Here is a 138,952-nt window from a genome sequence, read left to right as displayed (position 1 = left end):
CTGCCAACTTGAGTGGATTCTAGCCGCAATTTATCATCGATCTATTGGCTAACTCGGATTTCAGCGCGACCTTGACCATGAGTCTTCACTAATCGCAAAAACTAGCAAGTCGCGCTAACGAAACGAAAACAGTGGTATCAAAGTAAATATAAATAAGGCAAACTGGTTTGTGGACTGGTCGCCAGCGTGATCCCCTCACCCTTTAAATGGGTTTGTGTAATGCACTTGGCTTGGATGATTATCCCACTTAAATTATACATGGAATCTTTAGTACACCTATCCCCAACGCAAACGCCCTTTATGTTCGCCGATGCTGATTAAATCGCGTGTGTCCAAGCGTTTAAAATCGCACGCGTTTTGCCGAGTTTATAGTGCAATTTATGCAACATTTCACAACTCGGTACTTTAACTGCAATCCATCTCATAAATGCATTCACTGATTTCTTTTTTATTCAATTCATGCGCCTAATTCTTTTTGTCTGCGTTCATTGTGTAATATTTATGACAATTTGATTTGATTTACCTTTTTCTGTGCTCTTTAACTGCATTCCAGCCCATTAATGATTCATTTAATCTTAATCGGCAATCTTTTCCAGAATTAATCGACTTTTCTATGGTATTAAGCCGCAATGGGCTTGGAGTTTTAACCTTTGACTATGCTGCATGATGTGCCAATTTATTTATAAAATTTCATATAAGTATGTATATTGTTCTGATCAAATAAAGCGTGCAGTGTGAAACTGGAATTACTTTTTACTTCCGCTTGGGAATAAGAACGACTTGCTGTTACAAAATACAAGTTATTTTCACTATAACCGCATTGCCGTTTTAATAGCTTAAAATAATAAGAAACCGCGTTAGTCGCTCTTACAAAAACGCGATCGCCGGCACTGAAGCGTTGAAAAACGCACGCGTTTTCCTGTTTATACTTTTGAATATTGATTCGATTCGATTCGATTCGATTTGTGAGTCAACTCCAACTTTAACTTCCAGCATGAGTCGGCAAGAACCGGCGCAGACTTGGCTATAATTAAATTCCCAATCAGATGTAGATTCTGCCGCATACCCGTATTTTATTTATAAAACCTATTCGGCGGGCCATAGGAAATGCTGATCACTTTTTATTTATTTATTTATACGGCTCGGCTACTTGTCGCTTTTTGATTTTTACTTTTAGCCCGATCAGCAGACAGCAAGCAGCCAGCAAGGTCGCTGCTTACATGTACAAAAACTTGCAATGCAATTAAGTCTTGATAAATAACCAGTCTGATAATAACGCTCAGGGCCCTGGTGGCGGAATGCTAAAGATGTTATGCTAATGCCATCGATAATCGCGAGACGCTCAGGAAACGGAAGACGACTCCAGAATGCCAACTCAGCTATCCTGCTCGATAATACGCCTTACACCTGATTTGCAATGGTTTCAATGATATTTTAATGATTCCTCTAATGGGTTCTAAGATAACTGATTGTCTAGTCGTGATCCGTCGAAATGCTTTAAACGCCCAGTCAATTAAACTGACCACAAATAAATAATGCATTTCTGCTTGGCCTTGTGTTAGTAAAATTGCTTCAAGCCCTTAACGCTTTAGCTTGCAATAATAATAATAATGCAGTGATATACTCCTCAGCCTGGATAATAATTTTATAAGCCTTAAGCTAGTATTAAGTGTAATAAAATACCCCTTTTTATCCACGAGATATCGAAGTGCATCTGAGATGCTTACACACCTGCAGTTGATTCTTCGCCCGCCCGTGGTTCACATGGCTAATTGTTAAAAAATCTCTCACGGCGAGGTTTTGCAACTTTTAAACTTTAGAAGCGATGGTCGGAAAAAAAAACCATGACGGATACCCACCAGGGAAAATGTCCGTATAACACTCACACGTGATAATTACTTGGCTATGCACATTAAAGATCTCATGCGTTCGTAAGGCGCCCCGCCTTAAGTTTAAATGGCTGAGTTTTTAATAGACCTCAGATTTGGGTGTTTTTCAATACGAGAAGGTGAGCAATATTAGTTGCTAAACTATTGAAATGCATTCCAACTGTTTCGGCGCAACCACAACGAGCCATTTATATGTGGTTCACAACTTATATAAATGTTTCCAATTGAAATGTTTTTAATTTTGTACACTTCCAAGCAATTTATTATAATTTAAGGGTATTTACACTTCCTTTTTGTTTGCTTTTGCCTAGCGTTTTCACTTTCATCGCTTGTTGCTGTTGTTGCTCTCGCCACCTCCTTTTGCGCGGCCCATTTGGCTTTAACTACATAAATCTGCAACTTTTGCGGTTGTGTTAAATACAGTTTTTCGAATGGACTTTTTGTCCAGCGCTTTTGTTTTGCTCCGCTCTTTTTGTTTTGTCCAGCCCTTTTTGAGACGAGACGCACTCGAAGAAACAGGGCCGAAAAACGTGCCGAGAAACCTCAAAAAGCAGAAGCGTCACATACCGAACAGAAACTGAAAACCCACACTGAGAGAAACGTCTTTGCCCTTTATACCTGCTCACCCATAAAGTCGTTGGTTCATACCTACAAAAAACTTGGTTAATTATACATTTGTACAGATTTTGCCATTGCACTGTACTTTTCAATTGGCTTACAATTAAGTCAATAATAAACTACAAAGTATTCGAAACATTAGGCGATAAAAAGCATGCAACTATATTTTTTCTGTTTTAAGGTTTGAACAAAGGCCCACCACTGTTTTCGCTGTTTTCAGTGTACCGAAATCGAAATCGAAAGCGACCGCGATTGAAAACAGCTGTTGCTGCTTTGATTTAGCAAGTGCCGGAATTAATACATGCAACTACATATTTAGGAAGCTGCTAAAAACAGCTGAAGAAACTACAAATTGGTGACTTACTAACCCCGCCAACGAGTTGTTGCTGCTGCTGATGTTGCTGCTTCTGGTTCTTCTTCGCTGGTATTTCTTTGTTTTTTGTTTTTATTTCTTTTAAGGTTTTTCGGTCACTGCAATTGTTTACTGCACACGGCGTTTTTATATTTTCTTTGCGAGTTTTACTCTTCACTTCGAGTGCTGCTTTTCGGCTCTTCCCTCTCGCTCGCACAGTTCGCACAGTTAAAAAAAAAAAGAATGTTGCGGTAGCTTATTTCAGTTTTCGTTACTACTTCGCCTTTGGCTACAGGGTATGTGAGTGAGTGCCGCCTGAAACGTCCACCAACAAAGCTGGCCGCAATTGAACTGAGCTTGACTAAACGCGCTTACGGAAAATTATTTAATTCCGCTCCCAGTTTGCCGCCGCTGCCGCTGCCGCTGCCGCTGCCGACGTCGAAGAAAACAAAACGATCGCCGACGTCGATCGCCAACTTCCAACTTCGTTGTTGTTGCGTGTGGGCGGCAACATGTTGCTCCCGGCCAGCGCACCAGCAACATGTTGCCCCGCTCCAAGCCAAAGAATCTTCTGAAACAAATTATGGAAATGGGAACTTGCATCAGCACAACTTGATGTATGGCGTATATTATTTGGCTTGGAGGTAAACTGAAGTAAAAACATAATTGAATAGCTGATCCCGTGACGTTTGGGCTCAATTAATAATTACCAAGATTAAGCTAAATCTAAATGGGAAACATTCTTAATGGGCGGCTTGTGTACGTAGAAATGCGCTGATTATTGTACCTATAGTTACCATTTAGCTCGACTTGTACTCCGCATATGTCATATGTCATACCTATTGATCTATTTACATAGAAAATGCATGAATTTGTAGGCATTACGAATTAACACACTGTTGGAATTGCAATGAAATTTTCATTAAACGCTTTGCGGAAGTCTTTCAACTTATAAGAGCATCACTATGGCTTTTGAGCCCCCTTAGAAAAGATCCCTATACGCCCATGCTTCTAACTGTTCTTTTGTTCCCAGTTGAGCGTGTGCGTGGACTTAATTAGGCCGGCTTTTCGGAAAGTACTAATTGCAGCCCTGGGCCATCGCAAAACTGTACTTAAATCAAATGAAATGTCAAAACTATATGCGAAACCCTTCCGAAACACTGAATCCCGCGAACTAGAGCCACTTTTGAGAGCCAGTCGGCCGTGTAAAGAGGGCTATAACGCTCGCACTTTGTACCTGGCCCGGACTGCGCTAATGGATCGGAACCCTAGATTGATATAAGCACGAGAATGAGTTGACAAATCTAACGATTCCCGGATGGAGTTATAGATTCTGTTAAGGCCAAAATATATTTTAAGACTCACGTTTGGCCTATAAGCCTAACCTTCAATTCTCCTAACTTATTCTTAATACATTTTTTTTTTGTACTTAATGTGTATTTGATTAAAATGTTTGGGTTTATTCAATTTAATTTGAGAATGAGCTTGTACAAATGGCGATGGCAGTATAATTTACTATACCATAATCAATATAGGGGTATTTCAAATTGGTAAAGGTTCTAAAACTTATTGGTGAGTAAGTCTTGTTGGTATAATGAACTGGTAACGGCTGTATAATTTACTAATCATATCCAATATTGGGGAATTTCAAATTAAAAAAAAAAAAAGCAGCTTAATCACAGAAACCACAGAAAGAAAGTTCCTGGTGGAGATTGTATATAATTGCCAAGTGCCTTCAAATCCAAATTCAAGAGCCCACTCGCTTGAACCACGTCCATGTCTCCGCCCGCCACTGGAATTATGCCAACCAGAACCATTCTCATTCTGAGTTGGTTCTCCATGTCCATGTCCACGGGCCCAGAGCACATTGAAATGTGTCCAAATGTCCAAAAGATTCGCTTGGCTGCATATCAGTTGCGCGTAATGCCCAAAGTCATTATGGCAAAAATCGCAAAAAGACTAAACGTTAAAAATGCTGAAATTAAAACTATATATATGAATTATGAAATTGTTTATCGGAATAAAGCGAAGCGAGGAACAAAAACGGCCAACTAGAGATGGCAATCTGGAAACTAAAGTGGCAAAATGTTAAGCTAGAGTAATTCTATTTCGTAAACAAGCCCGAGACAAAAGAACGCTCAACTATGTACCATCCATAATAGTTCTCTAGATACTATTATTAGATTAGAAACGATTTTATAAAATATTGCACGTGGGCATTGTTCATATTTTGTATAATTTAAAAATCATTTCGGGTTCAATGGTTGAGTTAATGCTTAATCATTCCAAGACCCAAAATCTCAATAATTTGGAAGTTCGAATCATATATTTTGATTTTTCAAACATAACTAGATATCTTCTGCAACTTTCTTCAAAACGCTACGGTCCACTTAACAGGCAAGGATAAGTACATGTAGCTCATATACTCAATATAATATACTTAAGTTTTGCCATGTTCTTGGAAGAACCTCAAAAATGTATTAATTATATATATTTTTTTTAAAACGGTTTATTAATTGAAATAGGTGCAATTTAAAACACACTGTACTCTCCTCGGAATAATTCCGGGTTCAGTGGTGGGGTTCATTCACTGCCGATTTCCATTAAGCCCAAGCCATTATTATAGACTGCTCCGGAATAAGTACACATACGTGGATGCGAAGTGGCTTGAGTCAGCTACTGGCTTCCACGTGCTACCGCAGCACCCGACGTCCACTCCCACTTGAGGCACGCAATTGGAGAAGGGTTAATGGGGGGAATAGGGTTTCAAGTGTCGCTGGCTGACTCCAATCGGTGCCTGGCTGCTTTCCAATCGAGAATCGTGATCTATCCGTAGGCTGTTTAAACATTCTACTTGCAATTCAGTAGCAGGATTCTTGCTTTTTTATAATTTATTCAAGAAAACAAATTTCATTTCTAAAATTGTATATGTATCAGGTGTTTTAGCTCTATAAAATAAACACAAGTACAAAATGTTTGAGCCAGACTATATATGACAATTGAAAAGTATGATAACTAAATTCGTTTGCATATCACAATTAATTTCATGAAAGCAGATTCGTCTGCGATGTCTACCTATGATAAAAACTTCGTTCGCTGCATTGTTGAATTCAGACCAACAAGGATGTTTGGAACATATAATCTATCAGTATAAATTCAAGACAATATTAAGTACTCCTTACTCAGCTAAAGTGGTCTTACTTCTACCTGTAACATACTTCTCGCTCTGCGAGTAAGGTGTATAAATACATTTCACAGATATGTGCATATGGAACACCAATTGAATGATTTATAATATATAGTATTTAGTATTTAGCATTTAGCAAATCGTATAAGTTCCGCTCAATTAGTCGACGGGATGAGCTTAGTGAGCGGCGCCCTTTGGCCTCAGCAAGGTCACGACTGAGCCCAATCAAACGCCGCCGTTTTAGCTGGGCTCGAGAGTCAAGCGACAAAAATAAAAATAAAAATAAAGCTAAGCAGTGACCAGAGGCGCTAACAAGTTTCAGGTGGCTCCAAAAGGTGGATTCTGTCGCTGGATCGGCGTAATCACATTTCGCAGTTGCCAATGGATGGGGCAGGCATGTACTTATAAATCTTTATATGCCTGTTACTATTTGCCGACAAACTGGGCAAGCAACGAGGAGGGGGAGATGAATGCCACTTAAGTGCCATTATAAGACTGCGATTTGCAATATAGACAAGTCATGATTACAGTTATCTTGACAACCGGTTTTGGCTTTTTCTATTTTTTGTATAGATATAACAAAGGCAAGGCGAATGCAACTACTGCTGGAGCATATTGATATACTCAGTCAGGACCTTCTCCTCTTGGATCAGGGGCAAGTCAAGGTACTCCATATCGCTCAGACTGAGATCCGAGTTAAAGCGATCGTAGGCCTTGTAAGTTTCTATCTCGGAGCGAGCATGATTCAGAACAGCTTCCAAGAAGTGCGCTGGCAGAGCAGTTGGAGCCTGACCAGAGGCGTCCGATGTAGAGGGACCATCAAGATTCTGCCCTCCAGTTGCGGCCATACGTTCAACGTGCTCCACAATCGCCTTCAGTTCCTCCTCACTCTCTATGGCGCACATCAGGCTCTCGATGGCCTCTTCCATTTCATTGGATGCGTTCTCTAGGGCCACGCGCGAGTCGTTCTCGCAGAATCCCAGCTGGAGAAGCTGAGCCAGTTTGGTTGGGTCAATGGTGACCGGAGTATTGGGAAAAGCAGCGATTTCCTTTGCTTCTGACTGCAGCAGTTCCACCTAAGAAGATAATATTCACTTTATTATTAGCTTACAAACACATTTTGTTAACCAATAACAATTAGCCGACTTTTGAATATGTTCTAGACCACACTTACCGCAAAGGGTATATCATTGTTAGAGCGCTGTAGGGCGAGAACAGCCAGATCCTTTTCGTATCCCATATCATGGAGGCTGCAGACACTGCGGGGATTCACCCAGGTCCAATCCTTGGAATTGTTGCGCCTCAAGTGGCGCTCCATAGCTTGCTCGGACGCTTTGTACTTGTTGCGTGCGCTCTTGAGCTGCTGACGACGCTCATGAATAAACTGTATAGCGTGCTCGATGTCGTTGCCCTCGTTGCAGGAGCGCAGAGCCATGCGAGCCTCGGAGGGCTCGTAGCCCATGTCGGTCAGGAGAGCCAATTGGTTGGCGTTGATCTTTAGTGCACGTAGCAGGGAGTGGGCCGACTCCAAGCGCTCGAATGCCTCGTCGCGACGATTCTGGTGGAAGAGCACCACGCCCTGGAGCAGCTGAAGGCGCAAAATCAAAGCCCGTTCCGGGCAGTTCCTGCCTCTCAAGGAGAACAGCCTCTCCAAATTGTCACCGTAGCTAATGCGGAATCTGTGGCTGCAGTGGACCAAGCGTCGCTCAGCATCGGGGATTTGGGTCACATTCTTCAGGCAGAGATAGCACCACACTATGTCCAGATTCAGCAAAGCAAAGTTGTCCGCAGACTCTACAAACTTGGAGTCACAGTCGGAAAAGTACTCGTCGGCCTCCAAAAGCAGAAGCAGAGCCTCCTCAAAATTTTCGCGGTGCATGGCCGCACGGGCCTTCTCACAGAATCCCAAACCCATGAGCAGCGCCTTATGCTCGGAAGGCGGCAAAAACACTTGGCTGCCATCCTGATCCTCCATCTAAGCAAGACAAGAAAGTACAAAAATGAAAGGTTATAATTAAAAAAGAAGTGGTGGTTCCTCGCTGGACTTCTCTCATAAGACATACAACTTCATAACTTCATAAACAAACAATTCACTTGATTGATCCCGATTCATTCACCTCTATTAGGCTATTCTTCGAGGACACGATAGCCTGCACATCAGCCTTGATGCGATTGATCCTTTCGTACAGGGCTTCGCCAGTATTATCTCCATCGCCCACGATAACATTCAACTGCTGATTGTTCTCCAGCTGTTGGTCGGCCAATGTGGCATGGGCAGACACAATTTTTCCGGCAGCGATGCACTTGACGTGCTCAGCATTCGGCAACTCGAGTTTCTTGGCTATGTCTGCCTGGAGTTCGGAGCCCAGGATGTCCAGGTTGCACTTAATGTCCACCATAGTGGCACCGGTGTGCTTGTCAATGCGGCGTACCTTGAACGTGGCTATTCTCCTGAGCGCATTCTCCTGATGCTCGGTCCAAATGAAGGTGCAGCGACTCATATCGATTCCCACAATGCTGCAGTACTTCTGGGACAGGATCTTTAAGGAAATGGATACCCGTAGGACGAATTATTCGATGTTTTAAAGTATTACTTTTGTAGTCGAACAAAGTAAAGCCACTGACTTCCGAAGTTCAACTGAGATTTGATTGAGTGCTATACTTTTGACAGCTAATGCCCTAAATCCCTATTTATAGAGAAATGAATGATACATCAAGAAAGCAATTGCATTTTCACATGTAATGTGCAACTAACAATTCGAAGTCTTTTGCAGTGTGCAATGTTCAGCACACGATATATTCAATAAGGGAATTTTATTCTCTTTACGATGATGGGAAAATTTGTTCAACAAAAATTTTCAACAACAAAAATACGAGTTATTTAAGAAGAAAATGACCACTATTAATTCTCAAAAGAAGAACAAGGCATTGGAATCACTATATAGTTATAATCTGCCAATTATAACACTGCAGAATGCAAAAAAAATTAAAATTAATGCAGATCAGTCAAAGCTTAGCAACGATGGCACATGGCAAGCGTATTTGCACCGAAATCAGGGTATTGATAGATTATTATAAATATAGAAAGACAATTGCTGAAATAGCAAACAATTGAGTTTGTCTAAATCGTCGGCACAATTGTTCAAGAAAACTGGGGACATTTAAAATAATATTGCAAATAGAGGCAAATTATAAAGGCTGATCGTCGCCAATCATTTTGGCTTCAGAGTGGTCGCAGAAACTTGGCAAAAATTGGACGCGACTGCAGTTAAGAAATATTGGATATGGTTTCTATAAAGTATGTTCTGTTATTATTTATGTACTATAGCATACCCAATAATTTATCTGACTCGTAGGCGTACGCCTCGTCAAAAAAAGTGTTTGGCAATGGGACACAATCAAATTGATGAAGCTAAATTTGATGATAGTGATATAGATAGATGATTTGATAGGACAGAAACATACCATAAGGACTGCCTTAAAAGGACAATAAGGTTTCCTGCAAGCACTATGATATGGGGATGTATGTCTGCCAAAGGATTAGGAAACTGAATTTTATAGAAGGGACAGTTGATGCTGAGAAATATATTAATATTGTTGAAGAAAGTTTGCTGCCATCACTACCAGAACTGGCAGATTGTGGCGAATTCACTTTTCAGCAGGACGGAGCATCATCGCACGCAGCCAAAACAACCAAAAATTGGCTGCAATATAAGCAAATGGAGGTTTTAGACTGGTCATCACTTAGTCCGGATCTAATTATTTGGTGGCTAATGAAAAGAGCGCTTCGCTATGAGCCACAAAGAAAAATTTCTGACCTCAAAATTAGTTGCAAGAGATGTGGCACTCGATTTCTCGAGAACATTGCCAAAATGTGTTAAAATCAATGCCAAAACGTGGTAAATGCGTAATACAGGCCCGAGGCAAAGACTCTAGAATAATAATAATAACTAGAATAATAATAATAATAATAATTCTAGTGTCTTTGCCCGAGGCGACGCTCACAATTGTAATATTAATTAATTTGTTATATTACGCAGCGCTCGAATTAATAGTGGTCACTTTTTCTTATCTTTAAGTCTACCTTTTGAATAAATTACTCATATTTTTGAGACGGACGGACAGGCGGACGGACGGACATGGTAGACTCGGCCATTGATCCGGATCATGAATATATATACGCCTTCTACCGGTTACACCCTTTTCAAGGAATCTAGCATAAAAAAGCGTACCTAAAATGCGGCACAAGACATTTTAAAAGAAGCTTCAGCTTACCGAAACCAGCCTCCTTGCTTGTTAAAATGCGCTTAATTATATGGTTGAAAAGATGGAGAACAAATTGGATCTTTAGAAGCTTGATCCTTGGGAATCCTGCTAAAAATGTATCCTCAAATGTTTTATCTTCGCAATGAAAAGTTGTAACACTATGACACTTGTTCTAATTTTTTAGTGCAAATCATTCTAAAATAGAGGCACATTTTCTTCGATTTTTATCGGACAACTTTGTGTGACACATGCATTCCGAATATAATATTCGGGATGCCAAGCATATTGTTATCGGAATCCAGTCCAGGTGGTGGACATACGTACCTCCAGGGCGCCAGTAGTAGGGCTCCTGCCACAGCTTCCCGCCATCGGACAGGAGGAGAGCCCGGTCCTGGATGATTATGTTGTCGGGTTGCGACATTTCCGACTTTGACTTTGACGATGACCATGACGATGAAGATGACGGTGACGGCGCCAAAAGTGTGGCGAAAGGCGTTGGTGAGCACACGTCACAAGGAAAACGGGCAAGTTCCTAATATTTACTATTTAAAGTGATGCGATGTTGTGGTTCTTCTTCTTACACCGCGAACATGTGTTTTTCGGCGCGCAAGCAGAAAGAAAGATGCGCAGCCGGCGATTATTGCGAAGTGGTGTGGTGTGTAGTTGGATTATGTTTTGGGCGAGTGCCAAATAAGAGTTGGTTACGAGAATTGGGTTATTTCATGTGAATTGAAACGACCTGCGTCTGGTGAAATACTCGGAATTACGACTTTATTGTCGCTAACAAGAACTGAACTGGCCACTCGATAGCTATCGGCTCTCGCAGCACTTAGACAACTGTCACCTTGAAGGGCCCTCTCAAAAGCTAAGAGCTCTGCCGAAGCCTACTCATCAATTAAAATAGCACAGTATTTCTTTTTAAAGCGCATTTAGCAAGAGCAGATGTGTTTAGTGATTTAGTTTGTTTTGTTTATCTACTTTGCAGTGCAAGAATCTCATAAAGCAGTAAAGCAGTTCTCCCGCCAGTGCGGCATAGCGCAATCAGCTGTCTGCACAACCATAACCTATCGATAGTCAACTGCCAGCTTTTTAGCGGCGTTGTTTTGAATTTAAATTCAAAATATTTAGGTGGAAATACAACATTCCGCCTCCACACGAATTCATTGCAAACTGGCTAAGCATTAAATTGAATCAAGTTAAATATTAAAAAGCACAAGCTGCCGCCGCTACAGCGAACAAATACCTGCAGCCAATAAGCTCTTTCATTGAATACGATTTCCCAGGACTCACTTGTCATATATTGCGTCTTTTTTGGAGCACACTACGCCTTTCGTCCCGCAGACATACAGAGAATACAGCTGACGCCGCGGAGAAGCAACCCCCGTCGATCGACCTGACCTCCTCCACCCTTATTTCGCTCGTTCTCCAGGCGGCAGCACCTGTCCCATTTCGCCGGCGGTGGTGGTTTCCCACCTGGAAAACGCTCAGTTGCTGAAACGCGGCGCATGTACACGTTGGTCAGGAGGTCTGTACGAACATACGCACGCCAACTGCGAGTCGCGATTCCACCCGATCCTCCAGTCCCTGCCGGCATGAAGATCCGCCAGCTGCCGGCGAGCACGACAACGCTCTCGTTCCGGGCGAAACAGCGCGATGTGGGCGGCATTGGAATGCCCTGCGAGCGGGAGCGGAAGCACGAGGCCGCCAAGCGGGAGCGGGAGGAGCAGCTGAAGCGGGAGCGGGCCACGGCGGCTGCGGCAGCGGCGGCACAGCGGGTGCGCCAGCATAATCGCAGGATCAGCGCCGAGCGCGATCCCGGCAAGCGGAGGATGCCGCAGTCCAAGGAGCGACTCCAGGCAGCCGGCCTGGGCAGACCCGTGTTGGGCTGCACACCGAATGTGCCTGGAGGTGGGCCTCTAGTAGTTGAAACTAGTAAGCTATCGTTGATAATCACATTCTCTTTGCAGTCTCGAGGGGATCAGCATTGGCGCTGGGAGTCGGACCACCCGGACCCGCCACCCGCACAGGAAGAGCATCCAAAATGCTCGTACCTTCGCCTCAGAATCGGATTGAGGAGCAGGATGACTCCGATGCCAGGGCCGAGCGGCTGAAGGAACAGCTCGAGGAACTGGCCGCCATGTCTGAGCAGGAGTTCGAGGTGAAGTTCCGCCAGTGGCTGGACCAGGAGGGGATTGCCCGGGAGATGCACTCGCACCTGCGGGTGGAGCTCATCCACTGCTTCAATAACACGGCACTCGGTGGGTTACATCACATCTTTCAGCAAGTTTCCTTAATTTTCATTTGCGAACTCCACCTAACCATGCATCCATTTTTCCACCAGGCCAGCTCTTGAGCAAGGCTGCTGGCGTGCAGATGGCCCACTCCCACGCCCTGCTCCTTTCGCCACTGGCAATGGTGCTGCACACGCTGGTGGCGGAGTTCCTGCACTCCCAGAACTGCCACTTCACACTGTCGGTCTTCTGCAGCGAGACCCCGCATCGCAGCCAGCTGCCCGACTTCAGGAGTCGGCCGGAGTTTCGATTCCAGCCGGAGGAGCTGCGTACTGTCGTGGCCGCCATCCTGGGAGAGGAGGGTGCGTTAGCGGATCCGGAATTTGGACAGTTGGCGGAGGCCCACTACGAGGAGGATCTGGCTGGGCAGACGCAGTGCTTGCTGATGGCTGTAATGCGAACGCTGGTGGAGATCAGGAGGACTGTGCCCGCGCAGGAGGTGGAACATCCGGTCCCTGTGCCTCTGCACGACACTGCCTGTCAAACGGAGCCCTCCGCCTGCGTGGAAGCTCGTCCCGAGGTGGACACCACTTGTCTGTATCAGGCGGAGGAGCACGAGCTGATTCTGGGCGCCGATGGCCGGAGTGTCTTTGTGGGCGGTCGTGTCTCGCAATCTCTGCATTCCGTGGAGCGGCAGCTGAGTCAGTTGATGAAGAATCTCCGCCACTTGGCCAAGTCCTGTGCCCCGCCCGTCGAGGTGATATCCTCGTCTAAATTCGAGGATCTGCTGAAGAAGGAGCTGCGCGAAAGGGAGCGACTCCTGAAAGCTGGCCAAGCCTTCAATCCCGCCGACGCGGTCATCAAAATAGCCACCGGGGACAAGGGAGAGAAGCCGGTGGTCACCAGTGGCCGGAATAAGAACAATGTGGTTTACTCCGACGTGGGACCCATTCAAGTGCCAGCCCTGGATGTGGCCATTCCTCAGCTGCCCCGTCTGCACAGCGAACAACTGGCCAGTCTGGCCATGATCCGCCAGGCCCTCGAAAAGGTCCAGAAAAAGACGCGTCAGCCGCAGGGCCGCATGTACGTGTCCATGGAGCGAATGGAGACCCTGATGGGGGATGTGTGCGGCTGTGTGCAGCTGCTCGGCAACGTGCTCAATCTCTCCATGGAGCAAGAGCACTCTGTGGGCATGCACAAGGGCTTCAAGTTGGGCTACCGCGAGGGCTTTGCCCACGGTCACTTCATGGGCGTGCAGGAGGGTCAGAAGCTGGAGCAGAAGAAGCGGCGAATGGAAAGGCCGCCGCCCGAGAAGCGGGAAACCTCCGTCCAAACGGAGAGCATGACACCCACCGCAAGCAGGGCAACCCAAACATCGAGGAAGCTGGCTCACAGGGAATCTGTCATCACCCAAACGGAGCAGAAGCAATGGAAGGATGCGGGGAATCAGGCTACGCTCGACCGGAAACCCTCACAGAAGTCCTACGAGCAGTGGATCCACGAGATGCTGCACAGCTCCAGCGGTCAGGTGTTCCTCGAACGGGTGGAGCTCTCCCTCAACAAGGCACTGGAGCTGCAAAAGGAGCGGCTCAACGAACTCTACCAGGTGAAGTTGCGACACCAGGCGGAGATGGTGCGTCTAAGCACGCGGCAAAATTCCTGGCGGGTAAGTCTCTCGGGGATTTCCAATTCCAATTAGCTAAAACCATATATTCTATATTCCAGGTACTTTGCAAGCGTGTGGAGCGGGACTCGCAATCGTCGTCGGAGGCACGCGACCTGGTGCAGAAGATCTTCCGACTGCTGGAGCACTACGAGTCTCACCACCACCAGCTGGCGGAGAAGATCCAGCAGACGGAGTTGGCAGCGGACCAGGCGGCTCGCATTATGCCCATGTGGGCGGACGAAGGTGGCGGGGGCTCCGCACCTGGCAACTGGAACGCGGTGATACTCAACACGCCCATTTCCAATGGGGTCTGCACTCCGAGTCCGGCTCAGCCTGCCACGGATGTAGGTAAGCCCCATGTGGAGCAGCACACATATCCCGGCCTGGCATTGTTGGCACTGGCTCCGCCAGGTGGAGTTCCAGTTGCAGGCGCCTTCGTGCCCGTTACTCCCCGACTTTCTGCTCACCTCCTAGCAGATGCTGAGCCCCCTGCTCCTCTGGTCCCAGTTGTGCGGCTCTGCAGTGATCCTGCGAAGAAGGCGAAACGACCTGTTCCTCCGAGTAGCGTTCCAGCAGCAACCGACAGTGTTCATCCTACAGCCAGCGAGACCAATGCTTCCGCATTCCGAAGTGGCGCCGTATCTGGAGATCTGCGTCCAGCTGACAGTAGAATCCAGTGAGTTTTTAATCTCCAAATCCCTGTGCTTGGTCATATCTATGGTCTGCTTTCAGAGATCCTGCTACTCCAAGACAGCCGTTTTCTGCTCCTTTATCTGTGCCTGCTCCTCAAGATCCTTCACCACCTGAGCCCAGTGTGCTGCCCTCCACTGCAGCACAGCAACCTGCGTCATCTGATGAAGCGGTTCCTCCACCAGGACCTTCCCAGTCTTCTATTCCTCGGAAGCCGTCTATGCACTCGGTGGCCACCAACACCACAACTCCACTGCCTCCAAAAGTGGCTCCTCTCAAGCCGTTAAATAGAAAATTCCCAGAAGGACCGAGCTTCGAGGAGGCTCTGCTAAGTGCCAAGTGAGTTATATTAGTAATAGTTATCCCTTGAATTATATGTACATAAAATCACTTATATGACTTCCGCCAGGAGCCGCATGCTGCAGCTGGAACAGGAGAGCGATCTGCTGGAACAGAGTTTCCTCAGCTACATGGAGAAGACCAACTCGAAGACAGCCGCCCATAGGTCCACGGAGGATGCCTCCAAGACCCGGAGGATCCGCTCCAGGTGCCTGCGGGAACGAGAGCAGATGCATCGCACTATGGACGGTTTCCGGGATTGGCATCGACGTGTTCGCAAGGAGGACGCAGCCAGTGTGGATCAACTGGAGCAGCTGCAGAGCCAGCGAGTTCTACCCGGCGCCATCTTGGACTCCAAGGCGTCCTCGCCGCTGTGGCTATCGGAACTGGACGAGGGACACGAACAGGACAGCTATCCCTTTACGAATGCCATCACCGAAGCCAGGAACAAAGTGCTGGACAAGATAATGCCAGTCGGCAGGGCGGAGGAGCAGAAGGAGAAGCGTGCCGTTCAGAAGAATTGGCTAGCCAATCTAGCCGATCTGCCATTGCAGACTCCTGAAGCTGAGAATCCGATCAAGCCGCCGAAGCTGGATCGCCTACAAGTCAGTATGGCGCCCGATGGCGGTGAGATGAACTTGCTCCTCCAACGGGCCAAAGACGCCCTCGGCCTGAGAGCACCAAATCCGCTGCTGGACAGCAGCAGCAGCAGCAGTTCCAGCATGGAGCTGCCCTCCTTGACGGCCGGCAGAGCGCCCAGTACCAAGTTCCAACAGTCCATGGCCAGGATGCAGTTGCTCTTTGGCGGCGCAGAGGCAATGCGACCAGCCGCGGCTTCAGTCGCGCTCGAAATATCAGGAAGACCTGTAAGCGCACCCACCGCAGCATCGGGATCGGGATTGGGATTGGGTGAGCACTTGGTGCTGCCGAAACGCCCCCACACGGCGCCCACTCTGCACACAATCAGCGAAACGGAACCAGGCGCTCATCCTTTGGATTCCTACACATCCAGCTCCTCGCAAAGCACTTTGCCCGGAAGATCGCCGGGCGAAGCTTTCCAGGATTTGGTCACGAGCGCCGTGGCAGATGGAGGCCGGCGGCGAACGCGGGAGTCTGGTGCGGAGGTTTCCTACAGCCAGGCGTTCTGGAAACGCATAAACCTGTAAAGCAATCCGGCAGAGAACCTCCAAGACTCCAAGATTTATGTTTGTGGTTGTGCATCCCATGTTCAACATTAAATTGTATCATTAGAACCAATGTCAATAGTTTAAGCCTTTTTTTTATCATAACGACAGCAATCAACATTAAATTATATCGTTAAAATGGTTCTCCATAGAGAATATCTTCACAATTATAAGATATTAATAAAACTCGTGGTGTTTTTGGCCAAAATTGTGCGCATTTATTCATTTTTGAAGACCTATTTCGAATTTTACTACTCTTTTCACTTGTGTATATTTTTGATAGAATTTTTGATGCCTAATTGTGCGCTCAGTGTATCAATTTTTAAGACCTGCTGGGACCATCTATATATTGTATATCTTTAAATAGTTTATTTTTGCAATAGACATATATTCATACTTTTGTCACCTTACGTCCGAAAAAAAAATGCTAGCTCTTCGTTTCTTTGGCATTATTGATACCGAGTTTGTGGGTACGAGTATCTTAGACGGCGGTGCCATTGATGAGGTCGTAGGGATCCCTCACCTGGCCCATGCCAAACAGACTGGCATGGGATCGTCGTCGCTCCCGCTCGATCTCGTCCAGGTCGAAGGCATCGCTCACGAAACTGGACCTACGCTGTGGATCGTCGAATGCGTAGCCGCGCTGGAATTTCGGTGGTCCGGAGACGGGGGCCGAGGGCCCAGGTGCTCCACTTACTGACGTGGCAGCTGGGTAAATGGGCTGCGGATGCTGCTGATAGCCAATCGAGTAGTTCGACGGCGACGAGGGAATCGCCGTGGGCCACTGCACCTGACTCTTGGGCGCCACCACCTGGGGCAGCGTCAAGGTGGAGGACACGAAGCGGCTCTGCGGCTGATTCAGCATCAGCTGGGAGAACCTCTGCTGGCTGGAGCCCAGTGGGTAGCCTTGGGAGGCCAGCGAGTCGGAGGACTGCCGCAGGAAGCAGCGCGGCAAGGTGCGACTCTGGCCGAGATCAGCTGGCTGTGGCAGGGACATCCGCATGCCCGGATAGCCACTCGTTCCCGGGAAACTGAGATCCGTGTGCAGGGACAGGTTCGAGTTGAGTCTGCGCAGCGGCTGTCCCATGGAGTCCACGCACATGGACGTGCGACGCGGCACCACCAATTGGGCATGGTCTGGAATACAAATAATGTTTTACCAATCATAGGTTTTCCTATTATTCTAAGAAACAGAAGTTTTGAATGTAATTGACAACTTATTAGATTGAAATCCGTTGGATCTCCTGGAACCTCACCTCCCACTACATAGAGATGATCCTCCTCCATGCGGTTGAACTGCCTGAAACCGTGATCATCGCCATCCGCATCGTCGTCGTCGTCGCGATGCGGAACGTCCGGTGCTTCCTCCCGCTTAGCCTGATCCTCCTGCTCCTCCTGCTCCTCCGCCTCATCCCCGCCACTGATGTAGTAGATGTTCTTTGGCTTGCTGCGCATTCCAGCTCGTCGACAGAACTCCTCGAAGAGCTCGTCCTTGGTCTTCCGGAGGCCCCGCTTCAGGCCACACAGGCGCGACTGATCCTCGAACTGCGAGTGGGAGGATGGGGGATGGTTTGAGATCTTCGTGTTCGTATTGGTGGCCATGTTCCGCTGCTGCTTTCGTTTCATTTGGGCGGAGGGCGGCGCTGGAGCAGGATATATTTCCGTGGCGGTAGAGACGGATCGGGTGAGCGGAAATTCCTGCGGCAAGTCGGCGAAGAGGGCAGGTGCGGGTAGTGGGTCGGCAGCGGAGGGGGCAGGTGGAGCTGGCTGTGGGGCAGGAACGTGGGCGGAGGACACTGACGTATCCGTGCAAAGCTCATTCAGCGACTTAGCGAAGCTGCGCGAGTGCAGATTGCACTTGGACACAGCTGGCTTTTCAAAGTAAAACCTAAAAAAGATTCAATACTTCATTAATAGCTTTAAACAAAATACATATATTTGTTATATTTTGAAACTGAATTGGAGAGACCTCGTTGCAGCGTAAATTGAATGCTTTGGCATGCAGAAAGAAGGGGTCATTTCTAAAGACGGACGGATATACGGACATACGGACGGACATACGGACGGACATACGGACTTACGGACATACGGACGGACATACGGACAGATCGGCTAGATCGGCTGAACACGGCTCCTTTTACCTTTAACGTGCAACTTGCGATTTAGAGGTATAATCAATATGGCCTAAGTAATACATATGAAGAATTCATAGTCGAACTATATTTAAATATTTGGATCTGTGCACTTTAGCTGCGTAACAGGTATCTGGTAGTCGAAGCATTCGGCTATCGAGTTCTGTTATTTGACCCATTTGTCATTATGACCCAACAGCAACCGTCTAAGATAATATTTGGTAAAACACCAATACGGACGGACATACGGACGGACATACGGACAGACATACGGACATACGGAAAGACGAACAAACATCGCTAGATCGGCTGAACACGGCTCCTTTTACCTTTAACGTGCAACTTGCGATTTAGAGGTATAATCAATATGGCCTAAGTAATACATATGAAGAATTCATAGTCGAACTATATTTAAATATTTGGATCTGTGCACTTTAGCTGCGTAACAGGTATCTGGTAGTCGAAGCATTCGGCTATCGAGTAACAGCAACCGTCTAAGATAAAATTTGGAAAGACACCAATTGCTCACCGCCTCTCCAGGTCATTGTGCAGATAGAGATTCAAATTCGATCCGGCATTCGGATGCTTGCGACATGCTCCTGGAAGGGTTTGGGTCTGTCCGGGATGGCCAATCTGGCCGGGCATTGCAGTGTGTCCTCGTCCCGCATCGTGGACCTGGTGGAGTCGCGAGTTTCCACTCCTCAGGATGCCATGCGATGGCTGCGCCGCCGGCTGCGGTTGGTGCGGCGCATGGTGAACCAGGCCCTGGTGACCCTGACCCGCACTATTAAGTCCTTCCTGGCTGGCTGTGGTGGTGCCGGGCTGCTTGTACCGCTTGTAGGAATCGCTCAACGGATGCTGGCCCTCCTTGAACTTGGCGTGGATGTTCGCCACGCTGAAACAGGGCAGGCGCTGCAGGGAAATGTACATACATATGAAAACTAGAGCACGTGAAGCACACAGGGAGCGCAGGAGAAGATGCTGCTAGTCCCGGAGGACTCATCCGGCGTCGCTTGCATTTAAGCTGAAAGGTTTCTGCAGTCAAGCGCGAGAATTACGGATCACAAGGTGGGCTATCCCAGAGGGGCCGAAAATATGATTGTCTCGGATGCAACTTTAAAATGAAGCCCTTTAGAAATTGCTACACTATGGTTTTTAGTAACAAAAGCAAAAATCCAAAATGAAATTCAATATACATAATATAAGAGTGCATCTTTAGCAACCTGCTGGTCAGTGCATCTTGAAGCTCGGCTCGATTACTCACGCTGTAGTAGCTGACCTCCTGCAAATTGATGAAGAGGAATATGTTCAAGACCCCGACGAATTCCGTGACAATGAATCCAAAGACGAAGAGGAAGAAGCTCTGGCCATAGGAGACCTTGATGAGGGCAGGTTGAAGGGTGGACCGGGGTCGCAGCTTCGAGCCGATTTCCGCCTTCAGTATTGATATATAGGCAATCAATCCAATCAGCATCACTAGGCCTGCAGGAGATAAATACGTCATTTTGGATGCATTTTTCGCTTTAGACCCTTCGTTTCTAGCCAACTCACCGCTAACAATGAAGAGAATTCCCGCACTGAAGTAATACAGATTGTTTTGGTGCGAGCACGTGGGGATAAGGAAAACTATGAAGCTGATCACCAGAAATACACCAGCGGCCAGGAAAATGGGACACGACTTGGTGACCGTATCTGTAAAAATAAAGTTGATGGGCTTAAAGTGTACCTGGAATAACCGCGTGTAATCTTTACAAATTTACAAATTTACTTTTAAAATTGCATTCAGTGTACTTTCTCTATTTTCGACAGTGTTTTTGTACAGTTTTAAATATCTGCCCCATGTTTTTCGTTCTTCTATCACAAGAAACTCGAGCCTGGCCCATATTTCTGACTCTTAAACGTTGCTTTCCTTTTTGTTTTCCCTTTGACCTGTCAGCGAGTGAGAAAATATCCTGCGGCTACGCAAAAACACGAAGGAACGGAGACAGGACCTGTGAAAAAAGCCGCACTCACAGCGACGCACAATTTTAGCCGACTGTTTAATAGTTTTATTTTCGAAATTGTCACCCGAGGCCAGTTTAAAATTAGTTTGGACCGCTGGAACAAAACAAAATTAATGGCAATATTTCAAATCGATGGCCAATTGTGTGAGAATTAATGGAATTTCAACCGGCTGTGGATATTGGTATTTTCGGCAGCTTAATGTGTTATTGGGCTAGTTCATATCGCCTGCCATGTAATGTGGGTGAAAATCTTATAATGGATGTTGAAAATGTTCAGCCATTGTCATGGCCTGACTCCAATTACACACTACTTCCTGTTCCTGGTAAGACCACAAATCACTGGGACAAAAGTTTGCCGATGGAGGCCAAAGGCCTTTAATTAAAATTCATCCATCTAAAGTTGTATAAAGTTGTATTAAGTGCATGTGCGTTGGTGTGGGCCAACTAACAATAATATTTCAATTCAATTTGGCGCCGTCATTCCAGGAGGCAGTGAGTGGGGGAAATGAGGAAGGCATTCACCATTCACCATTCACCTAGTTAAATGCCAAATGCCAGTTAAGCCCATTAGGTTTTAGTTGGGTATTTAAACGCGTCAGTAAAGATGGATTCATCAAGTCAACAGCCAATTATTGCAATCGCACACGTACATATGTATGAACTACCGGCATAAATAAGCTGAGAAATCAAAAACCAGAGCCTTGTTATTGCCATTCTCCCAATTATCGGGATTCACTAATCAAAAGCTAAATCCAACGTAACATGACACGGTGTGCAACAATTTGATATCCCAAGAACAAACCCTTAGATGCTCCTGTGTAGTAATTGTGTTGGCTCTTAAAGGAAGCCATTTCTTAAATTCAACAAGAGAGCACGCTGCACTCGAGTGCCGCGACGATTGGATACCCCTTAGTCAGCTTATCAAGCAGCCAATGTTAGACCCAACTCCTTAAACAGACAAACGGATGAACGGACGGACGGACGGACGGACGAACGGACAGACGGACGGACAGACGGACATATGTAGCTAGATCGACTTGGTTAGTGATCTTGATCAAGAATGTGTCCTTTATAAGGTCTGAAACGCATTCTTCTTCATTCTTATGTTACATACTTTTTGTCGAATCTAGATAAGCCCTTTACTCTACAACAACTCTACAACACTATATAGTTCTTAGATGGCTGGTGATAAAACCTGTATTCTACAAGTCACGGGTATACAAACACTATATGATTCTTAGATGGCTGGTGATAAAACCTGTATTCTACAAGTCACGGGTATACAAACACTATATGATTCTTAGATGGCTGGTGATAAAACCTGTATTCTACAAACACTATATGATTCTTAGATGGCGCTACTTTGGTACTTACAGGGTATTGCCGCAGTCGAGTCGTGCGGATCCGGCTGATAGCCTTCATTGGAAAAGTAGTCAATCTTAACGCAGTTGTACGAGTCAGCATCCAGGCCTAAAAGCAAACAACAATGTACATACATCATATTACTATAAAATCTTCCAGAGGTGTGCTTTCAATGGGCTTTTTCAACACATTCATCGGCAAAAAAATCTGCTTGCAAGGAGATGTATTCTTGTTAACTGTAAAGTTCAACTTGCCAGTGTTGTTATCTTAGCCATTTTTCTAGGCATTCTTCTGAGCCATTCTTCTTAGTCTGGAAAAGTACTTAACTTTTGTTGGGATCTCTGGCTTTGTTAGCTTATATGCTTACAATATTTTTAAGCAAATTAAAAAATAATTGTATCGTCACTAAAAGCAAAGATTATAAATACAACTTCAACTACAAAGTAAAGTTCAATTGTTGTATATGAAAAGGAATATAATTATATGCGATAACGATAAAATGATGGTGATTATATCGAAAGCGCATTAGTATTGACCACGCTATAATATTTGCCTAAATAAAGAGAAATTGCATTAAAGTTTGTGGTATATTTTGTATGCCGATTTCTGTTCTTTGTCAAAGAATTGGTGTCCTATTTACATTACCCTTTCAACCTTTTCTGCCCTTTCTTTTAGCCAGTAGGTGACAACCATTGGACGGCGCCTTTCATTTCGTATACCAAATCGGATTTGTATTAGCTATTTGTAACACCTAGCACTCGTTGGTAAACAATTCCAAACCCAAATGAATACAACAGATACAGTAGCCACAAAAAGAACAAAAAACACCACATTGCCGAGCATTGGCCAAGTCAGGATGCTGGTGGCCAATAAGCTGCCCAAAACAAAGAACCAGGAGGAGTCCCTCCAGGATAAGAAGCCCACAGTGATGGCCAAGCCGAATGCGAAGGGCAAGGTCAAGGAGAAGGCAAAGGGCAAGGTCAAGGGCAAGGGCAAGGGCATGGCCAAGGCCAAGGCCACGGGCAAGGCCAAGGGCAACGGCAAGGACAAGGACAAGGACAAGTACATAATAAGGGACTCCGACGCGAGCACCCCGTTGGCACTGGAGCGGGGCAGCGGGGACGGACCGCATCAGGTGGCCCAGCCGAGCCTGGTGGCGCTCCACTTCATGAACATCTCGCTGCGACACTCGGATGTCCAGCTGCTCCAGTCCGCTCACGAGGGCGTCAACGAGCGGCTGATGGCTTTCTACTACGCCTACCTCCAGCACCGCCGGTACCGCTCCGAGCCGGATCTGTACTTCCTGAATCCGGCCCTGGCGGCCCGAGTGCGCCACATGGACCTGCGCCAGTTGTGGGCCATGGTGCGCGACCGCCGCCTCACCGAGAAGCAGTTCGTCCTGGTGCCGCTTTGCAACCATCCAAGGTCGGTCACTAATCCCAGGTTTATCTTATAGTTCCAAGTTCTTGACATACGGACATACGGACATGCGGACATACGGACATACGGACATGCGGACATGCGGACATGCGGACATGCGGACATGCGGACATGCGGACATGTGGACATACGGACATGCGGACGGACAGATAGAGTGATCTGGGTTGGTCAGATCAACTCTGCTAGTGACCCTAGGATTCCTCCTGCCTGTTACATACTTTAAAGGGAATGCAGAGAAGGGCATCCACTCCTAACTCGTATAAAAAATTCCCCCGATAAAACCTGAATCGGAATATTAGTTTCGACTATATCTTAGCCTGCACGCACTGCAGCGTTTATATAATACAAAATATCGAATGGCATTAACAACAACGTTAATTGACTCCCTAGATCCAACGGACACTGGTCCCTACTGTTGATTTCGCGGCCGGACAGCAAGTTCTACCACTACGACTCGTTGGACAACTGCCATTCGCCGCTGGCCGTCTCGGTGTCGGAAACTCTACGAGCGCCCCTCGCGGCCTGGAAGTTCGCCCTGGTCACGGGTCGCTGCCTCCAGCAGCAGCGCCAGCCTGCTGGCAAGGAAGGCTCCAGCCGCGACCCCGCTTCCGGAATCCACCTCATGTGCATGACGGATCACGTGGCGGACTATGTGACCAGATGCGGATACGCCACCAGTTCGCTGCTCATCGCCGTGGACCAAATCGCTGCGATGCGCACCCACCTGCTCGAGCTGATCCTGTCGCTCGGCGGGAACCTCCCCTCGAAGAGGGGCCACTAAAACAGGATGCCCCCGTTCGTTTGCTTTCCGTTTGTTGACGCATAAAAATGAGAAAAAAATTCAAAAAGAAAATAAACCCCTGCAAACAAACATTCTGCAGTTGCAGTGCTTTTTTGTTATTCCAAACAGTGCAGCTAAATTAGTTTGGTTCTTGTCACCTAAGTCACCTGTAAATTGTTCAAATAGCGCAAACTAAAAGGTGCTAAAGTCATTGTATTGCACTGCTGCACTTGTGTCAAAAATGTAATTTTTTTCCAATTGGATGCTTTCAATTCGAAATAACAAGTATTATTTGGTAACTGCGTGAGGAAATATACAGTATAAATTGATTTGTGTTGTGAACATTAAATTGAGCTTGCAGGCCAATTAAATAAATGGTCTTGGTGTTGTCATTAATTAAGCATATTTTCAAAGGTAGTGATTATTTTCCAGTTGTATATCATTGCAGCCAAACAATCCAAAAAAGGCTCTGATCAGATTAATCTTCACGGAAAAATACAATAATAAAAAGGACAGCTGCCAGTGTGGGCCTTAATTAAGTGACTGACTGATTGATTGGTGGACCACCCGGCTGACTGCAGTTTAATTTGGCCAAATACAAAGCCCCCAGGCTGCCGCTGCCCGCAGTTATGGAAGCCGTATAAGCCCAAAGGTCATTGTTCCTCGCTTGGGGCGGCACAAGCAGCAGCACCTGGTCAGCACAAAAAAAGAAAACCCGAGCCAAGGAAAACTCAGCCCCATGCATGTCATATTCGTCTTCATTTGCGGGTGGTGCAGGAGCTGTCGAGCAATGTGGTGCTGCAGAGCAACTCACCGGGCAGAGTGGTGCACAAAATCCAGAGACTGGACTTGGTGTACTTGGTGATGTAGGCGCCGTCGTCCAGGGCCTTGAAGTTGGCCGTCCCATTGTAGTTGGCATTGGGCAGCTTCTCCTCCGTGAAGAGCCACTGGGGTCCGGCCAGAGCGGCGATGACAATGGCCACCGAAATGCTGCAAGAAAACGAGCGGAGTGGCAATCAAACACTGGCCGAAACGGGGTTCAATAAATATACTCAGATAAATGAGGAACTGGGAAAATGTTCATTATGTTCAAAGGGTAAGTTTGTACGATTAGAACTGAAACAATCAGTTTCCTTTTCACATTTATTGCCACAGTTTTCTGCAGTGCATTTGAGGAGTAGAAAAAGTTGCATTCTGTAAATCAAAATCGATGTGGGCGGTGGTTGGGTGGACAGAGGGCACTTCAAGGGAAATGCCTATCCCAGGATCTCTGGGCTCTCCAAAAATTGTGTGATGCTGCTGATTAAAAAATACTTCAACCTGTTTTGTGGTCGGGGCTGCCAAAAACGAGGCCAAAAATCCACAAAAAAAAAAAACTACTAATGTGTACGATGCTTCCCAGTCACACACACACACACTCGCACACACACACACTCGCACACACACACACTCGCACACACACACGCAATGATATGCAAATAAATGTCGTCACCCAAAAACGAGGAGCGCAAATAAAATTGTTGGCGCTGAAAAATGTGCAAAAAAGAAGCAGTGAAAATGCGAAAAAAGGTCAAAGGGTGGTGGGAATTTTTTTAGAGGGATCCTCAGCCCGACGCCCAGGTATTCGTGAATACATTCATGAGTGCACTCGAGAGTCAATATTGGCGCAGTTTGGCACCGAGAGTAGTCACAAGTGCTGAGATGGGTTTTATGTGTTATTATAGTACTCAATATTGTTTTCGAAAATTGCCAATTGATTTGTGCAACAAAGAGAGTTGCGCACTATTACCTAATAATAAGTAAAGCTCGTAATATTTGAACATATCATATATTTGAGGCTGTACATATGTGATATTACCGCTGTCAATTATGCTTATTTGCCTAGCAATGCTTTCAATTCGATTTCAAATTTCCACTGACTTTGAGTGTAAATGATGCTATTCAAGTCAGATGCTATTGGGTATCAAACGTTAATGTCTAATTCCAATAGAGTCTAATTAGAATGCCGCTTTGCCGTTAGCGCTGGTATTGCAGGAAAGTGAGTATCGGGTAAATATTCGAGATTGTAGCCTGTTCTTATTACGTTTGGGCTTACGGCAAATAGCACGCAAAGGATATCATCATCATGTTTACCATGCATATTCAATACACAGATAGATTCTAGCCCTAATAGTTTAGGCTAGAAAAAACATCGCTAAAAGCCTTGAACAAAGTTGCGTAACTAGAATCTATCGATCACAGTTGGCCGATTTCTCTCCTTTGGCATCTGTCAAAACAAGTGACTGTTGTTTTGTAAATTCCTTATTCAATTTGTAATTGCGTGCAACTCCCCTTCTCTGTCGGGTCTTCATTGTAATTTCGAACAGAAGAAATTGTTAATCAATCAAAATGATGCAAAGCATGCTTTCGAATCGATACAATAGTAAGCGGAGCACTTTTTATGAACGTTACGAAGGTAAGTTTCCCATAAACTTAGTATCTACTTCAACCGAAATAGTAGTGTCCTGTGAGATTCCGCTCAGCAAAGCATCTCTCAAAAGTTTTTGATACAAGTAGTTGATAGTTCCAGTCTTATCATAGTTATATATTATTCTCAATTTCCTCGCTATACCCTGCATTTGTCTGCAGCTGCTAGGAAGCGTCATCCGAGTCTGCCCGAGTACGAGCGTCCGGTGGAGCCAACCACGTCGAAGCTTTCGAACTTCTCCGTTCACCGCCGCCACCGGTACCGTCAACTGATCCATCAGTCGCGCGAGCAGCTGGAGAACGACTCCTGGCTGTCCAGTAATCGACTGCCCATTGTGGTGCGCCACAACATCGAGCTGCGGAACAACAAACTTTTGATGTCCAGGTACAACGCGGAAACGGCTACCCATGAGTTTAGCCACAATGGCAAGCCGCGACGTGGTCGTCCTCCAACCGCCGCCACTGCGGCTAAACTAGCATCTGAATTCGCGATTCAAGTCGGTGGCATTTCCCAAAACCTGACCGACGAAGATGAAAGCCAGTCCGAGTCGGACGTGGAGTCGAGTGCTGAGATGGCGGACAAGATGGCGGACAAGATAGTGGACAAGGTAGCGGACAAGATGCCGGACAAGATAGCGGACAAGATGGCGGACAAGGTGGCGGACAAGAAGACGGGCAAGGTGGAGGACAAGAAGGCGGAGGACTCCGAGGTCCCGGACCCCATTAACATCACAGTCGAGAGGGTCGATCAAAATCAAGGGGGGCCGCAGCCAAGTTCGATGAGCAATGCCAATCAGGCTTTTACCCCAAACTGGGACTTTTCTTCAACTTTGAGCGCCTTTCCCATCTCTCTTCAGAGCTTTGGCTTTAACTGGGCCGAACACTTCAATGCAATATCAAGCCAATACTACAATCATATCGTGAACTCCGTCCCGTTTCCGGGCCAGGTACAGCCGTTCAATCCAACACCATTTGGCAGGCGTATATTCGGTGTTAACCCATCGATGGTGGGTGGTCACCCACCATTTCGCGTCTATTCGTGCCCCATGGAGAACTGCAAGGAAAACTTTGATTCGCGGTGAGTTTTTCAACTTTCGTATTACTTATATACCTATAAGCATTTGAAAACTGTCGCTCATTCTTCAATCCTTTCAGCCGCGCCATGTACAAGCATCAGCGCGAGACTGGCCACCACACCTGGTCACACAATTGCGGCAAGTGTGGCCAGGTCTTCCGCACAGAAGGCTTCAAGCGCATGCACTCCTCTAATGCCTGTGAGCGCAATCTGAGCAAGTTCAAAATCGCTAAGCCGAATGAACCTAAGCCAAGAACAAAGCCAGAATAAATCTGTCCCACCTATCGCTCTTACTCTGCCGCTCTGTCGTACACAGAAAAAAAAATTTAATTTTACATCGTTTTTTTTTTATTTAAAAAAAATTATATTAGAATTATTCTGTAAATATTAGAACGAGAGAAAAATCTGATAGGAACCTAATCATAAATAAAGAACATAACGGCAAAATCATGGATTTTTGTGCGGTGCACTTTCGTGCGAAATAGTTTGCGAACAAATTAAGCCCACTTTGCAGTGATTTGTGTCGCTAACACAATTATTTGTCAAGCAACAAGGATGAAGGAGCCGCACGGAGGTCTGAATGTCCTGGTTGCTCCTGCGACAAGGACGAGCTGCCATTTGCCAGTCGCGAAGCACGTGAACCCAGTTTCCTCAGTTCCTTTAAAGATGAATGGAACGGGCGGAAATTGTGTGTGCGTCTTCTGCAGGAATTCAAGCTGCTGGCATTCAGCAGGCCAGGTTCGCCATCAGTTTAAAGGATTCGACTATTTAGTTCCTTCCCCAAAGAAAAAAGAAATTTCGAGCATTTCCTTTGCGAAAAATCTGAGACTTTGGTACCTTGAAGCTTAGACTGCTACACAAAGCACGAGCACATACATAAATATGTACAGAAGTAGTAGCAGGATAATATATTGACTGGAAAGGCTTTAAACATGCAGTAATAAATACGAGAGTGCTATTCTGGTGATTAGCTGATAAGTATTAATACAGAGACAGGATATGTTTTGGAACTTAATTTCCAATTTCAGATAATAGATTAAGGATTAAGGATTTCGAGTGACTGGAACACATTGCTGTAAATATCTGATGTATATAGTTTGAGATCACTAACCTGGCTGCAACAGGTGTGATGAGCCACAAGTAACCACCGTTGACGGTGGTCATATTGCTGATGCCTCCCTGCGGATCGGGAGCACCAAGTCGATGTTGCTGCTGCCGCTGGACATGTTGCTGCTGCGGCTGCGTCTGCTGCACCTCTATAGCTGGCTGGTGGCGACTCAGAGATGGCACCAGTCGCTGCAACTGCTGTTGCTGCCGCTGCTGCTGCTGCTGCTGCTGTTGCTGCTGCTGCCGTCGGTTGTTGCTGATGTGGCTGCTCCTGCTGTTGCTGCTGTGAATGCCGATGTTGTTCAACTGCAGATCACTGAAGCTGCCTGCCTGGGAGCTGAATCCCGTGGCCGGAATGCTGCCAGAGATCGTGTTGATCAGGCCAGTTGGCTGACGCTGCTGCTGCTGCTGCTGCTGCTGCTGCTGTTGTGGCGCGAGTCGCTGACCCCGCGGCAATGTTGCATAGGGCGAGTGTTGCTGGTGCTGCTGCTGAGGGTGCAGCAACTGTTGCTGCTGATGCTGCGGCTGCTGCGACGGGTGGCTGTGCTCGATGGATGCACTGGTGGTCAGCTGGTGGATGGCCAGCGGCTGCCTGTCGGTGGTATTGCAGCTAGCATTCGCGGGTCGAACGTTGTTGTAGGGATTCTCGCTGTTGATGCTGTGCGTGGAGGCCACGCGAAACACATTGGGCACCGACGGATAATCCCTCATTTTATATTCCACTAGCTTCACTCAGCCAGAATGGAAACCAAAAAAAAAAAGAAAAAAAACACTAACGAAACTAAAATAAATCCAGCACTTTGAAAGCGCGCCAAATTGAGTTGAATTTTCGAATTGCTGGCAGGCACGTCCGTTGCGCTGGAGCACTTTCACTCGACTAAGGGAAACTGTGGTCCTGGCCACAGGACTCGACTCGGCCATGTAAAACGAACCAAAACGAGTAACTTCGGCTGCTCCGGATGCTGATTTTGCTGCTGCTGCTGCCGCTGCTGCTGCTGCTGCTGCTGCTCACTGGCGATTATAAAACAAAGGAGCCATATTTTATCTCCGCTTTTGATGGGCTCCATCCAACGGCAATCCACGCCTGATGCCATCACCAATCCTGAGATATATGCTTATCCTTGATAGACCTAAATATAGCGGCTATGACCAATGGAAAATTAACTTCTACGTTTGCACAGCTAGAAAATGCCAGCTATCAGGAGTTTTAGCTGTGGCCTGTGGAGCTCCTATCAATTATTCTGAATGCGAACATTACACACATTATAAGGCCCACATGCATGCACTGAAATAAAGACTCGATTTCCTATGATTAGGATTATAGGTTGAAACAAGAAATAACAATTAGGTTCTATACAGCCGTGTGTAGGTGTTGTGTTTCGTTACTACTTACAAATTCTGAATAGAAACTCATTAGGTTCAAAAGTTCCCGAGTTCTCGATGTTCATATTAGACTAATGGTTATTTATTTATTATAAAGTTGTACACAAGAGTCACAAACTTAGGCAACAGAAAGATAAGCCGGAATATTTCAATATTTATTTAAGTAAATAGTTACATGTGACTTACAATTATTTACAATATATTTACAGAGATGATCAATTACGTGTTTACCGATATGAGTTAAGTATACAATGAAGATGTGTTTACAGGAGATGAATTAGGATGGCTTTTTAAGACATTTAAAGTTAAATTCAATGTTGTTTTTAAGTGATCTGTAGGGCTTGAATTCAATGTGCCCGAAGGGCGATGCAGATTTTTAGGATGCGAGGAATGGAAACGTATGAGCATTGCAGAATCGGCATTGGTTGTTGGTTTGCTGGGAGAATCGATGCTCATGGGTCAATCTGCGTCAATTTTTGTGAGATCTCTTCAAGGTATATCATAGGACTAGTGATATATAAGCTTTATAAGCCATAGAACTATTATTTTACCTGTTTTTACCTTAATCTAGTATATTTTGTCACGGGTGTGCAAGCTTCTGATTTATGGATTCTAAAACAAATCCTCAGTTATTGTTAAGGGCAAAATAAAAAATCCCCCAAATGAAGTCTGCTCAAATGAAGCCCAATTCATTGCAGCTCATTTCTCGCTGTGTAGTCCAACAACAAGCAAGCAGTAGTAATAACAACAACCAGCAGACGTTTGCAACTTCCGTTGTAAGCTAAAAGTGACTTCCGGTCGCTGGGGATCCCCACTATCTGTCTGTGTGCGTGCCTGTCTGTATTTGTGTGTGTTTCTGTGTGCGGATATGGGATATAGCTATTCGAGTTGTTGCTGCACTCGCCTGCAAATCTAAGCATTTATTGCAGCCCGGCTCCTTTGGCTGCAACTCTCGTTTATTTAATTGAATTCCCACATGCGATTGAGGTAAGTTCGTGCCATGATTGCGCCACATTAAAAGGGTAGGGCCAACAATGGCCCCCCACTGCCACCCACCGCCCCCCAAAAATATCCCGCCCACAGCCACACTCGCTCTTGGTCTAAAGCACCTTGTTAAGTGCAGCTTGTGAAAGTGTGGAATTGCTGAGTACAGGCCCAGGAGTGGAGCAGAACAAAAGCCGAAGATTAAACTGCAAAATCCACACTGGAAAAAAGGCTAATCTCTTTCAGTTGTGCCTAGCAACCATCGTTGAGTACTTGCACTAGTAATATTACTCTAAATTCGCTGCAATGGAAACCGCATATCCCATCCTATCATATGTATGTTTTCCAAATACGAGTTTCAGGGCTTCACTGAGCGAAACCAAATCCTTTGCGGCTCTATCTTCGGTATTCCAACGTTTCAGCATCTGCAATATGATATGGAAAGGGTATTACATCAAAAGCGGATTGGACTGCAGTGAAAAGTATGGGGCATATGGGGCAAGTAAGTCGGCAAGCGGAAAACAAAAGCAGCTGATTATTGGCAGAGTGATTAAACTAATCAAAAAGCGCAAAGCCAAGAACAAAGGCATGTAAGCCAACTGGCAGGTGGCGTCTGATGTGATGGAAAACCTGTAATTAAATATAATAGCTTTGGCCGTACGTAAATAGCCTCAAGTATTTGCACACCATTCTGTGTGGCAAGCAAACAAATTAATTAAAATCTTAATTAAATCTCATTCGCGCTGCAAACAAGGATGTGCTATTTTAGTGCCAACAAGTTGCCTTTAATTTGCCATAGAACTAAGCCCTCGACCCTCTCTATTTCAGCGTTTAAATACATAGAGCAGAGTTTACAACTTTCGCAAAAGTTTTCATCTAAATGCGCTGCAATGCTGGCAACACTTTTCTCGTGTTCTTTTTTTTCCCCTATTTTTTATTTTTTTTTTAGAACAAGAGAGGACCAACAAAATGTTCGCATTTTTGTTTGTGTTGTGCCTTTTGGCAGTTTGCTTTGGCTTTTCTCTCATTTATTTATTTTTTTGTATTAATTTGTTGTTATTTTGTTGCTGTTGCAACTGTCAAATGTTTGCCAATGCACACAGACACACCCGCGTCCACGTTGCTAGTGCTGCCCGGCGATATGCAAATGTGCGCGTGTGTGTGTGTGGATTTCAGGGAGTGGCAGTGTGTGCGTGGGTGGCTAATTTAATTCATTTGTATGCGTACATATTGCTGTTGACTTCCTTAATTTTTCCTGCATTTTTATACAATTTTCCCATGTCAAGAGCAAACGAAAACTGCTCGAGAAGCACTGAGATTTCCTTAAATAAACTGGGCTGCAAAAATAATGTGAGTAACTTAGAGACAATTCAAATTAGTACACACTTCCGTTGCACTTCAAAAACAGCTTATGATGCCTGAAATAGATTACAAAATATGTAGCTCTTAAAATATATTACAAATCCTTTTCAAAAAAAATGCTTGTGCTGTTGGTAAATATTAAGAAAATCTAAAATATGATATGCAGTTGGAAAAAATCGAGTGATCTATCTTCCTAGCGATTCAAATGATGCAGATGCACAATTGCTTCATTTAATATTTAATTTCTATTGATAAAGAGTATCTGTAGCTCTAACAAAAGTGTGCAAGTATTTTTAATGTCGCAGCTGATGTGGCTGGTGTTGCTGTTGTGGCAGCCTCGTGTTGCCAGTTGCCAGTTGCAAGCAAGGCGGCTCGTTTACTTGCCACCCCCCTGCGGTCGCCTTTGGTCATCCGACCAGAGAGACTGGCTTGCGAAAGTAGTCCTCCAAATCCTATTTGGCCAACAGCAGGAGCATCTGGACAAGGCCAAGGCGAAACTTTGGCCACCACAGCATTTACTTTCGCAACAAGAGGCAGAGGCTGAGGCTCAAAGTTGTCCACTCCGACGCCGTGTCAGCTTGAATTTGGCGCGGTCCTAGTGCTGTGCCTGCTCCAGCACCGTTTCCGAAATATTGATTAAATGCACAGGACCCACAGAGGCGGATATCCAGCACAGTGACACACATCGACCGCAGGGACAGATTTGCTGCTCTTGTGCTGACTGATTAGCGCCTTTGCCGAGTTGCTGTTGTCGCTGCTGGCTGGTGGCTGCTGCTGGTGGCTGCTGCTGGTGGCTGCTGGCTGGTGATGTTGCTGTGAAAATTGATGAGCAATTAAGGTTATTGACCAGTCGCTCGGCGAAGGGTTGCTGGCTTCCAGGGACTTCCAGGGGCTTCCAGGGAAAGGGGGGCGACGCTTCGCTGCCTCGCCGACTGACCCAATCACACACACACATACGAGTGCATGTAGGATGTGGCTGTACACTGAGAACAATGCACTGATAGGAGCCCAGGCAACTGGAGTGGAAGTAATGAAGGCGTAAGTATTTGAGAAATTTCTCTTTTAAGCCCAAGTCAGTTAGCTTAAGTTTAAGTGCTCTTTTGCTGTTACCAGTAATTGGAAAAATCCCACATCCCACAACGAGTTTCGCTCAGTGGAGACACAGTCGCAAAGCCATCGAAGCGACAACAATGCCGGCAGCCAGCCGAGGAGCAGCCATAACCAGCTCATCCTGCGCCGGATGGGAAGCGTCAAACGGAAGCAATTGACTGGGTGACAGGTCCTCCAACCCGTGCCCCCGTGGCACCCGCACCGCGCCCCCTGTCCCTGAAAGGACTAGCAACACCCTGATTAACATTAACTGATTTAAGGTGAACGACTAACCTAAATCGGCGGCAACTCCGTTGGCAACAGAGCCGCAACTTTAGGCGCAAGTGGAGCGGAAGGAGGATGTGGCCAACAAACGAAATGAGCAAAGGACCTGCAATTAATTTTGCACATGCACTTGCCACGCCCACAGCCATCCGCACCAACCATCACCAGTGCTTCATCCGCATCCGCACTTCAAGCCTGGTCCGTAAATTAAGTCAACAAAATTGAGCATTTAATTGTCGGCGCACAATCCAATAAAATGGTAGCTGCGGCCGCCCTTTATTTGATTTGCCTTTGGGCGAAAATATGAAAAAATCAAACTTGTTTGCAAATGATAACAGTATTTCCCATTAAATAAGGCCACGACACGTGTGTACAGTACAGCGTGATTGTGAGCCTGAAATGCATTTCCATGTTTATTTGACACGCTGAAAAGCGTTAATATGCCGATGGCGGACATTCAGTTTCGTGCAGGGAAGTCGTACTGTACCTGCGTACTGTACGTACTGTACACGTGACCAGGCGACGAGTTAAAAATAAAGCAAGGACCTGCTAAAAGGGATTAAGTCCACCTGTTTGCGGTCCAAAGACACACACACACACACGCACACGCACACACTCGCATCCAGGACTTTTCAGGACGCTTTGAAGTACGCTTAGTTACTGAATGAATACCTGCAGCACTGGCCGGCGATTGACCAAGCCGGAACTAGTTACGTGGCCACTTCCTCGTGGTCCCCATGTCCCCCATCCCGGATCCCCAGGTGGCTGATCCTGTGCCAAAGGAACGGGGCAAAGACACGAAAATATGCGCAATAATGAACTCCATATGAAAACAAGCACACGGGAGCCATTAGGTTGCATACCTCCGCAAACATCGAGCGGCTTGAAAGCGCAATTTTCGAGCTTGTGAAGTGTGAAACTGAACTAATTATGCCCATTTTATTTTCAGACGCGTCGAAAGTAGCACTTGAAATACCCGTCGTACTTCAGGGTGTTATTTGCATAGGTGTTGTTTAATGGCACCTGAATGTACATAATATATATTCATTTTGAGCTGACCAAAATGTGATTCAGTTAATCGGGTTCTTCTAGAAGCCCTGCAAACAGCGCACTTTATGTTGGTACAGATATAGTTCAAATGTTGCCTCCATTCGAATACCTATTACTTGCAGATTGATGGATGCTGCCAGATGCACTATTGCTAAATTCAAAGAATAATATGGCCAACAAGGTTGTTTTGGCGTAGAAGGCAAATGTAGAGCACCGGCGGTTAATAAAGATATCAACGGAGGCTTAAAAGTAGGCAGCGTATCTGTCAGATACCTGACTTTTTTTATTTTTATTATTACAAAGCGACGAAACCGTACATGCAGTACTAGTACCATAACATTGCAATTAAACATATAAATAATATAACCAAACTTCTCACTTATCGTGGGAGTACTAACAACAGAGTCTCAAACATCGAGGGGGTCTTTAAAGCTGTCCAATTGTTTTGGCAAAGCCCCTTCTTTTAAGCCTTCTTAGAGGCCTGGCAGGGAGTAGGCGTCTTGCTAGCATGCTGTGGTGTCTTTTAAGCCTATCACTGTATCTGCTTGTGTGCCTTGAGATCTGCTCTTCCACTGTATACCTGACTAAAGAGAGGATTTGGCCGTGGCAAGGCTACTTGGGGGTAAGAGACTTTAGCATAAACTTATGACAAAGTCAGAGTAGGTCTTTTTCTTTGGGAGCCTTGAAGTTAGCGGATGCAGTTCTACGAACAAAGTGGCAGTTTTCATATAAACAACCTCAAACTGAAATCGCGAGTGCCGCCTCAAGTAGAAAAGGGGAAAATACTAAGACTTATTTCTGTGCACAGCCCAAGAAATAGAAAGCGGTGTGATAGTTTTTGTCCCGCATCTGTAAGGCATTTGTAAACGAGCAAAATATTGTCGTCTACGCATAAATCGAGGAAAAACCGAACGTCGAAAAGATCGGCGCTCCGAAGCTGCCTGGTTCTGCAGTAACTTTTCTTTGACGAGAGAAGGGTACCCCAGTTCGGTGAACAGCACTGAGAAGCCAGAAGGGCCTATTTTTTGTTAGAATACGTCGTCGCCGCGTCTGGGTAGTTAGTTCTTTTTTATTAAAAAAAAAAGAAAGAAAGCAAAGTAAGAAAAGCGCTGCAAGAAAAAGTGGCAAAGTGAGGTAAGTAAGGGTTCCTTGGCTATTTTCGTGTATTTTTTATCACGGCCTAAGTACAGCCAAAAGAGGATCGAGAAGGGGCATACCAAAAAAATCAATAATCGCCTTAAGAAGAGGGAAGTGGTAAAAGCAAATATGATTTACTGTCTTTGGCCATGAGCTAAACTGCTAACTCAGTTGACATTCGACAGCCAAAATCCGAATCCGAGTCCAAAACCAAAACAAACGAAAGATACAGAGTGCTTATCTGCATTCTGCTCAGAGTGACGCTCAAGGAGGTTCGGCAGCTCTTAAGAGCCTTAAAGTTTGTTTTTTTTGCCTGACATCTGGAGGAAGCAACCTCCGGACGGGGTCGTCCTTGTAGCGACTAGAGCAGATGAGGAATCCCTGGCAAACATCTCTCCCTTTATAGTAACAAAAACAATCGACTTCACAATCCAAGGTGAGGTTAAAAGCACAAAAGATGGGAATCTGCTCATTCAAACCTTATCAGCTTGCCTTCAAACACCCCCAACGTCAATATTCCAATTAAAATAACAGAACACCGACGTCTTAATTGCGTTAAAAGGGTTATTTACTCAAACGATCTTAGAGGAATCGACGAAAAGGACAAATAGCCCCAACTGCATAAACTGCAGCGAAAAACATCCTTTTTTTTTTTTATGTGCATATAATATTTGCTTAACCGGACGAGGAAAATAGGAAAACATGTACATGGTACAAGGACTTTTTTCGACTATTTAACAATTTAACATTTAACTATTATTTACAAGTACTTACAAGTACTATTTACAAGGTTATAAGTAAGTTAAGTAGTTATATAACACGGGTGGATACATCGGTCGGGTGTATTCTATTGCTGCTGTGGTGATTGATGTCGTCACCAACCAGAGTGATCCGGAGATCACTCACTTAGGATAGCGGAGTCGGTGACGTGCCTGTACAACCCTCAGTCTGTCAAGCTGATGTTTGGAGGCGGTTCCCCAAACTTGGATGACGAGGTTCAGGTAGGGCTTATAATGGCTGATATGGCTTCTCCAGGTGAGCCTGTGATCTAGGTGGACACCCAAGTAGCAGTGGGAGTTGGCGACATAAAATTTAAGTAGGTTAAAATTAATTTTACATGAAGGGCCACAAACCCAAATACGGTTTTTAAACAGTTTCAATTTGTATGTTTGGTTTCAAAACCTGGTGTGATCAGTTAGGATAAGCTTTATGAACCTGTTCAGACTTCCTATTGTGATGTTCAGAACATCACCATATATATATATCACCATATATTATATTGAGAGCAAGGTAGATTTCGAAATTATCCAAAGAGCACACAGAGAAATTATTAATACCACCTACAGTAAAGTAATTCGTAGTCTCTTCCCATTAAATAATGTTGGTTCATACGCCGAATTCAAGGAAATTCTACTTTAATCATATGAAAAACTTTTACATCCAGGTATACAGAAATTGACAAAATTATTTAAAATGACAAGCTACCTTACAGAGTCATGGAACTAATATATATTTCAAAATTGTAAAACGGTTTTCATAATTTTAACTGACTCAAATGTTCATTTTGACATCAATAGAAAGAGTATTATAATTTGGCTTGAATAACAAAGAATTTTGTTAACCCACTTAGAACCCATTAAAAGTATAGAGTATTTGTTAAAGTCTGTTATTAACTGTTTTGTTTTTCTGGTGGCTAAACAAATATTTGTTTCCATAATCTCCTTTTGGTAATAATCTTCTACAAATAAAAAACAAATTGAGTAAATTGCGATTGATCATCACTTTAGGTGTAATAATTAGTTTGTATTATGTAGCTATCTTTATTTTTAGACTTTAAGTGTTGTGATAATTAATTAAAGCGAACTTCAGAATAATTTGGCCATAGAAAGCAAATAAATAATTTTTGTTACCCATTATTTGTATTTTAATGATATTTTAAAAACGGCATCGTGAGTAAAAAAACTTAAAGATAGAACAAAACATAAATAAGTAATATATATATTATGATGCTTATAAGTAAAGATGCATTATCTCATTAATTCGAGCTCACTTAGTTACTTTAAGTAACCCTAACACTGGTATACACATTTCCCACTTTTCCCAAAACCCTAATATGAGGATAATTTTGCTAGTTCATCGTTAAACAATGGGTTGGTCATTTGTTTTTTTCACATTTTTGTACATTTGGTGCACAGTAAAAAATTAAGAAATGCACGGCATAGAATGAGTAACGGCTGTTTCCCGTCCCCAGTAATACAGGGTGGTTATCCCATTGCTCCCTTAAGTATGCAACAGTTTTCCACGCGCCCTGCAATTGACTGCTTGGCGCACTGCTTGACTGCGCGATATACGTATTACGTAAGTTTTAGATAAAAAATCCATGGAAAAAACTTTCCCCCGGGACACAAGTCCGCATTCCAGAGGTTGGCAAAGCTGGGCAAAGTTCGGAAGGGTCAAAAGGTGGGTCACACAATTTGAATACATCTATATATAAAGGGATGAGCCCCGAAAGTCACTGAAAATAACGTTTTCTCCAAAACATAGTTTTTGAGAGTACGCTATGCCAATTAATCTCCGATAAAAACAACAGGAGCTTACATATAGAACAAAATATTCTAGGTGTTTGCAAGACGCTTTCTAGTAAGAATACTTAATATTTGGATTTAATTTTTCTAGAGTGTGCAATTTAAACAAGCCGTTGGCATCACAGACAGAAGAGAAACCGCATTAAATATTAAAAATGTCGTTTGGCCAACTTTGCAAGAGTTTTGGCCTGGCCCGCGGCAAGCGAATAGGAAAGCTGGACATTGTCCTCGCTGGTGGTCAGAAGTTGGATCCGGATCTGTGGCCACTTGCATGCATAATTGCACTCGCCGCATCTCCCCCATCTGTTTGCATCCAAGTCTGAAACTAAATATTCCTGAATGCTCAACCGCACACTGTCCGTTTGTTGTCGAGATAACGAGGACGAGGAGCTTTATTTGGCTAATATAATTTCGATTTGGAGGCTTTATGGCGAGCCTAACTGATGCCCCCGCATGTACGTACATATTACCTTAAGACAATAGTGTTGTGACTATAAGATACCCGTTACTTACCGAATGGATGTGTGAGGGAGGGAGGTGATGACACGCAAGCTCCACCTAGCGGCTTTTGGTATTGAATAGGAAACACTCAAATAGATGGTCTGATTCGATTAATTTTCTGTTGTAACTTTATGGGTATGGAAAAAACATCCCATCGTTCCATCAGTTTTTATAAATAACTGAAGAAAACAATATTTTTGATATTCGTCTGTTTCAATGCGAGTTATTTTTAATTCCAACTATCGAGCATCCTTAACTTGCATTAGTATTATTGAGCAGAGAATATTTCATTGTTCGGACTTACCTTATTTTCAGAAATGCACAATTTTGGGTTCCCAGTATTGTGTTAAGGCAATAATGGTGCTAGTTAGTGCTTGTTTTTATATCATTTCCATTTTACTTTATTTTTAATTATGCTCAAAGGTACGAAATACATTGAACTATTTGTTTTGGTTTGGTTTAGTTCGGTTTGGTTGTAGTTTTGTGTATGATCTATGTCGATCTGGGGATCTGTTGTTTCTAATAAATAACTTACATGAGACAAACGTTGGGATCGATACAATACAATGCGCTTTAATTAAGGGGGAAATACTGTGTGTGAAACCAAAGTCCTGCTCTATTTCCAATGTAAATGGTTTAAATATGTCGAGAATAGAAGATTGAAACCTCCATGAGCGGGGGTTAAGTGATTATTTTCGTTTTTGCTTCTCGGACAGGTCTAGTGTATAGTATTTTGGATATAATTATGGTTTTTGCAGGCGTTCGTCGTTCAGTTGTATGTATTCCTTATACTGGTTGGTTGCGTTATTATTATACCTAGCTAATGTTCATGGTTTAACAAAATTAACCTTTGGGCTTTCATTATATTTAACTTTTTTGATTGATGCACATGCATGAATTCAGGCACATAGATACAAAAGCAACAGGACTATCAAAGGTAAATGGGTAAACTAACTGAACACTTCTTTCGACTAACCAGCATTTCGGTTACGAATCCTTTCACAGGAATTTCATGGTTGAGGTGACAATTTAGGCGGGAACTGTATGTAAGAGTTGTAGTGATTGCTGTAGGTTTTAGGGGGTTTAATCAACGATGGAATGTTCTCTAACTTTGCATCTAGCGGGGAGTAGCCACAAATATATTATTCGTTTACTACCCATACATATATATTCATGTACATATCGTCTATTTGTAATCTGCATATTGCACACTTAACGCTTTGGGCTTTCTCCGAATTTCGTTCGGTAATAATCTCTTAATCGTAGGGTAATAAAAAAATACATCTTTCTCCATTTAATAATTAAACATTTCATTCAGTTTTTGTCCTTCTAATGCTCGTTTTTGTTTTTCATTCGTCTAATCTGTAGTTTTAGCGTAATACAATTTGCAACTAGACTAGATTTAATTAATGTATAATTTTTGTATACATATATTTCCGTTCTCATTCTTAGGGGTATTCTTCTCGAGAGACTTAAAAAAATTCCAAATCAGAAAAGGTTTTTTCTTTTGGCTACTGATTTAAATAAAAATAAAACTAGTGTAATTTTTGTATGCCGAATAAAATACTTGACAACAATTTTGGCTTTAATATTACCGTATAAACGCTATTTTTCCATTGTCACAAATCCAATTTAAGGACAGCATAATCTTACTTAATGCCCGAGCTTATAATAGAAGAATACCCATTCCCAAATTGTTATCTCCTTCATATAGTATATATATGTATAAATAATTCTGTATAACGACTCATGGCATTCAGGTTCCTCAGATCCTTTCTGTCGGATTTCCTCAGCATTCGTTCCTCAGTATTGCCTAAAATATACATCTAATAATACTCAAAAACACAAGTCTAAACATTTTATGTGGATCCCTCTCAAACGGCCGTTTCATGGTCCGTTTCATCGATCCTTCCAAGGCGCCAAGAGTTCGGATCCCCAGCTAAAATGTGTAGATGAAAAAAGAAGGAAGAAAAAGAAGAGCATATTTACATTCATTTTTCAAGTAACCGGACGATAAAAGGATGAAGAGGTGGAGACCAAAATTTCCCATGTTTAAGGAACACTTTACAAATACGTTTTACGTTTGTCCAAGGCAATGGAAATAACAATTTAAAAACTTTTGCATGCACAATTTAAAAGCAGGCACACGAACGGTCACACTACATAAATTGTAACACCAACTGAGAGACAGAGAGAGATAGTTGTATACACAGAGAAAGAGATGAAGACACACACAGGCTAGCATACATACACAGTGGGCTGCTGTTGCTGTTTCTAGAATTTAGGGTCTACTTTTTGGACCCTTGCAGAGGGAATGGGGTTATTGCATTCTGTATGTAGTTAAAAGTGCAATCGGACCATTATTAATTAATCTCTCAGTTTCAAAATTGTCTATGGTGCTTTTATCTTTTAACAAGTAAGTCCATACAAAAATCTTTACACTGATGTCTGAAGGGAAGCAGTGAAATAATAACTTTAATCTTTAATCTAAATCAACGGGTGATTTACAATCCAGGGTTAACGCTATGATAGAAGCCTGCTTACTATTTTCGGAACGTTCAGGCAATATTCGGACTACAATCAACCAATAGCATCGGTCTGCAAGGGCATTTGTGGTTCCGGTGACCGAAACTTAAGATCCATTTCCCTATAGCACGTTCGACTTACCGCAATCGTAATACTTCGATATCCTAGGCAGGGCTGTTTCGTGGTGGTTGTTGGTTTTGATTGGTGGTGTAGTTGTTGTTGTTGTAGTTTTGTTGTAGTTGATTAACGTTTATGATGGAGTTTTGGTTTGGAACGTTTACGTTAGACATACAACGAAATTATAGTCACCGAAAAAATAGAAAATCAAATACATAAATTTCATCACAAATCAAACATAGATATGTATGTATAAACTGGTTGTTGTCGATCGTGGAAAATCAGTAGAAAAACGTGGTTAGCATAAAAGGGTGAGAGAATCGATCACATGAATAAATGTTACACAGAAACAACTTTGATTGTGATACATCCATCACGTGATTAAATTTGAAACAAGTGAATACACACTAATTCTAAAACAGATGTAACGCCTGCCATCTAATTGGAATCGAATGCCATTTTTAGACGCTCTAATCAAATCGCTGGTATTTTTAGATTGCCCGTTTACTTTCGCGAGTCAATCACGGGTGATAATAAACTAACTTGATACACAATATAATTTGAAAAACCTAAACTACACGAACGCCCTACAAAAACCCATATTAGAGAGTTTCCCCTGACAAAATTATAGCATAAACAATCCTCTTGAAGCGAAACATTTAACCTGTAGTAAGAAAAAAGCTACGGTATCCATACTGAGTTACATATTCCCATGAGCTGCGAATCAATACGCCTTCAGTTTAAAACAGGTATTGCAAATGGGCGGAAGTGAGCGGGCGTGGGGCGTGGCCGGGCGGAGGGGCGTGGCATGTGCGTACTGTCGCCGGCTGCACTTTGTGTGTGAGTTTATGGGCATGCATGCTGCAATTTAGTTTTCCGTATTTAATGATTGTTTGCATAGCCGATCGCATCGATTAATGCACGCCCTGCACAAATTCATACCCCATACAAAACGGAATCGATCGCAATCAGCACGCGGCGATCGCGACAACAGCCAAATTGTTTAATTAAATAACAAATATTGTTTTGTTTTCCTCGTGGGGCGGCAGGCCAAATAATGCGAATTAAAATAAAAAACATATAAATGCCATTAATGATGTCAAATGGCTGAGCGCGTGCCTATGCCCTTTAAAACGAAACTCGCCTGCGGATCGACTATTGGATTCATCTGCAATAATCTGCAACTTCATCGTGATTATGTGTTTTTTTATTAGCTTTCGGTTTTTGGCTTGTTTACATTCACATTGATTCCATTACGTTTATTACACTTTCTTGGGGGAGTATTGGATTTGGGGATTCTCGGATTTACGGGTACTCGGGATTATGTACAGCAAATATATATAGCGTATGTACAACAACTTAGGCTATGTATTGCTTAACATTATCAAATATTATTCGTTATTAATTCTAATTAGTTTTCACGCTTTCTTCTAGCTCAATTTGTATGCAAATCAACCAACGAATCAACGAAAAATACGTATGCATATAAAATACAAAAAATAATAATGTGTTAATGGAAGATTTAGAGACTTGATGGTTGTGCCAGCACAGTAAATTTCCAGTAAATGCCAAGCGATAAGAATAAATTGATTTCAAATAAAGCGTGGAAAACTCCTGGCCCAGCGGAAAGTTCATTTATCACCTATCCCCCCTGTCACTAGACACTAGACTGATCGATCTTGAGATCTGGAATCGGTAATTGAAGCTGAAGAGTTGTAATCAAACCAGTTTCCATACCAGTCATTATGCTAGCAATCGTATCAAGCTGTTAAATACTCATTATAAGTTCTTAGAACATGGTCTGCGTCTACAAAAGTTTTCTTTATTGCACGAGTGTAAAGTCTTTTTTAGAAGATCGACTAAGTGGTACTTAAAAACTTCTTCGACTCATGTTCAATTACTACTATAAAATATTTGTATATTGCATTCTATATCAAATAATACTAAATCCAATTCAAACTCAAAACCACAATTAATTAATTTCAAATTTAAACCTTGGTTGGCTTTCTGATCGTGTTCAATTGAAAAACCCACTCAAACTGAAACTAATTCATGTGCAATCAAGTGTCTTGTCTGACTACAACTCAACATACAACCATGATCATTCAAAATAAATTACAATTTTTACAACTGGTTTGACTGCAGTTAACGATAGTTTTTGCGAAGGATTCAGGGAGCATATTTCAACAGTGTTGCCATGTAAGTAAGTTTCCTACTTCTTTTTTTTGCGTTTTCTATTTGAAATAATTGCTTTTTTTTACCGTGGGATACAAGTATATTAGCACGGTTTTAATTAAATAGTTTTAGTGAAAAAATATCTTTCTTTTTTTTAATGAGGGTCTACATGTTAAGATTTTGTCTACACTGCTAAGTAGGGTTGTCACGTAAAATTATAAAGAATTTTAGGCAGTGTTAGCAGTTTCCTAGATTTTAGTGAGTTACTAAACAAACTACACAAACATGTTAGTTTTGTTATTTCCCTGTTTAATAGGTAATTGTTAGGTAATTGAAGAACACTGCTGAATAGGGTTATAAGGCGAAAAGAAGAATCATTTTTGTTCATATCCGTAAACTTTTTTAGTTGTTTATGTAAGTTCTTATAGCCTTCTAACTGGCAACACGGTGTTTCGGAATATTTCCGCTGGGACGAAAAGTTTATGTTTCCCAATACGATTAGTTTACACAAGAACTCAAGTCTCTGGCTAATTGTTTGCAGTAGTGGGGTAATACAAAGTTGGCTATTAGAACGATTAGATGTGTTAGATGTTTGTTTAGCTAGTGCTAGTTGCTATGCTAGATATGAGATGACTATATATGGGACTCAGGATGCGGATTTTGATGGATAGTTTCCAGATTTCTTCGACAGCGCTTTTCGCTTTTCTGATGATCGTGAAGTTGCTGTTGTTGTTGCTGCGCGTGATTGATGACTGACTGATGACTGATGGTGGTTTGCGTGTGTGGGTGGTGTAGTTTTTCTGGTTGTTCTTGTGCAGGTCAAAGGTGAGAAGGGACGGATGGGTGCTCTGTTTTCGGTTCGTGGCAAGTTGAGCAGCAGCGGGCGATTGCATAAATTCAGATTGCACTTTGCTCGATGTTGTTGGCGCTGATTGTTGCATCTTGTACGCGTTGTTGTTCAAGTTGTTGTTGCAGTAGTTGTTGTTGTTGTTTGTACGTGCGACCGAGTAAAGGAACATGCTCGTCTAAAATTAGAGTTTCGGCGTAGAAAAGGTAAAAGAAAACGAAACAAAAAATCAAAAATGCACCAAAAATACGCAGAAAATATAATACAAACAAAAATGGAAAATCATAAGTTAAACTATGTTACGGGCTTCATTTAAGTGAGGTTAGGTTGTTTCGCCATGCAGAAAGCGTGCAAACAGAGATAGAGAGAGATAGTGACAGGGGGGAGGGAGACACACAAACTCGAAGTGGAGAAATCAAGAGCCCCAAACATCAAGAATGGTAATAAAAGCGTGGGGAAGAGCTAACCACAGCAGCGGTCACTAAAATAATACCGAGGGTAGATTTTAAAAATCCTAACAACACTATTTCAATATCATACTGTTTTTTAGATTTAACATTTACAGAACACGGATATGAAATGTTTTTATCTTTAATTTGGTGATTATGACTTTAAAGAATACTAATGTAGATGGTTATGTGCATTTATAGTCATTTAAATAGATTAAAAGATCATTGGTTCTAAGTATGTTAATGTTAGAGCGCTAGTATTACAATTTTTACAAAATCCAATTTCCTAGGTTTTAAAGCTTTGTTAAATATTTTTGCAATCAGCTAAAATACTATTATTAATTTACGCCTGCTAGGGGATTTGGAAAATGATTGCAAATCATGTTGGTTTGGTTTGCTAATTTCTGGCATTGTTACTATTTTGTTAACCGCCGCTGTACATGATTAGGTTAAGAAGTTTGGATGGCTGACAGAGCCGACCGGGTCAAGGGTCATGGGGGCTTCACTCACCCTGTAGCTGCCGGTTGATCAGGGCCGTCAGTCCGTGTCCCACATCCACACTCTTCTTGAGTATCAACATGGGCTTGTCCTCCGCATCCTCAGCATATCCACCAGAGGGCAGGAAGCCATTGCTGGCTATCGACTCGCTCACCTAGAATCGAAAGGGCATACCGATTACAAAGTCTTGTTTATAAATAACAGCTTGTATACGGATAATAGTTTCCTTAATCGCAGCCTATTGATTGGCCTATTGATTGATACTCTGCGTAATTAAAGTTCTGGGACTAACCTGGGTGACCTGCATCAGCTTCTTGACCACATCCCGGCCGAGAATGTGATCGAAGACGGTCTGCAAGAAGGGCTCGGCCATAATTGACAGTTTGAGCTTGTCGCGATGCCAGATCAGCACCCGCGACTCCTCCATGGCCATGATGGAGACCTGTCGTCGTGGGACAAAAGTACGCAGATTGGTTAGTGAGTAGATTGAGTTGGTGACGAAGCGCACCTACCTGAAAGTAGTCATCGGTCGAGACGCCAAACCATTCCGGCGAGTCTAGGAACTGATGGGGAAACACAATGTGCAGGGCGCGCTGATGCTGCGACACCACCAATCTGTGGATAAAAGAGCATCGGTATTAGGCATCCAAAACGCGGAAGTCCATCCTTTGAGCACTCACTTGCCGCTCAGCACCAACGACAGGCTGTCGACCTTGGTGACCTTCTCCTGGGCGTAGACCTCCTGGTACTTGAGGGCACGTATCACCTTCATGCAGTTGAGCACCTTCTTGAACTGATGGCGCGTCACGTGCAGCGGCTGGAAAAGTGCCGTGTACACCTGCAAGTGGAGTCGATAAAGTTGATGGTTATTGCGACAGCTACAGATCAATTAAATGTATTTATTAGCATATTATATATGAGGTATGTATTTACTGGTGTTCAATATTTGTGTGCTCGTCGGACTTAGTGTAAATAGCGTTGCTATTTAGCGTATTTCCCTACTGGCATCTAATTATTACGAATCGGCTTGGTGACGAGCCATTCGCTGATAATCACACAATGCATCCATTAAAAAAACGTTCATTAAACATAATTTACGCGATTAAATAAATATTTACCGACAACTGAATAATAGTCGTTAGCCGGAAAGGGTAGCCTACACCCGATAAGAACAATATTAATTACTTAGAAAACATGTTTATATTTGTATTTTATTCAAGCTAACATAAACTCAAAGTTTCTCTTGGAACTTTCCACTTATTCCTAATAAGGCATCAAGGGGTTCTAGCCAATGGCCAATTTACATGCCCGTGTGCCAAATAAAGTAAAGTGGCTGGGCAAACAAATGCAGCCCTAGTAACGGAAACTTCCGATTTTCTTGGCCAACTCACATGGAGATCGATAAGACAACAATCCCTGTTGCCAAGTAGATGTTGTTACACTCAGCACTGAAAATCAAACAAACAAACAACTGAAATGGGTAAATATTATCGCCGATCGAGAGTGTTAACTGCTTTGCATAGCGTCAAGTACAACAAGAACACGCCCCCTTTTCCCACCTGGCTCGCTGGTCTTATTTTAATGAGGCTACACTGGGCGAAACGATTACTTCTAAGCACTCCAGAGGAACCTATCCCCTTTGTAACACAGAAACGTTGCGTATCACTTAAAAGAAACAATGAACCACAAGAACCCAAAGGCAAAAAGACAAGAAAAATGTACATTCAACAACTTTTTTCTTTCCGTGTGCTTGTGTAGCGTGGGCGTGGATGAGCTTTGGGCCAGCTAGATACCAAGTTCCCCACCGCCTCGAAGATCGAAGAGCCAAGACAGCGATCACATGGCCAAAATGTAAGACTCGTGGTAGCAACAGCCACACACGACAACGTTAACTTGTTGCCATGCTAAAATTTCGAGTGCTTTGCTGACGCAGCCGTTAGACGGGCCAGCTTGAGACGACTATAGCCCCCCATCCCGTCCTGCTCCACAGGTGGGCTCCCATGGATCGGGGCAGTAGCAGCACTCACAACTGCAACAGCGGAGGTGGTCGCATTGCAGCTCGCAACATGAAAGGCCAGCAGTTTTCAATTTTCCGCTACCCTATCTGAAGGGTATATAGGCTTATGCATCGCAGAGAAAACGTATTCGAATAAGTATTTTAAGGACAAAGCTTAAACATATTTCAGACATTTGTTTGGTTTCAATTGTTTTAGCAATACAACTGAATTAAATATAAGGTATTTTCTTAATAATAAAACTGAATAACATATAAGGTATTCCTTTAACAATTAAACTGAATAAAATATAAGGTATTCAATACTTGTTCATATATTTGTTCATAATTTCAATGGTAACACGATTTGATTATGAACAAAAAGTATTTCGCTTCAGTTTTGGCCAGGTTAAGGTAAGGCAAGGCATTTTGGTCAGAGTCCAACCAAGTCGACTTCACACAAAGGACTTTCAAATCGGCCCGAGTGCGAATGCGGTTTTATTTCGATGGGATTGTGTCGCTCAATTTTTTCATACCGAGGCGACGCGCGGCAATAACATTAAACATTAACGAGCATGGCTAAATAAATAAATAACATAATCAAGAGGTTTGCCCGGGCGTCGGACAAATTGTGATCCGGGGCAGGTTTTGCTGGCGGATCCAGCGGATCCAGCGAACCGTTTCGATTTGCAACAGTCGCCGGTCGCCAGTCGGTGGTCGGACATTGCCGCGGATTCCCGAGTCACGTAGGCCAGTCTCCACAGAGCCACTGAGCCACTGAATCACCGAGCCACTGAACCACTGAGCACCACCACCAAGCACCAAGCAACAAGCGCAGCTCAGAGAGGCACAAAAAAGCATTCAAAATGAAAACCAAATCCGCAGAGGCGCTGAGAACGAAGAGTATGGATACACTAAGCAAAAATGTGCCCATTAACTAAAATGTTAATCAAATCAACTAAATGGATCAACTGTCCAGCCGGCAAGCAATCAAACATATGACACTTTATTTCAGTTTACGATCAACCAACCACCTGCATCTTAAGTAGGTTGATCGATTTTTTCGAATTAAAAACATTCGAAGCAATTAGGGGCAAAGATTGAAATAACTTCATATCCTAGTCCATTTATTCTATGAGCGTGCGTCTTATTGCACCAAATTGCGCTCTGTGCACAGATGCGGCAGATAAGCGGCCTCTAGACGATGATGAACTGCCGGCTGGACAGCTACATATACATGATGGACTGCCGTCGAATGGGAATATGGGAACCAGGGAACTCGGCACGGGGATGGGGTCGTTATTCCTTTGCTGTGGGAAACAAAACACCAGTCCGTTGTACCGCTCGCAATTTGCAAATTTAAATCAATGAAAGCGAAAGAATTCCACTAAAAGTACACATAAGTACATAGTATTACAACCAAAACAGAGCAATTTGCGAACGATCGTCGGCCAGAGATAGTGCTCTACTCTACTTTGGCCAATCTCTGAGTGCGATCGGATCAGGTTCGCCTCTAGGCAGATGGCCAACAGAGGTTTCCTGGGCCTGAAGCCCTAAATGAATTCATCCGGTTGCAAGTCTGTTAACTTGATCACTTGACGAACTTTATCGATAGGATCAGAGCAACGTTTCCGTTTAGTGAAATGGGGAATGTTAAGTCAAGCATACGTGCTATATATTGTAATAAATCAATGTGCTATCTAAAGACTGTTCCTAATTAGCAACTTAGTTTTAAATGCAATTACTTATAAATGCATTAGTCAAGTAATATGGGCAATAAAAACTTTGATTATACGCAATCACAGCACTAAATCATAAATTTAACAACCAACTATGTATTTACATCTGAATAGAAACATATTATTCGAACTGTGGAGGCTGCATAAGCAGCTACCCGTTAAATACAGACTGTTAATCATTTAATTTCACTAAACAACTGGAAGAATTCTTCTGGAATTCTACCAACCGATTGTCTTAATCTGCCCACCCAGCCAAAGATCACTCCGAAGAGCATTCTCCGATCGCAACCTCTTAATTGCGAAGAATGCTCATGGGGCATGCCGCAGATGACGATCGATCCATTATAGGGGCACTCTTATGCGGTTTAATTATCGCTGATCGGTTTAATTATTTCCCCCCACCCAATCGATCGTTGATTGTATGGCTCTGTTTTATGTCTTCCTCCGCTTCTTATTCGCTCCTAACTGACCTGCCCAAATGCGCAAATAGATCATAGAGAGAGAGCGAGAGAGCGATGAAGATCGGTGCGAAAAGCATTCAAGAGCCATTGAACCTGATGATAAGCGCCCCCAGAGAGGCTCTCTTCGGCCATCGCCTTTAAGAGAGCCGCAGAAGTAACGGGCGCTCGGCAACAGTGGGCCATAAAAAACAAATAAACGCAAACAACAAATGTGGATCGCTGCAAGCGACGGCGTTGTGTGAACACAATGGAACTGGTAAACAGAATCGAAAACGGGAATCAATTGCCGTCAACTAGCAACTGCAGCTGATAACATTGACTAAAAACTGCAACGGAGTTTTCTCTCCCACTCTCTGGAAGTTTTCCGCCACTTTCTGGTCGCTTATCAAGCCAGAAAACCGTTAAAATCGCCGTGCAAGTGGTGAAATACCAAAATTGGGTGTTTTCACCTGCGGCTGAAATGTTGATAACCTGTTTAATTATATTTTTCAAACGTTTGTTTACTCATAACTGCAGTTATTTCATCTTCCAATGGCGAAATATCGAAACTACGCATTTTACCTTAAATATTTACAACATTTCAGGGTTAATCCCTACTAGGTTTGTAATAAGTCCTCGCTTTGGTTATACAAAGTTTTAGCAGTAAAACATTCAAGAAAGCGTACATCTTTAAAAACAAATAGGTGTGCGAAACTTTCAGTATAGTATATACATACAATTATTATTCCACAGAATATTGTAATCCTTATGAGAGTAGTGGAAAATGTTTTAGAATCTATTTTTTATAACCAAAACGCACATAACATTACCAAAGATCATCATAAAAAACCAAAGTACAAATATTTCTTTGCTTCCTGGGGCCGCCCCAAAATGGATTTCATTTTTTTTAACCCTTTCCAGCGCTAATTGAGTTGTCAGCGATCTGCGCCTCATTTTCCAGGTGATTTAGGTGACTCATGTGACTGCAGAAAGGAGGCGGTGGGCGTTGGGCGGTGGGCGTTGGGCGGTGGGCGTGCCTGCGCCCAGTAGACATAGCCAATATATCTGGAGCTGCTTAGGCCGCTCACGTGGGTCGCTGTTTTTGTTTTTTCCCCAAGGGATTACGCCGCACTTCGGAAAATGATTGAGTGAAGGCGCGTGGGTGGGTGTGGAAAAGGGGGCGGTTCTGGGGGCCGGAAGGGGTGGTGTTGTTGGGTTGGCTGTGTTGGCCTCTTTTCTTGGATCAATGCCACATTGGGCACCTGATGCTGACGCAGATGTTTTTCAACAGATCTCCACGTCTCTCTCTCTCTCTCTCTCTCTCTTCGGCATATATGTTCGGTGTGCGTCAGGTGCAAAAAAAAAAAAAGAAAAAAACATCACCGAGTGTCTCCTGGCCATCTATTGGATCCCCTGAACAACGAACCATACTTGGACCACGTACTCCACAGACAAAAACACCAACAAATTAACAAAACTATGAAAAACAATCGAATGACAAGAAGATAACCACAAATATTCAACGAAAAATATATTAGGCAAGGCGGAATAGAGATTGACACGGTCTCGAAGCTTCAAGACCATCGAAAAATTTATGTGTTGCCAAATACAAGATGTTTTTATAAGACTTCAGCATCTTTTCCTCATCACTACTAATATACTCTACATTGCCATCTACCATGAAAACCATTGATGTTTAATAAATGTACTGTTCATATAATAAATATCAATTGAATTCGTAAGTTTTTATTGTTTACAGCTTGCCGGGCCACGTGGTCTAAAATAATTTATAATGTAGTTAATGTCAAAATTCTATGAATAGTTCTCTTAATCGTTATATCATTAACTAGTCCATATAACAAAAATAACTAACCAATTTGATGATTGATTTAGTGGTAGCGTTGTAGAATGTATATTATGGGAGTTATTCAATAGAACAACTGTAAGGAATTTAAATTATAGACTTTTAAGAAACATCTTATTATAACAAAATTCTCATTTCATTACTAAAGCACAGACGGCCTAATTTATGGATAACCCTTCACTTTAATGATTATGAAAACGCAAAGAATACCATTGAAGGAGTATTTGGACTCATTGGCCGATCATCTGTTGTAACATTCTTGATTAGCAACCTTTGATCTTGGAAATTGGTTGCCAACTTGTTATGGCTTTCTTGATTTGTTCGACTGACTGATTGATCGATTGACTGCCATTTGCAGATTTTCGACTTCACGATTCGATTCATTCATTAATAATATTATTATTTAGAAAAATTTTTTTTTGGTGCCGCCAACTCGCGGAACGTGCGGCACATGACAAGGGGATCTCCTCGAATCGATAAGATGTACATGGAGAGTACTTTCTATATTCGATTCCTGGCATGGCCGATCGCGTCGATCGCCGATCGATGGCTGCCCACAAACTGCTCATTATCTAATTGCGGTTCATATCCCAGTCCCACTCCCAACCATTTCGATCCGCTTCGACTTGTCTGGCCGGACGTACATAGATCCCTCCTCCGATCGTTTTTGGCCGATCGCCTCCTTATGGTGCATACAAATACTGCCATTAATTCCGCATTTGGTCACCCAATTTGGCCGGACATCGTACACTGGCCGTGATTTCTTGCCTGCTCATCGCGGCTCAGAAGAATCCGGGCTCTGCGGATAATGCCAGGGTCCGGTGCGCTGATTGGCCATGATTAGTCTTTACGCGGCCAGCTTAATCAGATGACCTTTAATCAAGTAAACAGTTCGTTTATTCTATTTTTTGCCAGCACGTTCGCGTGGGCTTTCATTTTTTTGCGCATTATTTGGGTGAAAGATTTGCCAGACCGCAAGAAATGGTCAGGTTCTGTGGGGACTTTAATCTGATCTGGCCAGGGGTGGATCCTGTGTGGAGCCAAGCCCCACTGAATCACTGGGTGATTCACCCACCCAGACTTTCCTTATCATTACTGTTTCGTGTCGGTCTAATGTTACTTAGGTTCAACGTTATTTCTGCAGTCCGATGCGGCTACATATGGATTTTGATTGCATGAATGGTTACTTGGAACTTGCTCCAATACCGTTTACTCATCGCTTTGTAAATTCTATTAGTTAAATGTTTAGTGGTGAAACCCCTCCAGAGATTTCCAAATAGAACTGAACGTGTTATTTCTAATGATTCTCCAATTTCTTGCAGATGTCTTTCGTCAGCGAAACGTTTAGTAGCCATAAAATCCGTGCATGGAAAAAGTTTTCCCCCCGAATCGCTAACATCTTGGGGAGTTTCTCCGGAATCGAAATAAAGGAACGAGCCACACGACGTCAGTGATCGAAAGATATTCGCCGAATTTAAGCCGACGACTCACTGGTGATAAACCAGAAGCGGTGGATCCAAAGTACACTTGTATATAGATATGTATGTGTGCATCAAGCGGGGATTACTCGACTGCTGGTGACGTCGCAGGAATTCAAGGCATGTGCATTTCTCGGTGGATTCCACACTTTTTCGGCGCAACATTGTTGGAAAGTTTCTAGCAAAAAAATGTAAATGCTGAAGGTTGGGCCACAAACTATTCACATGTGGCATCCATTTGTCAGGTGCTTATAAGGAGGCTTATAATGCCAAACGATCGCAGCGTGACAGCCGCCATTAATTGAGACTTGCAGGTGATAAGGTGGCGACTCTCTTAAAAACCTCGCTGGATTTAAGAGACCCCCAGCAGATGCCCAGCCTCCCATCGCCCGCTCTTCTGGGATAATCCAGTTTAAGAGCATCGCACAGTGGGCTTGCAATCCGGTTTGCGTAGGTTAAGACCAATGTTAAAAAAAAAACACAAATTGCAAACTTATTTAAAGGAAAAAGTAAATATATTAATTGTTTATTGTTAGAAGCCAATGTCTTCCATTCATAGACCAATTTACTAATCTTATCTTTTCGGTTCCATTTTAAATCATACCTCTCAAGATTGATTGTCTGAATATATGGCTTAACAGTCGCAAAACAAATTTGTATACGAGCTTTCACACATTTCTACATATTATATTATATCATGGTAACTATATAGTTATAGATTGCATTGATGAACTAAATAGAGCTTATTGGGTGTCATAAGAGTGCTTGCCTAAATATGTATATGGTTTAATCTCCAATAGAGGACATAAGAATAAAGCTATCTATCAAATTGTTTGCTTGCAAATCGGTTATACAGACACATTCACTTGGCGGATAAGAAAACACGCGATCATGGTGATCTGGACTACTGGACAACCCACTGGTCAACACTCCATTGGGCCCACTGTTGCATCAGCTTCGCCGATGTTCGATCCGAGTGCAAAATGTGGATCCCGAAGAGAGCGCACTGTTCGCCGCCCGCGTTCGAAGAGAGCGGAAGCAGAGCGGGCAGCGCCGTCGGCGCAAGAACTGGCACTGTCGGCGGTATAAATAAAAGCTAATGGCAGCGGCGACTTCCCATTCAAAATCGCACAACTCAACGCGCCGCGTGTCGCACTTGGTCCCCCCGGAATCCAAAAAAATAACCACCCCAGAAATTAACCCAACCCCACGTTAAAATCACAAATTAAAACCCACAACCCAACCCGAAAGCGCGGTGTAGAATAATCCCAATACCCAATATCCAGCGTATAATTTCCAATAACCAAACGGAAAGTTAAGTAACCCCAATACATTTTTTTGCTGTGCGAAGCGAGACAAAGAAGAGTGCCAAAAAGAATACAGAGCATCTAAAGAGGATTACCAACTGAAAGAGCAGCCGCATAAACCAATGCAAAGATGTGCCACAATTCAGGGATCGTGGAGAAAAACAACGAGCAGCAGATCGAACGCTATATGGCCTGTGGGATGCCATCGAAGGCGGTGAAGAGCGTCAAGTACACGCTGAAGAAGCGCGAGAAGAAGGAGCAGCAGAGGAGGGATCTGCAGAGGGATCTGCAGAAGGATCTGCACAGGGAACACCAGTTGCTCGAGGAACTCGAGCTGAGCAGCAGCAGCGCCAGCGACTCCTCCTCCACCTCGGTCTCCGGCAGCGATAGCGAGGATAGCGGCGTTACCGAAACCGTGCTGAAATCGTCGCCAGCGACGGAGACGACAGCCAGTCCAAAGGTTATCACACCGACACCCACACCCAAAAGCGACCTACTGCGATTCTGCCCGCATTTCCGCAAGCTGCAGCAGGAGCAGCTGGAGCAGCAGATGCTCAAGGAGATAGAGTTGCAGGAGGAGGAGCCCCTGACCACCAGCACGGCCGCCGCCCTGAAGGCTCAACAGCAGCGCAAGCTTAGCTCCATGGAGCCGTCAATGGACGACGCCCTGGCCATCGGCACCCAGATGACGAGGCAGGTGTCCGAGCGAATCACCTGCCTGGTGGCCCAGCTGCAGGCCAGTCGCCTTTACACGTGAGTCTCATTATTCCTGTAAAGCACATACATATGTAAATTATTTTTCAACTGAACTCCTAAGTTGTCTCATTTCAATATTTACTTGCTGCAAATTTAAGAGATAGAGTTCCGTTGAAACTTTATAATATATTCGCTTACTACCGCACTTCAATCACTTCAAAATATTTAATACATTTGGTTAGCGCTGCTATTTAAAATAATTTAGATGCTTGTTTTTCGACTGTTCAGGCTATGACTCTTTGTGCAGTTTCTAATATTCCATTAGTTCTGTTAACAACTCAGTTGTGAAACCAATTACCAATTAGTTTGTCTCCGTCGACGCCAAATATTTTGTATTTTTAATCACAAACTACAGATATTTCTAAAAATAGCCTGTGTACTAACGGGAATTATTATTAAGTTTTTTAAGAAGTAAATATTTACGAGAACATTGAATTCCCCGATGTTTAATGAGTCTGTATATAGAATACGTGTATATGAATTATTTTGTAGCGGTCATCGGTCGACATTCTGCACGCCCCCTGTTACTAAATACCAATAAATTCATCAGCTGACTGAAGGAAACCCTCCATGCTGGCACTATCAGTTCTTATCAGTTCATTGTCACGGCTGTGGATCATGCTGATCACGCCCCTATATTGATATTTATAAATGCAAATATAGTCGCAGAATTTTTCCACCGTCTGCTGTTGTCTAGGGCGCACAACAGTTATGCAAACAGCAGACCCAAGAAACGTCTGTGGTTGGTCTATTGTAAAACTAAAAGTGGGTTCTTAACGTAAGGATGAACGACAATATTTAACTAAACAGAACACAAATGTGAAAGCTATCAAATTCTCGAGTGGCTGGCCAGTTAGCGAAATACAAAGCGAAACGAAGCCTATCAAAAAAGATTGTTAGCGTCCCATTGATAATGTCTGGCAGCAGACGCGAAACTCGTGACCTACGCGATATCGATATCGTCACAGTGGAACCCCACGAAAAGGAGCAATTGAAATTCCACGGACAAACTGCAGAGAATCCCCAAAACCCCTAACCTTAGTTAACGTAAGCTCCAATTTCTGTGGGTGATTCACGGGGATTTGGGCCTCTAAGCCGCATTACTAACGACCAGTGTGTGAATCTAAAAATACGATCTGGTGATATTCGCCTTGACCGTAATGCTAATGTTAAGCGATAAGTTAACCCTCGGGGGCGAGGGGGTGTGTCTCGATACGGTCGTTGTCTTGCGGTCAGTGGGGCGTATGACGACAATTGGCAAGTCAATAGAGTTCCCTAAGACCCCCTGAGACTACCCCCCTAAGACTACCCGCTCTCGTAGGCTCGCTCTCTCGCCCGGTCCGCAACCACCTGCTGGAGTGCAAAGTTCGATCGGGACCTACGTCATCTGGCAGAGCTTTCGCAGGCGTACAGTCCGGGTCACAACCGTAGAACACATTAGGGACTCATAAATGCAGTCAAAGCAAGACCGTTATCAGTCGTTTCAGTTATTAGTGGCAATTTTTGTCACATTAATTGGGGCAATTAAAACCATTATTTATATTGTGCCATTTTGGGGACCTATCGTGTTGACTACAACTGTATTGCCTTGCTGTCTTTTCTCCTCGCCTGTCCATAAATCAGCTGCGTTCGCCGCGTTTTATCGTTTTATCAGCTGGTCGCCAGCTGATTCAACTGAATTCGCCCCAAGTGCAAATGCAAAACTGCATTATCCACGCTCTTCTGTTATGAATACCATCTAGAGATTGCCAATTTCTGGCTTTTAGTTCTGGTCTCCACGAGTGCAACACAGAGGAAAATAGTGTGGGGGGGAGGGGGAGGAGGAGGCGAAAATATACAATATTCGGTTGCATGCGTTTGCGCACGTACGCCACTTTAGCTCTATTCGCCGCGCGACAAACCAAAAACGAACGGCGAAAAAAGTTTGCAAAAAAGACATAAAAACGTAACAGACGGATATGCAAAATGCCAGACTAGAGAGGAGCGGGGAGACGAAGACGCAACAAATGCGTAGACACGAAGAGAACGAGATAGCCATGAAGTGAGGGAAAGGGAGACGGCGAATTCGCACGATCGCAATCGGTGCAAAAGTTCGCCGCAAATCAAATCTAATCAGACATAAGGCCACGTGGGTACCCCATAACCCATTTTCTCACGGAGTTTGGACCATCGCCTATTGCGAAGCTATTGCATTTAAAAGCTCGCAACAAGAGTTGAACAGAACGCGTCACAATAGCACTTCAATTAGAAAAGCAGAGATTGCATGACCTTGCGACAGAAACACAGATAGAACCCTAGTGTTAGGACATAATCGATGGAAATCGATAATGTACGATAAATTCGATACATTTTGAGCACATGCTAGCAAGTTAGTTCCTTCCTTAAATTAATGCTAAATTTCAATTTTAAATTCTTACTATTTGACGTTCGCCTGCTATTTATTGATCGAAGACATCGCTCTATTATTGCAGAATTCTGACGCGTACGACACAACCAGCACACTTGATAGCCGTTTGCATATTGGCCTTTGTGCTGATGACTGTGGGACGCGATCTCATCGACCCAACGACTACAGTAGGAACAGAAGCAGCAGCAGAAAACGCAGCAGCGTCTGCCACAGCAGCATCGACGAGAACAGCAACGGGCGGAGTTCTGGCGGCCTTGGTCTTTCTGGGCGCCTTTGCCACCCACTTTGGGTCGCAGATCTGGATGACATTTGTCTCAGGTAAGTGTCCTTAGATCGCAGGACTATCCTGATCTGCAGCGCTCACCCATGAGCATTCCCAACATTCATTGTTTCTTAAATGAAGCTTATAATGCATTCCATTCAGGAAATTCATAGACTCATCTCAGCGAACAGTACCATGAAGATGGTTTTAAGCATTACTTTTAGATCATCAAAGGTTCAGCATAAATTGATCGATTACTGAACACTGGTCACTATTCCATTGCCATGATCAACTTCAATAATACATTTCTTTAAGCCAATCCTCACTCGCTTCATTTGTGCCAGTCCGCCAAAAATCGTAATTACATTTTGTACAGTCGCTGGAACTTTAAGCCGATTATGAGCAAATCTAATTTATTGCATATCCTTGCAGGACTCTCGCTGTATTTCTCTCTGCCCCGCCACGTATTCGGGCAGTGCCAGCAGATCCTGTTCCCGCGATACTTCGCCCTGAACGCCATGCTCAGTCTGACGATGCTGGTGGTGTATGCCAAGTATTTCCTCAGTGGATGGACTACATCGGCGGGCATCCAGATAGGATCGCTGGCCCTGGCGGCGGGAATCGAGGTGGTGGTGCGTCTGTACCTGGTGCCACCGATGCTGCAGCTGATGCACGAGAAGTACAGGATCGAGGATGCGATCGGCAGTGGCCAGGAGGTGGGCAGCCTCGTTCAGGGCGACCTCGTCGACTGTCCGCACTATCAGCGCATCCACAAGGGTTTCCGGCGCATCCACATGACCATCGCCATTGGCAACATGACGGTCATGCTGACCACCTGCCTGCAGCTGTATTTTCTGGCATCGAAAATACGCCTTAGCTAAGGCAAGCCCGGAGTGAAGAATTTATAGATTTAGGATCCCACCACATAATACATACACACATCATTACTACTCTACTACTGTACTACATGTTCGATAAATGTCTCAAATCCTATATTGCTTATTGAACACTTGAGTTTTCGAGCTGGTCCTCCATCCAGCCCCAAATGTCCTTCCTCCCTCCCACACACCCACACACCCATACACCCACGCACGAAAATATTTAATTTCTCCCAAAGGACGCCTTGTTTGCTGCGACCTTTCAATCTGATTTCCTGTGATAAACTCAACCCGCCTCCCAAATCAAAAAACCCACCCACAAACCACAGCACATTTAGCCTATAGTTGATAGCCAATAATTTACAAGGAGTTATTAAATATTAATAGCCTATTGATAATTAAATATATTGTTTTTTTTTTCTCATGCATTAATTTTCTTCTGTTATTTATTAATCCACCGAAAACTATGTTTTTCTCTGTTTTAAGTGCGGATGTTAAGTGAATGTAATTTATATTAAAACAAAAGAAAAACAACAACAAAAGAAACAAAAACCAAACCAAAAAAGCACAAAAAGAAACAAAACTAAAAAAAAATAAATCAATAAAAATATCCAATCAATGTGTACAATTTAAAAGATTCTTTTCTTGCGGTGCATTAATTCCATAAAAAATGTATTTAATCGAGTGGGTTGCCTACTTCTCGGCTTTAGAGAAATGCATTGTAAACTTGATTGTAAACTTGGATTAAAACTATTTAATTCTTTAAAGACGTTTACAGCATGCCCCTATATCTTCATTTGCAATTGCAATTTAGAACGAAAATTCATTCATTAAGATACTTCCGTACATTAAAACCCGTACTTTTATGTTTATGATAGTGTTGAGGATTTATGTATATATCACTTACCGCCTCGATTTCCTGCTCGAATCTCACAGGCCTCAGTCGGCACAGCACCACGACGAGATAGATGAAGTTGACAAAAAGTCCCATGCCCGACCACAGGATGACGTCCGGTGCACAGGCCGCCAAGTAGCCATGCATGCCCATCATCAGGCAGCCAATGAGCAGCATGGCCCTCATCCACAGGGAACCGTAGGGACCGTGGGGAGCCAAAAAGGCTAGGAAGAGGAAGGCCCAGCCGAGCTGAAAGTACAGGTGATGTGGCCCCAGACACTGTTCGGTGGACCAGTCGCCGGGATTGATTGATCGCAGGGTTCCATTGTTGTCCCAGGTGATCGTTCCGCTGCTGGCGGCGCTCGTTCCCGCCGTGCTCTGAGCTATCAAAGTGCCGGCGGATGCCTCTGCACCAGACCCAGAACTTCCTGGTGCTCCTGCACCTGCTGCTGCTCCCGTAGCAGCTGCTCTGCCCATGCCGATGCCCATGACACTACTGGCGCTGCTGCCGGCACTGTTAATCAGGGCGCCCATTCCAACGCCCGCTGCACTGCCCGCCGTGCTGGGTATTCCGGTGATCCAGGCGATCCTCCTCCTCAAGCTGCCTTCGTTTCAGTCTGTCACTCTCCTCAGCCTGATCGTTGAGCTATTCCTTGCAACACCTCTTCAATTTCAGGTTGCCCACTTGGTTGACGTATCCGCTAACTTTACCACTTGGTTGTTGTCTCCGCTCAGCCAATGCCAACAATCTGTCATCCGGTGTTTGCGCTACACCTTTCTATATTTCGCCTTTGTATCCTTCACCTATATTTATTGTGATTTACGCTTGGTTTTCCTTAGCTTTTGTGGTGTTTTTGTTGTTGCTGCGCCCTTTTGAAAATGTTTGTGCTTTGCGGTTCGTCTCTCGGATATACAGTTACTTGCGGGTTTTGTCCTAGCTAATTTAAAATCGAATTACATTTCATTTTACTGCTTAAGGCGATTACTTCATGGCCTTAAACTCTTGTTTCCTCCTTTTTTTAATATGAAGCTTTTTTTTAATATTGCTGCTGCGTAACCTTTGATGTGGCAGTTGCTGCTGCTGCTGCCGCCTGTCACATTTTGCATCGCTTAGGCAGCTGCTGAAAGAAATTCAAAAAACGTTTTAATAAGTACCGTATCCACCAAAAAAAAAATATTTAATGGGTCCAAAATAATTGCGAGGGTAATTAACTTCGCCAATTCATTAATTATTATTATTTATTCATAATCCTTTAATTAATTGTTCATGAATATTGCAACACACTATCGCCCAGCTGAGAACTTTTTCAGGTGCGAGTGAATGCCCGAGTTCTCGAAAATTAGCCAGTTCTTGAATTAATTGAGTAGACTGGGGCAAGGATACCTAAAATCTAACTACTGATTAAGAATTTGCACATTTTTGGCGATCGCAGATGAATTTGAACGTAAAACTTGTTCACCTAACACTCCTACAAATTGGAATGTAATGCAATTCAAACGAAATTGCGACAATTTGTTATCCATTCTCTCAATGGCAAATCAGTAACTTGTCATTCGCTGCTGCGATTAATATTTATAAAAATACTGTCGGTTAGTGTAATTTAATATAACTGATTAGGAACAATGCAAGCAATGCGGTGAAGTAGCTATCGGCGTAAAAGTAATTGTTCATAAACATTTAATATGATTATGAAACTCGGCTGACTAATCGTAATACATATATGGACATATAGCTCCCCAGATATACAGTTTCTATTACTTAAGCGACTTCTTCTCGTATCTTCAGATTAAGACGCACCCAAAATGCCACAAAAATTCTCGGAAATTCAAAATACTGTATATCATACGAAAATCTACAAAAAATCACGGTAATCGGGTATAAATCATACCAAAATCCACCGAAATTCACGGAACCAAAGACTATCCGCTATGTTTTTTGTTTTTTTTTTTCGGCCGACAGAGATCCGCACAACCTGTTTCCGACTCGACCAGGCCAACAAAACTTGGCCAAAAACACTCCAGAGAGTATATACACATATAGAACAAAGCAAACAACGGGTGCGAGTTTTGTTTGCTGACCCCAAAAGAGAACGGCAACCAAACACAAAATATAAAAACACTGGGAAAGTGGCCAAAAGTGGGCGAGGGCATGGTCTATACGGCCTGTGGTCTATACGGCCTGTGGTCCCCGTATAGTTTATGGTATTGGGGTTGGTCTGGTGAGTGCGACTGGAAAACGAAACATTTCCGGCCTGGACATGAATAATAAAACAAAGCCAACGAGCAGGAAAGATAGCGTGAAAAGAAAAGGGAGAAATGGTGGATAAAAGAGCGACAAAGAAGGGCACCAAAATAATCAATTTGATGTCGCAAAGTTCGTGGTCGCCCATGCACTGGGCGAAAGCATTAAAGATTACATTTTCACGTTTTTCCAAATTGCTAAATTCATAGTGTGACCATTAAACCTACCGGGAATGATGTGACCATGCATTAGGAATGTCTTGACCCGATATTGTGATACCTGTTCTCGTTATTGAAATGCTAATTTACCAAAAATGTTCTAACTTAAAGGATTTTCGCTCAGTGTGATTATTGACAGTGGCCAAGCAACCGATGAGAGACAGTCCGATGTCCATGATGATGATCATAATGCGCTAGTGAGTGGACTGTGTTGACGATTACTCAACACTTTGCATATTGGCTGCACTGCCACAATGTCTTTGGCGTGCGCTTAATAATGATAATGATGATAGTGGCAAGTGACACACATCAGTCACAAAAACAAACAAGGCCAACACTTCCTCGTCATTATCATCTACTCTTCGGGGGTGTGCAACACAACAAAGCAATGAAAATCAGCTGAGTGTTACCGAAATGCAAATACCCTGAAAACGAAATGAACATTTACCACCAAAAATAGGGAACAAAGTGGTGGTACTTGGCCTCGGTCAAAGTAACCTTTAAAAAATGAAACCTATCCTAGATCTCGTATACCTACAACGTACAAAATAAACAGTTCAAAAACTGAAAATGTTCTTATAGCAAACATAATTATATTAGGGCCCCAAAGTTTTCCGTTTTTAAAGCGGTGGTTATATGTATGTATTGCTCATATTTTCTGACGTCATTGATATTTGCACGCCTTAAAATCTTAATTAAAAAAAAAAATAATTGAGTTATTTGAACAGATTTTGGTGATTAGCTAGATCTAGACATAAATACAGCCTTAGAAATTTAAAAATGTTTTTGAAATATAGGTAGATCTTGGCAAGGAAAATAAGAAAATGAAAACATTTTTAAAATATTGGTCGTGCATAAGCGTCAATTGAATCTGCAACCTCAGAGTTCACGTTTATCCGGACAGGCGGACGACCGGACAAACGGACAAGCTGGATTGACTAGGCCTGATCCAGAATGCATATAATTATGCAGATATCTTAGTCTTCGAGTTACGGATATACAATTATTCAGGAAATTTAAAATCATACGCTTAATTGCACATGGATAAGAACCAGCAAAAATATCGACTTTTATTTCGTGTCAACACAAAAAACTTTGGAAAAAGGGTATATATATGGTGACTGCAGCCACGGATTTTGGTTTGGTTTATTGGTTTTAGGGTTCAAAATACTTTCTCCCGAGCGCGTCCACATTCAGAAACTATAAATACTCTCTATAAAGGGTATAGCCACACCAACGCACGCACACACACTGTGGGGCAACAACAAAAATGTGGGCAGAGAAGATGAAGTCATCGTTTTTCTGCCTTGAAAAAATAAACACAATACGAAAAACAAAAACAAAAAACATAACAACAAATGCAAATACAACTAAGCGCGACTTCGCTTAAATTAAAGTCCATAACCAAAAGTAAAATGGGTACAACGCGAACGAAGCAAGATCCAAAAACTAGAAAAAATGCAAACAAATATTGCGGTGCGAGGGGAAATATGTAGTACAAGTAAAGAAAACATGAAACTACATTTAAAAATAAAAAATAGCTGTCAATGCAACTATAATATGGAATGAAACTATAATATTAAATTTGGAACTGCTATTAAGAGCACAAAACCAATTTTTAAAATATAAGTAATTAGGGACACTAAAACATTTAGCCAATATAATGACAATGTCTTAGCCAATGTTTAACGTATTTTTTTTAATTCAAATGTAACAGAACGAAAGAAGAGAAAACTAAAAAGAAAAGACTTTTCATGCGAAAATCCCATAGGTTGCGGCTGATAATTGCGAGAAGAAAGGAAAAGTCGCCGGGTGAAAATAGGTGAAATAGGGTGGGTTGAATGACATGTCAGTGGCCAGTGACAATATTGGAAAAGTGTGGGTTTAATGGCCGATATGGAGTCCCACTCGACTTCCCCAACCCTTTATTTTCCCCCCATTTTTTCCATCGTAATTTCGTGTCGAAGTCATCGATTGCCTTTGTCCATCAATTGATGTTTGCTCAGTGGCAATCATCGTGAAATCGTCGTGGGGGGCACCTAATGAGAAATGGCATTTAGCTATTACATATAAGCGATTTTTTGTTTCAATTTCCCTGCAAATGATCATGGCGAAAGTCGCGACTAGGTGTATATCACCAAAAAGACAAAACACTATCATATTAAGAAGTATATATTTAATTCAAACAATTAAAGTTTACTAGGAGCACAATTTATTAGACTCCTATTAGACTTCTCTACAAATAAGTATTCGTTCAGATGTTTCAAATTCAGAGGGGTCTAAAAACGAATTATATTGTTAACTGCCATAATTGCACAGCGATTTCTTGATATTTGTGTTTCACAAATTAAAGGGCATTCAGATATCGATAGGGAGTTAAGTAACTTATTGGCGACCCGCACAATTCCATATCTCGTCCGATTCTAATTGGTGTTTGGCCCGCAGACAAATTGTGGTCGTAATCCAATTGGAAGCGGCACTTACATATATGGCAACAATTGGAAATGGAACCGTCGATAGAGGTTTAAATCAAACGAAAAACAATAGGAGCGACAGAAAGAGAGAGGGCGAAAAGGGAAGATCAGACATTAAAGTCATAAGGCTTAATTACGTGGAATTAATTGTGTAAAACACAACGCTTGCAGCATTTCTTAAGGGTCCTCGACTGTTTTCCCTTTGTTATTTGTAATTTTTAACTACTTCGGTGGGGCAAGTGGAGACTGGTGAGCCGAAAGTGAAACGGTTTTCCCTCGCCAATTTCCGTTTCCCACGTGTAAACAAAATTAATAATAACAATAACCAGACAACAGGCAACATTGTCTCGCCCTATATGCCATATTAAATTTTACATCGTTTTTATGGCCCAAAACGGACCAGCCACAGCAAAAAATTTTCAAAATTATTTTGGGGCGAAAGCAGAAATGATAAACAAAAATAAAAACACTTAATCACTCATTGGCCATGTAAATGGGTTAGGAAATGCACATGGAAAATTAATGAATTACCCTACTAATGGTCTACAAACATATCCGGCTGTGTCATAACTCTTAGTGATAGGAAATTTTCAAATCAGTCAAATTGAAAATCAGTTATCAACTGTTGAAGCACAACTTTCATCCAAAGACAACCACTGATAAGGGAACATTTCCATAGTTCAGTCTTTTGGCACATGAGGTCACTTATCTTATCTGTATGCTGCTTTATCAAACTAGATGTTAGATACGATATCAAATTAAAATGGGGTTTTAACTTTACGGTTTGTTTTGACTTAGGGAAGCTTTTGCAAAGTAAAGCACTTTGTTGTTTAAATAGGAATTCATATTTTGTAACCCATAAGATCTTCAGGTTGGAAGTTAAGAAAGCGAATCCTCCTAATTGGATCTTACAGTCACTTCATCGATTTTTTCCCAAAAAACAATGTGATTTTACACGAATCAAACTAACTCCTTCTGGGCCAAATTTTCGATTTTTTTTTGGGAGCTTGGATAATAATAAATAGTAGCTGCCTCGATATTCCCTCTCTTTCTCTCGCCTAGGCACACAACTTCCATAAATATACGCACACACACACATACAAGTTGCATGCCAGAAATGCCATGCAAATGCAAACACCCACACACACACACACTGAGAGAGTGGGTGGGGTGTGAGTGAGTGGGTGGGCAAGGGAGGAGAGAACGAAAAGCAGATGCAGAAGTTGGAGTTTGTTGCTTTTGTTTTCCTTCTCATCCTTCCCCTCCCCCTCATCGGACTTCACTCGATTCCCTTCTTCTTCTTCTTCTTGGATGCGTGCTGGCAACTGCAATCGCTGCCTCTGCCGGCGTCGCTGCCACCACCCGCACGCACACAATGACGTCCCATATACATATACATATATGTATGTACATAACACATGCATTTTTAAAAGCGTGTTGATGTTCGATTTTTCACCATTCTTGCTGCACTTTACACACAAACAAACACTCGCCGTCTTTATTATTTAATTACTTTTGGCGCGGCTTCAATTTAAAAAAGACTAGTAACAACAACGATGCGAGTAAATACACACACACACAATACATATGTATATATTTATGTATATATTGCACATAACAAAGCTGCCACAAAAAAAAAATCAACGATTTGAACTAGCAAATCTCACACACGCAAATGAGCTTGCCCGTGTATTAGTGAGAACAATTTGTTAAATATTTGACACGTGAGTTTTTCATTGTTTTAGGTACAACTTTTTCTTCTATTTACCAGCAGAAGTCAACTTGTATTTACTCCGATTCGCTTCTTTTTCGGGGATTTGGTTCTCGTTTACATATATTGAATATACATATATCTCGGATGTCTGATAAATATCAGTAGTTTTTCACTGGAAAGCGTGATTTTCCTGCCCGGCGATTCATCCGATGTTTTCTAGTCATATTTTGTTCGAGATTTTTTTAAAACGCAACGAAAACACGAAGCAGCGGTGCTTTTATATGGGAAATATATGGCAATTTAAACGGCTGTCGCCCTCTCTCTCTCTCTCAGTCGCTCTCCCGCAATGAAAACGAATTTCGCGGTGCACAGTGGTCGCAATTGCACACAAGCGGATGAAAACCGGTACAACTTTCAAAAATTGTTTACTTTCTTCGACTCTCAAGTTTGGCACTAGTTTTTAAGCTAATGGATTTGGGAGCAACAAGTCGCATTTCCTTGAATTATCTGAGAATGGTTAAGTTTTCCTTTTGTTTTGTGCTTACGTTTGCTTTAGTCTTCTATTAAAACCATACACAATGTATTTGTCTTAGTTTCAATCTATGGTTTAGGCGTATCTAATTTCTTATGACAAATTTTGGTCACATTCTAAAAGAAATAAACGTATCCCACTGTGCGGTGGTTGAAATGGGGTTTTCGCTCTCTTCTCTCTACATCGTGTTCGCTCTCACGGAGATCACGGAGAGCCAAAAACAGCTGGTATAAAAGCGCAGGAACAGCCGGTTATGAATTGCCGATTTGAATACCAGCCGTGCTCTTAGTGAGTCACTAATAGTAACTACATCATAAATCGAGAGTTAACTGCCGAAGAAACCGCAATGAGCCGCCAAAAGTAGTGGTTAAAAGGGACACAATAAAAACGCGCCCAGCTGCCAGGGTTGTCACCCCTGATACCGATAGCAAGACGATACCACGCGATAATCGATAACACTCTCCGCTCTTTGCCACGAATTGCAAGTTTGCGATTCCGTCGCATTTAAGTTTCAGCCATAGTATTGTGCAAAAACATTAGTAATAGTGGGTTAGTGGCGCGAAACAAGTAATCCTGGACATCCGGAATACGGTAAACATCGCGCACCGGTGACTTAGCGACTCTTGCACCGAATAAAGCAGCACCGAAAAAAAGCCGGCAGGCAGAAGAGCTAGGAAAATGACGCTGGACGTGGGCGGCGTCGCCAGGGGACTGCTCACCTGGGACAAGCAGGAGCACCTGGTCAAGCTGGCCATTCTCATCCTGGCAGCGGTTTTATGTGAGTAAATACATAGCGCTTATTCGGCATTAGCCGAGTGGGCGTTGTGAAAAAGTCAAACATTCGCATCTGGTTCGAGTTTCTGCGCTATCGATAGCTGGATGTGCCGCTAGTGATGGTACTTTCTGGTGCGCCCTAAAAGTTTACATTTTCCAATTCGGCATTATTATAATATTTATTGTCTGGTTTCTGAATTCCGGAACATTCATATAAAATGCCTAGCTATAAACATCTTGCGATTGCCATGTAGAATATCGACTTTCCAGCCCTTCGAGATATCGATAGGGAGCATGCCCATCGATGTGCCATCACTAGCCGCCTATCTTCCTCTTGCCACCGCCGACTGAACTTCCTTTTCCTCTTGCATTTCTGAACAGCATTCGCCACACGCTTGTTCTCCGTATTGCGGTTCGAGAGCGTGATCCATGAGTTCGATCCGTACTTCAACTACCGCACCACGCGGTTCCTGGCGGAGCAGGGCTTCTACAAGTTCCACAATTGGTTCGATGACCGCGCCTGGTATCCCCTGGGCCGCATCATCGGCGGCACCATCTATCCCGGGCTGATGCTCACCTCGGCGGCCCTGTACCGCCTGATGTGGCTGCTCAACGTGACCATCGACATACGGAACGTGTGCGTCTTCCTGGCGCCCTTCTTCTCCTCGCTGACCACGCTGGTGACCTACGCCCTCACGAAGGAGATACACGTAAGCCATCCATTCCTCCGAGATTCCAGTCTATTCTATAGGATCGTGATGTGCCAGATTGCTTAACGTAGACACGCTACCATTATATTGTAGCTCAACAAAAACAATATAATTAATCGAGTTGGAGTAGCCGGACAGAATGTTAACTAAGATCTTGTGTTCCGCTTCGAGGTTAAATTCCACACGTGGTTCTTATGATTGCTTGCCTCTTTTTTAGAGCACTGGAGCTGGACTGGTTGCCGCCGCTTTGATCTCCATCGTGCCGGGTTACATATCTCGATCTGTGGCGGGATCGTACGACAATGAAGGCATCGCCATTTTCTGCATGCTCTTCACCTACTATTTGTGGATCAAGGCGGTGAAGACGGGCACGATCTTTTGGTCGGCAATGTCGGCCTTGGCCTACTTCTATATGGTCTCCTCGTGGGGTGGCTATGTCTTTCTGATCAACCTAATCCCGCTGCACGTGTTGGCGCTGATGATCACCGGACGTTTTTCGCACAGGATCTACATAGCATACAGCACGCTTTACTGCGTGGGCACCATTCTGTCGATGCAGATATCATTTGTGGGATTCCAACCCATCCAGAGCTCGGAGCACATGCTGGTGAGTGTAACTACTTTGTGTAATGCAATGCAGTCTAGTGATGAGTGATCTGTTGTGATGAATACATATTAAATTCTTGATAGGAAGAGTATGAAACATAATGAGTACCAAAAACCTAGCTGATTTGGTCACTAAAAGAACACAATTGCTATTACTGGCTATATCTAAAAGAAAGGAGTGTTAATCCTTTTTTCCTTGCAGGCATTGGGAACCTTTGGCCTGTGCCAGATTCACGCCTTCGTCGACTACCTGCGCTCGCGCATTCCCAAGGATCACTTCGACCTGCTCTTCAAGACGTTGGTTTCCAGTGTTTTAACTGTAGTGTTCGTTGTGGGCACCCTGCTCACGCTTACTGGGAAAGTCTCTCCCTGGACCGGCAGATTTTACTCGCTACTGGATCCGTCCTATGCCAAGAATCACATTCCAATCATCGCCTCGGTATCGGAGCACCAGCCTACATCCTGGTCGTCCTTCTATTTCGATTTGCAGGTTGGTAATGTGCTAGTTTCGTAGAAAACCTAGCTTAAACGAAATATTAACATCATGTATCATGTATCTTTTGTGTTTAATGAATCCTTACCCCAACAAAATATCCAATTATTAAGATGTTTCTGCCGAGGATGAGAACTTAACCACGATGCGAATGAGATGCGCCTTAATGCATTGAGTGATTACCTTGCACTTTGATCGCTGAGGCAGTTAAATAAAAACGACCCCCCTTTTCACTTAACCATCCAAAATGTAGTTAACTCAGTGGCTTTCTTTGCAATTTCTCTTGCAGATCCTGGTGTTCCTCTTCCCCGCTGGCCTTTACTTCTGTTTTTCCAAGCTGACGGACTCAAACATCTTCATAATTTTGTATGGCGTCACCAGTATTTATTTCGCCGGTGTAATGGTGCGTCTGATGCTCGTCCTGGCGCCCGTGATGTGTGTGCTTTCCGGAATCGCCATTTCGCATCTGCTGGCCAAGTATATAAAGAGCGTTGATGCTGGCAGCTCGGCGAAGCAGGGAGTGGAAAGCAAGCGGCAGCACAAGAAGCTGGAGCAGCAGACGGGAGGCGTAAAGAGCGAGGTGGCCATTGGATTCGTGGGCGTCATCACACTGATGCTGATTGTGTACACGCTGCACTGCACCTGGGTCACCTCAGAGGCGTACTCCTCGCCCAGCATTGTGTTGAGTGCCAGGTCGCACGATGGCGGCCGTATCATCTTCGATGACTTCCGCGAGGCCTACTACTGGCTGCAAATGAACACTCCGGAGGTGAATATGCAGTTTCGATTGCCCATTGGTCGAGTGCTCTGCCTAGTTAGCTATACAAAATCAACAAATTGGCGTAATGCCAACCTTTTACGGTTGAATTTTAATCAGGCTAAGCTGGCAACACGAGATTTTCGCATCTTTATGATGACTACATTGTAAATTCTTGATAGGAAGAGTATGAAACATAATGAGTACTAAAACAACCAAGCTGACAAAGACAATATCCCTTTCATTTTGAAAACATTCGCTAAGTGCCCGTATTGACCGTTTCGTAATGTATTTTTCAGGACGCTCGCATAATGTCCTGGTGGGACTATGGCTACCAGATAACGGCCATGGCCAATCGGACGATATTGGTGGATAACAACACTTGGAACAACACACATATATCGCGCGTTGGCCAAGCAATGGCCTCGTCGGAGGAGAAGGCCTACGAGATAATGAGGGAACTGGATGTGGATTACGTTCTCGTGATTTTCGGAGGGCTCACTGGCTACTCATCGGACGATATCAACAAGTTCCTGTGGATGGTGCGCATTGGCGGCAGCACGGATCGTGGTGCGCACATCCGCGAAAAGGACTACTATGCGGCCAACGGGGAGTTCCGAGTGGACAAGGAGGGCTCACCTACATTGCTCAACTGTTTGATGTACAAGATGTGCTACTATCGCTTCGGGCAAATGTACACGGAAGGCGGCAAAGCCCAGGGCTACGATCGAGTTCGTGCGGCCGAGATTGGCAACAAGGACTTCGAACTGGATGTCCTGGAGGAGGCGTACACCACCGAGCACTGGCTGGTGCGCATCTACAAGGTCAAGGATCTGCCGAATCGCGGAGTCTAAGAAGGAAGTCGCAGTCATTCCGCTCTATTCTGTGTTCTGTACATTAGTTAACTATCTCTCTGTCTCCATCTATCTCGAATATTTGGCAATCTCTCTCGCTCTAGGAGTACTAACTACTGCGTTCTCCCGCTTTACCCGTCATGCATTTAGTTTTACACACTTGCACTAAACCACAAAAACCAAGTATTTTTTTTTATATTTTTACAAATATCTCAAGTGTACCAGATGCGTGGGTGGCTTCTTGAGCAAGAAAAGAGCATGTAAGCGAATCGAACGAAATATATATATGTGGAAAACTATCATCATTATCTTGAAATTTTATTGGCGCTATAAGGGGGACCACAGTTCACGTAGTGTCGAATTCCACTCATAGTGTCTACGTTGCCTTAAAAATAAATCTGCTACGTGTAATTTTATAAACGAATGGGATTGTTATTCTGGCTTTTTCGTTTTTAAATGTAAAAAATTAACTATCTTATATAGTGAACATGATTTAAGAGGTGGTATTAATCTTGCGCAAATAATTCTTGGTTCAACAAGCTTTGTATACCTGGAATGGTACATATACCCTATTCATGGGAATGACATAATAAAGAAGAGAATTTAATTGGATACTTTAGGATAAAACTTTATTTGAAATAGTCAAAATGCATGCGGGTATAAGTTAAAAATGCGTAACATAGTCTGTAGAGGTGCTTGGATTTCTAGGACACAGATCGGGCGTTGGGAACCCTCCAGTTTAGTGGCTGCCGCCGTTGGTGGTGCCATTGGCCTTGGGCTTTTGCTTGCCGGCGGCAATGAAAGTGGTCACGTCCAGCTTGGTGGCCAGAGCTTTGAGCTCTACCTTGCCGACCGAGTTCTTGCCCATGATGAGCACACTGGGGTCCACTTCGAGGACGCGGGCCAACTTGCCCAGAATCTCGGATTCGTTCAGTCGGATTACTCGCTTGTTGAGCGCCTTGATCGCGGGATCGGACTGCTGGCGGTTCATGCTCACGATCTGGGTGATCAGCGTCTCCTGACCCACAACGCCCAACACGGAACTAAGTGGATTAAAAACAAAAAGGTTAAAAACTATGGGGTAAAAAGAAGGGAATGCGGTGATCATACCCATCATCTTGATCCACAATGGGCAGTTGGTCCACGCGGTGTTTCTTCATCAGGGCAATAGCCTCACCAACCGTTGCATCCGACTTGAGAATGACCGGGGGAACGGGCAGCTCCAACTCGGCGATGGCCAGGCTCCACCACCAGTGACCGTGCTCGTTTACCGGCTCCTTGAAGTTACGCGCCTCCATCCAGTTGTCCGACACAAACTTGGTCATGTAGTTGCGTATGCCATCGGGCAGAATGACCACGCAGCGCTGGCCCTTCTTCAATTTGCGGGCATGCTGGAGGGCAGCGTGCATCGCTCCGCCACTGGAGCCGCCGCACAGCAGACCCTCCTCCGCGTTCAGGCGTCTGCTCGTGGGGAAACAGTCGGAGTCGCCGACTTTCGTCCACACATCCACGACGGTATCATCAAAAACGGTGGGTGGAAAGTCATAGCCAATGCCCTCCACCTCGTAGAATTGCACATCGGTCTTGTTGAGCTCAGCAGGTCGGGCGAGGATCGAGCCATAGGGATCCACGCCGACAATCTGGCAACTGGGGGCCTGCTCCTTGATCTTACGCCCAATACCACTAATGGTTCCCGCCGTTCCCGCGGATACCACTATCATATCGACTTTGTTGTCCAGCTGCCACAGAATCTCGGCGGCAGTGCCATCGTAGTGAGCCAGCGGATTGCCAGCGTTGCGATACTGGTCGAGGACAATCGAGTTGGGCGTTTCCCGCTGCAGCTGCTGCGCCACATAGATCAGTCCCTCTGGCGAATCGTAGGCTGCCTCCGTGGGCGTGCGTATGATCTTGGCACCGAGAGTTCGCAGCGCGGACACCTTCTCATTGGACATCTTCTCCGGCATCACGATAATGCACTTGTATCCCTTAACGGCACAAGCCATTGCCAATCCAATACCCGTGTTTCCAGACGTCGGTTCGATGATGGTGAATCCTGGCTTGAGGAGACCCTGCTCCTCGGCGTCCTGCACCATGCGGTACCCAATGCGATCCTTCACTGATCCTCCTGGGTTAAGGAACTCGCACTTGGCATCTGTAAGGAGGAAAGCGGCCATTCAAATGTGTTCGTCAGGTGGATTTTCAATTTTCATGGATATGATACCCAATGGAAACCAAGTCAGTGGGATCCAAAGACTTACACATCTCGCATTCGATGCCCTCGCTGGCGGGAATGTTGTTCAACTTGACCAGTGGAGTGCATCCGATCACCTCGAGGATGTTGGGCGTAATCTGCTGGCGGTGGGCGATGCCCCGATGGATGTGGGGCGACTTCTCGGCTGTTCCCAGATGCCATTTGCACTTGGACGGCTTGCCGGGATCGATGAAGTCCGCGGGCCTCTCGTATGACTTCGGTTGTGGCATCTCTGAAAGAAGGAAGGAATAACCTGTTTCATCTACATAGAACTATAAGGGATCCTTATATCTTTGGATAAACTTTTGTAGACGCGTACTAAGGAAGTATCCCCCAAGTAATCCCAAAATATCACCAACTAAGATGCGATATATTTAGCTAAAATTCGAATTGTGTTTATACATACATAGTGATAATAATATGACTTGAAAAGGCTAATCTGCTGGTAAATACTTCTGAATTTGAAAAGATTCGCCTGATACTCGATTTCACAAACGCCAGATGGTGCCGGTGGACCTCCGGGTGACCCGTACCCTTATCACCCCAAATTCCGGTGTGCAAATGGGGAAGAAATCTCAAGCAAAATATATTTTTTGTTGTCTCATTGCGACGGGGTTGCGAAATTGCTTGAGATTACTATTCAATCGAAAGCGAAAAGGTCAGGCCTCAAAAGCGATGACGCGACAAAACTTAAAGATATGAAAATCAGATCAAAAAACAGGAAGAGGATCTTGTTTGTTTAAATTTTCAAGCGGAACACTGTGCAGATCCCGAATTCCTTTATACACTTATAAGGCTGGGAAATCGGATGCTCCTTAGAAACTTTAAATATACACATTTTATCGAGGGGTATTATTTAAAAGAAACAAAACTAAGATTCTTAGCTCAAGGATTTCCTTATCGCAATCAGCGAAATTTCAAAATATGCGAGGTTGTGTGAAAAATCCATTCTATTCGGTTCGAATTAGATTTTCAGTGGAACGTGTTCTGCGGATTTTCCGTTCATTGATCTTTTTGTTAACTTAAAGGTTCCCAGTTCAAAGCCCTTTAACTTGGTAAATAAATGGGGGATTATATTCTATAGATAAGGTTTCCAGGTGGCACTGATTGTTTGCGCTGCATACGACACGCCACTCGAAACCTATCACCTAGCTATACAGAAAACTTAAATAAAGGAATATTTATTATAGGCTTTGGCTTCTGTATATGGGGCCACGTTTTGTCGTTACCTCATGAACTCAGGACTAATAATAGGGTAGGTCGGAAACTGTAGTATATGCTTGTATAAGTCTAAATTTCTTCATTTAAATAATTAAATTTTTTTTTATTTCTGTCTATTAAACGATACGTTAGCTACATATATTTATAACTAACTAATTTGTACCACAGTTTTTTAATTAAAATATATAAGGTAAATAATATGCTATTGAGATATTATTAAACTCTATTAAACTACCTTTAAATATGTATATATAAAATATAAAAATACAACATTTTAAAGTTCAGAAGCATTTTTAGAAGACTGATATATTAATAATAAATAAATTTGTAATAATGTTTAAAAATTATTATTGGGCAGTAGTTTCAACATTAATTTATTTCTATTTCTTTCCGTGTTAACTCTCAACTTTTCCGACATCCTTTTTATTGCTCTTTCTTGTTTATCTCCCCCTGCGCAGGCATGCACACACACGCACTTTTCCAAATGTATTGCATGTACATATGTATTTGCTTCACAAGCACGCGGCTTCAAAATAGAACAACAAATACAAAAACGAACGGCGAATAAGAGAGAAGAAAAAATAGCGTACAAAATAGACAAGCACATGTTTCTCTCTACGTATTATTTGTACTTGTATTTCGCCGGCTGGGAATTAGCCTTTGAATTGCGTGCAGCAAGAAAGAGGCAGCACGAGGAACTTCGAAGGAAAAGCATAAGGACGAATGCACTTTGCACAGTTAGCACCTAGCTTCAGTTTTACTTACCAGTGCTGGAGTTTAGTGACTCGGGAGCGACGAACTAGCGAGAACTGTGAAAAGCGACCGCTACGATGCTGCCAACGAAGGCAATTGAACGAAATCCAACTGAAGTCCAACCAATGCAAACAACTTGCGGCTAACGATCGACTGCGGCGCCGGCAGAGACAGAGACAGCGGCAACGGCAGCGCACAGTGGTGCGCATACACAACATAGAACAACAAAACAGTGTGGCAAAAATTCATATGATGTATGAAAATACTTGAAATAAGTAGTACTAATAGTATAATTTTGTATATACATACAATATATTTAGTTTAAAGAAATTTTCCTGCTTTTTAAAGCTTTGAATCCTATTCAGTTGATCAGAGATCATATGTAAAACTGGAAATGCCTGCTGCTTTCCTTCACCGATGCATTCATTTACCCAATTTTCTAAGCCAGCTTGACTAGCTTATTTAGACCTAATATTATCTATTACAGATGTCCACAACGCCTAAGGGTCCGGTACAAAATATATGAAATATTGTTCATAAAACAAACGGAAAATTTCTTATCTTTCAAAAAGTTTATTTTAGTTTTGATAACTAATATACATTGTGGTCCAAAGTGATTATTATTGATGCAGTGTACTTATCCCAATGTAGGGGCGAGAATGAAGCAGATAGTGATAACCGGTTTTCGCTCTCCCTCTTACACAGCATGGCTTGAACCGCGATTTCCTGCACTGAAAATAAACGGAGCATCTGAATACTCAGACTACACTGTAATACCAGGAACATTTTCTAAATAAATTTAAAATTGGTTTGTTTTCATTTTAAACTTAATGCGAAGTTCTAAACTTTTTTACTTTGACCAATAACTTTGATAAATGTTTTAAACTGTTAATAAAGAACTAATTCATCAAAGCTGTAAAGCTGTAAGTTATTTCTAACTTTGCTTTCACAGACACATACATATGTATTACAAAAGCTGCGAGTTCAAAATGTTGCAGTGTCATAACTACACTAAATAATTTTATAGCGTTATACAGCCCTGTATCTTTTTTTTATTTTTAAAGCTCTAAAATAAGTCAAAAACTGATCTATTTATTCACACAATGAGGTACTTAGTATTTAAAAGAAAAATTAATTATACTTACGGTTTGATTTTAAACATATGATGTGGTATAAATATTATGTGTTTGTAAATTGTTGACTCCAATAGGTACATATATTTTGCATATAATACATATGGATTTTGTTCTCTAAAATTAAAATGTAGTTCAAGCAAAAAACCTTTTCTTACTTTTTGCACTATTTCTTACTTTTCTTACTTAAATTGAAAATCTGCTATAATAGAAGGTACCGCAAAGACTAAAATTAATTTACATAAACTATTTAAAATGTACTCATTTGACACGATAAGTGTATCTAGTTAGAAAATGCCCCAGGGAGCAAGAAAATATATTATTGCATGTAATAGAGCATTAAATGATTAACTCGAATGCAACATCCTTTTCGCCACAATAGTAAATATCAGAACTCTTGATTGCTAAAGGACACTAATCTATTGCGACGTTAAGAGGTGTAAAAGTATTTCAAGTAGTGTGCGTAACTTATTTGCCTTAAATTAATTTATCGATATAAGATACTTTTAATTATTTGCCGTACTGAATATCCCAGCGAAGAAAGCACTCTGAAGTTGTGATCCAACAGCACCAAAGCCGAGGCAGGCGTAACTCTATATTTAAGGAATTCTTTATAAAATGGTTTAAAAAACAAGAAGGACTAGACCTATATGCTCAGAAGGCGGCCGAGGCGATGACCTGCAGGGCCATGTAGACGGTGGCGCCCAGGGCCACGAAGAAGGCGAGGGCTCGGGATGGCTGGGGCACCACGACCACGGCATAGACCAGTGTGTGGACGATGCGGGCGATGCCCACGGCGCGGAACAGGTTGATGGCTAGGAAGGCGGTCGGATCGGTCAGGACGTAGAGCAGACCGATGGCGAAGAAGGGCAGGATGTTCTCCAGGTCGTTGCGATGGGCACGGCGCACACGCTCCACGTTCGGGTCGTCAAACTTAACCTTCAGCTTGGGGGACATCAGATCCTCGGGGTTGGCGAAGGTCTGAAAACGAGGATAACGATTAGAACATCGAACAAAAGCAATGCATACTTTTTAATGTTTTGCCATTGGAAGTTCATATCACTTTGTACAACCCCCCAAAGTCCAAGTCTATATATGTACATACATAAACGCGTGATCAATTCAAACTAGACTTATCTATCTTATCTGTATCATATTAATTTCGCATATCTATAATCTGAAATACCAGCACACAGAGTAATGAGGTGTACCATTAAAAACATAGGTAAATTAAAATACATAAATCATAATTTCACAAGTAATAATAATAGCAGATTAAGCAACGCATAAGTTATTGATATTTGTATATATAATATAACAACAATCCTAAATATATTAAATATTATTTCAAATTTGTGGCTATCAGTTGCTAGAATCTAGGTGTTAAACCATTATCAAAAATAAAATATGATAAAGAAAAAAATGTATTACAATAGTAAAAGCTGCTTATGAGAGAGAATTCGTCACCGTATTCTGACATGTGTTCATGTTTACTGTAAGTTTTGCAAATTTTATATATAAAAATGTTGTATTTTTACAAGCTCATTTCACATAAAATTTCACTTGCAATTTCCAATCAGTTTTTAGTGACACATTTTGAGTATTAATAGCTTAAGTTATAGATTATCACCGTTGTTAGCTGAAATCGAATAACTTTCAACCTTACTAAATAGACTAATCTAATTCGTTAGATCCATTTAAACTTTCACTGGCGCGAGACTTTGACCCCACTGTGCGACCCGCTTCCCACCCCGCCCTCTTCCCCCTCACCTTCGTCTTGAACCGCTGAATGCCCGTCAGAAGGCTCATCAGCAGCATTTTGATCACCAAAACTCCGACCCAAAAGGTGAAACTCTTGAAGACGGGATTTGAGAGGCTGAGCAGTTCCACGGGGCTGGCCATTGTATGTGCTTTAACTATAACTTTATTATCTTTCTATTAAACTTTAAATGTCCGGATTCTACAACTTGTGCGTCCGCCGCTGAAATATAAAATGAGCGATACTCGCGTGTGCTTTTTTTTATACCGGCAAGCAAAAGCTCTCATTGCGGCGAAGGCGAATTGGTGAATTTAGCGGCGAAGGCAAGCCAGCTCAATGAAATGAAAGCGAACAGAAAGAGAGAGCGCTTTTTAAATTTGCACATTCAAAAAGGGAACAGAGTGCTTTTTGCAGTAAATTGAGAAAAATTATTATTTGCAAAAATGTGTGAAGAATACAGCAGCGGTCAAAATGGTAGAGCTGCACAAACAAAATACTGTATTTATTCCCTAGATCCGCAAGTACGTTAACAAAAGAAACTGTTTTGCTTAAAGTTCCGATACAAAAATATACGGCTTAAATTATATTTATAAATACTATATTAATTAAATATGTTACGTCTATCCAATGCCATCCAATTTCTAGTGTACATCTACAAAGGCCACCTTCAACTGACCGCGACTGTATGTACGAACATGCATCTTAACCCATTTGTCATGTAGCTACAATGTAGTTGACGCAGGATTGGGTTGATGTCTGTTAAAAGATAACTTACGGCCGTAAAGAAGCGCATCAGACCCGTGTAAATGCCCGCCGCGAAGATCTTGAGCACCAATATCGCCGACCATCCTAGGTAGCATCGGAACACCTGGTTCTCCAGAGATATGAGTGCGGGGTTAATCATTTCGATAGCTACAGGTGCGCTTGCATACTGAAATCGGTTGTAATCAGGTTGGGTTTGAAAACAGAAGCAGTTGATACCCTGTGCATTGGGTGTATTGATTTCGGTGTATTCGCGTTCTTAAAATTCCCAATTTGTTTTCGAACATAATGTTTACGCTCCATCACATAGATCAGCATAAAATATTTCTTGTAATCCAAGTTTTTTCTACATTACGGTGAAAGATTGCTTAGTCTTATATCTCCGAAGTATGTTTGTTTGTTATATCAAACCGTAAGATATATTCCGTAGCTCGCAACTACGTAAAACTAGTTTTGATGTCACTGTAAAGTAATGAGCGATTAACTTTTAATAGAACGACAATGGCATGGGAATTGCCGCTAATTACCGTCAAATTGCTGAGACAAAAAGCTTAGCAGAGCACAATTGGATTTCGTTCTAGTAGCAAAGTCTCGAAAAATGCATTTTCAAATTTGAAACAGAAAATACGGATTAATCAGAACATTTAAGCGATAAGAAGGGCTAAAAATAGTTCCGATGCGCACCTGTATGTGTTGGATCACTTCGAAAGTTGCCTTCCAGCTGATAAGCCTATCGTAAATCCCATTAAGTCGCTTCTGATAATAAATAAAATTATTCTTCAGGCATTGTTCTAAAAACACATATTTCTTGAAATTAGTAGGGCACTTGTAGTTGCTCAAGAAAAACCAATTCAGCCTGTGGCATGCATAATATATATCTTGATCAGCATCCACATCCAAGTCGATCGTACCATGTCCATTTATTTCCGCGTAATCTAGTTTATTAGCTTAAACCTAATGGGCAATGGGCTGCCTCTATCTATTGGAGGTAGTGCACTATCCATGTATAAGGCGAAACAGGCCAGTTTGGAAATGTGATTACTAATTACTTTTATAAAAACCGGACGGCTGATATCATTTAGCTGACTTGGAAGTGGCCGGATTGGGATAGCCTTTTATTTTTTTCACTTTAAATATTTTTTTTTCCCTTATAGTATTTTTGTTACTCTTGGTTTTTAAACTTAAAATATTTACAGTAAGAGAAACTATAGCTTATGAGAAAAAATTAAATATTTTTTTTAGAAAATATGATCTTTTTTTAAATTCTGTCTGACTTATACATCTCAATTGCTTTTCATCTGAATAATGTTGCGATTCCAACTTTACACACTAGTAATACTAATAATCAACTCTCCAGTTTTCATAAAGTTTATAAAAATAATGGCCTTACATTAATCATAAGTTGGAGAACCCCAAATGATATGTGTTCCATTATGCACTTGGTTGCCATCGGAAAATTGGCCCCAATTCCGCGAAATAGCTCCGATCTTGGGCTCCGAAGGTTAGGCAGCAAATTTGGGGTAATGGTAGTACGAATGCGAGCACAATGAGTCTGAGTCCATAGGGCCACTGCCCACTACCTACCCACTGGTCACTGCCCACTGGTCACTGCCCACTGGCCACCCACCGGCACAGAGCATGCATGCAGATAACGTCATTATGCTCCACTCAATCAAGCTGGAAGGGATGGGGGCTCGAGTGCAGCTGTCCACTTCAGAGATGGAACCGAGAGGCCCGGCTGGTGGACGTGGGCGGATGCACAGGGATGGGAACGAGAATGAAAAGCCTATTTCCTAAGTGTAATTAATTAATTTCGCTTACTGGGCCCAACTGCAGCCGCATTTTGCCTGCCATCTGACATCCATTCGAATCAGAATCAGTTTGTCCAGCGCTCTGCCGTCGCGAGCACGCTCCAAAGAGGCCAATCGGAAGAATTCGGAAGTTTCTTGAGTTGCGACACCCACATTTTCAAACTGGACCACATTTTCGAGGACTGTCAGCGGCAGCAATTTCACAAAATGTCTCACGGCGAGCGGAAGGGCCGCCTCAATGTGGTCAAGTTTCTGGAATTGGTAAAGGATTTATTTTTTTTCAAGTGATCCCACGAGACAACTTAAATAAAAACGCCAACAAATAAGGATACATAAACCAAGAACTCTAGAACTCTAGAAATGCAACGCGTATGCTAAAAAACTGCTTGGGAATTACAAGGCATCACGCAAAATTACAAATACAACAGGGTTCACACATGAAAATCCCCCTTACTTTTCCAGGGTTTTGCGATTGCGTGTCTAGTGCTCCACTTCTACAGCTTCAACGATCGCGACATAATGACATCGTTCCTGGCCACTGGCACCTTCACGGGCTATATCATAGTGGTCATCGGGGTCTTTGCAGGTATGCCTTAACAGTCCTCGTTCTTTTGGCGAGTACTAATACAAGCTATAATCATTTCAATTGCTCCGAAAACACACTTATGCGCAGAAAAATCTACTTAAGAAGACTCGAAATTGCAGGTGTTCTGATGCGGGCGCCCATACACAAGCGCATCGATATATTCTTCAGCGTCCTGGGATGCACCTTGTTCGTGGCCAGCGGTGTGTTCATCATAGAGGCCTGGGAGTTCTCCTTCCGGACCCGAACTCGGGATCTCGCCCTCATCAAGGCCTCGCTGTCCATCGTCAATGGGGTGCTGTTCGGATTCGATGCGGTGTTCACATTTCGCGACAAGTGAATCGTTCTGTTTCAGACGAAAACCACTGGCCAAATCCTGTGGAGCTTCTTTTGTATGCATTTAATAGCTTGTAAGGGTATACATTTCTTTCCGATTTAACTGGCCATGCCGCCAATCATACAAACAACCAAACTGTTAACGTTAATCTTTATATTTAAGTGTTTTTTTTTTTGTGTCTCAATAAAAAGTAATTCACCATCATACAAGAAAGCTAGAGTCAATACGCCCGACTGTGTGGTAGTCCCGGTACTCTGGTACTCGTTCAAAAAGCGGGACATCAGACACAATACATTTGCAATACGGGTATCTAAAATAGTGTTCATAATTACAGTACAAATAATTCAATTCGAAATATTAAAATGTCTGGAAAATCAATTTAAACTTAGGTGGTGAGTTGGCCAGCTGTTCCTGCTCATTTTCGGGGAATTCGAAATCCGAGCTGGTAGCTGGGCACATACCAAATTCGATAGCCCTAGCTAAATTAGATCGCGGGATGCAGGTGTTTGCGGAACATAGAACTCTGGGGGCCTCGTAGATCGTTGATCGTAAAACCAGAGTACCGGGCACAATGGGACACAAATGAAGGTGAGCTGGCGGCCCATTTTGTTGACATCGTAATAGTAGTTAGCGTTTAATTTCTTCTTTTTTTTATTGTGTGTTTTTTCTTGTTCTTGTTTTCTATTTGTTGATAGACGTGTGACCGCGCTTGGCTACGTTATTCCTTTTGTTGAGTTCCACCGCTGCGCTTGTTGTTATCGGCTGGCTGGGCATCTTTGGATGTCGATTGAGTGTGTGTATGGTGTTGAGTGGTATGCATGTGCAAGGAGCGGAGAGCTCCTAGGCAGAGTTGTGGATGTTGAGGCGGAAGATGTCGTGGGCCACGAAGAATGTTCCTGCGTTGGCCTTCAGGAAGAAGACCTGTGAGAAGGCGTGTGGTGGATCGTCATCGCACTGCAAGACAATGAAATCGAAAATGCTCGGAAAACAGTTCATTTTAAAGTCAATAACAAGCGTGCGAGAAAAAAACTTCAACGTTTTGGGTTAGAAATGAAAGGATTAACCACAGCTTCAAGCCAGGGGCAGGGGAAAAGGGTGCACAACTGGCAGTCGATTGATCGTGTGCAGGTGCGTGTTCACTGTACAGGGGTCGCTCGATAAATGGAACTCGGCTCTCTGACATTTTTATGTGCGAGCAAAAATATTTTTCTGAAAACTTATGAAGTCTGCGGATTTTCTCATCTATTTGATATCAGTTTCATTGAAAATTGAACAAATGCTCTATTATGATAGAATACAAAATTACACAAGTTCAATGTGAAAATGGTTTAGATCTTCCTAATTTACATATAAATTAAGTATTGCGCATAGCTAAAAATAGAGTTGTAATTTTAAGGCAAATTAGGAAGCTATGAACAATTTGGAATATTTAGAATTTGCTTCTTCGAGTTGTTGAATCGGGAGCTAAAAGGACAATATGCAAGTTAAGGCTAGTTAATTGGTATTGTGCTTTGGAACAGATGAAAAATAGTATTAAAAACAATTGAGAGTTAATCAGTGAGTTTTCAAGCATTTAAAAATATAAAGAAAGCATATTCGTTTTAAGTCCGTTTAGTTGGAAATGTAAAGCAAAATATTAAAAACTTGTATGTAGAGGTTACAAAATTCGTTTGTGTTACAGTAGCATTGCAATATTAGGAAGTTCCAGTTCCCCAGCGACCAACCCAAGTGGTTAGAAAGAACTAATCCAACTCAAAATCAACGAAAACCATGCACGAAACGAAATGCGCAACATTTTGAATCGGTTAATTATCGTTGGGCATTCACGTACTGTGAGGATAATTAGAAGAGATTCGACAACGACGAGACGCCAGGGATAAATATTTTTGTATTTGTGGGCGGAGTGGGCGTGGCTGGGCGGCATAAGGTCGACAAACAGCAGAACTATCTTATCGCTTAGATATTGCTTTCTTTCGTTTTTTAACTGGGTCTTGTCTCGTCTCTGCTGGCTGATCGTTTGGCTGCTGATCTCGATCTCTATCTCGATTAACACATTGTACATGGCCGGGCGCTGGAGTCTGTAGACTGGGCGTGGCGGATCGGTATCGATGGTGCTACACATCGTGCAGCGACAGCCGAAATATATCGTGCTGCACAAAGAAACTGCCGCCCACCGGCTTCAATACGAAGGTCTGAATGTAGGCATGCGGCTGATCCTCGTCGGTCTGCATTGGTTTTAACATTTGGGATTCGTTTTGTAATAACCAGAGTTGAGATATACGATTCAGGTGGCTTATATGGACTAATCGATGCAGCGGCGGTCGGCAAATAGCACTGCCCTTACGACTTTACGGAAGCAGGATGAATGATTTTATATCTACAGTGATGAGCGATTGAATTTTGTTTGTAGCTCTCTAAAAGACACATATTTTTAGCAATACGGTATCATAAAAAACATTGACGCAATTATTCCTTATATCGATTTCATTTTTTTAATTAATGTATATTCCAATGGAAATTATGGTCAAAAATATGCATATGTATCTTAGAATGAAGAATAAAAATGTGGCATGCTAAATCAAGCGTATACAAAGCTGATGATAATACAAATAAAGTGGAAACAGAGCGAAACAAAAATATTTTTCTTACGTAAAAAGTCATAACAAAAAATTTTAGTGGTTCTATATGTTGCAAATATGATTCTCAAGCATTTGTGTGTTGAAAAAACCCAAAAGTAGATTGGCAAATTAAAAAGTAGAGCGATTCATTTGATCGGCAGTGCTAATATTGTAACCGCCGCCGCAGGCATTTTTGTTTATGAGAATGCTGTTTTACCTGCAGTCTTCCAAGGACGTTGATCAAAACCCCGCCATCGAAAGTAGGCTGCGAGTCCACTGTGGTTATCACTCTGTTAATCTTCTGAAAGCTCAGACTCTGCAGGAATACAAGGGGTATGTGAGTATACATATACATATATTTTGAATAGTGCATATAATCAGAACTTACCTGAACTTTTTCCAGAATCTTGGGCGCGCCCTGAATTTGGTGGCCTTCAAAGGTCATGAACGAGTCGGTAGCCTGCAAGTATAAAATATGTGTAAGTACGGAGAAGAAAGATGTAATATTATCAAATACTACAATTTGTAATATTTCAATTTTAAAAGAGTTTTAACAGATGTTGCTATTTTATATACTTTTGATTGGCATTTAAAATGGTTTCTCTGGTCCAAAATCAATTAATTTTTTCCAAGTTATTGGTACAATTTGCTCAGTGCCTTTTTGTATATTTTTTGGGTTCTATCGTGCTGGCCTCAGTTGTATGTTGGCCATATATTTCGTATGTGTGTATTTATTTATGCGAGCATGGGCGTAATGTGTCACCCGAAACTTCGAGAATCGAACGCTGCTTCCCCTCCCTCTATCACCATTTCATCCTATTCTCCCGATATCGCGATATGCCGGCCATATATCTCCAGCTGCCTTTTCGCGCTCTTTTTCGCATTGCAACAGTTTCTTTATTCATTTTTTGCTGCAAGGAGGCGGAATTTTTCAAGGGCGCGCCGCGCGTCACCTGTGCGTGTGAGGGGGATGGCAAGAGATAAATGCGTAGGTGCAAGAGGGGACGGGGATAAAGGAGAGATGAAAGGCGACGAGCAAAAGCGCAAAGCAACAACACTTACGCTGTAGAAATTAACCACGTTCGCCCGATTCGCCGGGTCATCGAATATCCCATAGAACTGCTGCACAAATCCCTTGCCAATGTCCTCGTACTGCGGGTTCAGCGACATTTCACTTGAAGGATAGGCGGTGCGCTCAGAGGTTATTGGGGAATCCGATCCGATCCGATCGCGGCGACACGAAAAATGTGAAACAAAATCAAATGAAATCAACCGAATTTGTTCAGATCAGCACTCGTTGTTAGGGCTGGAATAACATTGATTTCTATGAAACACAATCGATGGTTCCTACTTGCTAAATATCGATAACAGCGCACCAACCAGTGTTGATATACAACGTGCAAGTGTTGTAAATATCGTATTGTCTTTCCGGGTTCATTTATCTTAAATATGGAAACGTTTGTATATGGACAATTTCCTGAAAGGTATTGTTAAATGCAAGGTGTATACCATATAATGACTTCAACAATTTAATACACAAAACATCTTACCTAGATTTATTCTGATAAATATATCCACCACAATTTATTACATTTTAATTTTAATTTAAAAATGCCCCAAAAACTAACCGTTACCATTATTATAATTTATTGCAATTTGTAATAAGTTCTTGTTATTATTATCTTGTTATTTGACATTTTCTGCACATATTCTGAGGAATTTGCTAGATTGGTAACGATGTTGGTAAGAGTGACCATCAAGTGCAGCGCAACAGGTGTCGCCCGCTCTGGTCACACTGGCAGCGAGTGTGCATCGCAGCCGGAAATTTTGGGAGGCGGAAAAAAAGGACTGGTGTTCCACGTAGAGGCATTGCATTTGGCGCAGCACGATTCGTAGCGATGTTCAACACATTTACGGACCTCGCCCGCCTGTGCAGGATTTGCCTGCGTCATCTGCGGGATCGCGACACCCAGTGCCCCGATCCGCGACTCGTCGCGCTTCTGCAGAAGTTCCTGGACATCGACATTCTCCAGCAGCCGCAGGGATTTCCCACGGAGATCTGCAACCTGTGCCACAACGCGTTGGCCTACTTTGAGGAGCTGCGCCAAGTGGCCAGGGAATCCAGCCAGAAGCTTAGCGAATGGCAGCCAATGGACATTGCGGTCGACAGGGTGGATATATATGCACATTTCGGCTTGTTAAGCCTGGATTAATACTTTCTTAGGGCTTTCGTAGGTGAAGGAGGAGCCGCCGGACGAAGGACTCGGGGAAAACCCAGAGGAAAAGCAGCAGGAACTGGAGGAAGAGCAGGAAAAGCGTTCGGATGACCTGCAGGTAGAGCTTGTGGAGAAGCAGGAGAATCAGCAGGAGCTTCTCGACGACCGGGAGGATGAGGAGTATCCAGATGAGTACCAGAACAGCCAGCAACAGCTTAGTCAAACCGCTGGCAGCAAACGCCGCGCTGGCCTGGCCTGCAATCAGTGCGGCAAGCAGGTGTACAAGCTACCGTACTTGGAGGCCCACATCCGCAGCGTCCATGAGGGCTACTCAAAACCGTTCTTGTGTCGCAGCTGTGACAAATGCTTCACTCGCTACGAGCAGCTGCGCTCCCACATGCGCAATGCCCATCCCCAGCTGGAGCAACTGCAGCAGGAGTTGCGCGACCTCATCTGCGAGCTGTGCAACCGGCAGTATAGCACGAAGAATGCCTTGGGCGAGCACCTGAAGCGCCATGCCCAGCGCAAGGAGCACGTGTGCGAGCACTGTGGCGTGGCCAAGGTGACCAGAACGGAGCTACTTACCCACCTGCGCACTCACAATCCCACCTGGGAGCGCTTCAAGTGCGAGCAGTGTCCGCAACTGTTTCGCCACAAGAGCGCCATTAGTCGGCACGTCCGTGTGGTCCACGAGGGTCAGCGGAGGTTCCAGTGCGGTCATTGCGAGAAAAAGTTTGGCACGCATGCCTCGCAGGTGCGCCACGAGCGGTTGCACACGGAATCCACGGGCTCAGGAGAGGCGGCCAAGGAATGGCCCTTCGCCTGTGTTCACTGCCACAAACTGTGCGTTTCGCGACAAAACCTTGAGCTGCACCTACGAAGGCATCGCATGCGAAAGACGCACAGAAAAAGAATGGAGCAGAGTAAGGAGAGTGAGAAGCAGGAGCACGGCCGTGTGCAGGATCAGGATCAGGAGGCTCGGGCAGCCCATCAAGAGCAGCTTCGCAAGAAGAAAAAGCCACGGCGGAGCGATCTCTCCATGGAAAGCCACCCAAACGAGGCAACCGAGCAGGCGAGCAAGCGGCAGAATGGGAGTCAACGAGGTGGAGAGTCCCACAATCCAGAGCATGATCCGCTGGGGGAAAGGCAATGCAAACTAGAGCAGGGGGATGCACTCGATCCGGAATGGCAGCACAAATTAGAGCAGGACGCAGAATCGCAAATCATGGTGCGAATGGAAGAGCAGTTCCACGATTATAAACTAAGCCCTTCGAAAGACTTATGATCAACTATAACCATCCATTTATATCCGATGTGCTGAGTGTTTTATGTTTTGTGGTGTTTATTAGCGAAAATTGTTAAATATCTTACTTTCAAGACGTTTTAGCGTCGCTACTACAATGTATTAAATAGTTTTATGTACCCGTTTACTAAACATTTTAAGTTATTGGGGTTCCGTTTCCTTTATATTTTTAAAATATCCTTGGAAAACAAAATTGTTGATAATTGATTCAATATTTAAATGTAATAATAACTTAACAGTGTATTTAGTCGAGCTTAAAATCGTTTTGGTCACAAAACTTTAATTCCAAACTTTTGTATCGTGATAATTTTTACCCCTTGCGGTTAATCGGCAAAAAGCGCTTTTAAGTAAAAGAGACTTATGATATGTCAAAAAAAAATAAAATAAAAGTTACAGTGAATTTAAATTAATTATTGTTCGAGTTATCTAAACAAATCAACTAAAAAATCCCAAAGCTCCCGTCGCTAGGAATATTTGGCGCTCTGCGTACGGTCACACTGAATCGGAATGTACATAAACAAGTCCAAATTTCGATCGGAAAACACTTGCTTAATAAACGTCAACTGATAAACGCAAAAATGTCGGCCATTTCGGGACGTGCCCTGCACTATGTATTCAAAATTGGAGATCGAGCGAAAAACTCCTTTTTCTTTCGCCAAATCTTGGGAATGTCGGTGAGCGGGGTGGGATGGGGATATCGTCGGAAATCGGCAGACTTCCTTATCGCAAGTTGTTGTGTCTGGCTGTAGTTTTATCTGGACTACGTGTCAACGACGCGCGGCTGCTAATTAAAAAGCCCAGATGCCCGATAATGTCATATAATGACTGTGTTAAAATTTATTTTTTCTCCTATCATTGTTGCTCTCTTCTATCGCCATCTCGCTTGATCGCACGGCAACAGGTGCTGCGGCATGAGGAGTTCAAGGAGGGCTGCGACGCCGCTTGCAACGGGTGAGTGCGAGGGAGACCACTACGTGCATATGTCGGAAAGTTGCGACAGGACTAACCGGTAATCGTTAACCCTTCACAGGCCCTACGACAACCGGTGGAGCAAAACAATGGTGGGTTATGGACCCGAAAGTTCGCATTTCGTCATCGAACTCACGTATAACTATGGAGTGAGCAGCTACGAAATCGGTAAGACTCATACCAGATAAATATGTTCGGCTCATGTAAGGTTCCTGATTGTCCTGAGTGCAGGCGGTACCGTTTTAACCCGTACACGGGTTAAAACCGCCCTATAATACTTAATTTTTTTAGATGTTTGAATCAGACATTAAAGCGATTTTAAAAAGAAATGGAAGCTAAAAAGTTTGAAACTGCAGAGATAATATATTTAAGCTTTAAGAAGTCATTCGTAATACATATCTGTATTATGTACATATATACATAAGTCGCAAAAACTTGCAACATGATACATCTCAAAAATTATTTATTTTATTTTCCATATTATTAAATCGAACACTTGTCAAATTGTATCTCCGACAACTTTGTAATTAAGTGTTTCACTATTAATAGCTATACAATAAGTGACTGGGCATAATTCCGCAAAGATAGTAGGTTATTAATCTTTTGCTTTATGAATACGCAAATAGTTATCTGTGAGTAGGTTGTTAGTAATTTTATTTAAAGCCGCCTTGAACATTTCTGTTCATCGCAAAATTAACTGATAAGGAACATTTGAGAGCTGCATGATCAATACCAAGATATTGGAAAAACCACTACAAGAATTGAAGAACCAGCTATATTGCTTAATCACCTTTAGAGACAAGAATAAATATTTGTCTTTTAATTAATTTGCCAGTTATTTGTAATATTTCACAAATCATGTTATTTAATACCTATTCTTTTCGATTCAGGCAACGATTTCGGGGGCGTGACCATACACTCCAAGGATATCCTTTCTCGGGCCGCCGAGCACTCGTATCCAGTGACACAGGTAGCTGGAAAAGCCGGCAGTCTGCTGATCTCACCCGATGGCTATAAGTTCTATGTGATCGATCAGCCGTCCGCTGGCTCCGATCCTGTCCAATCGGTGGAGCTGAATGTGAGCAATCTTCAGAACTCGCGCAAGTACTGGCACGATTTGCTGCAACTGAAAGTTATCGAGGAGAGCGAAGCAAGCCTGCGTTTGAGTTACGGCGAACAGCAGGCTTCACTGGAGATCACCCAGATCGCAGAGCCAATCAATAGAGCCAAGGCTTATGGACGAATTGCCTTCGCCATACCGGCAGCCCAGCAACCGCCGCTCCACGAGGCGGTTAAGGCAGCTGGCGGCGCCATTCTAACGCCCCTGATTACCTTGGATACACCGGGAAAGGCCACCGTTTCGGTGGTCATTCTCGGCGATCCCGATGGTCATGAGATCTGCTTCGTCGACGAGGAAGGTTTTGGCCAGCTATCTCAGGTGGAGTCCGATGGCGAACAACGACTGGACAGGTACATCGAAAAGGATCCCTTCCAACAGAAGTGATTCTCCCAGCGATCCTGAGCACTGATATTTGTACACAGCACCTTTTGTATTTGGAATTTGTATTGCTCTAAATGGTTAATAGTTGTCTTCAACGGAGATATTACACGTTTAAAATGTTATTATAAAATACTTACGCTCGTTCTTGTTTTGTTTACTCGGCCTTAAGTACTTATATTTCATTACATAAACTGTCGATAAACTTTTGCGTCGTCCATTGCGTACAGGAAAATGTGTTAATACTGCTTTATTTTTATGATACTCGATCAAGTACCCGAGATTTTTTATTCATTTTCATTTCAGTTTTAGGAGAGACAAATTCGTTTCGTTTCCATTTTTTGTAGCATTTATTTTTTAGGGTGTTCCCTGAATTTATTTTTATTTTTTTTACTTGAGCGACGAGGAGAAGTTGGTGCGTAATGAAGGACTTGAGTCAATCGGCACCGGCGGGTCTTTTGGTGGCAGACCTGAAGCCTTGGGAAACCTTCGACTGGCCACCGGAGCAGCAGCGTTGGATCTACCGCAGTTGGGGTCAGTACTTTGCGAGGATGAGGAAGAACAGCTTTGCCCAGACGTATTTCGACAAGTGCATCACGGAGAATGAGGGTGTGGATCACAATGCTCTATATCTGCGCAGCAAGTTCAAGAGATCGGTGGGCCTGACGCAGGGCGCCTTGGAGGATAGTTTGAGGGCCACGGAGGTGAGGCAGGTGTGGGACGCGAATGTGTCCATGGAGCTGGCAGATGCCCTCTACGATTTGAATCGGCTGGAGGAGAACAAGACCCTGCTGCACGACAATGTCCGTCGGCATGCGGGCACCGCACTGAAGGGCTTCGAGAATCGCCTTCTGCTGGTAGATGAGAATCTGAAGGATTGCACGGGCTTCAGCCTGGCGAACTTCTTCATGGAGCACTCCTCGCAGCTGCCGGGCTTCTATGATAACCAGAAGAATGAGCTGCGAAAGGCCGACACGCGGCCGCTCTGGAAAATCCTCAAGGAGCGAAAAGAGTGTGATGTCCAGAGCAGAATCGATCTCAAGGAGGAGATGCTCTCCCCCCTGGAAACCGAGCGTAGGCGTCGCAAGACCAAGATCTTTTATCAAAACTATCTGGGTCGCAATTGGACCGATTTCATCTTTCTGAAAACACTTCGCCGGCATCCCAACTGCCTTCTGGACAATAATTTCGGCTCCTCGCCGGACCGCACCAAGTATCTGGAGTATTCGTTCCGGCGCCTGAAGACCTTCACACGGATGCTCCAGGCAAGGAGACCCATGTATAATGAGTACTTTCAGCGCAATTTCCGCGTAGAAGCTCGCATGCGGGACGCCAACTTGTTCAGGATTCAGTACCAGACCAGGCGCAACATGCTGAGCATCCTGCGGACCATTAAGTTGCTGAGGAGAAGGAATGACATCAAGGTGAGCTACGGTCGGTCGTGAGTTTTAGAACCATAAGCAGCCGGTTCACAATAAGATTTGAATGCATCCACAATCGCCTGTTGTGAAAACATACCACCTAATTACAGCGGCTGCGCAAGTTCGTCGAGGATGTGATGGGCAACTACGTGGTCATCAAGACCAACCGGCTGATGCCCTGGAAGGCGGAGTTCATGAACGAGGTGTACAACAACCTGGCCCTCAGCTTGTGCGAGGGATACCGCCTGCCGGCCACGCGGGTCACGCCCTACGACAAGGGCGCCATGTGCCAGCTGCTCAACATACAGGTGGCCAAGCCCCTGGAGCACACGGAGTTCATCTTCGGGGATCGGTCCACCTACTCCTATGCCGGCCTCGACAAGCAGAGCACCGATCGATTGGCAGACCAGTGAGTGTTTGTGATTTCCAACCCATTTTTGGGCGTACCGTCCAAATCAAAAATCAAAAAGAAAATATTCTTAGGAATTACCAAACACTGTAGCACACAATTGAGTAGAAATCAAAATTAATGTTGTATTTGCTAAAACATGTAGGTGGATAAGCTCTCTTTATGCCCCTTAAATGGCCAAAAAATATCTATTTCTGAGATATTTCTTTAAAAATTGATTTAATGAATAGTATTTAATGAATAATGAAGGATCTGTACATCTTAATATTGTATCTTAACATCACAGGGTGGGGAAATATTCTTAAGAATTACCAAACACTATCGCAAACAATTGAGTAGAAATCAAAATGAATGTTGCATTTGCTAAAACTCTTTTTATGCCCCTTAAATGATGATTTATGCCCCTTATTTCTGAGATATTTCTTTAAAAATTGATTTAATGAATAGTATTTAATAAATAATAATATTTAGTGAAATTGGAGATACTTAAGTATTCTTAAGTTAAGTTTGTTCCCAAAAAGTTGCATGTGTAAATGATGTATTAAAATGTAAATTCTCTAGAGATTTGAAAGTACAGGTGAACGTGTTTAAAAGAATGCTACAAATAATGCTTTTTGGTAGATAGAATTCATAATGAATTGTATTGTATAAAGAATTGTATTAGATTTTTATTGCAGTTACTGCCAGTTAGTCGAACATTGCCCTTTTGGAAAATATATACTCAAATAAGTGAGATTTCGCCCACAGAAACCACGTGGAGTATCTGGAGAAACGGCTGCTCTTCGCCCGCCTGCCGATTGAAAGGAGCTACTTGCTCCACGAGCTGGCCGATCTGCACATGCAGAAGAATCACTTTGTGCAGAGCCTGTCCTACGCCCAGAAGTCCATCGAGGAGGCCAGGGTATGCAATAGTCGGATCTGGGAGTTCCTCAGCACCATGCTGATGGCCAAGTCGCACGCCGTGCTCCACAAGTACGAGCGCCAAACGGAGGTGCTCAATTCCGCCTACAATCTGGCCACCCAGCTCAAGTCGCCCCAACTGTGCACCTTCATCGAACTGTGCCGCATGCTGAACAAGGACTACATCACGCTACGCAAGATGTCCCAACTGGTGACCACCAAACGACTGCGCACGAAAATCTCCAACAGGTCCAGTTTTTTCAGCTCACCCACCTATTCGCCCAACTATTTGGATATCAAAAAGGAAGAGGATGGTTCTTTGCCCGCCTAAGTCGACGGATTGGATGGAAGGCACTGCTTTTAGGTAGTGCTTAAAGGCAGATCCTTCTATTCGAACCGTCGGCTTTGGCAAGGCCAAGTGGCAGCCACCAAGTCTAGTTCCTCCCAGAAATCTTAAAGATACATCCTAAACTAGATGACAGACCTTCTTTGTACATTACATAATGTAACTAAATCATAAAAATGCAATGAAAAAACCAAATCCTACAAATATATCTAAAGTTAAGCGTACTAATCCTAATTGTTTTGTTATTGTAATGACACTATTTGCAGATTTATTTGTTTACCGAAGACACATTGTATTCAATAAAGACCTTCGAAAATGTATGACTAAAAATCGAGCACCTACCCCATTGGCATGTAAAATTATCCGAAATTAAAATGTCACTGGCCCATATTTGAATACAAATGAACGGCATAAATAAAGTAAGCAAAGTGTAGTCGCTGTAAAAACTATTAAATGGGCCAACAAAATCAATGGCAATGACATAAAACTAACATCAAAATAAAATCATTTAAAAAAGCATAACAATTAAAAATCACCATATCGCATTTCGACCAGATTATAACAATAACAAAACAAGTTTTTTTTGCCATCTGCACTTATTTTTAGTCAACCGAAATACAATCTAAACAAAATTCCGAACGGTCCTGGCATAAAAAATTTGTTTTCACACTCTTAAATTATTTATGTTCGATGGGGCGGGGGGAGGTACACGATTGCACTTGACTCCAATTTGGCCAATACCCCACACCCCCCTCCCCGCACGCCTGACCTAGCCCAACTAGAGACTACGATTTGCATATTTTGTTGCTACCATCGTTGTTATTTTTGCCATTTCTCGTCGTTGTTGTCAGCATTGAATTGTCGCATGTTGGCCAGGGTTGGGAACTGCAAGCTGAAAACTGAAAACTGCAAACTGGAACTGGGCCTGAAAGAGAAATTACATTTTATTTTGTCGCATGTCGCGGATGCCCAACAACAACGGCAAAAAGCGCATTGAAATGGGGGATACGAAGTTCACAAATAGTAGATACTCTTGTATTTGCGAACTGAAGATATTGATTTTAGCCCGGCATCTTAGTTGGTGTCGCTTGGATTGGAGTTTCATTCATTGGTGAAATTCATCTGCAATTCAATACAAAGCTGGGAAATAAAAGATACTCTGTTTATTCAATGCCCTTAATACATATTTTTTTCTTTTTATTATTAGTTGGTGTCGCTTGAATTGGAGTTTCATTCATTGGTGAAATTCATCTCCAATTCACTATATACTTGTAATAATATCCGTACATATTAATACTCTTCCTAAGGAAAAGTGGGGATACGAAGTTCGGAAATAAAAGATACTCTGTTTATTCAATGCCCTTAATACATATTCATTTTCTCTTTATTATTAGTTGGTGTCGCTTGAATTGGAGTTTCATTCATTGGTGAAATTCATCTTCAATTCTTTCCATTCTTGTATTAATATCCGTACATCCTAATACCCTTCTCAAGGGAAAGGGGGGATACAAAGTTGGGAAATAAAAGATACTCTGTTTATTCAATGCCCTTAATACATATTCATTTTCTCTTTATTATTAGTTGGTGTCGCTTGAATTGGAGTTTCATTCATTGGTGAAATTCATCTTCAATTCTTTCCATTCTTGTATTAATATCCGTACATCCTAATACCCTTCTCAAGGGAAAGGGGGGATACAAAGTTGGGAAATAAAAGATACTCTGTTTATTCAATGCCCTTAATACATATTCTTTTCTTTTTATTATTAGTTGGTGTCGCTTGAATTTGAGTTTTATTCATTGGTGAAATTCATCTTCAATTCTTTCCATTCTTGAAATAATATCCGTACATCTTATTACCATTCTTAAGGGAAAGGGGGGATACAAAATTGTATATTTATAGTGACAATATTGATAGAATCTTGGAATGTTTAGTTGGTGTCGCCTTTATTGGAGTAATATTGGTAATATTTTACTGAAATTTGTTTATGTTCTTATAATAATATATATTTTATTACTCTTCTCCAGTATATTATTATTTTTGTATAACTATATGTTTTTGCATACTCTTTACCTAGAATAAATATAGGAGGAGGCATAAAATTCACCAGTAAAGATGTCTGAAACAATGCATCGTACTCTTGGTCTCAATATACTTTGTAGCATGCTTTTTGGCACTTTTTAATTTGAAATTGGAGGTAATTTTGTTGTTTTTGCATTAATGCAACAACTTTAATTGAGGCTTTCAACGAAATTAGTTGCGGATTCAAGTGGCATACCTTTTCTAAGAGTATGGAAACATTCAAAATATGCAAAAGAGCAAATGCGTCTATAAATGCAACGACAACAAATATTTTATTGTGTCAATGCTGGCCAAGAGGCAGTGCAAAAAGGGCTGGGGGGAGGGGGTGCGACAACGGGGGGCATTTTCAGGCAGTTCCCAAGTGGCCAAAACAAATGCACCAAGTTCGAGTTTGGCCTGGTGGCACATGGCACACATAGCAGCTCATTATGCCAGTTGCCATTAAAAGTGAAAGAGAAACCTGCCCAAGGACCCCACAGAACCTCTCCGCCCTTCTCCCCACCATTTTTTTTCCCCGCAGACACTGAGAGAAATTGCCAGAGGCGCCCTTACCCCCAACCCATCCCCAAGCGCCGCCTCACCTTGCACTTCAATCAGCTGCCATCGCCAAGACGCGAAGGCAATCAACAAGCTCGAAACTCGAAGCTTGCGGCTCCCTTCGCCTTTGTATTTACTTTTTTCATTTTTTTACCGACAAGGAAACCTTATTGGCCAAATTGGGGTCAGCAGAAGAAGGTCGCGATAACAGCGCAAATAATTGGTAATGGCAGCGCCACCAGAAGCCGGCCAAATTGCATCGAACGTTAAGGCATCTGAGCCAGATTTTCGGGTTTGCCTGCAAGTCATTCGGAATTCCCCACTGACGGAGCCAGTACTTATATTCTTTTTGGCCACCAGTCGCTGGTTTTCGGCCCCCACTGTTTAATGTGTGGAAAATGGCTTTGGAGGTGCATACAATATTGCATTGATTGCCGCGATGACTTCTGTTTGGGAGTTTATATCTTGATACTTGAGTATACTTGAGTATACGAATACCATTCTTCTTTGAATCGAATCCATGACGCTACCAAGTTCTAATTGAACTGTTGCATACTATTAGGCACCTTGTGTATGATTTTAAAACGCGTAACGATTGAGATGTGTCAATTGTTGCTTTATTGGAGTGATATTTGTGCAACCTATATCGGTATCGTCATTATAGTTATTGCTCTAATTTTCCTAGATTCTAATTCGCAAAAAATTTTATTACAAGTACTTTACATCAGTTCTTTTTGTTTATTCATGTTTTTGTTTTAGTTTACTTAAACATTTTAGTTCGTATTTGTTGGTTATTGTGTTTTGTTTATAGTGTTTTGTTTAAATGTATCCCCATATATCCCCATGTATAAGTGAAAAGTGTATATTCGATTCTTTAAAAAGTTTGTAACATGTTGAAGAAGGCTTTCCGATCTTCTTAATCAAGGGTTAGTAGGTCTTGCCTTGTCCGTATATTTGTCCGTCCGTATAATTAATTAGATTTAATTAGATTTAGAGCTTTGATATTATACTAACTTTGATATTCTAGTAACGGCAACGAAGTTTTTTATTTATTTATATTATATATTCCGAGTAAACTTTAGTAGACACCTGAAGGTATAAATCTATAGGTACATGTATAGATGTATTTATGTATTTCAGATTATGTATCTGAAATTGAGAAACTGTTATATAAATATGTAATTTTTTACCTCATGTTTCATGATAATAAGTGACTACTATTATTTTAGTTATTCTAAAAACAACTCCGTTTAAGTGTTTTCCCACTTTTTTTCAGGATTTGTATCGTCGGGTACTTGAATTGCAATATTTTGATGTAATACTTTTTTTGCTCTATATGTTTTGTGTTCAAAATGTCTGCTGTTGCTGTATTTCACAGAATATTTAATTGGTGTAATCGGCTGGCATGCTAATTGGTTAAAACTGCCTTAGGAGTCGCAGTAAGTAAATGGGAATAATTTGTCTAAGAAACTATGCTACCATGTGGATATGTTAAATTAGAGCACGCTGCTCTGAACTCAAACAGGTGCACCAATTTAAGGCTACCGCAAATTTCGTGGCAAGCACTTGATAATAATTTCACCTCACACTTTTCCTGAACTTTTCCTTTCGACTTTTTCAACTTTTCTCCCTCTGCACGCTGCAACTTTTCAGCTGCAGTTGTTGGCGTTGGTGTTGGTGTTGGTGTGATTGTTGTGGTGTTGTTGTTGATGGTGTTACTGCTGCCATTCGCAACTAATTTACGACTGCCCGTCGCGCTGGGAAGACTCTCCAAAGACTGCGGCAATTGTCGGGCAATCCCTGCAGCAACCCGCCGACCCCTGACCCCCCTGACCCCTGACCCCCAACCCCCGACCCCTGACCAACCACTCCTTCTTAACACCCTGCACCGCAAAGTTAAATGAATGTGGTGGTGGCCGGCAAAATATGCTACAAGTAAGCCATGAAAATAAATGCCCAAAAATGCAACTAGAAATTATAGTATACCCGTGCACCCGGCAAATGGCGAGTGGCGAGTGGCGAATGGCGAATGGCGAATGGCGAGTAGGCGTTGCTCGCATTAAGTGTCCCCAATAGAGCAAAATAAAAGAAGCAAAAACAGCAATAAAAATGGGGAAAAAATAAAAATAAAATTAAACGGCGATGAAATGTCGGCCGTTGAACTCAAAGCACACACATTCGATGTGGCTGGGAGAGAAAGGCTACCAAGGTGCCATTAGAGCCATTTGAGCCATTAGAGTTGGCAAACTTGAGCCGCACCATCATGCCGATGATGCAGCAAAACTAATAAAATTAAATTATTATGTAAAATGCAAATAAAATAATATGCAAATCGAATTCGAGCCACCCCCCTCGAGCAGCAACGGGCGAACTGGGAGCCATGGAGCCATGAGTAATCACAGACGCAGAGCCAAAAACAGGGCAAATAAACACATAAATAAATCAAAAATGGACTACGACAAATCTCGGTTGGCCCAAAGCAGACGGAGAGCAGCGAGCAGCGAGCAGCGAGCAGCATTAAAATATGGCCAATAATAAGCGAAATATCCATGTGATATATCCCACTTCTCCCGACTCCGGCCAACCCTCCAAACAACATGCCGCAGTTCGGGCTGGACTAAATGGGTAATACGAGCAGGGAGTTTGGAGTCCGGAGGTGGAGGTGGAACTGAGGAAGACCCATCACGCATGTGGATCTCAACTGGTTAGTACTCAGTGAATCGATGGTAGAAAATGCTAGTAAAGTGTCCAAAAGATACCTTTTTAGTTTCAAAGCAAGCACTTTTTATAGCATACTTTCAGACACGTGATCAACGTTTTGATCGCTAGCTTAGTGCATATTAGGTCATATGTCTTATATGCCCCGTTTCGCTACCCTTGGCCATACTTTTGCCTAATTTTTTCAGGGGAAATAAAAGATATCTGTGAAAGGCAAGCCAAAATTCGACTTGCACACACAAATACAGTCGCAGACATTTTCGTAATCAACATAAAATCCAATCATCCGTCATGAACAGTAAAAGCAGCAAAGGGCTGTCCATTCCGGGCACCCCCCTCCCCCCACCACCCACCGGAAAGTCACCGAAACCCCCACCCCTCCAACCCCCCCTGCCTTCGCCCGATAAAAGACGGGCTGCCCAAAAACTCCACTGCTAGTTGTTCTATGGCCTTTAAAAATGCCAAAAACGAACAATTTTGATTTATGAGCAGACGAAAGCCAAAGTAAAAGAGGAGCCAGAAATTATGTGTGTTTGTGTATTGGCCTGGCTCATTTATAACGCGCTTAAATCTAATACGCGGACAGTACTCAAGATGGGGCAATGGTGGGGAGTGTCGGGTTACTTGCTAGAGTCTCTTGTCTTCCGCATCCGCATCCTCATCCGCATCCGCATCCGCGTCCGCATCCGCAGCCGTCGCAGACGTGCGTAAAGCGACGCGTGTCCGCTTTTTGATTAATATGCGCGACAAAACACAGAATGCTCGCCACAGGGATACCTCGTTGCGGTGGCTAGCTGTACTGAACATTTGAGCTTGCTCAGCGCATTGTACGTGCTAATCGTTAACGGCTGCAGTTGTTCATTACAAATTACAAATAAGAGCGAACGCCTTAGTCGAATACTTTCACTATCGTTTATTTGCAATTTATGCTACTGCCTGCGAGAGTGCACGCGAGCTCCACCTAGCGGCAGATACATTAATTGCTCATAGCTTTAATAAATGATCCTATTTAAAAAGTTTGGGGCAACTAGCATTTTATCTTTCATAACACCTTGCCCGTCAGTGGATAACAATAATAAAATACTTAAAATGGGTCGGTACTTCTACTACCTTCTAAGCAGAAGAAATGTGTTTTTTTCGAGAGGATTTCAACTATCGAATGAGTACTGTCAATGGCAAGGGTGGGAGAGAGAGGAAGAGAGCGCTGCACAAATTTACCGTTTGACACGCAGCCAAAGCCAAAGACGAAGTAACGGGAACCGGAAAATGGGAAACACAATGCCCAGACATAGACACTCGCCCCTCCTTTTCCTTCGCCATTGCTGTCTCACTCCATCAGATCTTACGGCCAGTTGGCAGGCAGAGACTTTTCCTAGCTTTTCCGCACATTTGGCATTGCACTCCTCTGGCTTTTGGGGGGCGGGAAAATCCGAGAAAAAGTGCGTGCCCTCGGTGAAAGTAGGGGGAAACTGTCTCTGCGAGTTTACATAGCCGATGAAGTCCTGGATGTCAATTTGTAAGGATTGGCCCAGGCACCAGAATGGAAAGGATGACGATCCGTTGCAAACTAAACGCTCCATGGCTCATCTACTGGAGTTATTAACCAAACAATTAAGTGCTATACCTTATAAATCAACCATAAATACGGTTTGTCGACGTTTGTTTTATTTATTTATTCCACATAAATTCAAATGAAATTGATTGATTGAAGTATTACCAATCCCAATAAGTAGCTGAAATCGGAACAAAAACTTCGCAGAGTTTCGATTTCAAATCCGAGCTCGGAGATTATAAGCAAGGCAGAATATGGGTGGCTTGTGGCTTGGGGATTGGGTCAGACTTTAATCCGGCTATTAACAATTTTAGCTCACCTTTCTCCGGCTCTGTGTCCTTCTGCTCGACTTCCACTGACACTGGCTTTCTCTGTTTTCGCTGACCCCTTCCTCTGGTTGTCCTTTTGCTTTTGTGCCTTTGTGCGGCTGTCTGGGACAAAGGATATGGGCTGTGGGTGATGGGCGAGGGGTGGTGGGCGGTGGGCAAAGGAAAATGATAACGACAAACAAACAAATTAGCACAACTACCGCAGTAGCATTTGTGGCCTGCTGCTCCACCTTTTCTCCAGGACCTGTTGCCCCCCCTCCCCATCTCCTTGGTGCTTTCTCTCTGAATATATATATGTGTGTGTGTGCTAGCTCACTGGCAAAGTGGCACACTAACACCCATTTGCTCACCTTTCAGCCTCACCTTTCACAGCCGAAACCCCACGCCCTTTTGCCTCTTTTGGTGTGTCTCCGGCATAACTTTATCGCCTGCATGTCATATTCCATATTCCATTGTACTATTTGCTGTCATACGTAATGAAAAGCAGCGCACATTTGTTAAAGAGCAAACGAGCGCGCAAATGAACGTGCGAACTGACCCAGGCCGAGGATTCCCCGTCTCTATCACTCCATGTATGCCCCTCTCTTTCGGGGAACCCCCATTTCGGGCACAGCGATGTTCGTGTGAGTTACGTATGTTTAATCCTCGTAATTCATTGAAAAGCCCTTCGAAACGGTGACATCATTTGGTTGCGAATGCAACATAGTACAACGTATTTTAAAAATCCCCAAGCAACTTTGTCTCCTTTGGAGAACTATCAAGCAACTTTTTAATAGGGAGTGAAGTAAAGTGATCTGTCTGATCGACGAAATACAAATCCATATTTTGAAAGTAACAACTTCAATTGGTATGGAAAATTCATAAAATTTCATCAGCATAATCAGCATATATCGAAAACAACTTGAGCCCAAATTCTGGGTATGATTATTTCTTAAATCTGGGTTTTTGTGCTGAAACTTACTTGGCGTCGTTCGCGTGACACGAACTCATCTCTATGCCAGGCCTGCATCTGATGTTTGTTCGTGTTCGGTGTCCTTTTTTGCGAGTCCTGCTCTGTTCGGTTTGGTTGCTCGTTGTTTTGGCCAGTGCGGTCAGCATGGCACCCCAATCTTGTGCCCACTCTGCCACCTGCCCCACACCTTGTGGCCCCTGCAATTCTTGTGCTCGTTTTTGCACCTTTTGTTCTATATATAGTATATATTGTACATACATATCTATTTTTTTCCATCTACAAGCGGCAAATACATATTAGAGCCGAGATTCCGAGGAGGGGCAGCCAGCGCTTTTACTTGGCCGTCACGTACGGCAAACACAACAGCCGGGAACTGATCCAAAAAGTTCGTCCCACTGTGCGGGCACAGTGGCAGCAAAAGTGCAAATGTCATTCGATGCCTGCCGCATTTAAAGTATTTCGGAATTAACATTTCTTTGTGTTGCCCCATTCTTCACATTTACTTTCCCCCTTTTTTTATTTTCTTTTTTTGCATTTCCTGAGGTGTGAGTGTGTGTGTGTGGGGAAATTGTGTTCCTTTTGTGCCGTCGCTTCACATTTTTCATTAGTTTAGTGGGTTTGTGGCACATGACAGTCACAGTCGGGAAAAGCCAAGGAGCAGCCATCGCCCAGGACTCTGGAGAAGGAGCAGTCGAGATGGCGGGAGACCAAAAGAGCAACAGAGCGACAGAGAGAGAGAGAGAGAGAGAGAGGGACAGCGAGAGGGAGAGACAGAATAGTCGAGACCCTATCCAGCAACTAACGATGTGCGCTGTTCATACCTCAGTCATGCCCTTTTTCAATCCAAAGGTCCCACTGATCTCGGGAACCAGGAGTCACAGAGCTGAACTCTTTGGGATGCAGATGCGTTTTCATTGGTCTGCAGAGACTTAATCATCACGGCAGCTTTATTACAAAGAATGTTCGAATAGCCTAGGAATACTTAAGAGTTAAGGTTAGTCATAAAGGCAATCATTAATCTTCCTTCTCAGTTGTGGATTAAGTCTTCATGACAAGAGCACTTATAATACCTGATCCCCTGCACAATTGTTATAAATCTTCTTCAATATCAATTAGTAGAATAGGGTGCCACTTAGTCGTTACCTTCAGTCGTGTTCCGCTGCATATTATAGGACCCAAACACACCCCAGCACACACTCTCATGAAGATATCGCTGTTGTTGCCGTTGTATTATTTCACTCTTTGACTTCCGTTTTCTTCTGTGCTGCATATTTCGTAAATGATTCAAATTTGTGCAGCTAGCGATTCGGGGAGGAGAGGGTAAAAAACGCGGGGTTGAGGTTGCCACAAAAAAAAGAAGCCGGTGGAATTGTTGGGCCTAATTCAAAGTGGAGCAATGTGGCAAAGAAACTCCTTGCATGCAACACGGGGCAACGAAGAAAGGGATGGGCGCAACGTTGACGCCTCATTCTCTTCATTGACAAAAGACCTGAAATACCAAAGGTTGCCAGTTAAGTTTTAAAAAGCAAATAATGCTTTCAACTTTTTGGCTGTGTCTTCCGACGCAAGTTAACTTGGAAATATGTTATTATTAGTATTTATTAGTGATATCCTTCTATAATTATTATAATAATAAATTAGGTAAATGCAAACCTATAGAAAAGGTAAATCATTTAGCAAGTCCTGTCGCAACATGGGAATCTTAGCCATAATCTCTGAATCGCGTACTATATTTACAAATTTATCCGTTTTACTGTGTCTGAGCAATAAATATAAACCACTGGTTCCTTTATAGATTATCTCATTCTAAGCCCTGCCAACAATCCGAGCGGAGAGCCCGGGCTCAAGGACTTACACTTGCAACGCCTCCCAGCCAATTATGCCGAGAATCGAACAGGAAGCGCCCTCCAACCACTGGCCTTCCCTGTCAGATGGATGTCGGGAATTGATCTATGCGAAGGCGTCTGTCTTTATAGCCAGTGCGACAACTTCAACTTCACATAAACAATTGCTTAACCAAACACTCACTTATTCGGCCTGGACAGATGCCACACACGAGCAGCACACAGGATGCCAGGGAAGGGGCAAGTCCACAGCCAATCCTTGGATTATGCCCATAATGTGGGTGTGTGGATGCTATTGTGAATGTTGTGGCGGAGGGGAATACGTTTTTGTTATTGATTCATAAATATTTCAATACACATCGAGCTGAACGGGAACATGGCAACCAATTTCAATGAATATATCAAACAACTATAAAAATGCCGCAAAGTGTTTTCTTTTGCCCAACAGTTTACCTTGAGAAACCATCTACCCCATATCACCCCACGCTAATGCTTATCGGTATCAACAGTTAAAGAAGAAATTCCTTTTTTTCAGCTCTTCTTGAATTTTCATTTTTATTTATTTGCGCATATGTGATTTCCTTCAATAGGGAAAAAAGCTCATGAAAAGTTTTAGATTTATGGAATGCTCTTTAGATCATTTATGCCTGTTCGGCTATGGATATTTTTAATGCTGGCTTCGCATAAATTATTCGTTTTAAAACATTTCATTAATTGAATTGAATGCAGGCAACCATTTCATCATCGACATCATTTAGCTACAAAAAAGCATCTGCCTTTGCGTTATAATTAGCAAACATATGGTTTCGGCTTAAAGTACTTGTTCCTCGTATTAGGCTGTAATTGCCACTTTATTTAAAACTTTAGTTTTAACTGATTTGTTTGTTTTCCCTCGAACAAACCGCAATTTAAACAAGAAACTCAGCTGCAACTACTTTAGAGTAAATCACATGCCTAACAAGCAGGACAAGCCTCTGGTTCGAATTAGAAGGCTCCTTTTGTGAGTGTATGAAGGGAAAGAGTTTTCGGCCGGCGTCCCGGCCACTTTGCTCCACTTCTGGCCACTCCACTCCCGGCTGCAGGATGCTTATGGGTTTTTATGTGCCTTGTTTGGGGCGCTGGTGCTCCGTCGACTTGGGCTGCCGCATCCTTGAGCATTGAGCCAGCATATTGAAGTAGGCGTGTGTCCGAGTCTGTCCATAATGTCCTTGTCTCCCGACTCTGTCTTCTGCCAATAAAAATAAAAAAGGGCCGCAACACACACCACACACATTCGGATTCGGATTGCGCCTGCTTACGGCTGGCACACAGTTATAAAGCATATATCTGCTCCTTGGTCTGTTCGCCTGATTTTAATATCTCTTCGGAGTCGCAGACGGCATCGGTGTCCGTTTTTGTCCGCTGTCCGTTTGTCCGTTTGTCCGTTGGTCCGTTGGTCCGCTTGTCCGTTTGTCCGTTATCCGGAGTTTGTACGGAGTCGAGTCTGAGGGTTATGCTAAATATTTATGCATGACTGCTTTTCTGTGACATCAAATAAATCACTTTTATAGTTTTTGGGGCTGGAGTTGCTCAATATTCTTTACCAGGTCGTGTGTTCTTTTTTCATTTTTTTGTTTTATTCTTTGTAAATTTTTAGTGCGTTTGGTGTCCTGCTGAGGCTGCCAGTGGGACTATGGCCATATTTATTGAGTTGAGCAAATTGCTAGACACAATTTGCATACATGCACAATCCGATCCCAATTGAAGGGCAAACAATGGCGACAAACGTTCGAGACACTTTGCTTAACCCTTAAAGGCGAGACTTTGTCCCCAAATTTAAACATGGCTGGGATTGATGGCTGCTTGGAGTGTTGGATTTTACCTGCAGCTGGATTCGTTAATTCGCCTGTCCGCCGGGCAAACCGGGACGCCAAATGCTTGACACTTGACCGAAAACATCAAAACCCCATTAAGCCAAAGGCAGGGGGATAATTCGGGCAAGCGAACGGAGTTAGCAACGATGCCCCGGGAAAGGATGGATTTAAGCTTAATAGCTGAAAATATATCTAAGCTGCTGGAAATAGGATCTAGATATTACAGTATTAACGTTTCTGAATAATGTAAAATCTATGTCAAACTGCAAACGAGCGTAAAAACATGACAGGCTCTGTATTTTAATAATTATCCGCCGAAAGAAAATAAATCAAATCATATACTTTTCATTTCATACAATTAACATAACAATTTGTCTTTATTCATTTGTATTGGTAAATTAAACGAATTTTTCAATTCAGCAATTCGTAAAACAAAATCTCAATAAATAAATAAATGAATGGAACTATTAGATACCCATTACTCAGCTAAGACTTCGAGGGAGATATGCAAGTAAGAAAGCGACTGATTCCGAGATTAGCGCCACCTATCGACGGTTACAATTATTTCCTACGGGTCTCTGATGGTTTGTTGGTATGGTATGGTAATGTTTAAACATCTTAATATACTAATGCCTTCTAAAGTATTGGAGAGATTCGCCAGTATTTTGAAACAAACGTAGATGATAGGATCTATGTTCATACAGACGGATAAACGAATGGCCAGATGAACAAACATCGCTTGATTGACTAGGCTGGCGATCCTGACACAGAGTATATGTATAATATACAGTCGGAAACATTTTTTTCTACGTGTTTTACACTTTTTAAAGAATCTAGATTTTTTGAACTTTAAAAATGTTTGTTAATTTCAAAAACTAAAAAGTATTACACTCTTGCATAATACAAATGAGTATTCCCCATGTTTTTAATTGTTCTTAAAATCTACAAGATTGTGAAAATTAAAAAAACGAATATATGGGAAAATGAATTTTGGTAATTCTTTAAATTCTTTGTAAATAGGAAAACTAACATCACATAACTTAACTCATCTTAAATAAAATATGAAACTAAAATTAAAAATTTATAATTTATAAAAGCATAAATTCACAAAAAATAAGTTAAGTGTCTGCGCAATAAAATACAACATTACATGTTGTTATTTTGTTCAAAATTTGTATCTTAGTTTACTGGTTTTAGTTCTGGAAAGGATGGGTTGCATTTTTCTTTTCATAAATATTTACAATGTTCTATTTTATCGTACACCGTGTGGTTCTATTTTCAATTTGTTAACTTCCATTAAAAATATCTTTTGTTAATTGTCAATAATAATTGAAGAACTTTAAAATCATTGATAGACATTTGCAAGCAACTTTTTATTTGTCGCAATTTATTAGAGTATTTATTTGAAATATATTTCGTCCATGCAGTTTATTTAAAACTTCGTTAGATATAAATGAATCAAAATCTCACCAATCCTAATTTAAGTTGATTTAATACGATTGTCATCTGTTAGCCCGATCTTTTTTTTTCCATTCAAATGCCGAACATTTTCGCAGTTTTAATGAGTGGAAAATGGCCGGGAAAATGGGTGGTGGGTTGCTTGCAGATCCTGTTTGATGTTGGGGAAACACCTCGGCTTGCAACATGCCGCAAAACCGGCAAACTGAAAATCTGCAAACTTAACAGCGACGTCGCTGTCGCCGCGGGCAGAGCCGTCAACGTCGGCCGAGGCAGCGCTAGCCGCAGAGAAAGCTTTTCCGCAAAACGAAGTTGCTCTCCTCTGCATTTTCCCGCTCTCTCTCTCTCTGTCTCTCTCGTTCTCTATGTCGGGAAAAGCTCAACTTCCCTGGATGCTGTTGCTGCACATTCGCTTCCGGTTGTTGCAGCAAGTGCTGCTGCAGCAGCTGCAACCTATGCTGCTGTTGCTGCTGCCATGCACTGAGAAAAACTATATTTTTAAAATCGTACACTTTTAAGTGGTGATATTTTATTTGTTAGTCAGGATCATTTCGATTTTAATTGGCCTGCAAAATAAATACTAAGAAAAAGGATTCAAATTACTGTTATTCTGCAAACTGATTGCTTTTATACGTTTTCTGAAGAATGGCTGAATTTTTGGCAGTGCTGCTCTGCTTCTTCTACTGCTGCTATTTCTTCCTCTTCTGTTGTTGCTGCAGGTTGAAAATGTTGTAACTTTGCAGCTTATCCTGGAAATTACGTAAGCAGCGCAGCGAGCGGACTTTGCAGAGGGGTCAGGAAAGGGCAGGAAAAACTGGGGGATAGAAGAGGGGGTCAAAGAACACGACTCTAGGAGAGAGAGAGAGAGAGAGAGAGAGACAAAGAGAGAGAGAGAGAGGGAGCGGTGCAGGGGGATTGCAATACTAGGACTACTGCAATGCTGTCGCAATGAATAAGGCGGCAAATCAAAACAAAACTAAATGAAAAATAAATCGACGACAGACGAAAGCAGGGTGGCAAGGGGAAGGGCATGGAACAGGGGTGGGGGTCGAGTGGCCGATAGAGGGGAGCCCATCAGGGGGGCTTCCCAGGGAATGCAATGAAGCAGCACAAACACAGAAATTAGGAGACGACGACGACGACGACGACATCGTTGCACCTTTTTGGCTAATGTCACCAGGGGCACACGAGGAAGAACAAGAAGAATTGGTGGCCAAGGAAAAGGAGTAACACTCGGGGAATACCTGACAACACCAAATCCACGCCTTTCAGATGCATTGAAAACATCAAATTACAAACGTTGCAGTATGTGGTGGCACATGCATCACTAGAAAGTAATACAAATATCTCATACACGTTAACAGGGCGTATGAGTGATTATTTTACAATATAGCTAATAAGGCTTGAAGCAAATACATTAAACATTGAACATTTAGGCGGGTTAAAAGAAATGTATATTGGAAAAACATTTTGATGGCTTTCTGCAGTAAACAGTTAAACCGGTATGGACAGCTTGGAAAATATAATAATCTCGTGGCGTATGAGTAATAGTTTGAACTTTTCGCATGCCATCAGTATATTTCCTCAGCCAGTTTAACTGAAAAGCCTCGCAGTCGCTAAACGCGAATGGAGCGTCCAGGAAGGCCAGCATTCAGTTGCTATCCTGTAAAGGACCCAAGAAGAGCAAGACGATGACGATGCTGGCGGTTAAAACTTGGCTTCGCCTCCCAAGGGTTTTCCCCAAAAAGGGGGCGGCTTGAGGAGGGCGGGGTGATATACTACAAACACACACACACATACGTATATAGTTGCGCGCCTGTGTCTTTTTGGCAATGGCCACGTGCACTTCATGAGTGTTTGCATGCGTCCTTGTGTGTATTTGTGTGCCTAGCTGTGTGTTTGTGTTTGTGTGTGTGAGGCCAGGTTGCGAGCGTTAATATGCCACAAGCTCACGCACACACGTACACACACACTCAGAGACACAGAGTGCCAGCCAAAAGGATAATGACACTTGGCGCGCATTTACCGTTAGTTGGCAACTAACCTATGGCTGGCTGCCATTGCAGGAGTGTGTGTGTGCGGGTGTGTGTGTGTGTGTGTGTGTGTGTGTGTGTGTGTGTGTGTGTGTGTGTGTGCGAGGAAGTTGGAGTTGTCATTGCGATGCGATAACTCTGATAAGATCCTTCAGTCCATAGACAAATGTTCAAGGGATGCTCCATTATTTTCGGCTTGATAATTGTCGTCCAAAACTTGAAATGGCAGGGAAAAGTGGCTCTAAAAACATTTAAAGATCAATGAAAATAACGATTTGCTTCTATACATTTAAAGCGTAAATTGAACAAATTGCGATGCGGCGACCTGGCAATGACTTGGGCAAGTTTTCAAGAAAATCTTAATTAATATTATCTTTTCATAAATGGCGGCTTAACTTGCAATGCCTATTAAATACAGTAATTAAATAAAGTAACAAAATGACTTCAGTCACAAATAACTGAATTTAGTTTTATCCTCTGCAAACTCTTATGCGTAATCTAATAATATCAATTGTTGACAAAACGATGAACACCATTGTGTTGAACAATGAGACGTTTGTTAAGATGCACTAATTTCGTATCTGGAGAGAAAGCCAGTTTCAGAAGCAAGGATTCGGAGAAACAGAATCTCAAAGTTGGAAAAACGTATTTTTTTATAACAGTGAAGTTTAAAGTTCAAGACCGTGGACAAGTGCAAATTTATGTCTTCAAATAATTTATAGGCCTTTTCAGATGGAGATATTAGAAAAGGAATATTATCTTCGTCTGTGCATCGTAAAAATTCAATTTTTAGAGCCGAAACGTGCGGGAACATGGCTCTCGTAAAACCCGTCGAAAGTTTTCTAATTCTTTGTCGCAAAGTCGAACTGCAGTTGGAGCCATCTTATTTAATTAATTTGTGAAGCGTGATTTCGGTTTTAATGACTGCCATTATTATCCAAAACGCAATCATGGCGAAAGTTAGATTGTCTTTTTGCAGGTGGCAAGTGGTTGGCAATACAGCTTTGTCTGCCGATTTACCCTATGCCTTATGCCTTATGCCTTATGCCGTGCACCTTTCCTGGCCGTGTTATCTTGTTAATTGTGCTCCGTCTCCGATTGCAATTCTGAAGTGGGTCTTCGCAGAAGTTTTCGCACCTCGAGCTGGTGTGCCCGGGAATCCGTGGAAGTCAAGTTTGAAGTTCTCTGGAGCGAGAGAATTTATCCCGCTTTGGGGCGCCTCGCCTTGCTCTCGAAGAAGTGGCAACCAAGTTGGGCCACCTTTGCAGTTTGCCGTCGACTTAATTAGTTTGTTATCCCACCGCCGCCACCCTCAAACTCCCTTGCAACATCCATGTGGTTGTGTTACTACGTCTACGTCTATGTCTCGTCTAGTTCTTGGTCCCTGGTTCTCGTTCCATGGTCCATGGTCCCTTCCCTGCCCTTCCCTTCTCCATTACTCCTCAGCGGAAGTGGTTTGACAATGGAACTTAATGAGTATAAGCGGAAATTTAATCAGCAGTATAAATAATGAAATGACAGCTGAATAGCTCGACAACGTTGCCCGCTCCTCTTACACTTTCCCAACGTGTTTCCCTCGATTTTCCGTCCCGTTTTGGGTTTCACTTTACGCTAAATGAATCAAAACTCATTTGCTTCGCTTGTTGACTGCGAATTGGTTGTTTGCCGCTTCGTGTTGTTTGTCCGTTGTTGGTCAATACGGATCGGGAATTAGTTAGCTGCTCATCTACAAGGTTACATTTTTTTAGGTGTAGGCGGATTGTGGGCGCTTGGATGGGCGTGCCAAAATGATTACCTTGCACTTTCTAGCTCTTACAGTTTTCAAAATTTCGAAGTTTATACGGACAAGTGGACGGACAACGGACGGACGGACAGAAAGACAAAGCAAGCTCCATTCTCAAAAATATATGGGAAAATGTTTACGGTTAACAGTGGATTTAGTGTAGAAATTTTTGATAGAACAAAAAAAAGATAAGAGGAATAATTACAATTATTATAGTTGCATAAAATGTGGTATTATTTTCTGAAATTAATTTTAAAACGTCATTATGTTGCACTATCTTTATCTTAGTTACATTAATCGGTAAATACAAGGGAGTTAAATCAAATTCTGGACGAATGTTCGCTTAAAATAACATTTCCAATCTTAACTTTTGTTTATTCTTATAATTTTGTTTCCATCTATTTTAATATCGCTATTTTGTTAGATTCCATGTAAGTATAATATTTTGTTCAACGTATTGAATTATTTCTTTCGAGAGAGTTGGTATACAATTACAAATTGGATTCTTGCGCCTAATTATATTTTTAATGCATTCATTATTAACTTATGTTTTGTCTTGATTATACATTTTATTCTCATCTTCAAAAGATGATTGTTGATCTGAATAGTCTAACTGATACCAATTATGGTCGGGTTAGGGAGTTATTGTAATGGTGTTCATGATTTTGTGGTTAATAGGGATATGTGAAGTGAGTAATAACTTGTATTTCCAAGTTTATCCAAGTTTATGTTTCGATTACAAGTATATTCTGGCTGTTGATGCTTTCTAACTTGTCGTAATTGAGTAATATTAGGTTAAAAATACCAAAACGTGAAAGTTGCATGCCCATTTCTATGTATTCAGTAAATTGCATGAGCTCATAAACGAGTGTGTCAATAATATTGCGTTTATTCTCGTATTAAGTGAGTTTTTGCAGTCCTTGATTCACCAATCTTACGACATCATTTAATTTATGAACTTGAATTGAATTTTCTGCAATTAGTATTTTTTGTTAATTTTTACTCTATCTGAAACTGATAGCAAGTGTGCCGAAAAGAAATTTAAAAGTTGAACTTATTATGTCAAATAGTCCACGTTTCCGCCAAATTTTCTGATGAATAGTTAAACCTTTTAATTCGTTCAGTAGTTTATTATACAAATATTTCATTCTAGGTGAGTCTGAGATTTTGTTACCAAAAGATTTAGTGATGACATTGATTTCCCTTAAATAAATAAATTAAATTAAATAAGGTCTGAATCTGGGTTGGTTATTTGAATTTGTTGGGTGTGGCCCGTGGTAAATAATAAAAGCAACACAAGGTTCCTGTGGAAGTTTAACGGTATTAGTTTTTTTGTTTCTTAAATTGTGTTTTGTAGTATTTGGTTTCCCTATTTCGATTAATCTTGTTGTAATGGTCTTCGTCTATTTTTTCTACATTTTTATTTTCTTAAAATGGATTTTCTAATTTTCCTTTCTGAATGGGATCTTTTCTGTATTTAGTGCCAATATTGAATTCCTGTCGATCTTCATTTATCTTACCTATTTTCCTTTCTTTAATTTTTTGAGTGTCTATTGGATGCCCAGCGTGTAAGAAAATGTGAACAGGTATTTGTCCAGTTGTCTCATCTTTAATTTTATGGTTGTATGTGTAAAGGATTGCTCCTATCTTGCTTAATTTTACTTCTTCATCATCAGATGAATTGATAATACGGATTTCTTTCATTTACTGTCTTATGTAATCTTTCGATGTCTGCTACTCCGTATTTTGCCGTATTGAGTTGAAATTCGATTCCTTCGACATCGCTTTAGATTCAAGCTAGAGAAAGGTCCGTCTGTATCTGCCTTTAGTAATTTGGGCTTACCTAGCTGATTAAAAAAGCGCATTAATGCGTTCCTGCATTTTATCCAATGCTTTGCATTAATTTGCTCAAGTGTGGCGAATTTAGAATAAATGTCAATGCAACTGATGTAATGTTTTCCCTCAGATTAATAAATATCTACCACGAATTTGTCTCGGCAATGTTCGGGATTAGGTGTGATTTTTAAAGGCATTTTGGTGTTTCTATGTTCTGTTTTAGCCAAATTGTATATTTTGCATTCGTTTACAATATTCTGCATTAGTAGTTGGCTTTTTGGAAAGAAGTGATTTCCTTTAAATAATTTTGTCATTTTCTGTATACCTGGATGTAAAAGTTTTTCATGTGATTGAAGTAGAATTTCTTTGAATTCGGCGTATGAACCAACATTATTTAATAGGAAGAGACTACGAATTACTTTAGTGTAGGTGGTATTAATAATTTCTCTGTGTGCTCTTTGGAAAATTTAAAAAAAAACATCGCTTTCAATATACTACTTCCAGACATCACTAATTGTGTCTTATATTATATTTCACAAGCCGGAATCTTCGGATGAAGTTTTAATTTGTTGAGTCGACCTGATTCGTATTCGGCAACATATGAGCCTTGATTTCTAAATAATATAAAAATAATATATCTCTACATGGTCGGAAATGCTTCCTTCTGTCTGTTACATACTTTTCAACGAATATAGTATACCCTCTTAATCTGCGAGTATGGCGTATAAATATATAATGTCACTGATATGTAAATATGACTCCAACGCTAAGGATGTGGGTGCCTTGAATCCTGAGCCTCCATGTGATGGATTACACTGATTCGACTTACCTTCTGGCCTACAAGGCACCTAACTTGAAGTTATAGAAAACTTGATCTTGGTCCCTAAAATCGAAATCAGAATTTTGTCTGGGCATTTCGTTTTGCCACGGGCATATTCAAGTTTTCTGTTTTTTAAGAAGACACTTGGACTTCTAGATGGAAATGAACTCAATTCTCGAAATAGCAAGGGATATTGTTCTTGTAATTAAACGGACTCTTGGATGTGTTATACCCTGGAATAGACAAGTATTTAATAAAACATAGAATTCCTTCAATAGATTCATATGATTGCGTAAGAAAGTTGCTTCCAGGTAAGGTTTTCCTGTATTTTAAATGAATTAAAAATTAAAAATGCATTTATTAAATGGAGTATAGTTATTCTATATTTTTGGTTTTTGTGTTGTTAAATTCCACTTTTATTAATGGTAAAATAACTATACGAAGTTCCAAAATAACAGGACGTATCCATTTCAATAAGGAGCAACTCTCTTGGTTGTTTGGAAATAAAAGAAAAGTCAATGCTGGCAATGAAGTCGCCAAGGGAATTGGGAAATTGTGGGCGTGGAATTGGGGGAGTGGCGAATTCGCGTTTATGTTCTATGTGTGTGCGACGGAGCATGCGATTTGAATTGAACTTTCTGCATGCAAATAAACTTCGGGCTCCCCCTCCCAACGCCATTCAAAGGGATGCGGGGTGGAAAAAGGGTTGGGAAACTGTGAAGAATTTAATTTTCCAATTCATAAACAATTTCAGCAATAAAGCCAAAACCAAAGTAGCAGCAATAACACTGAAAATAATCCAAATAAGAAAAACAATCAATTTTGATTTAGATGCGAAGTAGTAGACACACTATATACACTATCTTTAAGATCAATAAACTGCATTACGTGGCACCTGCATATTTATATAAACTTACATACAATTATTATTTCAACAAAATAGCGATTTTTATTGAAAGTAAGCTTACTCAATGTTCTACGTATGTATGAGACAAGTGGCCGTGAAGGCCTCAATCGGTTTTTTTTCATAAAAAGTGTATTTCAGACCGAAAATTTTGCAGTTCCCATGTGATGAGTGGGCGTGGCAGTCATTGCCGCCTTCCGATGAGCTTGATTTGAATTTTTCTTTTTCTGGCACAGACGAATTTCCACTTCATTGTCTCCCCTGCCGACTTTACCACCTCCTTGGCCCTCGGAAAAGGGTTATTCTTCTCCATTTTGGGTGTTGCAAGCTTATGGTGCCTTCCTTGAGCGAGGGTGTCCCTTTTTTTGGTGGGTGTATGTGCTTGCCACATGATGACACTTTGGATTGGCAACGACCGAAAGTTATGCGAATTTTTTCGCAAGTTTTATTTTTCTGATTTTCACGTCGTAAACTTTGCAACTTTTCATGAGGCAAACGAATCACAACCACAAAACCAACCGCAGTGCGCAAAAAATGTAATTATAGCCGAAAATAAAATAAATGGAAATAAAGAAAAAGGAGATAAATCTGAAGATGAGTCAAGCCTGTTTTCTTATGATTAGAAGGCACAAAGCTGTACCACTAAGCCAAAAAAGTAAAAACATTCTAGATCGATATTGCATTAAAATGACAATTTTACGAAGAAGTTCGTAAATAAAACTGGCTAATGTTGTAGTAAAGAAACAAAGATTTCCCGCTCGGTTTTATACATATTTGCAACGTCTTGGTATTTTTGGAGATACACCCTTGTTTTATGTAATTCAAAAGTCATGGTTTTGTTTGGCATTACAAATCTTCTGCAACATTGCAATAACGCAATATAGGACCTTCTGGTCAGTAAATGGTGAGGCAAGATGAAATGATGTAAGTGAGGCAAGTGAGGCAAGGCGATACTTTGGCAATCCTGCTATTTTAGTGGCAACCCTGGGCATTTATCGGCGACTATCGAACAACTATGCTTTAATAATGGCTAGGGAATTATAACAGGTGCAGTTTAAGGAGACACATAGAAGCTGTCACATTGCCGCCGGTGGTAGCTGAGTGAGTTCAGCTGACCTCTCAGGGCGAACATCTAACGCCAACGGTCTGAGTTCGAATCCCGGTTGATTAAAGAAGCACGGAAAAATAAACAGAGAAGACTGGAGAAATCGAACGACCAAAGAATTGGAAACACTGCACATTGAACTTGAGGAAACGAAACGAAACAGGTTTAGGCCTCAGTGCAAGGAAAAGCCAGGAAAATTCGAATTGCGAAGATAGAAAAAACTAATTAGATTTAAGTAAAAAGTGGAACAAACAAACTTTTTGTTTTGATAAAATTCGATATTTTAATACAATTAAATCTGCGCTTAAACAATTTGTTAAGTTTTTTGCTTAGAATAGTATGTAGATTATTGTTAAATTAAAGTAAATAATTCATAAAAATTTATATTAAATTTCGTGACTTTAAAAATTGCATTGCTTTACTATTTTCCTGCTAATCTTGATCACATTTTGAGAAGCATTATGGCGGAGCACAGAAAACCAAGCCATCAAGAATTCTAGCCCCTTTACGCGACTATTTAACGTTTGATTCATAGTGTAATGCCCGAAATGGCAATCTCCCATTTGCGATGGCTGCAATTATTAGGTTTATTAACTGCTGCATAAGCGATTACCAACCAGTTAAGTGCGGCCATTGGCCAGTTATCCTGCCATACATCCTGCATTCCGGAATGGTCATCATCATCATTATCATCATTCCAATCGTCATTCTGGGCATCTGTCCTCGCGGCGATAAAAATTGCATGCAATTATGCCCAGTCTTCTACCCCCCCTCTCCTTCTGTTTCTATTTCTATTTCTCCTTCTCTTTCTCCTTTCCTTTCTCCTTACCATCCCAACTCCCGAAAACCCCCAAAAATCCCTTCTACTCTACGGGAAACCTCAAATATCGCCAGAAGCACAGGGGAAAAAATTGGGAAATCCAACCAAATCCGAATGGATTTCGCAGCGTTCGTTTGGTAGGTAATCAAACGCTTAATTAATATGACACACCAATACAAGCGGAAAGCTTCAGGGGGCGAATTGAGAATGGCTAACAGGGGGGAGGGGGTGGGTGTCAGGATTACCGGGGGAGCTCCAAAGGACATCGCATGTTGGCCAGGCGGCATCGTTTTTCGGTTTTTGGTATATTACTGATAACACTCGCGGTGGCCTAACCGAAAAACGTGCGAAAGAGACGGTCAGCGGTTCAATGGAAAGAGACGGGGCGCACGCAGCCAGCCAGACAGAGAAGCCCATATGGATGGGGGGTGGCGGTCAGAGAGGGACAGCGACTGAGACGACGGCCATCGCTTGCGGTAATTGCTTCATAATTGAACAATTATGCAAACGTGATTGAAGTGATTATATGGCCGCTTATGCGCCTCTGTTTATGTGTGTTTTCCTACGCCCCGCCCACTTTTCCGCCGCCCAATTTTCGCCATTTCCACATCGATTCACCGCCTCCAGTTGCCCAGCTGATGCGTTAATTGAATGGATATCGCATTATTTTTGTGCTTTGTGTTGTCGCTTTTTCAAACGTTCACAGCCAAAATATGCAATACACGAAAATTCGAGGCAAACTGTTATAAAAGAAATATACAAATAAATTTAAGAAAGAACAAAGAACTAATCTACATATTTATATGTACTGTATATAATGTACGAGTATTTATAATAAAGAAAGCTAGACAAATAGAAATCAATTTCAAATTATTCGCCCAATTTAAAGAGCACAATACACACTGGCAGCAATTGAAATAAAAGACGAAACTCATCTGCATTGTTAATGGTCATCGTGGGTCGAACGCCCACAAATTGATCATCCGCCATGTGGCCGCTTCATTAGGGACGAATGCTACCTGTTATAGATATATCATCCCATATCCAGCCGTGTGTGGGCAGTTATCAAAATTAGGCAGTGGCATAAATTAATTGAAAGCCAGAAAGTCGACGACTGACTCATTGACCAACTGACCAACTGATGGATTGACGCACTAGTCAGAGATCTGAGTCTAAATGAGTGCTCACCATCAATTAACGTTGACAAATGGAAAAATGGACGAGATTGGGACTGGGATGATTGGGAATGGATGTGGATGTGGATGTGAGCTTGCGAAAGGACATTGGGAATGGCGATGGGTATGGCGATGGGTATGGCGATGGGGAATGGGGATAAAGGGGAATTGGCAGGCGAGAATTCGATGACAACGGGCAGCTAATTGGCGCCCGGCTGAGGCTCAAACAAAAGCCAAAGAAATGACAATAAAACCGGCCGATTAGGATGGCGACACACACACACGTCGACACGGTTGCAGGACACGGCCAACGATATCCTAACGAGGCTAAAAGCGGCATTAAGTATCAATCATACAACCCAAACCAGCCATGTGAGCCAAGCCAGCGCAAATAAAGGAACACGCAGGCCAACAGAAGATTGCGGCTCGCACTGCGAGTTACCCTGGATTTATTTTTCATGAACTACAAATATATAATTCAATATTATAGATCGGAAGTGACAAAGCATTTTCAGAAAAGCCATACAGAAAAGGTAACAGTTTTCAATCGCATTTGCGTATTGGCAGACTTAAGGCATCAACTTTTTAAACATTTTCGGCTCAGCATTATTATTCATTACAACGAATTTTTAATATTTATAATTGATTCTGAAATATTTACTTCTGATTTTTGTAAGATTTAGTTTAACCAAGAAGTTAGAGAATAAGAATCCAGAAGCTATATGCCCAACAAGCCGTGGGTAAACAATATTTTAGTGGTTCCCTTTTTGAAGAGGGCCCAAAAAGCAGGACACGTGTGCGTGTGTGTGTGCGTGTGTGTGCGTGAGGGGAATAGCCTTTTTTGGTGGTGTGCGTGTGTATGCGATTATCGGTCGCCCGTTGCTTGTTACACGTCTAATCTGTTAAATCCTGTTTACCAAGATTACAAATCAATTGTGGCCAGGAAATAAAAACACATGTGGTCCCACACCCCACACCCCCCTCCCATCCCCCCACTCCCCCGAAAAATACACCCCGCCTCCTGCCCCGCCCAGTTCCTTCGTTTTTGTTGCTTTATCAGTGATGAGGGTATTATGTGGCATTTGGCGACGGGGGAGAACCCAATATTCCACTTTTTTCTTCGGCCCACCATTGGTGAGTCTTTAAAAATGGGAAGATGATTTTTATGGGTAATTTATTGGGACCCATACAAATGGATTGTTATCATGGGATGGGCTTATCGCATAACGTCGCAAAGTGAAAACGTGTATGAAAGGTTATTAAATCCCAAATTGTTTTATTTTACCTGCAACTTCATATGTTTGATTGAGCGTATTTATATGTTATGTGCTTCATTAAAATGTGGCAATTAAGAGTTCTTTGTTTGCCCATTGTTCATTATGCATTGGAATATTTTCTACATTTTTATCAATCTTAAATTATGGTTAAACTTTTATTTAGGCATTGTTTTAGAGCCGCCACAATTAATTGTTTTACTTAGTCATACATGTCCATACAAATGGAGGCTTTCCCCAAGTCGGCTGCTATATTAAAATAACTATTGACTCAGGCCAGGCATGTGTCCTTGATTAGCACCTACTAACTCTCGGGAAATGCGTGACAATGGAAGGACCTTTCCATATCAATGAAGCTTTTTTTGTGTGCTTTCTTGTTTATTTCCTCCCCCAACGACAAAAGAAAACGTTGGGTCTCAGTTTCATCAGTGATATTTCCTTGGAGAGGGTGGAAAAATGGTTGGAAAAAGGGGGGAGGAAATTCGTTTGGCAGTGCCAGTGGTGACTATAATTGATGTTATCAAAATATTGTTTGTGGCGTAATTTATCAATAAACAGCAATCGAGTGGAAATAATTTGATTATGCTTGATTTGCTTTTGAGGCATATTTGTGGTGTAAACAGTGGAAAAGCTTCCCGTATATCCAGCTACCCCATTTCATTGACTTAATGCGCATAATTTATGCGACTTTAAAGCCCTGCCCCATTAATTAGCCGTTAATCAACACTGGCCAACATGCAAAACAGCGGGCCATGGCCAAAATGCCACATGCATAAAAGTTAACCAAGTTGATATTTAATTGTCAATTTGCACGATGCGATGTGCACTCCAATGATTTTCCGAGCCGCGCGATTTGCCCGCCAAATCGCTGGCCATGTAAAGTGTTAATAATGGGATTAAGTCCCCAATGCACGCACACTCGCACACACACCCGCACACACACATGCATATGAAAGCAGGTTCCAGGGTATATCTACATGTGTTTAATTGCTAATCCTGCAAAATTAATGAGCGGCCATCGAGAAGCCTCAAAGTATGCTGTACAAGCGTTTATATGTATATACTCAAATTTGAAAGGGTTTCATCAATTCACTGGCAATTCAATTAAAGCAGCTCGGCGACTCTTTTATAAGCGGATGACATTTACTAGTTGTAAAGCTCTGAAAATTTATAAGCTATTTAATGCGTCTACTTATACAATAAGGTAAGTCTCAGCTTTGCATTCTATCAACAAAAAAAAGCAGTAGCATACATTTTTTTGCTATTATATTGATAGTATTAAAATAATAATAGAGATCATCTTTACCTTTGTTCGCTTTGTTTCTTTTGTTTTTTGTCAAATCCAATTAGCATGCGGACACCACTTTTTCTGGCAGTGCAGATCATTAGGCGAATTAAAAGCCATGTCCATTTCAGAGCAGCCCTCACTGTTTATTTCCATTCAAAATTCGAATGTTTATGTCCTTTAGAGCGCGCATACTTAATTTGCAGCTGTTCGTCCTTTTTACAACTGCTCACAGATTTGTTGGCTTAAGTCCTTATGTCTAACTCCCGTCTGCAAGGGGAGAGAGAGAGAGAGAGACAGACAGGCGAGGACGAGCGAAAGAGAGGGGGCACACACACGTGACTAACGCTTTATTACCATTTTTCTTCATTAATTTAATTTTTTCGTCTGCAGCAAACTGCTTTCGTATGCAATTTTATTGTACTTCTGTACTCGTGCCTGGTGCGCTTTGTTGTTCCGTTATGCTGCGCACAGTTTCCCAGTTTTCCCAGTTTTCCCCCTTGCCCCACCAGTTTTCCCACCACTTTTCCCAGCGACTTTCCATCTTTGCTCCTGTGCTAATCCCACACTTCTCTGCTCTGCTGGAAAAAAATAAAAACATGCCAAGTTCTGCTGCTGTTGTTTTTATTTTTTATTGCCGCGCAAAAATACAAGTTTGACTGCCTCGGCAATTGTTTTTGCATGGTCTGTGTATGGGCTTACCCTATGAAACTGGGCTTTGCCACTTGATTTTTGGGCTTTATGAAGTGCACGCAAGTCATTGGGTCTTTTGGCCAATGACACGTTTTAAGAGCCGTCAGTTTACAGATTAGTAAGCAAAATACATAAAAGTATGCAGCAAACATATCAATCCTGTGGATATCGTTCAGGGCATCAGTTAAGCAAAGTTATTAAGTTATCTAAAACGGAGCCTACAATCGTAACAATGGAGTGTTCTTATAGAGAGTGTTTGGGCTTCCATATGCCAATCGGACCAAAGTGAATTCAACATTTCTGCGTTTGCTGTTTGTTGTTGTCTATACTCTGCTTTAACCGCCCCATTCCCGCCCAGAATTTTCTTTGTGGGTCCTTTGTTTCGTTTTCGTTTTGCAGTTCGCTTTGTGCACCGGCTTTTCGCAGAGAGTTTTCCTTTGCCAGTTGGGTTTTCTATGCCGGCAAATTGTTTGCATTATTTATGGCATATTTTCGAAGATTTATAATGGAGTCGCAGCCGAGAGAGGCCCGCTCTCGCCAGACTCAATCATATATTAATGAGTATTGGCCCTGGCTACCTTATTATATATTCGATCAAATCATTTTCCCAGATTTCTTTGAGTTGTTGCTTTTTATTTATTTTTTTCTTCACTTTCCAGCGTCTTTGAGTTGCTATTTTTTTTGCCAGTTTCTTCGCTTTTGAAGAAAGTTTTGTTGTTTGGGCCAAGTGTTTGGCTATTTCGCCCGTACATTTCTCTTTGAAAACTTCCTACTTTTTCACATTTTACGAGCAATTAAGCGAAAGATGGCAAAGTACTTGGCCAAAAAAAGTGTGTGCATGCACTGAGGAAAACCGGTGTGAAATGGGTCCCCAAATTTAATATAATCGTACAAATGTTGCAGTATATAAAGTATATAAGGCTTATAGCGAAGAATGTGTACATTAAAATTTCGAGATTATTCAAATCGCAGCCGAAAATATCGAGCTTCAAGTTGTAGATTTTCTTCTTGGTGCACATAGGTATTTAAGTGTGGAAAAGTCGCTTAGACTGGGAAGTTTGTCTGCTCTCTCCGTCGCGCACGCTTGCTGCAAAATACCCTCTCTTTCACACAATCATAAATATTTTAATATGCTCAAAGGATATGTGTGAGTGTACGTCACTGGAGCAGGCATCAAAGTTTTAACCACATGCTAGCAACTATTTTCGCTTCCCAACCTCGAACCTGCCCGTTTTTCCTTCCTCTGAATTTTCCGCCCCTCCGGTAGAATGCAAAAAGTTAATTAATAAAACATCAAAAAGTTCTACGTTTTTGTGTTACAATAAACTTTATATAAACTCCATGCATTTTACGCTCTTAAGCGGACCTTTCTGCAAAAAAAATACCTCACACACTGGAAAAAGGACTAAAATAACAACAAAATCAGGAGCTGCAAGGACGTCCACGTCGACGTCGACGTCGACGCCGACGGAGGCAGCGCAGTCGCTGTTGACTTTGACGTTGCCCGAAAACTGTCTAAAAATTGCAACAAAAACAAATCGCTGGAAAATGCGAAAGAGCAAAAACAAACGTTTATATATTTTAGTTTAATTTTCCTGAAAAGGGTGGAAAATGGTGCGGTAGCCTTGCGAATGAAAGTTAAGTTAAGGGCACCATATACACAAACTACATGTTTTTTACTACTGCTGGGAGTTTTCGATGAGGCGATGAAATTCAAATTTAAGTGTACCGAAATCAATAACTAATATTATTGAAATAGTATTGAAAAATAATTCAAATAACAGTTTTTACAATTTCAGCTAAGGACAACAGTATATATATTTTTCTTTGCATGTAATCAATTCGATTTACTTTTCATTTATGACTTTGATAGTTATATAAAGCCCTGGCTGAATATTTTTTTTTAAATTGATGATACTAAGTTTTGGGTAGGTTACGGTGCTTGGACATGGACCTCGCTGAGATTGATCCAATGGTTCCCAATGGAATTTCCGTATTCTCCAGATTGACTTCTTTTCACTGCCAAAATGGAACAGACGGATGCTATGACATCCAACAGATGGCGCTACAAATGTATCTCAAAAGCCCTTGATCGAGTCAAAGTAAATCAAAACATGTTCTAATAATGGGTGTTCCAGTTTTAGGATTTACATGGCCATATCGACAAGGTTAGTGATCCTTATTGAGATAAAGAAAAAGCTTCCTTTTCCCTCTATACTGTTAATGTTAATATTTTAATATTTAAAGGTCCCAAAAAATGAGAAAAGCGGATTTTCGATTAAACAGAAAATGAAAATAGGTGCACATTATTTATAATTGATTTTCAAAGCAAAATGACATGTATGAGATATAAGGTAAAACACAATATAGATATAGATACATATATACAATACAGAGAATATTATCTTAAAATTCGATGCAAGAAATAACATCAAAGATATCATATAATAACGTTGGTATTATATGAATATATGCATTTTGTAAATTTACCAAGCCTTTTAATACTCTAATTACATTTCAGTCAAGCCCATTTCATGAGGATATAACCATAAATTGTTCGATGTTAGTCATCGTGGCCAATAAATTCGGAAATGAAAACTAACACTCGACTGTTTTAATTTTTTGTGGCAAATAATTTTCACGTACACGTCGTAAATTTGGTGCTACGTTTCGAGTGAAATGCCTCACACATTCAACATACACGATACATATGTATATACATATGTACACATATATATATATATATACATATACATATATACATATATATTTATATACAAATTTTTATATATTTTTATATAGAGCTTGACTTGTGGAATTCGGGCATGGGTTTTTCGGGTTGAGTTTGAGTTTGGGTAAGTGCAACTGGTTTATTTGGCGCTCGACAAAGCGACATCGAAACTTTCGCCATGCGAAAAAGTTTCTGCAACGTATTCAGCTTGCAACAGCAGCTGCTCTTCTTCTTTCAGCAAAACCCCCCTTGGCCACCGCCCCTGAACGGGGTTCCAATTGGAGCGTCCCTCTGGCTGTGGCAGCTTTAATTGGAGTCCGACTGGGCATTTAATTGGACTGTGATTTGTGGTGCGCATCGCAAACGTATCAATAACATGCTGCAAATGTTTAAAAAGCAAAAACTATACACACGGAAAAAGATACCCGGATGGAAGATAACTAGTTCGAAAGGGAGATACTCTCATATGCGACATCAATGTTCAAACAGTAATGGGTGAATTTGAAACTTATTATTGGGTAATCCCATTGCTTTGAAATGCCATCTGCTTTGGCACTTTGGTGTCAAACTGATATTCAGCTATGAAAATTGTACCTAATATGTATAATTATTTAGTTATTTTAATTTAAGCTAGTCTCCCTCATTACGTTGACCCCATATGTACGAAAACTACGATCTGCAGCTCGAAACTTTGGCGGAGGGGTATTGAAATAAAGGGCATTCGAGGTAAAAATTATGCGGGCAGTTGTCGACATTGGGGTGGACCGTTTTTGGTCCTTTGCTAGGGTTTTGTAACTCGCTTTGCGGTTGGACCACACAAACCGCAACGGTAGCTCAACCAGAAGAACCTGCCAGCTCCAACTCCACACATCTTGTGCACACAACAACTCCATGCTACCCTTTCCGCCATTCGGATTGGCCAAAACATTCTGGGGTTGCTGGGATTTGCCGCAAGACGAGGCGAAATTGTGCTGACTTCAAATCGGATACCAATTAATTCGCTGGCATGCCAGGAAAATTAATAATATTGCGGTGGATTTTCTTGACCCTTGTGGCAGCATGAAATCATGAGTGTTCAGACAATTAGGGAATAATATGAACAATTGCGGTAGATTTACACTGAGAAGCTGAATAAGACGACGACTTGCAAGCAAAATCAAACTCAAAAATTAATGCAAGTTTATTTTTAGATAATATACAATTTCACATTTCACTACCTAATACGTTATCTTTTTAGATAATGTAATATTTCCTAACAACTCGAACAACGAGAATCTATTACCAATTAATTTCAGAAATTTGATTAAAAAACTAATATTATGTATCAAAGTTATTTACAAGATAATTAAATTCAAACAGACAGAAACTCGAACACTGCTTTGCAATAATGATGCAAGCCAAATGAGTTGGAGCTTATTTTGAGAAGGATTAAATTCGTTTTTTGAGCTGAGGTCTTAATCAAGCAGCCAGATATCACTTCCCTCGCTCATCAATATTGTATTTGAATTAATTGCGCGTCTGTTAACGTTTGTTACCTTCAGCCCCATTTATTTTCCACTTTTCCCAGCTTTCTCCTATTTGCTCTGTGTGCTTTTGACTGAGGACTTGCGGTGGATCCTGTGAGCAGAAGGGCCCCCTGAGGGTTAAGCGGGCTGCGAGGGGTTAATACAGGTGGGCCTGTGGCACACGCACAGTGCACCTCGCCAAAGATTAAATCATGTTTAGCACAATGAGCCAGGTGCCCTGGGATGAATGAGGCCTGCGATTGTTTCAATATTTGCCAGCCGTTTATTTTGCGCTAATTTAAAACTAACATTATAAATATTGATGGGGTTGGAGCCCCTGCCACGCCCCTTAGCCTAATCGCAATGCGAAAGGGAAAGCGAAAAGTGTGGCATGCCCCCTGTGGCCTTTACACCGGGTTCACTGACTGGTTTTAATAAGCGTGCACTGAGAGAAATTCGGTCGCTGAACTCTGTCGCTGTTGTTATGCTAACGGTAACGTTTCTCTTATACCGATTTCATTGCGCGATATATGTGGAATCTTTGCAAGGTACACGTTTACAAAAGTATAATGTATTTATAAAAGATTAAATGGCCGTTTTTTTTTTGCCGTTTGTGGGCGTTCAAGTGGGCGTGTCAATGTTCTGAAACAAACTTAAGAAGAGTATTCCCAATGAAGAGTATTTCAAACAAAAACACCATTTCACGAGGTAAAAAACAAGTGACGATCGCACATACGCATTCAAAACTTCTAATGAAAACCTTAGAGACGAAACATGATTTAGCGATTTCTTATAAATTTATTCATTCGGCCATATTCTATTGAACTTGTTAATATTTCCTAAGCCATATAATTCCTGCGCTACCTAATTGTGTACCATATTAATTGTGTTAATATCGGACAGATACAGCAGATTGTCATTTCTTCGTGTATTCTCTTGGCGGGCTTCGTCACTATGTCCATACTAACATGCTTCATGGGGTTGGGAATGCTTCCTTCTACCTCGTGCATACTTCTCAATGCGTTTCGTGTATCTTTGAGCTCTAAAATATTTATTGGCTTCCATATAAAGTATATATATTCATTAAAAGTTTGTCAGCGGATCAACGGCTGTCAAATAGTTGATGCACTTTGCATTGCGTTCTTGAGTAGCTCTTATTCTTCGGTTTTTCGTTTTTTATGCCTACTTTTAAGTATGTGCTTATTATTTATTGCATTTTCATGTTATTTCTCGCGGTGTGGTTAAACGTCTTCCCAGCTGGCAAACATTTGCCGTGCGCTTAGTTAACGGCTTGCCACAGGTACGCGTACCGGTTGCCGAACATGGTTGAGTGCCTCTGACGCGGCGCGGCGCGAATTAAGCGCAAACAAACAGGAGGCAGCCACGCCCCCCTCCACACGATTCAGCGACTGAATACCCACGCCCATGGATTCCCAAAGGACCATCAAATACACGCGTGCCGAGCACCTGAAAATCAGAGTTGGCGGCTTTCTAATCGGAAAAGTAGCCAAACTAGAGTGGAGAGTTATGTTTTGCCATTGTCTTTGGGGCTTATAGTGCTTATGATCTGCGATTGATAGTTCTTGAAATTATTTATAAACTTCGCATCTCGAAAATGTGCACAGCATTGCATCTAAAAGTCACAGCTCATTTGTATAACCGCTACTGTTGGGACAAGTTGATGACAATTAGATTTGGCTTTGATTTTATTTCAGCTTCCAAAATAGCCAGAAATAGCCTTGGAAAATATTCGTTATTCCGCAGGAAAACAGGAGCAGAAGCTGAGGAGCGTTCGTGAGTCCCTCAGCAATTGGTTTGCCGCTTTTGCTATCATTTTCAACAACTGTTACATGGAATCAAGAGGAATACCCCCATATCTTAGGTTTAACAAACTGGCACACTCGATAAGAATATTACCCAGCACTTGAAGTTCTGCCCGAAAAAAAAAACCAAAATTACAAAGTATTATAAGTGCAAGAATTTCTGGATACTAGGTTTCTTAAGAATTAAAAATTAAATGGAAATTTAAAGGAAAATATTTTGTGGGCTCATCCATAAAAATTCAGTCTGCAGAGGCCTTAAGAATTTAAGACTCTGGGCATACCCCAATAGCCCAATAGCGATACCCATTGACCTATTGAAACAGTTGAGGCTTGAAAAGCATGAAGCCATGATTCGTGAGTGGCCAAAGGAGTCCCAACAGCAGCCCAGTTCGTTTTCCTTTCGCCATTTCCCATTTTCCGAGCCCCCCTTTCACTTTTTTCGCCTCCTGGGCACCATTTTCCTGCGTGGGCGCGAGTTGCGATGATTGATGACAATGTTGGGAGTCGCTTATCCCGGCCTTTCACTTCTCACCCCCAGCAACTAGCCCTCCGTCAGTACACTGAGAAAAATGGAGTGCTATTGAAATAATAATGGCAAGCAAGCATTTAAATATTCATATATAGCGAACATAGAAATTATGTGTGTTCATTGAAATATTACATTGTTATTAAATGCCTAATAGACAACAATATTTGGCTTAAATTTATATATTATGTTTAAGGAAATATAGGGTTTCCGTTAGGACTGCTATTGCTTGAAATAAATATTATTCAAATTATTATTTTTAAATAATAATAGTATTAAGCCCCCACATAGGTTATATGTATATGGGTGTAGCTCAGAAACATCTCACCACTTTTTTCAGTGCATCTGCACCATTACGTTTTGGGGCACACCTGCTAAGTTTCGTTATGACTGTTGTTGTTATTCCTTTTACTTTTCTGATTTGTATGGATTTCCGACTTCCCCTCTTTTCGCTTGGGTTTATTTCTTTCTAATGTTTATTTCATTTTGGTTATGCCCCTGTCTTTTTGGTTTCAGATTCGGCGGGAGAAACATATGTAAAATTCATAAAGCAGCGGGGCAACTTTTCCCTTTTCGAGTCAGGACTTGCCTCTTAATTCTCGCACCCCCTTTTGATACGTGGCTTGGGACATCAGGCAAACATTTTGGCCATGGCCAAGGCAAACACAACACACAACACACAAACTGTAGAAGAAATGCTTTCTCTGCCGGGCTTTGTCTTTTTTGGTTTTCTTTGTTATATTTTTTCAGGCAGTCACTTGTGTGTCCAGCATCCCATTTGGTCTGCGCCTGCTTTTGTTGCACGCAAGGCCACACTGGGAGAAACCGCTCGAACTGGTCACACTGGCGCCTATATTTGGATATTCTATTGGTATTCCAACAAATTGGTTCGATGGTTTTCTGCAGATTAATGCCAATTTGCTTAATAAAGATAAGATAATCTAACGTGCGGATGCACACTGTAATAACATTACATTAATATGTAAAAGAAAATTGTTTTAAAAACCTTTGAAAAAAATGCATTGAAGGACATTGCTGCACAGTGAGAAGCCAGGATATGCGACTAGAAAGGAGAGAAAGAACGGCGGTTGATGGACTTCACTTATGCTGCGTTACAAATTTGGCGCTGTTGCGGTAAGCATTTTTTCCCACCTTCACAAAAAACGTGAAATGGGAAAGGTGAAAAGAAGTAACTTCATAAAAGTCAGCCAAAACTTTAAAGTTTAAATGCAGCTACTTTTTAAAAGCATAGCGAACACACATTTTACCAAATAATGAGGATTTTTTGTAACTTTTGAATTTCGATGTTAAATCCATGAACTTACTCGCACTAATGTTTACATTTTTGAACAGGCTTTACAAAAGAAACACAACTTAAAGTATGATGTATATAATGCATAACTTTTTTTTGTGAATGTATAAAATTAGATTTATGTTATGAGCTGAAATTAAGATATACTTTTCGTTTGTCCGATCTGTATAGTTGATTTAGTTACTTACTTATACAACCATAACTATTACTAATTATGTGGACCCTGAATGAGTCAAATAAATCCTTAAAACATTTATTTTTCACGTTGAAATGCACTATTCGATATAGACTAAAAATTGTTTCTATTTTTTCAAACTAACTTCGTGCAAAGGACGATTGTCCAGCCGACCAATCGACTCGGTATCCTTAAAGATGTTTTGCCAGCGGTGTTCAGCTGGTGGTCTGTGTGTGGGTGTCCAGCTAATGTACTTCTACTGCTGCCTGGTGGGGAAATCCCCGCTCATTTTGCCGGGAAAACCCGTGTCCTTGTCGCTGTTATGCACAAATGTCTGTCTTTAAATAAAGCTTCATTTCGGCAACTTTATGCGGCCTGTCCCCGTTTTTCAGTCCCTTCCGCCCAAAATTCTACGTGCTTCGCTGCCACTTCATTTTCCGTGTAAAAGCGGGAAAGTGGGAAAAGTGGGAGAGCCGTGGGCGTGACGGCGGTAGTGGGCGGTTGAAAACGAGAAATTCATTTTTCAAGTTGTAGACCGGCCTGGTCGGATGCTGCTGCACGTTGAGACTTTTACTTGTTAACGGGGTCATAAATCATGCGTGAAAATATCGAACGGAAAACAGATTTTCCTGCTCTGTACCGCCCGTCGCGACCCCTCTATTCCACCCACCAGCAAACAATGAAGAGCGGCTCAAGCTGATGCAGCGATGCTTTTTGGCCAATACGCAATCCGTGTCCGAGTTTTGGACTTCTCAAAAGACTTCTCAAAAAAAAAAGCAACACACAAAGAGGGAAATAAATCCATCCTTAAAAACCCATATTCTGAACCCTTTTCGGTATGCGTGCTAATAATCGATTTGTTTGTTTGTTTTTAATTTCTTTGGGGCCGAACTTTGACTGCTCACGTAGGACACCAACTCAATGGCAATCCCGAGTCCCGAGTCCTGAAACCTAAATCCTGATCCCAAACTCTTTGGCTAATGTGCAGCTGCTTCCGCTTTTTGGCCCATTCATCGTTTTTCTATTTGTCATTTTTGATACTTTGTATTTGGGAAAGGGTATGCTCCGAATGTGAAATTTGTGAGCTACTTTTGCAAAAATATCGCAGTTTCAGGAAACTATTGCAAGGCTTACCATTTTATTTGAATTGTTCAATAAATTAACCAGACTTGTAGAGCATGAACTGTGGACTCAATTAAAGGGCTTATAGGAAAATCCGTTTTTAAGAGGTATTTAAAAGCGAGTCAGAGCTATCAAAAGTTCCCAGTCCCCTTTTTTTGCTGTTTTTTTTTGAGTGGGCTCTGCTTTCTTCTTTTTTTATAGCATCGCAAAGCTGATTTTATAACGATTTTCTTTTCAATACCTCGGTATAAAAAAATAAGTTCGAAGCCCCCTAAAAACCAGAACCACTCACGTGGTTTTGTGCACTGCGTGGCTTTCAGTCGTTCCTTTGCTCCTGCCCCCCTGCCTCCCTGCCCCCCTGCCCCCTGCACCTTGTTTTGTTGCTACCTGTGCTGAGTTTTTAATGAAAATCACATCAAATCGATATGCACAGGACGAGACCCTTTAAGCCATCAGCGGAGAGCCCCTCGCAGCAGGGCCATGTCGCCATCGCGCTAAACTTGAAACGCTCCACAAAACGCAGCTCAGACCAGAGTCCTTTTTCAGTTTGCCAGAGGCGTTGGCACAGGGGATCGATCAAGGACCTTTTAAATGGGCGATAATAATGCCCTTGCTCGAAGCGAATTCGATTGAAGTATTTTTCAGTGCTCAATCTGCAATTCATTATATCGTATATCTTTCGTGCTATGTATATTTATATTTTTGTTAAAGTGGTCTTATGTACATATATCACTGCAATATTTTTGAAAGATTTTGAATGAGTCCAATCCTTGGAAAGTGTTTTCTAAACATCCTTGTCGAAAGCTTGCAAGATTTATTTGAAGGCTTTTAAATTTAGAAATATTTTAGCAGTTATGATAGATTTAATTTGCATACACATAGTTAATCTAAGATCATTCAGTTAATATTGCACTTATAAGAAAAGAATTAAAATTTTAATTGGATGCCTTGCGGCTTTTCCGTCTCTATTTTTAACGCATACAATATTTGAATTTCTAAGTATTTTTTAGAAGGGAAATCACGGTCAATTTGCCTTATTGAAAAACGTTACTGATTTAACACATTTTACCGCCGACACCTCTGAATCCTGGAAATGCTTTCAGACTCTTCAATATGCACCGGTGTATTTTCAACAAAGTGGATTAGAATGGTCCTTATGACCAGGCATGTCCAAGACAGAGGTCCTTCGGGGGGAGGACTTTCAGAGGATTCCCGGAGCGAGAGACAGCAGTTAGATGAATGACCATCGATGACTAGATGGAGCATGGAGAATGGTGCATGGAGCATGGAGCCACAGTAAACTGCGGTTAAGGTGCAAAGAGTCCAGATAGAAAGAGACAGGCATCCTTTCGGTCGAAAGGGATGGGGCATGGGTATTAGCCCAATGCATTTCATATTTTTCTGTTGCGATGGTAAAAGCACCGCAAAAGCTCAATGGCCAAACGATGGCCCAAAGCAAAATCACATCCAAAGCCCCCAACCAAATGAACCATCACCTTTTTGGGGTTTGCCAGGATTTTTATGCCGTTCGGTCTGGGAAAGCCTTTTACCCACTTGTACAACTATTTTTCGATATGGTTTTTAATACCTTTCGAAATGGCATTAAGGTCGTTCGGGTATATTTGCTAATTCAAAGGGCTGCTAAGGGAAATTTCAAGAACCAATATATATTAATTAGTGTACCTACAAATTAGTGACCTACACAATTGTGTTTTTACTTAATCCAAATTTAATTAATGCCACTAAATGAAAAATAAACATTTCATTCAAGTTTTGACACAAGTTAGTGCATTCAAACTTTAATGGCCATTTAGCTCTCCTGTTGGGAACATTTTCTGTTCCGTTGGTATTTATTTTATATTTGATTTTCGACTCGTGTGTGTCTTTCGTTACTTTTTTTTTGATATCCTACCATTTTGGTTTGTTGACGATTTTTGTTCTATTTGTTTGTATGGTTGGCTACAGATTTGGGAGGCAGAACAGCAGCCACTGACAAATTCTAATTGAACCCCGGTGCAATTGGCAGGGAAAAGTGGGGAGTGTATGGGGCACATATTGGGGGAGTTTTGGGATCTCGTTTGAAAGGCGCTTAGCAAGCCGAGACAAGGCAGAACAAAAATGTTTAGTTACAGTCGAATGACGGTCGCCTTTTTGCCCTCCCTGGAGTTTTGGCAACTGTCAAAATACAAATGCATGCCAGGGGCGTGCCAGGGGGGGATTTCCCCCACGGCCTGGAGGGGGGACTTTTAAAGTGGGGGTGGGGGGGCTGAGAGGGCAAACAAACAAACACCGCAGACGTGAGACGAACCGGTGATGCCGACACACTCGTACACACGCGGGTTAAGCCGCTGGTCATTCGTTGATTGCCACACTGTCTCTCTCGTTCCCTCGATCCTTGTGGCAGGCTACCAATTAGGTGACCCTGTATGACACTCACCCACCTGCCAGCACCTCCCACGCACTGGCCACCCAGCCCTTTGAAAAGGGGCCATAATGTCAGTGAAAATGCAAACTTTTTCATTTCCCTTCTCTGGACGGTATTCTGCTTTTGTAGTTTGGTTAAACAATAGATGTAGGGAAAATAGTAAAAAATAATAAATTAAATAGGTAAAACATTCAGAAAAACTGTTTTTGGATTATGTTTAGAACACATGATCTTCAAACAAGCACATGCATATAAGGAAAAGTACTCAATACCAAAACAATTCTTAGTAAATGGAAGATAAACTAATTTCTTGCATTATTGACTGCACAAATGCCAACTATGTTTCTATATTTAACCAAATGTTCACTGTTTAATTGTGTTCAAGCATTTTGATTAATATTTAATATAATAAACTAAAATTGGATTAACCAACACAATATTGGTTCAATTATTGTGGCATAGTGTATTGAAATAGCACATTTTTTGCGTATTAACACTGCACATTGGGCGGAAACTACTCTTTTTTGGGCAAAATCCTCATTACATTTTAAGATAAACTTCCTTCCTAATTGTCCCCTCTGGTGGAAAATATTTAATGTACATATTATTATATTTTTAATGGAATATACAAGTCAAGGTATATAAAAGTTAGTTGTGTACGTGTATAATTAATTATTAGTGCTTTTTATGTCAAATTATTGGGGTATCAAACCTAAATATTTTCGTGTTTCATGGATTGTTAATGTTAAGAAGTGCTTGTGTGGTAATATGCATTACTATACATGCACTTTTGTAGAATTTAAATCATAATCGGATTTTATCGATTTTTACATTATTTCAATAGAAGTAGAAAATATATTGTAAGCTAAATTTATTATTATATAAATTTAAAATATTACTCTATAGTAATATATGTCTGCCACAAAATCGGCAATTCATCCCACTGTGCGCTGAATCTGCATCCTTCAGTTTCTATCTCCGGCTGGCCAGAGTTGAACGCACATTTGCGGTGGCCAGTCGGCTTGCCACTCACTTACTCCCACACACAGGCAGTAATGATGATATTGATGCACTTGAACTCCGCTGAGACACTGGCAGAAAAATTGGCTATTACTTAATTCCAAAATACACAATATTAATATGTAATAGCTTCATCTCGATGTATATATTCTGATAAAAGAATATAAGAAATGCAGAACTTGCAAGTTAAAGGTGATGGTTTGTAAACAGAATCTGGAGTAATAAGTGGCTGAACCTATTAGAGTAAACATACTTTTCTCAGTGTCACTGTGCGGCCAGTAGGTGCAGCGCTTTGCATGTTGCAGATGGAGTTGCAGCAGCAGCAGCTGCAGTTGTTGCTGCGATTGTAGTTGCAGCTGTGCGCCTAATGAGGAGGGGCGACCATGCGGCACGTAGCATCCATCGGTGGCAACATCGGGCAAATAATCAGCATATGTCCGCCGGAAGTGCACCTGCCCATTACCTCCGCGACTTCCCAGTGCCGAAAAATGAACAAAAAGTCGCACGACTATGTTGATGGTTGCAGAATTTAAGCAAATAATAGTAGGAATTGCACTGATGTGCCAACTGATATGAATACATAGAATAGAACTGATAAAAGTTAGGAATTGCCCTTTTCAATACTTCAACATACATATACAGGCAGTGATAGCCAGCCCAGTTCGAAAACCACAGCCCCAAAATTCCAGGTGACAGCTCCCTTGGGCCAAAGTTCACATGTCCGCTGCAAGTGAGTGAAGCGGATCATGCACAAACAAACAAAAAAAAAAATTGAAAACCAAGATGGCACACACAGACTGTGTGCGTGTATGTGGGAGTGTGTGTAAATACGTCAACAATTTTGTGCAAAGAAGGATTTCAATTTCCTTTAAGCGGAAGCGCGCTGTCAGTTTCGCATTTTGCGCCACAAATCATCAACTCTATCAGGTCCTCTGTCCCTGGCCATGGACTTTCCACCAGATACCATATAGATTGCAACAACACTGCACTTTCGGACGTTGCCGCCGGGCTGGGCTGGTAGCTGGGGGGAGGGGGGAGGGGGCGTGGCTGGAGCAACAGCTACACATCATCCATCCATCCATCTAACAATAAGCGTCCAGCAACAGCTACTACTTCAGGCCAAGAAGCGGAGGAACGGAGCGAAGCCATCCATCTAGTCAGCCATCAGTCAGTTCGGGGCAGTTTTTGCATCGCAAGTTGGGGTTACACTGCCCGACAAAATGGGGACTTTTAGGATAGCATCTGGATTCTTCGGGGAACTCCCATTATGTTCTATAATACTAATTATTGCTTATTTTTTGGCAAGCCCTATCAGTGGGTCAAAGCCAAAGTCACGCTTGTAACTTCTAAATTAACTTGTAATTAAACATCAATGACAGACACAATTTATTACTTTTATTCTAAAAGTATTTTTTTTTTGGTTAAATGCCGCTAAATTCAAATGACTAGGGATTCATCCAAAATATTTGGAATGCAAGCACACAAGTGTCCAGTACCTGAATACTTCTCAGTGTAGTTCTGCTTGCACTGGCCTTTGTATAAGGGGGCGGGGCAGGGCGGTAGGCGGACCAGGGTCGGGTGAATTTATAGCAAAATGTCAACAGTTGCCGCGTAAATATGTAAAATTGTTTGTAAATAGCAATTTCGTTTTTGAGCCCGCCACGTCGTCGATGCCGAAAAGCAAACGATGTGCGTCAATCGATGTGGAGGAGAGCAAACTTAATTTACCTTCAATTATGCGAGAGGTGTTAGAAGGCGCTATGATGAATTTATAGGGCTTGTTGATTTCTGGCCGAAGTCAAGCGGACTTTAATGGCTTCAATTCGATGCATTCAATGCATTTTAGGGTAAAGTCGTGTTGGTACAACGGGTCGTATGCGTATTCTTAGGCGCGTTACTCATACGCCGCGTTGCCATAACTTCGTGCATATCATCGATTTCTTTTGAAATAAAACGCCGTGTGCCTAGGCAATAAACGGAATTTATTTAATTTGGCGTCAGGGATGTATGGCATTCAGGGCGAGTGGAATGGACATGACCGGCTGGACCAATCGCTCACTCCCCATTTTCAATTCGCGTCCCAAGATGTCCTCCTGCCCACTACTGACGTCCATCGGCTGCCAGTGATGGTAGCTTTCGATCCTCGAGGTCAAGGGAAAAGTGCTGCACACGGTGGTCAAGCTGGAGTTTCTGGCCAAGTCTTCGATGTGCTCCTCCAGCTCGACGTCCTTGCTGCCCGTGGTTACCTCGCCGCGATCCTTATGCACATCCTGCGGCTGCAACTGCTGCTTGACATCCATTGTGGGCGAACGATTTTAGTCTTACTTAAATTTTTATCAACAAATCATGCCCAATCGGAGTTCGAAAATAAACTGGATTTTCCCTGCCGTTTATTGACAAGTTATGCTAATGGAAATGATAAGTTCTATGCTAGCTCGTAACGAATCCCACTTAAAACTACAATTCAACAATTCTGTGATTCTATCCTCTGACCATCTCCACATGCCTTTCTATATGCTTACCTATTTTGGTAATCGGTTGCCGAATGACGAGTAATTAAACTTTTAGAGCCATAATTGGATCGTTTTAATACCTTTTGTAATGAGAAGTTCAGCTCTTAGCATTTTAAAGACTCTCACATTCTTTGCAATGGATGGGAATCTGAAGAAGAAAGGCCAACTGGATAAAGGGTGGCTGCATCACCAAATCGCATTTGCATGCGGTTGACCATGAAGGAACCGCCTGCAGCTTTCCCTCGACTTGACCAATTTCCGCCTCCTTAGCACCCGCCCCTGTCAACTGCCAAATGCCACGCCCACTGACCAAGCCGCCCCGCCCCCGGGTCAGCAACCTTGATGGCTGGCAGTGCGTTAATTGATTGTTCGGCTGGCCCATCATTATCGGCAGAGGGAAAGCCCAACCGACTTTGGGTCTGGCACATATGCCAGGACGCAGGACGAAGGACGAAGGAACACAGGCGGTTAAGGCTGCCCAGTGGTCCTGCTGATGACGCTGATGGACAGCAGTCGGTGGGTTAAGGAAGTGACAGGGGAAAAGGCCAAAACAAGCAGTGTTGACAAGAAAATTGCTTCGATTTGGGAAGAGCAACTGTGGGCATTTGGCCTAAGCCAAAAGTAGCCAAATATTTTAGAGAAATATTTAGAAATTATAAGCAGTAAATTTATTTAGATACCTTCTCTTTTATTTACTGAAGTGCGATCCTTTCTTTAAGTTAAATGTAAATAAGACAATGCTAGCAAAAAAATAATATTAATTTTTAGTTCAAGGCTTTGCTTATGTTTTATATATTGGCCAATAAAAATGCATGTTATTTTGATAATTAGCTTGTCTGAAATTTGATTTGTGTAAATAGTGCTTTAGACTCAATGGCAAATAGAATCTAAAATGGAAAAGATAGAATTCATCTTCTTTGGGCACTCGAAACGCACTTGTACATGCCCGCAAATGATTCGATTTTATCGATACTTCGATATCGTTTCGCTTTCCCTGGTGCGAAAGAGAGCGCTGGCGGGAGTGACAGGGAGAGATAGATGTGGCAAAAATCGGCATTGATTGTCCGTCCGGTTCATTGCAATCGCTGCAATTTAAGCGGGCAAACTTTTTGGCTCACTCCGCTCCACTTCCTGCGCTCCTTTTCGACCTTTTTGTTTTTGGCCTACATAGAACACGGATATGAAACGCCGACTCTATCTGTCGCCCCATCTCTCTTGCGCTCTCCACTTGGAAAAAAAGCGTGCAATTGTAAGATATTTTTCTGTAACTGTAACCTTTCATTCAGGATAAACATAGTTATAGGATATAATAGTTCGATTATATCAAAAATATCTTAACATTAATATCTTATATTATATTTTATACACCGCACATTTAACCATTTTCCTGTTTTTTGCCAGATTATTAATTTCACATTAGTCTTGAAAGGCATACATTGCCCACATTTGTCTTAAAACACACTTATTTTCAGTGTTTCTATGCCCGTCTCGCTTTAACAAAAGTAGCCATCTCTGTCTCACCGCAGTGGAACTTTTTTAATACGCAACACGAGTGACCCGCTTGCGGACAATTGGAATTGTAACTTTTGATTAAATTCGTTGCAATGGCAACCGGGTGAAAAATCGAAGGGAACGGTTGTGAAGCGGGAACGGGTAAAAAAGGGTGGTATAGGGGTGGACCGGGTAAAAATAGGGGTGCACCGGAAGAAGAACCGGGAACGCTTGTGTTCAAGGCAAGCCAAAGGATAAACTTTTTGCGCTGGTTTTTCAATTGCATTTGATTACCTTGTTGCGTGGGCGGACACTCCGCTTGTTGTTCTCTCGCTCTATCTCATTCTCTCTCTGTTCTTCCCTCTGTTCACCTTCATCTCTTTCGTTCGCCTTCGGCCCCTCTCTTTCTTTTCAATAAACTCGGCTCTGTAACGCCCACTTTCGGGAGTTGTTTGGCCGCCACTTGCGAAATCAATTCAAAAAGTATGCGAGGCCATGGTAAATATCCGCACATCTCTTATTATTTCCATTTTTATTATTATGATATTTATACGTACATCTATCTATCGCTTAATGTTTGCCCGGCACACTTGCAGAAATCATAAAAATTCTATAAAAACAATTTGGTCCGATATGCGATGGTATGTGTATATAGTTTGTGCTCTATTCCGCTCTGATCCATGCAAACACACAAATGGACACGGACACAGGAGCAAATATTTGCATTGAAAATGTATAAAACACATACAGTCTAGGTCAACAAAATAGTGTTATTATTGTGCATTAAAACATAAAGACTTTTGTAACTTATCGAGTCATGTTTTGTGATTATTATAACCCTTTATTGTTTTTTGATTTTATTCTTTTAATCCTAGCCTTAAAACTTGGTCAATGTTCTGAACCCCATAGTAGGCCCCCTCCTAGATGGGATGAACATTTTGTTGTTCCATTGGCCTCAAGCTAAGTAAATATGTTTTTCAAAATTACAACAAAAGAAACGAAATACAATTGTTGATGCACAATAACAAGCAGGGAAACAACAAACAAGGAAAAGGCAAGGGTCAAATAAATACATTTTGCATTTAAGTGCACATTGAAATTATTTAAACCTCACTATAGCGACGACAGAACATGGAAACTAGTACTTAATGTTAAATTTAAAATTGTTGCGCATCTGTTGTCAGTATATTTGCTGTTATCAGTTACATCGCTCAGGAAAACACTTTGTTCAAATCCCGAAAAAGTCCACATTTTTGGGCATTTGATTTTTGATCAATTAACATTGGAATTTATGGGAAATCATTTTTACAAACATAGCCAGTGGCAAGAGGAAAAAAGGTGAGTGCCAAAGGCCCCAAGGAGAGTTTGATGGACAACGAGGAGCAGGTAAAAAAAGAAATCTCTTAAATTTTGTGCTGGATCGAAAATGGAAAATCGAAAATCTTGTAGAACTTTACCTCTGTCCAAAATGTGCGAAGAAAATATTTACTCTGGAGGCGTTTCAACTCGTTTTTACTGCCCCGACTTCCTTCGCCTCCATCGATTGTTTCACTTTGTGCTCACTTTTTGCAATTAGGCGAAAAATTCAAATTCAAATCAATAGACAAGGAAAACTTTTGCTGCAGCACGTCGTCACAGCAGAGGGGCATATGGCATACATACATATATGGCTGCAGGACCAAGAAGGACCCAGATCAGACCAGACCAGGCCAATTGGCCAATGCCAGCGGATCCGTACGTGTTCGGCCAAAATAATGCCGGTACACGTCGAAAAAAAAGGAATGGTTTGAATAAATTAT

General features: G+C 42.3%; 18 protein-coding genes and 2 non-coding genes across 28 annotated transcripts in view; 11 read left to right on the top strand and 9 right to left on the bottom strand.

Annotated features, from left to right (window-relative positions):
• The window catches only part of LOC6549914 (ATP-binding cassette sub-family A member 1), a 16,058-nt gene extending 12,678 nt beyond the window's left edge, over window positions 1-3,380 (bottom strand). For both annotated transcript variants that reach the window (XM_015155915.2, XM_001978630.3), the window contains exon 1: window positions 2,876-3,380. The gene's annotated coding sequence lies outside the window, so the exon portion shown is untranslated. The remainder of the gene's footprint in view (window positions 1-2,875) is intronic.
• Window positions 3,381-5,760: 2,380 nt separating this feature from the next.
• On the bottom strand, window positions 5,761-11,137 carry LOC6549912 (NEDD8 ultimate buster 1). 2 transcript variants are annotated; one of them, XM_001978628.3, is made up of 4 exons: window positions 10,633-11,137; window positions 8,164-8,605; window positions 7,221-8,021; window positions 5,761-7,122 (listed from the first exon to the last, which is right to left on the bottom strand). In XM_001978628.3, exons 1-4 carry the CDS (start codon window positions 10,731-10,733, stop codon window positions 6,646-6,648), a joined length of 1,821 nt encoding a protein of 606 aa, XP_001978664.2. In that variant the 5' UTR covers window positions 10,734-11,137; the 3' UTR covers window positions 5,761-6,645. The 2 variants fall into 2 exon arrangements, with proteins under 2 accessions (XP_001978664.2, XP_026838197.1); XM_026982396.1 differs by having other exon boundaries at window positions 8,479-8,586; window positions 10,637-11,137.
• A 651-nt stretch (window positions 11,138-11,788) lies between these two features.
• Window positions 11,789-16,540, top strand: LOC6549885. The gene is made up of 6 exons (XM_001978627.3): window positions 11,789-12,220; window positions 12,280-12,570; window positions 12,654-14,209; window positions 14,269-14,885; window positions 14,942-15,238; window positions 15,309-16,540. Exons 1-6 carry the CDS (start codon window positions 11,818-11,820, stop codon window positions 16,402-16,404), a joined length of 4,260 nt encoding a protein of 1,419 aa, XP_001978663.2. The 5' UTR covers window positions 11,789-11,817; the 3' UTR covers window positions 16,405-16,540.
• A 363-nt stretch (window positions 16,541-16,903) lies between these two features.
• Window positions 16,904-19,573, bottom strand: LOC26526250. Its single transcript, XM_015155959.2, is given in 4 exon segments — window positions 16,904-17,559; window positions 17,679-18,310; window positions 19,084-19,487; window positions 19,490-19,573. Coding segments are annotated over 4 exon segments (1,776 nt in total).
• A 35-nt stretch (window positions 19,574-19,608) lies between these two features.
• LOC6549882 lies at window positions 19,609-29,499 on the bottom strand. The gene is made up of 6 exons (XM_026981997.1): window positions 28,793-29,499; window positions 24,955-25,130; window positions 21,932-22,027; window positions 20,106-20,246; window positions 19,778-20,036; window positions 19,609-19,627 (listed from the first exon to the last, which is right to left on the bottom strand). Exons 1-6 carry the CDS (start codon window positions 29,497-29,499, stop codon window positions 19,609-19,611), a joined length of 1,398 nt encoding a protein of 465 aa, XP_026837798.1.
• LOC6549884 (sentrin-specific protease 8) lies at window positions 22,670-24,207 on the top strand. The gene is made up of 2 exons (XM_001978626.3): window positions 22,670-23,344; window positions 23,750-24,207. Exons 1-2 carry the CDS (start codon window positions 22,704-22,706, stop codon window positions 24,138-24,140), a joined length of 1,032 nt encoding a protein of 343 aa, XP_001978662.2. The 5' UTR covers window positions 22,670-22,703; the 3' UTR covers window positions 24,141-24,207.
• On the top strand, window positions 26,532-27,982 carry LOC6549883. The gene is made up of 4 exons (XM_001978625.3): window positions 26,532-26,595; window positions 26,769-27,170; window positions 27,207-27,684; window positions 27,762-27,982. Exons 1-4 carry the CDS (start codon window positions 26,532-26,534, stop codon window positions 27,949-27,951), a joined length of 1,134 nt encoding a protein of 377 aa, XP_001978661.2. The 3' UTR covers window positions 27,952-27,982.
• A 13,948-nt stretch (window positions 29,500-43,447) lies between the features above and the next one.
• Window positions 43,448-60,407, bottom strand: LOC6549880 (blood vessel epicardial substance; the record flags this gene model as incomplete). The annotated part of the gene is made up of 6 exons (XM_026982435.1): window positions 43,448-45,007; window positions 45,789-45,930; window positions 46,069-46,218; window positions 46,289-46,391; window positions 46,457-46,614; window positions 59,808-60,407. Coding segments are annotated over 6 exons (1,281 nt in total), but the record flags the coding sequence as incomplete, so codon positions are not given.
• Window positions 54,371-59,464, top strand: LOC6549881 (transmembrane protein 205). 3 transcript variants are annotated; one of them, XM_001978623.3, is made up of 3 exons: window positions 54,371-55,350; window positions 57,825-58,078; window positions 58,455-59,464. In XM_001978623.3, exons 1-3 carry the CDS (start codon window positions 54,728-54,730, stop codon window positions 58,901-58,903), a joined length of 1,326 nt encoding a protein of 441 aa, XP_001978659.1. In that variant the 5' UTR covers window positions 54,371-54,727; the 3' UTR covers window positions 58,904-59,464. The 3 variants fall into 3 exon arrangements, with proteins under 3 accessions (XP_001978659.1, XP_026838234.1, XP_026838235.1); XM_026982433.1 differs by lacking the exon at window positions 58,455-59,464 and adding an exon at window positions 58,185-58,210 and having other exon boundaries at window positions 54,373-55,350; XM_026982434.1 differs by lacking the exon at window positions 54,371-55,350 and adding an exon at window positions 57,037-57,721.
• Window positions 60,408-67,149: 6,742 nt separating the features above from the next.
• LOC6549876 (dolichyl-diphosphooligosaccharide--protein glycosyltransferase subunit STT3A) lies at window positions 67,150-71,469 on the top strand. The gene is made up of 6 exons (XM_001978621.3): window positions 67,150-67,753; window positions 68,131-68,459; window positions 68,677-69,066; window positions 69,268-69,555; window positions 69,848-70,327; window positions 70,615-71,469. Exons 1-6 carry the CDS (start codon window positions 67,654-67,656, stop codon window positions 71,167-71,169), a joined length of 2,142 nt encoding a protein of 713 aa, XP_001978657.1. The 5' UTR covers window positions 67,150-67,653; the 3' UTR covers window positions 71,170-71,469.
• Window positions 69,114-69,196, top strand: LOC6549879. Its single transcript, XR_046804.2, has one exon. It is a non-coding gene; the product is annotated as a small nucleolar RNA Me28S-U3344 (small nucleolar RNA).
• Window positions 70,463-70,546, top strand: LOC6549877. The gene has a single exon (XR_046802.2). It is a non-coding gene; the product is annotated as a small nucleolar RNA Me28S-U3344 (small nucleolar RNA).
• Window positions 71,470-71,776: 307 nt separating the features above from the next.
• Window positions 71,777-75,594, bottom strand: LOC6549875 (cystathionine beta-synthase). Its single transcript, XM_001978620.3, has 4 exons — window positions 75,407-75,594; window positions 73,428-73,652; window positions 72,280-73,321; window positions 71,777-72,212 (listed from the first exon to the last, which is right to left on the bottom strand). The coding sequence occupies exons 2-4, from the start codon at window positions 73,648-73,650 to the stop codon at window positions 71,909-71,911; spliced, it is 1,569 nt and encodes a 522-aa protein (XP_001978656.1). The 5' UTR covers window positions 73,651-73,652; window positions 75,407-75,594; the 3' UTR covers window positions 71,777-71,908.
• A 1,487-nt stretch (window positions 75,595-77,081) lies between these two features.
• On the bottom strand, window positions 77,082-79,222 carry LOC6549874 (microsomal glutathione S-transferase 1). Of its 3 annotated transcripts, XM_026981908.1 has the most exons (3): window positions 78,298-78,576; window positions 77,174-77,508; window positions 77,082-77,120 (listed from the first exon to the last, which is right to left on the bottom strand). In XM_026981908.1, exons 1-2 carry the CDS (start codon window positions 78,427-78,429, stop codon window positions 77,182-77,184), a joined length of 459 nt encoding a protein of 152 aa, XP_026837709.1. In that variant the 5' UTR covers window positions 78,430-78,576; the 3' UTR covers window positions 77,082-77,120; window positions 77,174-77,181. The 3 variants fall into 3 exon arrangements, with proteins under 3 accessions (XP_026837709.1, XP_015011399.1, XP_001978655.2); XM_015155913.2 differs by lacking the exon at window positions 78,298-78,576 and adding an exon at window positions 79,062-79,222 and having other exon boundaries at window positions 77,082-77,508; XM_001978619.3 differs by having other exon boundaries at window positions 77,082-77,508.
• A 1,689-nt stretch (window positions 79,223-80,911) lies between these two features.
• LOC6549873 lies at window positions 80,912-81,981 on the top strand. The gene is made up of 3 exons (XM_001978618.3): window positions 80,912-81,120; window positions 81,322-81,445; window positions 81,565-81,981. Exons 1-3 carry the CDS (start codon window positions 81,067-81,069, stop codon window positions 81,780-81,782), a joined length of 396 nt encoding a protein of 131 aa, XP_001978654.1. The 5' UTR covers window positions 80,912-81,066; the 3' UTR covers window positions 81,783-81,981.
• A 419-nt stretch (window positions 81,982-82,400) lies between these two features.
• On the bottom strand, window positions 82,401-85,762 carry LOC6549872 (probable nuclear transport factor 2). Of its 2 annotated transcripts, none has more exons than XM_001978617.3 (4): window positions 85,460-85,756; window positions 84,786-84,857; window positions 84,615-84,713; window positions 82,401-82,733 (listed from the first exon to the last, which is right to left on the bottom strand). In XM_001978617.3, exons 1-4 carry the CDS (start codon window positions 85,565-85,567, stop codon window positions 82,620-82,622), a joined length of 393 nt encoding a protein of 130 aa, XP_001978653.2. In that variant the 5' UTR covers window positions 85,568-85,756; the 3' UTR covers window positions 82,401-82,619. The 2 variants fall into 2 exon arrangements, with proteins under 2 accessions (XP_001978653.2, XP_026837893.1); XM_026982092.1 differs by lacking the exon at window positions 82,401-82,733 and adding an exon at window positions 83,616-84,004 and having other exon boundaries at window positions 85,460-85,762.
• Window positions 85,763-86,133: 371 nt separating this feature from the next.
• On the top strand, window positions 86,134-88,048 carry LOC6549871 (oocyte zinc finger protein XlCOF28). Of its 2 annotated transcripts, none has more exons than XM_015155088.2 (2): window positions 86,134-86,568; window positions 86,622-88,048. In XM_015155088.2, exon 2 carries the CDS (start codon window positions 87,011-87,013, stop codon window positions 87,896-87,898), a length of 888 nt encoding a protein of 295 aa, XP_015010574.1. In that variant the 5' UTR covers window positions 86,134-86,568; window positions 86,622-87,010; the 3' UTR covers window positions 87,899-88,048. The 2 variants fall into 2 exon arrangements, with proteins under 2 accessions (XP_015010574.1, XP_001978652.1); XM_001978616.3 differs by having other exon boundaries at window positions 86,137-86,568; window positions 86,633-88,048.
• A 324-nt stretch (window positions 88,049-88,372) lies between these two features.
• On the top strand, window positions 88,373-90,618 carry LOC6549870 (glyoxalase domain-containing protein 4). The gene is made up of 4 exons (XM_001978615.3): window positions 88,373-88,590; window positions 88,818-88,867; window positions 88,947-89,053; window positions 89,776-90,618. The coding sequence occupies exons 1-4, from the start codon at window positions 88,495-88,497 to the stop codon at window positions 90,387-90,389; spliced, it is 867 nt and encodes a 288-aa protein (XP_001978651.1). The 5' UTR covers window positions 88,373-88,494; the 3' UTR covers window positions 90,390-90,618.
• Window positions 90,619-90,710: 92 nt separating this feature from the next.
• LOC6549869 lies at window positions 90,711-93,719 on the top strand. The gene is made up of 3 exons (XM_001978614.3): window positions 90,711-91,807; window positions 91,915-92,213; window positions 92,961-93,719. The coding sequence occupies exons 1-3, from the start codon at window positions 90,806-90,808 to the stop codon at window positions 93,442-93,444; spliced, it is 1,785 nt and encodes a 594-aa protein (XP_001978650.1). The 5' UTR covers window positions 90,711-90,805; the 3' UTR covers window positions 93,445-93,719.
• A 41,401-nt stretch (window positions 93,720-135,120) lies between these two features.
• LOC6549868 lies at window positions 135,121-135,546 on the bottom strand. The gene has a single exon (XM_001978613.3). The coding sequence runs from the start codon at window positions 135,447-135,449 to the stop codon at window positions 135,147-135,149; it is 303 nt and encodes a 100-aa protein (XP_001978649.1). The 5' UTR covers window positions 135,450-135,546; the 3' UTR covers window positions 135,121-135,146.
• Window positions 135,547-138,952: the final 3,406 nt, after the last annotated feature.

The sequence above is a fragment of the Drosophila erecta genome, unplaced genomic scaffold (assembly GCF_003286155.1).
Source record: "Drosophila erecta strain 14021-0224.00,06,07 unplaced genomic scaffold, DereRS2 tig00000126-arrow-pilon, whole genome shotgun sequence".
Lineage (NCBI taxonomy): Eukaryota > Metazoa > Arthropoda > Insecta > Diptera > Drosophilidae > Drosophila > Drosophila erecta.
Note: the sequence above shows the minus strand (reverse complement) of the source record. Positions and strands in the feature narration are given on the sequence as shown.

Excerpts from the sequence above, each read along its gene's own strand:
- LOC6549875 (XM_001978620.3), bottom strand. The coding sequence starts at position 73,650 with ATGCCACAACCGAAGTCATACGAGAGGCCCGCGGACTTCATCGATCCC. Across the intron at positions 73,322-73,427 it reads GGGCATCGAATGCGAGATGT|ATGCCAAGTGCGAGTTCCTT; the intron begins GTAAGTCTTTGG and ends TCCTCCTTACAG. Across the intron at positions 72,213-72,279 it reads ATTGTGGATCAAGATGATGG|TTCCGTGTTGGGCGTTGTGG; the intron begins GTATGATCACCG and ends TAATCCACTTAG.
- LOC6549873 (XM_001978618.3), top strand. The coding sequence starts at position 81,067 with ATGTCTCACGGCGAGCGGAAGGGCCGCCTCAATGTGGTCAAGTTTCTG. Across the intron at positions 81,121-81,321 it reads TGGTCAAGTTTCTGGAATTG|GGTTTTGCGATTGCGTGTCT; the intron begins GTAAAGGATTTA and ends TTACTTTTCCAG. Across the intron at positions 81,446-81,564 it reads GGTCATCGGGGTCTTTGCAG|GTGTTCTGATGCGGGCGCCC; the intron begins GTATGCCTTAAC and ends TCGAAATTGCAG.
- LOC6549871 (XM_001978616.3), top strand. The coding sequence starts at position 86,296 with ATGTTCAACACATTTACGGACCTCGCCCGCCTGTGCAGGATTTGCCTG. Across the intron at positions 86,569-86,632 it reads TGGACATTGCGGTCGACAGG|GTGAAGGAGGAGCCGCCGGA; the intron begins GTGGATATATAT and ends GGGCTTTCGTAG.
- LOC6549872 (XM_001978617.3), bottom strand. The coding sequence starts at position 85,567 with ATGTCGCTGAACCCGCAGTACGAGGACATTGGCAAGGGATTTGTGCAG. Across the intron at positions 84,858-85,459 it reads ACGTGGTTAATTTCTACAGC|GCTACCGACTCGTTCATGAC; the intron begins GTAAGTGTTGTT and ends TTATACTTGCAG. Across the intron at positions 84,714-84,785 it reads AGATTCTGGAAAAAGTTCAG|AGTCTGAGCTTTCAGAAGAT; the intron begins GTAAGTTCTGAT and ends GTATTCCTGCAG.
- LOC6549874 (XM_001978619.3), bottom strand. The coding sequence starts at position 78,429 with ATGGCCAGCCCCGTGGAACTGCTCAGCCTCTCAAATCCCGTCTTCAAG. Across the intron at positions 77,509-78,297 it reads TTCAGCGGTTCAAGACGAAG|ACCTTCGCCAACCCCGAGGA; the intron begins GTGAGGGGGAAG and ends CCTCGTTTTCAG.
- LOC6549876 (XM_001978621.3), top strand. The coding sequence starts at position 67,654 with ATGACGCTGGACGTGGGCGGCGTCGCCAGGGGACTGCTCACCTGGGAC. Across the intron at positions 67,754-68,130 it reads CATCCTGGCAGCGGTTTTAT|CATTCGCCACACGCTTGTTC; the intron begins GTGAGTAAATAC and ends ATTTCTGAACAG. Across the intron at positions 68,460-68,676 it reads CCCTCACGAAGGAGATACAC|AGCACTGGAGCTGGACTGGT; the intron begins GTAAGCCATCCA and ends CCTCTTTTTTAG.
- LOC6549881 (XM_001978623.3), top strand. The coding sequence starts at position 54,728 with ATGTGCCACAATTCAGGGATCGTGGAGAAAAACAACGAGCAGCAGATC. Across the intron at positions 55,351-57,824 it reads CAGGCCAGTCGCCTTTACAC|AATTCTGACGCGTACGACAC; the intron begins GTGAGTCTCATT and ends CTATTATTGCAG. Across the intron at positions 58,079-58,454 it reads CTGGATGACATTTGTCTCAG|GACTCTCGCTGTATTTCTCT; the intron begins GTAAGTGTCCTT and ends ATATCCTTGCAG.
- LOC6549869 (XM_001978614.3), top strand. The coding sequence starts at position 90,806 with ATGAAGGACTTGAGTCAATCGGCACCGGCGGGTCTTTTGGTGGCAGAC. Across the intron at positions 91,808-91,914 it reads GGAGAAGGAATGACATCAAG|CGGCTGCGCAAGTTCGTCGA; the intron begins GTGAGCTACGGT and ends ACCTAATTACAG. Across the intron at positions 92,214-92,960 it reads ACCGATCGATTGGCAGACCA|AAACCACGTGGAGTATCTGG; the intron begins GTGAGTGTTTGT and ends TTTCGCCCACAG.
- LOC6549884 (XM_001978626.3), top strand. The coding sequence starts at position 22,704 with ATGAATACAACAGATACAGTAGCCACAAAAAGAACAAAAAACACCACA. Across the intron at positions 23,345-23,749 it reads CCGCTTTGCAACCATCCAAG|ATCCAACGGACACTGGTCCC; the intron begins GTCGGTCACTAA and ends TTGACTCCCTAG.
- LOC6549868 (XM_001978613.3), bottom strand. The coding sequence starts at position 135,449 with ATGGATGTCAAGCAGCAGTTGCAGCCGCAGGATGTGCATAAGGATCGC.
- LOC6549912 (XM_001978628.3), bottom strand. The coding sequence starts at position 10,733 with ATGTCGCAACCCGACAACATAATCATCCAGGACCGGGCTCTCCTCCTG. Across the intron at positions 8,022-8,163 it reads CGAAGAATAGCCTAATAGAG|ATGGAGGATCAGGATGGCAG; the intron begins GTGAATGAATCG and ends TGTCTTGCTTAG. Across the intron at positions 7,123-7,220 it reads ACAATGATATACCCTTTGCG|GTGGAACTGCTGCAGTCAGA; the intron begins GTAAGTGTGGTC and ends TTATCTTCTTAG.
- LOC6549883 (XM_001978625.3), top strand. The coding sequence starts at position 26,532 with ATGCAAAGCATGCTTTCGAATCGATACAATAGTAAGCGGAGCACTTTT. Across the intron at positions 26,596-26,768 it reads TTTTTATGAACGTTACGAAG|CTGCTAGGAAGCGTCATCCG; the intron begins GTAAGTTTCCCA and ends ATTTGTCTGCAG. Across the intron at positions 27,685-27,761 it reads AAGGAAAACTTTGATTCGCG|CCGCGCCATGTACAAGCATC; the intron begins GTGAGTTTTTCA and ends CAATCCTTTCAG.
- LOC6549882 (XM_026981997.1), bottom strand. The coding sequence starts at position 29,499 with ATGAGGGATTATCCGTCGGTGCCCAATGTGTTTCGCGTGGCCTCCACG. Across the intron at positions 25,131-28,792 it reads ATCACACCTGTTGCAGCCAG|CATTTCGGTGGCCATTGTCA; the intron begins GTTAGTGATCTC and ends GTTTTCTTGCAG. Across the intron at positions 20,037-20,105 it reads AATTCTCTTCATTGTTAGCG|GCCTAGTGATGCTGATTGGA; the intron begins GTGAGTTGGCTA and ends TATCTCCTGCAG.
- LOC6549885 (XM_001978627.3), top strand. The coding sequence starts at position 11,818 with ATGTACACGTTGGTCAGGAGGTCTGTACGAACATACGCACGCCAACTG. Across the intron at positions 12,571-12,653 it reads CTTCAATAACACGGCACTCG|GCCAGCTCTTGAGCAAGGCT; the intron begins GTGGGTTACATC and ends TTTTTCCACCAG. Across the intron at positions 15,239-15,308 it reads GAGGCTCTGCTAAGTGCCAA|GAGCCGCATGCTGCAGCTGG; the intron begins GTGAGTTATATT and ends GACTTCCGCCAG.
- LOC6549870 (XM_001978615.3), top strand. The coding sequence starts at position 88,495 with ATGTCGGCCATTTCGGGACGTGCCCTGCACTATGTATTCAAAATTGGA. Across the intron at positions 88,591-88,817 it reads GCCAAATCTTGGGAATGTCG|GTGCTGCGGCATGAGGAGTT; the intron begins GTGAGCGGGGTG and ends GCACGGCAACAG. Across the intron at positions 89,054-89,775 it reads AGTGAGCAGCTACGAAATCG|GCAACGATTTCGGGGGCGTG; the intron begins GTAAGACTCATA and ends TTTTCGATTCAG.